At 31.5% G+C, this 144,179-nt stretch overlaps 3 protein-coding genes across 11 annotated transcripts; 1 reads left to right on the plus strand and 2 right to left on the minus strand.

Annotated features, from left to right (window-relative positions):
- Positions 1 to 1,574: 1,574 nt before the first annotated feature.
- LOC127738833 (N-alpha-acetyltransferase 20-like) lies at positions 1,575 to 46,062 on the minus strand. Its single transcript, XM_052250236.1, has 6 exons — positions 45,960 to 46,062; positions 41,635 to 41,659; positions 39,405 to 39,495; positions 38,182 to 38,311; positions 37,175 to 37,311; positions 1,575 to 2,463 (listed from the first exon to the last, which is right to left on the minus strand). The coding sequence occupies exons 1-6, from the start codon at positions 46,010 to 46,012 to the stop codon at positions 2,378 to 2,380; spliced, it is 522 nt and encodes a 173-aa protein (XP_052106196.1). The 5' UTR covers positions 46,013 to 46,062; the 3' UTR covers positions 1,575 to 2,377.
- A 216-nt stretch (positions 46,063 to 46,278) lies between these two features.
- LOC127738804 (centrosomal protein of 112 kDa-like) lies at positions 46,279 to 84,314 on the plus strand. Of its 6 annotated transcripts, none has more exons than XM_052250179.1 (32): positions 46,279 to 46,395; positions 48,345 to 48,479; positions 51,545 to 51,562; positions 53,576 to 53,639; positions 54,184 to 54,301; positions 54,734 to 54,775; positions 57,104 to 57,270; positions 58,681 to 58,774; positions 60,120 to 60,201; positions 60,791 to 60,828; positions 62,396 to 62,468; positions 63,186 to 63,238; positions 63,771 to 63,860; positions 64,562 to 64,661; positions 65,334 to 65,452; positions 65,938 to 66,081; positions 66,497 to 66,651; positions 67,762 to 67,891; positions 68,698 to 68,790; positions 69,399 to 69,458; positions 69,997 to 70,076; positions 70,535 to 70,670; positions 71,551 to 71,658; positions 72,456 to 72,638; positions 73,368 to 73,511; positions 74,099 to 74,185; positions 76,990 to 77,052; positions 77,941 to 77,993; positions 78,613 to 78,709; positions 79,329 to 79,418; positions 80,389 to 80,454; positions 83,204 to 84,314. In XM_052250179.1, the coding sequence occupies exons 2-32, from the start codon at positions 48,377 to 48,379 to the stop codon at positions 83,339 to 83,341; spliced, it is 2,988 nt and encodes a 995-aa protein (XP_052106139.1). In that variant the 5' UTR covers positions 46,279 to 46,395; positions 48,345 to 48,376; the 3' UTR covers positions 83,342 to 84,314. The 6 variants fall into 6 exon arrangements, with proteins under 6 accessions (XP_052106139.1, XP_052106141.1, XP_052106140.1 ...); XM_052250181.1 differs by having other exon boundaries at positions 57,104 to 57,243; XM_052250180.1 differs by lacking the exon at positions 51,545 to 51,562.
- Positions 84,315 to 94,854: 10,540 nt separating this feature from the next.
- Positions 94,855 to 140,551, minus strand: LOC127738815 (vasodilator-stimulated phosphoprotein-like). Of its 4 annotated transcripts, none has more exons than XM_052250215.1 (12): positions 140,387 to 140,551; positions 121,561 to 121,732; positions 119,431 to 119,596; positions 116,843 to 116,860; positions 112,665 to 112,746; positions 111,993 to 112,036; positions 110,476 to 110,849; positions 109,677 to 109,847; positions 108,464 to 108,576; positions 108,122 to 108,154; positions 104,670 to 104,806; positions 94,855 to 100,567 (listed from the first exon to the last, which is right to left on the minus strand). In XM_052250215.1, the coding sequence occupies exons 1-12, from the start codon at positions 140,398 to 140,400 to the stop codon at positions 100,533 to 100,535; spliced, it is 1,359 nt and encodes a 452-aa protein (XP_052106175.1). In that variant the 5' UTR covers positions 140,401 to 140,551; the 3' UTR covers positions 94,855 to 100,532. The 4 variants fall into 4 exon arrangements, with proteins under 4 accessions (XP_052106175.1, XP_052106173.1, XP_052106174.1 ...); XM_052250213.1 differs by lacking the exon at positions 140,387 to 140,551 and adding an exon at positions 125,515 to 125,608; XM_052250214.1 differs by lacking the exons at positions 116,843 to 116,860; positions 140,387 to 140,551 and adding an exon at positions 125,515 to 125,605.
- Between the last annotated feature and the right edge of the window lie 3,628 nt (positions 140,552 to 144,179).

Below are 144,179 nucleotides of genomic sequence, written 5' to 3' on the forward strand. Positions count from 1 at the left end.
CTTACTTGTCACTGTGTAAAGCTAAAAGATAAGCAATATAATTGATCTTGTATTATATTGGCCAAGACCTTTGTCTAATTGGACTCTAGACCTCAAAGATCAATAGCTTCATATTCTCCTAGGAAATAAATGTGCGAGTATACCAAGTTTGTTGAAGATTTTGCAATTTGTGCAATCCAAAAGGCATTAAAAATCTAGCATGGTTCCTTGTTATCATCTTTGACTTTGATGTTTAATAGAAAACAGCTTCTCTTGTATATCAACATTGGTTAAGAAAGATTACCCGTAAGTCAATTCCCATATTATTGACAAAATTTTAATCTTTAACCTTGGAAATCTCTGTGTGTTTACTTTTTCTGCTGGAGGTATGGTTGAACAGGCTGACGAAAAAACTCGAGGGGAAACATACTCGTCTGTAGCACAAAAAACTTTTGTTATTGAGAGTGTGCTATCCGATGTCAAACCTACAGTGTATATTCATGATATATTTGGATCAACAAAATCAAGCAAGGAACAGTTCATAACACATCTAGAATTCTATAGAACTATTGATTGCAATATATGTTCAGGTAGCCACATAAAAAGGCTCCAAAGAGATTTCAAAAGGGCTTTGGGTTAGAGATAAAACAATCCCATTGTATACACACAACCCTAGAATCATGGTAAATGAAATTCCAAATCATTTAAAAGTATGTGTCAAAAATGTACCCTGTCATGTTGACAAGGTGTTGCTGCATGATGCACATAAAATATGGTAGCACAGAACTGTTTCAATCATTGAAAAGAGCTGTCATTACTGACCCTTTCAGAGTACCTAAGTTAACCAATGGTTTTTGTTAGGGTTCTTGTCACTCAATCTTTGTTGTCTGTGTTTTTCTTTTCTTCATTTTTCAATGACTAGTGATTTTTTATTGTTACTTTGGTATATTCTTGCCTTTTTTCGAGAAGAAGCAAATAACATGTTTTATATCAAGTGCTTTCAGATTTGAAAATTTTGAAAGATGACAACACACTGAAGACAACAATTGATTCCAAAAGTATGTAGTACGCTAAAATGGCTCAAATCACTTAGAAATACCCAGTTAATCAGAAAATTTACCATGTAGATCAGCTATGAGAAAATTATCTGGCACAATAAAATGGGTTAAAATAATTAAATATCTTGATACCTTTTTGCTATTGTGTTGTTCTGTTGCTGCCTCATTCATGACATTGATATATACCTCATATCTCCTTTTTGTTTATGATAAGTATGCTATAAATAGGAATATAGCCAATGTTTCATACATCTACATTCACCATGATAGAATCTGAGAAATTGTGGGTATTTTCATTGTTTGTACACCAAAATGAAAATGATGTAATGTCATTGGTTGGATAGTCATCTTTTAGGACTTTGTGTGAACCAATCACAATCCATTGGTGTATGGTTTTAAAAATATTACCCAGAATGCCTTAGATTATGAAACAGCAAAGTGTCTGTAAACATTTTTTTCTTTGAAAATTGTCTGATGAACATGATGAAAGTGATAACATAAGACTGGTTATTTCACACTAGGAATGAACAAAGATTATTTAAAAGTAATAATTTATTCCAAATTAAAAATAATCTCCAGGTGAAAAATGATGGATACAAGATTCTAGGTTGGTAAATTTGATATTGAAAAACTGACAATGGTACATCAGCAACTTTATAGGAGCAACATAATTGTTTGCAATCATTACAATGTTGTATAAAGAAACACAATTGATTTCATTATCTTAATTACTGCTCATAACTTTTTTTCAATGCTTAGAAGATCACACAGTGTATAAATTCTATTTTAGAATTAAAAATGTTTTGAACTAAGACAGATCATTTTACTGTTGACAACCATAATCATAGAAATCAAATTTTCAACTCATACAAATCCCACGCCCTTACCTGTTTACCAATTGTGAATAAACAATTTCAGTAAAATTTTACCTGCTGGTTTTAATGGCCATAATATTAAGGAAACCCTCACTAAGAGAATCCTTAATATATGGTAAGGGTTTGTTCCAGAAGTAGGCATAGAATATGTAGAGAAATCAAATTCCTTCAATTTACTGTTAATGAATAGATGTTCTTTGTACAAATGAACATGACATTTTTCAAAAAATGGTGGGTCAATCAGAAATAATTCAACTGCAGCTCTTGTTATCAAATATGTAGTTTGAATATTAGACTGTTTTGTTGAATGGTCACACATTCTCTGCTACAAGTCTCTGTCAGCCATGCTGCTCTCTGACATCACTAACGACAAAATTAGAGTTATTACCACTGCAGTGAAACACAGACTGACAACTGTAAGTAACCATAGCAACTCGTTTCCATCATAGTTCACCTGGCTCATGGTCAATCCAACTCCTCTGGACGAACAGGGTGTGCCAACGGAATCACCGATTTCTTCTCTGTATCTCTAGATAACGCTTTTCTCATATCTACAAAAGAGAGATAAGTTCTAATCATTAGTTTTGTTATACGAAGGAGGCCAGAGTTTTTTTTTATGTACCGGGTACATTCAGAATTTATATTTATTCCCACCTCAGTTGATATACATCACCCTTATAACAGTCACGTATAAGTTCATATCTGAGGACCCTAAAATTCTAACCAGTGAGGAACAAATAGACGCAATCTGACTAACAATACCCTCCCTTCTCTAATCCTTTTTGATTACAAGAGAAAGTACAATCTGATAGCAGTCTAGACACATTTCATCCCTTTCAATATGTACTTATGTAATTTCATTATTAGCTACCAGTATTATAAATATATCAAGGTCTGCATTCATAACAAAATAAGACATTTTAAGCCTTAGGATAGGATGTTCAAACGACTTTTAAAATATTACATAACACATAAAAGGACACATGAATTATTTCACAGGTCACTCCATCTTCTTCTTCCTGTGAAGTTTAGTGCATTCCTCGAAACGGAGAGGAAGTTCGCTCATTTACATGCATAGCATTCAATTGAAAACACATATATAAGGGACCAAGCCAAATTAATTCTTTGTTCTTTTGACTTGCTGGCTCTAGAAATTTCTGAATTCAAATTTAATGAAAAAGTGAATTCCAATTTATTGTGATTCTTATCAATTTTTTTTTATTTCCACTTAATTACTTATCTGGAATTTTCAATTAAAACATTTTCTGTTTACTTGGTAATATTTTTTTTTGGCAACAAATCCCTTCTTTTTCATTTGTTGTGGCCTAAATTAACATATCTTTAATTGTCAACACAAGAAAAGGATGTCCACAAGAGTTTTTTCAAGATAAAAAGGAAAACAGTTTAATACAAGTTGACACTATAGTTCTTCTGCAGTAATATTATAAAATAAATACTGTGGATTCATTATTATTCGTTGGATACCAATTTTCGTGGATTTCGTGGGTACAGGTGAACCACGAAATTAAATGTTCAACGAATAACAAATGTTCTATAGACTTGTATGCAGACTTCAGCAAAACCACAAAATTAAATATCCACGAACATGTAATCCACGAAAATTGGTACCCACGAAAATAAATGAATCCACAGTAATCAAATTTGTTTAGGCCTAGGCCAAGGTCAAATAAAGTTTTAGATGCACATGCATTTCCTTTCATAGTTCACATACAAAATATTGTTTGGCTTTAATGTATAATTTCTATGATAATTCCAATATAAAATCTTAAACATGACCAGTGTAGTCTGTAGATAGGTGACGGTCATATGACACAGACAGACAGACAGATATTTACTCCTAATAACAAATCAATATTTTTTAATAGTGTTCACCTGCCATATATAAGTACTAAGAAACAGACACAACCCTGAAAACTTAACTTAACCGCTGGAGCATGAAAATAAGGTCATGCATAGTTACTAGGAAACTGATTTCATTCTGACCTAATCAAACAGATATTTAAGTCAACTCTTTATGAAACAGTATGTGAGATAGATATTTATGAACTAGAACTCCTTAAAATCTGACAACTCAAGTGTGAAAATACTGTCAAGGTCTGTTGACAATTATTTTCAGACAAACTAAACAACCTCCATGTCAGATTTAGTTTAAAATCAACTCTGACAACTCAATTGTAAAAATCCAGTCAAGGTCTGTTGACAATTATAATTTGAAACAAACTAAACAACCTCCATGTCAGATTCAGTTAAAAATGACAGCCAGGATAAAACATTAAGATGTGTGCAATTTGCCATTGTAAAAGTAATATCTAACCTTGGCATTCTACAACTTCGTCCAATCGGAACAAATTATTACACCTGTTATAAATAATTGTCTGTGTTTTAAATAATTACATAAAACATTTACCTGTAAACATATATTATATTTGAACAGATGCCTTTCAAATTTAATATGGTTTTTTTTCACAAAAGTAGAAATCTATGTACCAAATAATACTTGAAAATTAAGCCTTAAAAAGTATAATTTCAAGGGGCATAATTCTGATCATTTTCTGCTTCCATATAGTATCATCAAAACAGTCAATTCAAATGTAACATCCAAATAAATGGAGAATGTGTCCATTATAACGTTATAAAGAGGCAAAACTCAAGAACGTAAAATTGACACCAGCCGAATTCGAACTTGATCTGAGTTTTGTGGTAATAAGCATTGTGTATAAGTTTCATAACATTTGGTTGAGGCAAACTAAAGTGAGAGAACGGAAACGAAAAATTCAGAAATTTTTCCATATATAAAGGGGCATAACTCCAGAACGGTAGAAGTGACACCACCCAAATTCGAACTTGATCTGTTTTTTTTTGGTAATAAGCATTGTGTATAAGTTTCATAACATTTAGTTGAGGCAAACTAAAGTTAGAGAACGGAATCCAATTTTGGGACATATGAACGTATTGACCTAGTCATAAAAAATTTGACCAAGGAAACAATATAAATTAGCATCAAGACAGCAATAAATCTCTAAACCATGTAGGTAACTAAAATAGTGAAAATCAATAACGTTTTATGGCCCTAGTAATCATGGGGTAGATGTAAGCCTGTCAAAACAATAAAAAATTATCATCCAAAAAGAAATTGCTCTGGAGAGTGAAGGCTAAGCATCCATAACTTCAGATGATTTTAGACTGCTTTGATTAAAAGCGTTTCTGATATATATATTGTATATTACTATCAGGGTTGACAGCTTAGTATACAGTAACCACAAATTACTTAAGAAGCATAAACTATCGTAATGGTAGTTGGCCTCACATTGGAGAGATTAATTATATTTTTCTTCTGCAGTCAATAAGTAGAAAGCTTTTTTTATATTATAGTGAGGTCAACCTCATTGTTGTCTCACTGTAGTAATATCTATGTATTTTAAACCTCAATTAAAAGGACACCTCTCATATAAGGTCAGTTTTCTCTGGTCCTTATGGAGACCTTTACATACAGGTTTGACTGTATAATGAAATTAGTTTATTAAAAGATTGGCTGGCTCTTCAGAGGATCTTATAATATGACAGTTGTTTTCCATTCATTTGATGTGCTTGAGCTTTTGATTTTGCCATTTGGTGAGGTACTTTCCATTTTGAATTTGTCCAGGAGTTCAGTGTTTTTGTTATTTAACTTTTTTTTAAGAAGGGGACTTATATAATTGTGATGATTTGTTGCAGAATCAACACAGCTCTCGATCTACAGTTCATATTTTCGGCTTTCCAAACTTTTAATAAAAAGCATACCAAATAACGATTATTCCAGATATACGTGATGTGCACATTGGAATAGTATCATTAAATGAAAATAATATTCTATAAATTTAATGTGTCCTTAGCGCCTTTCTGAATTAACCTTCATCAGGAATGCTCAAAATCATCAAATATCATATTTTTTGTACTTCTCCATGTATCTCACCAACTATAAACATCATATTACCCAACTGAAGTAATTGAGAAATGAAACATGAAAAATTCAGACATAAAATCTGATATCATCCATTAAATCTATTTTATGAAGACATCTTGTAATGAAATGTAATTTTTACATCATTAGATCATTATAGCTAGCTTCCATCTGAATTTTCTTGATAGATATAATTTTTGCTATAATTTTCAACAGAAAATTGGATCAGTATCAATAGTCAATGTTAAATTTAATCACTATAGAATAAAACTTGTCACAGAACACCACTTGTCTGTAAATCTTGGCAAATATCATCATCACTGCTAAACTAATTAGAATTTGTCTATGAGAAATTGGCAATATTTCCGGAAAATATGTACTTCATCAATTATTTACAGCAGTTAAATAAATTTAATTACAGTCTATAATAACAATTTTATTAGCTTTGTAAACAAAGCCACATGTAAGGAAGATTTAACACTGCACTTCATCAAGAGTTAACGCTGCACTTCACTGTGCACAAAAATCACCTGCAACTCATTTCATACATAGACCATAAAAATGCCAAGGGATAGATTGTCGTAATCATTAAAGAACATTAAAGACTGAAACTAATTTTGCACCAAACTTTCTTCTCCAATTATTCTCATCAAAATATTTTTTTATGACTGAGCATATCAGCCCACAGAAGGAGATGATCTAATTACTAAGGTTTTTAATTGGTTATATGTCAGGAATACAAATAAGGAAGAATTTTAATGAGGGTGTGGATGGGGGTTTACAGAATAGAGAAAAATGGACCAAAAAAAATGAGGTGCTAAAATATCAAAAATAGAGAATAATGGGCAAAAAATATAAGGCATAGAGAAAAATAACATAAAAAATTTAAGAATACAGAAATAAAGGACCCCCATCCAGACCCTCTATAATGGATCAGACTTGAAAGAATACTTCCATTGGAATTTATTCAACCCCATTCAAAGATTAACTGAACAATCAGAAAATTGACCACCTCCCTAAAATAAAGGAGAAACGGACTATCAAATGAAAAAAAAAACATTGAAAAAATTAAACAATTTAGTTTTAAGATTCCAAAATTAGGACAGACTCATTTTCTTTGCAGTTATCAGATTTTTGTCTTGAGCATACCTTATGAAGATCATTGCACAAATGTTTGTCTTGCTCATTGAATCAGGTATCTTATCCTTGTATTTAGATTCTCTATAGGACTCCCGTTAACAAATTCTTTGTTTGATGTTGCTTACCCATGCCTTGTAGGGTTGGGTAGGTAGGTAGGGATTTTTTTTTTTGCAAACAACGCAAGTTACATATTCTTTACAAGAAAATGAAGCTAGAGCAGGAAAAAATCTTTAAAAAAATAAATGGGGAATGTGTCCATGGGACACAGATGATGCCCCCGCTTGCATATCATATAAATTTATAAAGGGACATAACTGAAGAACGGTAAAAGTGACACTACTCAAATTTGTAAATGATCCAAATTTTGTAGTTATAAGTATTGTGTATAAGTTTCATAACATTTGGTTGAGGCAAGCTTAAGTTAAAGAACGTAAACAAAAAATTCAGCAATTTTTCCTTTTGTAAAGGGGCATAACTCTAGAAAAGTAAAAGTGACACCACCAAAATTCAAACTTGATCTGTATTTTGTGGTAATAATTATTGCATATGAGTTTCATAACATTTGGTTGAGGCAAACTAAAGTTAGAGAAAGGAAACGAAAAACTCAGCAATTTTTCCATTTGTAAAGGGGCATAACTCTAGAACGGCTAAGGTGACACCACCCAAATTCAAACTCGATCTAATTTTGTGGTAATAAGCATTGTGTATAAGTTTCATAACATTTGGTTGAGGCAAACTAAAGTTAAAGAACGAAAATCAACTTTGTGACATATGGACGTATGGATGGACGGGCAAGGGTAAAACATTAATGCCCCTCCGCTACAGCTACAATTTAAATATTATTTTTGGCCTAGATACACTGTGTGTCTGATGACCATATTGCAAATTTTCAGTAATGTAAAACGTCTTATTCTTGCAGTTTACTATTTTTTTCTATTTTTGTATTTAATACAAAAATAATGATTAAAATATCTATGAACTTACAGTTGCTAACAAAGCCATGAAAACTGAGAGCTGAGAAAATTACTATCTATATATGAGAGGAAGAAACTGACATAAACCATCAATATTTGATAAGAAAATGACTACACAAATTAGAATTTATGTTTTTGTTTTTCATTAACAAAGCTTGATGTGTCAAAATAATATAGTATAGAAATTGATTTAAGAAAAATTATAATACTGGTACTCATGAATAAGCAAGTACTATGACTACTTAAAAGATTATAACAGGCTATTATTTGAACTTGGAATTATTTTTAATTATGGAATTTGCATAATTTCATGTGTTTGAAATTTTTGATAAATTCCATGTTTATTAAGTATTATTATGTTTTGAGCGGTGCATAACACTTTCCACACAATGTATTTTGTATAGATAGTGTTGTGCGCGGCACAGTACATTCTATTGAAAATGTGCATTCTTCTTTGTAATAGAAAGTGTTGTGCGCAGCACAGAACATTATAATGCAGAATAAACATGGAATTCATTAAAAATTTCAAGCACAAGAAATAATGCAAATTCCGTAATTAAAAATAATTCCAAGTTCAAATAATAGCCTGTTTTATTTAGAAATAATATGTTGAAACGGGCAAGAGGGGACAGCTTTATCCTACCACTTACCCCTCCTCTCATATCCTCTACCTCATTTTTCATTTTTACGATCCTATCTATCTCTCCTCATATTCCCTAAATTTCCCTTTCCACCTTTCTCCTTTCTCTAATGCAAGGCCATGACCCTTCAGAGCACCTGAGTTTAGAGCCAGGTTATCCAGCATTTTCATGGTATTTTGTGGACTGTTGTTTGTGTGTCTTATTTCTTTTGTCTGTGGTGTTGTTTGTCGTTCTTTTAATCATTGTTTTTTCATTACTTCCTTTTTATTTTCTCCCTTTTTAGCTCATCTGGCCCAAAGGTTTTCAGTTATAGTTCAACAAGCCAAATTTGTATGCAAAATTATAGCAAAATCTGTGACATAGCCCATTTACTGTTCCTTGACCGTTAATGACAAATTTTACCATTTTTTTCAATTTTGCCTATTATCTTGAAAACTATAATAGATAGAAAGAAACTTTAAATTGCAAAAATGATTAGCAAGACAAGTTCTACAAATAAGTCTGAATTTGTTGAAATTGTCAGTCGATCTTTAATAAGTTATTGCCTTTTGATGACAATTTTCACCAATTTTTTGCATTTTTGCCTTATATCTTAAAAATTATAATGGATAGATTGAAACTTAAATAAGCAAAAATGATCAGGAAGACAAGACCTATAATTAAGGCAATATGGAGGAAATCGTCTGACAATTCCTTATTGGCGTTATTGCCCTTTAATGACAATTTTTACCTTTTTTTTTTGCATTTTGCCTTACATGATTAAAAATTATAATAGATAAATAGACACTTTAAATCACAAAAAATGATCAGCAAGGCAAGATCTACTAACAAGTCAAATTTTGCCGATATATTTAGTAGATATATGAGGATTTTTTTACCCTCTTTTGTATTTTGAGCAAAACTTAAGAAGATAGAGAGAAACTATACAGAATAAATGATCAGCAAAACAAGACCAACAAAACAGAGATTTTTGTCATGAATTCTATTCTCGTCTACAATGTTGGAGGGTGGTGTCCTTTGTTAGATATGCACACAGACAAAGGCTCTTTAGAGCCTCTAGTTTCTATCTTTACCTCAATTTTCTCCCAATCTCCCATTAAACTGTCTGCCCTCTCAAAGATGCAAATGTTCACAGGTGCATGACCATATTTGTACACTACTTATCAGACAATTAAATTTTAATTTCAACATTTATCATCTGATTCTCGTTAACAAATTCTATTTCAACTATTTTATCATCATCATCATAAGAAAGCACAAAGCAATGATGAAGCATTTTCCCAATGGTTTAATCATTTCCTGCCTCTAAACTGATCTAAGATTCTATCACAAAGGAAAGCTGAAATTGTGATAGGATGTCGGAATTTAGTGGGCCTGAAAAATTTTGCGCACAAAGCATTTTTCTCCAAAGATATTACATTCGACATGTACCTGTCTACCTTTGCGGCTTTTTCACCATTGATAGAGCTGTCCATAAATTTAGAAAGTTGCAGAGGATTTAAAATATTATTAAAGCTTATGCCATTGAAATATACTAGGTAAAAAAGTTTAGCAACATATATTTTAATTAATAAACTGTTATCACAGAGATATGTCTCACCTTTTTGTAATTTTGATAATGCAAATGTTGAAATTAAAATTGCAATACTTTAACATGTAAGTAATGCAAATATTCAAAGTCGATGAACCATGACTGAAGGTACATGGCTAAACAATCTCCATGGAATGAGATGTGCCAATGCTTATACAACTGCATACCAAATACCATTGACTTATTATAAGTCGTTCCCTTTAATCAAACCTAAACACAAATATTAACTTGTAAACTATGTAAAAGTTTCAAAGTCAATGAACCATGATCAGGGGTGGGGCTATATAATCTCCATGGAAACGATACTTGCAAATGCCAATAAATTTGCATACCAAATATCAATGACTTAACATTAGCAGTTCATCTTAAACTGATCTAATCACAAACTAATACATGTAAACTAAGCAAAAGTTTTAAAGAAAATAGACCATGACTGAGGGGGCGGGGCCAAATATTCTCCATGGAAATGAGATGTGCTAATGCTTGTACAACTGAACACCAATTAACATTGGCCTACCACTAATGGTTCCCCTTGAACTGACCTAATCACAAACTAATACATGTAAACTTAGCAAAATTTTCAAAGTCTATAGACCATGACTAAGGGGGCGGAGCCAAATATTCTCCATGGAAATGAGATATGCCAATGCTTATACAACTGCTTACCAAATATCATTGACCTAGCACTAGTGGTTCCCCATAAATTGACCTAATCACAAACTAATACAATTTAACTATGAAAAGTTTTAAAGTCAATAGACCTTGACTGAGGGAATGGGCCAAATAATCTCCATGGTAATGAGATGTGCCAATGCTAATACAACTGCATACCAAATATCATTGACCTACCACTAATGGTTCACCATGAACTAGACCTTATCACAAACTAATACATTGTTGACACCGCCGCCTGAAACAGCATACTTATGTCTCGCTTTTTGTCTCCGTCAAGGCGAGACAAAAATCTTATAATTTAAAATTTTCAAAGTTGCTAAAATTTTTCTTAAATTTTTTTTTCATAGAGTAAAAATTGTACCTAATTTATTTTCTTCGTTGCAATTTTCTATTTATAGTTATGCTTAGAAGTATAGCTTTTTTTTAAAAATAATTACAGCACATGTATGTTTCATAAGAATCCGTAATTTTTGATTGGCCGTCAATAATTTCGAGTAAGGTATGGCACTATGAGAATAGTGAGTTATGTATGGCACTATTAGAATAGGGAGTAAGGTATGGCACTATTAGAATAGCGAGTAATGTATGGCACTATTAGAATAGGGAGTAAGGTATGGCACTATTAGAATAGGGAGTAAGGTATAGTTCTTCTAGAATAGGGAGTAAGGTATGGTTCTTTTAGAATAGGGAGTAAGGTATAGTTCTTCTAGAAACGGGAGTAAGGTATAATTCTTCTAGAATAGGGAGTAAGGTATAGTTCTTCCAGAATAAGGAGTAAGGTATAGTTCTAGAATAAGGAGTAATATATAGTTCTAGAATAAGGAGTAATGTATAGTTCTTCTAGAATAGGGAGTAAGGTATGGTTCTTTTAGCATAGGGAGTAAGGTATGGTTCTTCTAGAATAGGGAGTAAGGTATAGTTCTTCTAGAATAGGGAGTAAGGTATGGTTCTTCTAGAATAGGGAGTCAGGTATGGCACTATTAGAATAGCGAGTAATGTATGGCACTATTAGAATAGGGAGTAAGGTATGGCACTATTAGAATAGGGAGTAAGGTATAGTTCTTCTAGAATAGGGAGTAAGGTATGGTTCTTTTAGAATAGGGAGTAAGGTATAGTTCTTCTAGAATAGGGAGTAAGGTATAATTCTTCTAGAATAGGGAGTAAGGTATAGTTCTTCCAGAATAAGGAGTAAGGTATAGTTCTAGAATAAGGAGTAATGTATAGTTCTAGAATAAGGAGTAATGTATAGTTCTTCTAGAATAGGGAGTAAGGTAGTGTTCTTTTAGCATAGGGAGTAAGGTATGGTTCTTCTAGAATAGGGAGTAAGGTATAGTTCTTCTAGAATAGGGAGTAAGGTATGGTTCTTCTAGAATAGGGAGTAAGGTATGGCACTTCTAGAAAAGGGAGTAAGGTATGGCACTTTTACAATAGGTAGTAAGGTATGGCACTATTAGAAAAGGGAGTAAGGTATGACACTATTACAATAGGGAGTAAGGTATGGCACTATCAGAATATGGAGTAAGGTATGGCACTATTAGAATAGGGAGTAAGGTATGGTTCTTCTAGAATAGGGAGTAAAGAGATCATTTGGAGTTGGAATAAATTTTGAGCCCAACATGGATCACCAGGGATCATTTGATGATCTTTTATTATAATAATAATAATATGTGGTATGATTGCCAATGCGACAACTATCCACCAGGTACAAATGATGATGATAAAAGCAATTATAGGTCCCCGTACGGCTTTCTACAATGAGAAAAACCCATACAGTATAGTCAGCTATAAAAGGCCCCGAAATGAAAAATGTGAAAGAATTCAAAAGAGAAAACTAACAGGTCTAATTTATAAACATGTTAAACATGTGTTGTTGGGTTTATGTCTCATTGATCTTAACCCAGCCATATCTCCTCTTCTACATCTTGGTATGATGAAATCAGTTAATGTCAGTTTCTGTTGATTAATTAACAGGTGTACATACATCTGTATCTGATGATTTTCATCTGTCAATTTTTTTCTGTTTATTTTCAATAAAGTAAATTGATGCACTGTTGTATATCAAATAAACAAAACCCACTAATGAGCAGACATACAAATTAAATTGCACTTATTACTTATACATCATAAACAACTATTTACTACTTGAAGGATTTGGCATAGAACATAATTATCTTGTCACTTAACTACCGGTAATTAGTTCAGGTGTCATTTTCTGTCTTGTATGTTTCGCTTGTAGATATCTTCAACTGATTATTACATCTTGTGGGACCACATTCCAATTATGTTGATATTAGATTTAATTAGGTTAGAGGCTGTAACTACATTTTGTTCTGTGGCTGTCTGACCAATGACAAACTATATTACATGGTACTGCAGTACTAGTATCAATCATTGCTATGAGTGTTTTTCTGGAATGCAGTGCTACCCTTAACTTTACTGTTCTTTCAATGGGTTTAAGAACATTTACAAAAGTTTCACTTCTACTACATGGAATTTGTGTGACAGCAGTGTCATGTTTTTTTAAACTTAAAATCTATGATTACTAAAGGAACTTTCCAACTTTGCTGGATTGTTTTAATACAAGCAATTTTATCAATTTTAACATCCTTCAAGGAGGGGTGGGCAGGGGTAATGGAATATGGGAATGAAGGTTGATGCAGGATACAGGGGAGGAAACGGGGGAAGACGGGGAGTAAAAAAAGGGCAAAATTTTTGGACCGAATTTCATCTGGGAGTAAGGGAGTAGGAAAGAGGGGGTAAGGAAGTGGGAATCAGGGACCCCCTGTCCACCCCTCTTCATTGGGCTATTAACTCCTAAATGAAAATAAACACTTCATAGATATCGTGGGTCTCACTTCCCAGCTTGGTATATATATTTATATGTATAATAAGCAAGTCTAAAAGGGTACAACATCACCAAAAAAATTGTAAAATCATGAACAAATATTAAATATTTCAGATAACTAATATCCTTCATCAGTAAGATGTCAAATGATTCTTATCTTGACATGTGGTAGTCGAGCTGAGCAAACCCCTTATTGTCCCATTTCTTATAACCTTGTTTGGTCAAAAATCCGTGAAGTTCCTGTAACCGTTTAGTGACAGCTTCCTCAGAGGAGCAAATCCGCTTTACTCTGAGAGCTTGACTGTACGGGATACTTTTTGTACAGTGTTTGGGGTGACAGCTTTGGGGAGAAAGGTATTGATGTTTATCTGTAGGTTTACAGTAGAAGTCTGTTGACATGACACCGTCCTTTATAGATGTAGTTGTGTCCAAGAAAGATATTTTAGAGTCCGAAATTTCATGTGTTAATTTAATTGACTGGTGGGCGTTGTTTGCATGTTTGATAAAATCATCCAATTTTTGTTGGGATTCAATCCATTTCATGTCAACATCATCAATGAAACGGAAACAAGACAGATGTTCAGATAAAGATGTTGAAATGATTTGTTTCTCTAATTTGCCCATGAAAATATTGGCGTAAGACGGTGCCATTTTCGTCCCCATCGCTGTCCCGTTTATCTGAAGGTATTGTTCACTATTGAAGGTGAAATTGTTGCATATGAGAACCAGAGTAAGCAGCTGGACTAAACATTCGGTGGGTGGTTCTAAAATGTTGCGCAAGTCCCCTATTTCCTTGTACGATTGTATACCGTCATCATGAGGTATGTTGGTATACAATGAGGTGACATCCAATGTGACAAGGAGAGTTTCCGGAGGAAGAGGGTTCATGGATTCCATTTTACGAAGGCAATCTGTGGTGTCTTGAATGTGAGATGGAAGATTTTCTACATGTGATCTTAAATGGAAGTCTACGAATTCCGAGATTTTCTCAGTCGGGTGGCCGTTTGCGGATACAATGGGTCTACCAGGGTTGTTAACCTTGTGTATTTTGGGATGAAGATACAATTTACTAGGCTTGGTGTTCTCTGGTTTTAAATATCCAATTGTATCCTCATTTATGTGACCATCATTGTGCATGGTTTGTAACGCAGTAATAATTTTGAAACTAGACTCGGAAGTAGGGCCATGGTCAAGCTTCTTATAAAATCTTTAATCAGAGAGCTGACACTCTGCTTCTGCGATGTAGTTAGCTTTGTTCATTATCACAACGGCACTTCCCTTGTCTGTTGGTTTTATCACAATATCATCTTGGTTTCTCAGCAATGGTATGTCTCGTCAGAAGAGGTGTTATAAAAGGACAAGTACTTGTTGTTAGCTCTGATGAACAACATCCGATTGGATTTTGTCGATAACTTCTTTGAGTGTAGCAAATTTTGTAATTGATCTGAGTTTTGTGGTAATGAGCATTGTTTATAAGTTTCATAACATTTAGTTGAGGCAAACTCAAGTTAGAGAACAGAAACGAAAAATTCAGCAATTCCCCATTTGTAAAGGGGCATAACTCTAGAATGGTAAAAGTGACACCACCAAAATTCAAACTTGATCTGTGTTTTGAGGTAATAAGCATTGTGTATAAGTTTCATAACATTTGGTTGAGGCAAACTAAAGTTAGAGAACGGAAACCAATTTTGGGACGTACGGACGGACGTACAGACGGACAAGGGTTAATCTTAATGCCCCCTCCGCTACGGTGGGGGCATAAAAAATAAAAGTGGGAATAACCATCAATCAAAATCAGAAAACTTTGTTGGCCCAGTTTCATCTTTGCCATAAACAACATCTACATCCCATCTATTCATCAAGAAGGCTAAAACTGAGTCATCACAAAATAAATATTGACATTGGACACAAATAACACTTTTTACAGCCAATATTTAAATAGGCTGAAAAGAATGACTCTATTAGAATAAGGAGTAGGGTATGGCACTATTAGAATAGCCAGTAAGGTATGGCACTATTACAATAGGAAGTAAGGTATTGCACTATTAGAATAGGGAGTAAAGTATGACAAAATTAGAATAGGGAGTAAGGTATGGATGGCACTATTAGAATAAGGAGTAAGGTATGGCACTACTAGAACAGGGAGTAAGGTATGGCACTATTAGAATAGGGAGTAAGGTATGGCACTACATGTATTAGAAAAGGGAGTAAAGTATGACGAAATTAGAAAAGGGAGTAAGGTATGGCACTATTAGAACAAGCATTCTGTGAGTATTGCATGGCAATACATAGTCCCCTACCGGTTAAAAATTCATTGTAATGGAACGAAATTCTAACTTGATCTATAACTTGTCATGGTGTAAACTACGGTACATAAAAATATCAAGTCAAAGTCTTCAAGCATGACGAAAAAAACTGTTGAAAACTGATAATTTAAGAGAATTTTCTATGTCCAAAGACCATAACTCTGCACAAAATTATCAGACTGGAACAAAATTCCAACTTGATCTGTAACTTGTCATGATAAAACTATATACTAATTATCAAATCAATATCTTCAAGAATGACAAACAAACCTACCACTAAATTCTTCAAACAATTTACCAAAGAAAAGGAAAAAAATCCAAAATGTCATTTTGTCTTATAGGGGTAAATTCAGTAAATAAATATACGTCATCAGGAACCGCCCATTTGGGGGAGAGCTTTCTGTACAAAACTGAAGTCCTGTGCTCTTCTGAATGGTAGATAATGTTTGTAATAAATATTTTTTGATAGATGGATCAAAACTAGAGTTAAAAAAAATTAAAAATTGAATGCTGAATGTACTTAAATTTTTTACTACAGGGTTGAAAAGTAATGGGGGTCAGTAAAGGAATTCAGTGCGAATCTACAGTGTTTGTAAACAAGGCCATGTGAATGCCCAAAAATGCCGCATGACCCTATGTTTTTATTGTTGCAAAAGATAGGGCTACATTTGTACTTTCATGAATGATATATGAAAGCTTCCAATTTCTAAAGGTAAATCAGGTATAAATTTAATTCAAGACATAGATTAGCATTAAAGTCAATGGGAGATTTTTTACTGAATTTACCCCTTTAAAAGTCTTTTAAAAAATGAGTTATTTCCCTTTGAACAGAAATCTACTAATTAATAAGTATTTCATCAAAAATTAAATTCTAGTGAAATGGGTTTAAATGAACAAAGAGAAAAGCTAAAATCATGAAAATTGAACTTGACCTGTAACTTGTCATGATAAATCAATAAACCAAATATCAAATCAATATCTTCAAGCACGTAGAAAAAAAGTCTGAAAATCTGATTTGCCGGACTGACAGATGGACAGACAGACGGACGGACGGACCGACAGACAGACAGACAGACAGACAGACAGACAGACAGACAGACAGACAGACAGACAGACAGACAGACAGACAGACAGACAGACAGACGGAGTGCAAACCTAGAGTCCCATTTGACTTCGTCAGTAGGGGACTAATAACTTGTCGTGATAAATCAATAAACCAAATATAAAATCAATATCTTCAAGCACGCGAAAAAAAGTCTGGAAAACTGATTTGACAGACTGACAGATGGACAGACAGACAGACAGACGGACAGACAGACAGAGTGCAAACCTAAAGTCCCCTTCGACTTCGTAGGTAGGGGACTAATAAGGAGTAAAGTATGGCACTACTAGAACAGGGAGTAAGGTATGGCACTATTAGAATAGGGAGTAAGGTATGGCACTATTAGAACAGGGAGTAAGGTATGGCACTATTAGAATAGGGGGTAAGGTATGGCACTATTAGAATAGGGAGTAAGGTATGGCACTATTAGAACAGGGAGTAAGGTATGGCACTATTAGAATAGGGGGTAAGGTATGGTACTATTAGAATAGGGGGTAAGGTATGGCACTATTAGAACAGGGAGTAAGGTATGGCACTACTAGAACAGGGAGTAAGGTATGGCACTATTAGAATAGGGAGTAAGGTAGGGTCAGTGAATGAAATATTTTTGGGGCATCCATAATGAACAGGGACAATATATACTTAATCCTACAAAATGCCTTTCCAAATTCTCCAAAGAACAGAAACTCTGAAACATGGCTAGGATTTCCATATATCATATTTTAATTACCCCAAGTAGAAGGTGTTATAATTCCCTCCAGCAACTGTGGGAATTGAAGCACTTGGCAGCTCTGTAGGTTTAGGTTGCACTTCATTAAATAAAGACAATGCAATTTCCAATAGGAAACCTTTTACAACTAAAACTGTGCTACATTAACTATGAAGTTTTGTAAAAAAATAACATCCTGGAATGGAAAGATCACATGCACTACTTTTTTGCAAGGGTCAATACAAAGCGCACTGTGGCATATTTTCAACATGTATATGCCTCAAACTACTATGAGTTTAAAATTACTATCCCTCCCTTTAATTTTGAGTCTTCTTGGGAATTCGATTTGAACTCAACTTTATAATGGAAAAAATTCCAAAGCTTTGTCTCTATGATATTAAACATGGAGATCATATCTGGGAACCCGTAAGTAAACAAAACAAAATATCTACAAATATCAAATATCTCCCCAAAAGAGGAGTGGTTTGTGAAACAGCTGTATTTACAAAGTGCAATCTTAAATACAGGTCTGGGATTTGCCACAAATGTACCAAAGGTAGTATTTTAGCATAAGATGTTAATTTTGTTTGGAATTATCTCCCTTTTGACCTGCAATCCTCTGCTCATTAATTTGATAAAAACCATTTTTTTTAGCAATATGTCTTCTTTCATTGCAGGTTAATTTCATGTCAATCAAACAAAAAAGAATTATAAAAGATAACCGATTTTTTCCCCTCAGACATCAACAACACTGATATATAACACCTTACAAATAATGCATATGCTTTCTTTCAACAAATTAAAGATACCACAATGCCATTTTCACCTTGCTTAACTGATAGGAAAAATTTGAAGTGATAACAAAGAACTTTAGGTGAAAGTTTTCAACATTTCATTTCATCACTTTGCACATCTTTGCTATCTAGCGTGTCAGGCAGCAGGTCAGTATGTCAGAATCATACTAAGATTAATTAACAAACTTAATCCCTGAGAAACACCACAGCTGTTTACATTAATCACATGCAGACAAACATTTGGACTTTTGTCAGAAAACATTGGAAACAAACCATTTATTAATCAATGTCTTATAGCAGAATAATAGCTTTATGTGTTTTTTTTCTTTTCAATTTTTTGGTCTTTATTATAATGATTGTATAGATGTCTGGTTTGTATCATAATCAGGGCATAATGTATTTTACGGAGTGTAGTGTTGGAGTGGAGTATTGAAGTGGAGTGTTGGAGTGAAATTTTGGAGTATGATTATGGAGTGAATTTTCAAAGTTAGATTTTGGAGTGACATTGTGGTGTTCATAGTATATTTTTCAAACACTTGTAGAATTCTAGGGAGTTGAATGTTTTGAACCAGTATTCATTAGAAATTTATCATTAAGTTTTCTAGTAGTGCTTAATAATTACTAAGTGAGGATGAAAACATTGCATTATTACCAGGATGTAAATATGGAAAAGCGTCCATGGTAGAAACAATGACCCACATATTCTGAAATATCAATCAGGATCTATCACATTAAGTTGTGACAAGAAATGCTCAAGGTACCGCAGCTTCAACCTCTGTCAACACACCTTAGCACTTAGTCAGTATCTAGGCATATTTGTATCTTATCAGATAAGCTACAGAAAAATTCAATAATTTTTAAAAGAGTTATGCCCCTTGGAAATATTAATTATATGGAAAATTGCCTTATGAGTGCTCTAATGTGTACAATTCTTATAGATTTTTATGAAATATATATTATAGGTTTATATCATCAATGTACTTGAAGATTTCAAAAATCAGTGCTGATCAATTATTTTTAAAAGAGTTATGCCCCTTGGACACATTAGTTTAATGGAAAACCCCCCAACCCCATTATTGTATTCAAATTTGACCTTCTGATGTAACCCCTTAATAGTATAATGTCTTTATATGTTTTCTCAATGAAATCTCGGACATAACAATGTACTTGCAGCTCTTCTCTTATTATTGTGTTCTATTACTGAAATGATAGCTAGGTAACAAGAACTAATACCTATATTTCCATAAATCCAAAATTCATCCAAATAAGATTCCAAAATGGAAATACTTTCAAGACTTTTTAACACATTTAAACATATGTTTTTGTTTAAACAGAAGAGTGACTCAAGCAAACGTCTGGTGTGTTAATTTGTAAATCAATGAAAATAGCTGAGAACAACAGTGTAAAAACAATTATTATAATCAATACTTCAATAATAATGTAAAGACCTAATTTTTCATTTTACAAACTACTATAAACATGATACAGGAGTATGTCAAACTACCCATCATGGTGAGGAAGCATTCTTCAGGAGGATTAGGAAATCACAATGCTGTCTGTAAAAGTAATTGTTATATTATGTCAAAATCTAAGTTATGCATCAGTATATTAGGTGAATTTAAAATTGTTTGTATAGGACTTTGTTAATATGAAATCATTCACTTCAGTTTTAGTGATAAGTTTCACTCTATTTCCATTGCAGTATAGTTTGAAGGTTGAGTGCATTATTCACTACAATATTTTACTTCAAAATTTCACTCCATAATCTCACTCCAAACGTTCAATCCAACACTCCACTCCAATAATCCAATCCAACACTCCACTCCATAAAATACATTATGCCCATAATCAGCCTCTGTTTGAAATTATTGTGAAAAAAATATATCTCTTGGCAAGTGTTCCAACAGAAGTTTCAAGGGGAATAACTATTACGTCAAGTCATAAACTGTGTAATTTACTGCACTAGTCTTGAATAAAAGTGTTATGATATTATGTAACTTTATGGCTATTGGTTATTATTACAAGAACAGTGAAGGAGAAATAAAATCGGTTCTACTGAGGCAGTAAAGTGTTTTAATTTGAGAGGTAAACAAGTTTAGCATTATAAAGCCAGCTGTACTTGTATTCTCTGGAAGCTTTTTCAGAACCACATTATGGACATTGAATATTTGATTTTATTTCAGTCATAATCAAATCCATTAAAAATCATTAAAAAGATTAATCATTTATACTGCATGGTCTGATCTTTTGATTCTATATTGCATTACATTTTTGAAGTATACAATTAAAATTTGATGAAGATTAAGTCAGTAGTCTATTTGCCTGAATTTTGAAAATATTTTATTTGTGAAGGAAATAAAACCTTTCCCTAGAATCAGTACTGGTTTATTTGAGTATTTAAACTTTGCAAAAAGGACTGTCCCGTTGAATAAATACAATAGCTATTGTTCTCTTTGGAGTTCATTCAATGAGAACTTTGATAAAAAATAATATATTCACTAGTAATTAGTGTTTCAGATCTCAATAGTAACAATAGTTTTTTTTCCCCCATATTCGATATTGGCCCTACATTGATTGAGTGCATTTATTGAATACTGTGCAAAATGCCAAAAATTTCCTAAGTTCTGAAAACCTGTAATAAAACTGCAACATGATTTAGGAACAGGAAGTTGCAAGCATTGTATTGCTAGGCACACCCTAAATCCTAATTCAAAGTACATTGTATTGGAAAACTGGAAGTAGGTATCTGAAAGATCTAGAAAGCCCTTATAAGTTAGAACCTATTACTGTCAAGTTGCTGTTCAAACGTGAAATCATTATGATATGGAAGTTCCTAATTAAATTGTTACAAAAATATGTTATCATTCAACATATTGAAAAAATTCAAAGTATCGGTAAACAAGATGTAGGTTTCTGACAGATACAATAAAATGCTTCGCTGGGGCGCAGCTTGATACGACCGCAGAGGTCGAACCCTGAACAGTTGGGGCAAGTATGGACACAAAATTCAAGCTTGATACAGCTATGACTTTGGATTGTCATTAAATATTTGACACAGCATAGGTTTCTGACACAGGATGAATGTGGTGTAAGAACTGGAAAAAATTTAATTTACCTATTATGGTGGAATATCCATAAACTAAATTGTTTGTTAATTTCAATATATCAAAGAATATGTAGAATTCAATGTTTGATGTAATGTAATAAAGTTGAAATTTGGACCGTTTTTGTTCAATGTGGACCAATTTGGTAACATGTATAAATAATCAAAAAATCTAAATACATGGGAGCCCATTTAAATACATCATAAAGGTATTAAAATAGAAAGTGACATCATAGTCATGGCTAAAAATAAACAAAAATCCTTAATCAGCAACATTTAAAGTAATATTTTAAAAATAAAATTCCTTTGTAACCATAAAAGCCTATTTAAATACATCATAAAGATATTAAAATAGAAAATGACATCATAGTCATGGCTAAACATAGCAAAAAACCCTTAATCAGCATCATTTAACAGTAATATCTAAAAATGGAAATTACATCATAAAGGTATTAAAATAGAAAATGACATCATAGTCATGGCTAAAAATAAACAAAATCCTTAATCAGCATCAGCAACATTTTATAGTAATATCTAAAAATAAAATTCCTTTGTAACCATAAAAGCCCATTTAAATACATCATAACAGATATTAAAATAGAAAATGACATCATAGTCATGGCTAAACATAGCAAAAACCTTAATCAGCATCATTTAACAGTAATATCTAAAAATAAAAATTTCTTTGCAACCATAAAAGTAAAATAGAAAATGACATCATAATCATAGCTAAAAATAAACAAAAATTTTTTTTATTGGCAAATTTTAAATGGAGTTTATTATACTAAAACAATAAATTTGCAACCATAAACATGATAAAACCCCATTTAAACACATCATAAAAGTATTAAATAATTCAACTACATCATAAGGCTATAAAAATAGAAAATGACTTCATAGTCAAGGCTAAAGGTAAACAAAAAACCTTCATCAGCAAAATTTTATATTGGCAAATTTCCAATGAAGTTTATTACACTAAAATTGTTGGCAAATTTCCAATGCATTTATTAACAATAAAGTTATTGGCAAATTTCCAATTTACATAATTTAAAAGCAGTGTAGATGAGATATTTAAATGAGTTTGAATTACCAACCTTACACTGCTTTTAAATAATGTTCTTTACTCAATTATTTGTCTATTAAAATGGAAACCCTTGTTTTTTAACCTTTTTTCCCCTTATTCCTTAAACATTAGAGCCATAACCCCCCCCCCCCCCCCCCCCCCCCAAAGCCAATTATTACTTTCCAATGTAACCTAAATTTCCAATATACATAATTTTAAATTTCAATTCCTCATGATATATAACCGTATCATTATTATTTTCTTTCATATATAAATCTGAAACAACCATCTTTAAATGGAAAATTTTAAAGAAAAAAAAAGGAAAAAAAAAAAATCCTACCCCCCACACATTTTTTCAACCCCCTTTTGATTCATCATCCCCCACCTCAATCACAACCTTCAATTTGTGGTATGGTACATTGCAATACAATTTCACAGAGATCCATACACTTGAACACAAGTTTTTGTTGCAAACTAAAAAAATCCTTATTTTCGACCAATATTTGGCCCCTTATTCATAAATGTTTGAGCAATTAACCCCAAAACTCAATTCCTACTTTCTCTTCGTGATAAAAAATAACGAACTTAAAATGTAAATTTTAAACAAAAAAAAAAGGAAAAAAAAAAATTACCCCTTTTTTGACCCCCGCCCCCCTTATGATTCATCACCCCACCCCCCTTTCCCCCCAAACCAAGCTCAATAACAGCCTTGCCTTTGTGGTATGGTACCTTGTAATACAATTTTAGAGAGATCCATACACTTGAACACAAGTTATTGTCTAGAAACTAAAAAATGCTTATTTTAAACCCCTTTTTAGGCCCCTTATTACTAAACGTTTTGGGCAATTACCACAACACTCAATTCCAGCTTTCCCTTTGTGAAATGGAACCTTGTAGTAAAATTTCAGAAAGATCCATACACTTACACACAAGTTATTGTCATGAAACTAGAAAAATGCTTGTTTTTTGCCCCCTTTTGGCCCCTTATTCCTAAAATTTTGAGGCAATTAACCCAAAAATCAATCCCAGCATTGACCCTTTGTGATATGGAATCTTGTGGTACAATGTCAAAGAGATCCATATGCTAACACACAAGTTATGTCTGGAAGTTACAAAAATGCTTATTTTCGGCCCCTTTTTGGCCCCTAATTCCTTAACTGTTGGTACCATAACCCCCAAAATCAATCCCCACCTTCCTATTGTGGTATTGAACCTTATGGTAAAATTTCATTGAGATCCATTCACTTAAACTAAAGTTAGAGTGCGAAAACCATTGTGTATTCGGACGACGACGCCGGACGACGACGACGCCAACGTCATACCAATATACGACCTCAAAATTTTTTTGCGGTCGTATAAAAAGCATTCACACATTAAAATTCATCACTACTTAGCCGCTGTCCAAATATGAAATCATTCTGTATAAGTAGCAAATAGGAAGGATGTGAATCAAGAGGAGCAATTAATGAAAAGTTTGTAACGCCGGAGGATAAGTAAAAACTGGATCCCATTCCAAAGGAGGAATTATGCTCTGCGGGAATCAGATCAGGATTTTACTTCTCCACAGTCACAAACTTTTCATTAATTGCTCCTCGGGATTTGGATCCCTCCACGGATTTCGGTTCGGGATAGCCAGTGTGAGAAGTAGTTCTTTAGAAACCAGAATGTGTCTATAGTACACGGATGCCCCACTCGCACTATCATTTTCTATGTTCAGTGGACTGTGAAATTGGGGTCAAAACTCTTAATTTGGCATTAAAATTAGAAAGATCATATCATAGGGAACATGTGTACTAAGTTTCAAGTTGATTAGACTTCAACTTCATCAAAAACTACCTTGACCAAAAACTTTATCCTGAAGCGGGACAGACATACGGACGAACAAACGAACGAACGGACGCACAGACCGAAAAACATAATGCCCCTAGGTGGGGCATAAAAAGTGTGACAAAAATATTTGTTTAACATACAGAAAATGGAGGGATGAACAAGATGGCGGCAAAATAACCCACATTCTTAGAGTTGAGGTATACATGTATATTTATTTTAAATATAGAAATAGGGGTCCAAACCTCTTCCTTCAATGATGAAAGAAAGACGCAATTTCTATTTTAAATATAGTGTCTAATCATTTTAGTAATGAATGTACTTTGAACAGTGATAACAGCAAATCACTGAAGTTACAGACAATAATTAATGTTTATTTTAGCTAATGCACCTTTTAGATCTTGGATTGAATGGTAGTTTTTATTATTAAATCCCTGTAGAAAAAAAGGTCCTTCAACTTTAACTCTGCCAATTTTCCTCTATAAATTCAAAGTAAATGTTTGAGTCAGCTTGAGAGGGGAAGTTTATCACTAACAAATCGAAAGATCTGTTCTCATCCAAATAAGACTAGAACTAGATGTATCGAAAATACACAAATGGCCTGGCTCGCAAAAAAAGCTTGAAGATCAATATGTTAAGTCATATGGCGGAAAAGTCTGTTTAACAGTTATTTTCATGAAATTTTCAAAGTCCAAAGCCTGTTATTTGGCAAAAATCAACAAAGCGGAACCAAACTTCAACTCGATCTGTTACTCATCATAGAAGACTCACATACTAAAAATCAGCTCAATATGTGAAGGTATTTAGAGAAAAAGTTGGTATTATTGTTCGTTGCAGAATGACGGACAAGGGTAAAACTATATGGCCCCTGGCATCAGAACTCATTATATAAATAACACATAGCTGAGAGGGTGGTAGAGCAGATTGTTCCCCCGAGAAAACATTGTTAACCGCGGCGAAGCCAAGGTTGCCAATGCCTTTTCGAGGGGTAACAATCTGCACTATCACCCTTTTAGCTATGTGTTATTTACTTTAATATACCAAATGTTCTCTGTTATTTACTGTCTGTTAAATTTCACGTCTTGTACATAAGTCATCCCTGTTTAGTAAAGCGCACAAATGATCAAGCGTCTCTGTGAAGGGTAATAGAGTATTTGCCATGGGATAGAGTAAATTGTCTACCTCGTATTAACCAATCAGAATCCCGCATTTTGACATGAAGTATAATAAAACTTCATACCCCATTCCCCCATTTGTATAAGTATGGTAAAGTTCATATTTTGCATCTTGAAACCACAAAAGTAAAAATAAATAAAACAGGAGCACAATACCATTAATCTTTGTTGAATCCTAGTAGTTTTATAAAAATTAGGAGAAGTGCTGTGATTGCCAATGAGACAACTACAGTATTCACCAGAGTTCAAATTACAAAGATACAGGCAATTATATGGTTGCCTATAATTGCTTACATCCACTTCATTTGAACTTTGGTGGATAGTTGTTTCATTTACAATCATACCACATCTCCTTATTTTTATATAGGTCACTGTATTGCCATCAGCAATGAGAAAAACCAATACAGTATAGTCAGTTATAGAAGGCCCCTACAAGAAAATCTGAAACAATTCAACCTAAAAATTTATGGCCTATTTATAACAATACAATTTACAAAAAAACAAATATGATAGACATGAACCAACAACAACAACTGAATAACAGGCTCCTGACTTGGGACAGGCATGCAAAGATCTGTTTTAGCAGTTGCCAATAAAGTGTGCATCTACATGTATGAACATAACCAATGAACAAGTAGAGACAATGACCACTATTATACATGTAGGCCATTTGGAAACACCTCAATTAAAAAATTTGTAAGGGGTTAGGCGGAACACTGTGTCTTGCATGCAATTGCTGCTGTCAGTGTATAAGTGAAATGTTGACCTAAAAAGTGAGTCCATTTATCAGTAAAATACAGAATTTAAATGAAAAATCAAACTTTTTTTAGATGCTATTTCTTGGTCTTGAAGATTAGTGTCAGTCAAAGTTTCATAACAATCCATGAAGGTTTACAAATTCATCATGTCAAAAAAATTCAATTCCAGACTGTCTGTAAATGTTAACTGTAAAAGACTAAGTCCATCTATCAGAAAAACACTGAAACTAAAAAAAATGTATTTTCAAAAGTTTGCTTCAGACATTATCTCTTAATCATAAAAAAAGCTTCTGCCACAGTTTCATAAAATTCTATGAAGGTTTGACAAAGTAATTGATGTGTAACAAACTTTAACCCCAGATTGTACCTACTTGTTAAATGTAAAAAAAATAAATATGCTGAGAATACTGTATTTAGGTCATTAACAAGCTTCTGTCCAAATTTCATAAAATTCCATGAGGATTTGACAAAGTTATTGATGACTGAAACCCTCACACGGAGTCTGAATGTTAACTGTAAAAAAAAACTCTCAGATTGAGCCTGAATGCTAACTAAATAAATGTGGATAGTGTCCACATGTGGACACAGATGATGCCCCCGCTTGCATATCATATAGTTATAAAGGGACATAACTGAAGAATGGTAAAAGTGATGCTACCCAAATTTGAACTTGATCTGAGTTTTGTGGTAATAAGCATTGTGTGTAAGTCTCATAAAATTTGGTTGATGCTAACTTAAGTAGAGAACAGAAACTAAAAATTCAGCAATTTTTATACGACCACAAAAATTAAAAAATTTTTGGTCGTATATTGGTATGACGTTGGCGTCGTCGTCGTCGTCGTCGTCGTCTGGCGTCGTCCGGCATCGTCCGAAGACACATTGGTTTTCGCACTCTAACTTTAGTTTAAGTGAATGGATCTCTATGAAATTTTACCACAAGGTTCAATACCACAAAAGGAAGGTTGGGATTGATTTTGGGGGTTAAGGTACCAACAGTAAAGGAATTAGGGGCCAAAAAGGGGCCAAAAATAAGCATTTTTGTAACTTCCAGATATAACTTGTGTGTTAGTGTATGGATATCTCTGACATTGTACCACAAGGTTCCATATCACAAAAGGAATGCTGGGATTGATTTTGGGGGTAATTGTCTCAAAATTTTTCGAATTAGGGGCCAAAAAAGGGGCAAAAAACAAGCATTTTTCTAGTTTCATGACAATAACTTGTGTGTAAGTGTTTGGATATTTCTGAAATTGTACTACAAGGTTCCATATCACAAAGGGAAAGCTGGAATTGAGTTTGGGGGTAATTGCCCGAAACGTTTAGGAATTGGGGGCCAAAAAGGGGCCAAAAATAAGCATTATTCTAGTTTCCAGACAATAACTTGTGTTCAAGGGTATGGATCTCTCTGAAATTGTACTGCAAGGTACCATACCACAAAGGGAAGGCTGGGATTGAGTTTGGGGGTGATGAATCATAAGGGGGTTCAAAAAATTTGGGGGGGGATTTTTTTTTTTCTTTTTTCTTTTAAAATTTTCCATTTTAAGTTGGTTATTACTGATTTATAATTAAAAGCAAATAATAATGATATGGTAGGAGATACACACCAAACAGGATGTGTAAGTTATTATATAATAAGTATTGTGCAATAGCAAGAAATTTTCAATTGCACAGTATTGCACAATAGCAAAAAATCTTCAATTGCACAGTATTGCGCAATAGCAAGAAATCTTCAATTGCACAGTATTGCGCAATAGCAAGAAATATCCAATAGCACAATATTGCGCAATAGCCAGAAATTGTCAATTGTACAGTATTGCGCAATAGCAAGAAATATTCAATTGCACAGTATTGTGCAAAAGAAGATACTTCGTATAAATTGCTTATAACTTGATCAATTTCAATGGGGTTTTATTCTTGAATTCTTGGGGTTCTTTAATATGCTGAATCTAACCGTGTATTAAGTTTTTGGATTTTGGGCCCCGTTTTTAAATTGGTCCACATTGAGGTCCAAAGGGTCCAAAATTTAACTTTGTTTGATTTCGTCAAAAATTGAATTATTGGGGTTCTTTGATATGCCGAATCTAACCGTGTATTTAGATTCTTAATTTTTGGTTCCGTTTTCAAATTGGTCTACATTAAGGTCCAAAGGGTCCAAAATTAAACTTAGTTTGATTTTAACAAAAATTTAATTTTTAGGGTTCTTTGATATGCTGAATCTAAACATGTATTTAGTATTTTGATTATGGGCCCAGTTTTCAAGTTGGTCCAAATCGGGGTCCAAATTTAAACTTTGTTTGATTTCAACAAAAATTGAATATATGGGGTTCTTTGATATGCTGAATCTAACCATGTATTTAGATTTTTGATTTTTGGGCCCCGTTATCAACTTTGTCCACATTGAGGTCAAAAGGGTCCAAAATTAAACTTTGTTTGATTTCATCAAAAATTGAATTCTTGGGGTTCTTTGATATGCTGAATCTAACCATGTATTTAGATTTTGGATATTGGACCATAATAGGTGAATGTCCAATTTAAAATTTTTAAGTTCTTAGACCACATTCATTCTGTGTCAGAAACCTATGCTGTGTCAAATATTTAATCACAATCCAAATTCAGAGCTGTATCAAGCTTGAATGTTGTGTCCATACTTGCCCCAACTGTTCAGGGTTCGACCTCTGCGGTCGTATCAAGCTGCGCCCTGCGGAGCATTTTATTCTATTTGTAAACACGCATAACTCTAGAATGGTTGTGTATAAGTTTTATAACATTTGGTTGAGACAAACTAAAGTTAGAGAACGGAAACGAAAAATTCAGCAATTTTTATGTTTTTAAAGGGACATAATTCAAGAATGGTAAAAGTGTTGCCACCAAATTTCATACTTAATCTGTATTATGTAGTAATAAGCATTGTGTATAAGTTTCATAACATTTGGTTGACGCAAACTAAAGTTAGAAAACGGAAACAAAATATTTGTACTTGATCTTAGTTTTGTGGTAATGAATATTGTGTATAGGTTTCATAATGTTTGGTTGGGGCAAACTTAAGTTACAGAATGGAAATTAAAAATTTTGCAATCTTTCGATTTATAAAGGGGCATAACTCAATAATGGTTAAAGTGACACTACCCAAATTCAACTTGATTTGTGTTTTATCAGTGGAAGTCAAAATTAAACATTGCATTGTATAAAGCATTGATTGTAGTTGATTCAACTATAATCATGGACAAAGGAAGATAACTCCAATTTTAATAAAATGCTCCGCAGGGCGCAGCTTGATACGACCGCAGAGGTCGAACCCTGAACAGTTGGGGCAAGTATGGACACAACATTCAAGCTTGATACAGCTCTGAATTTGGATTGTGATTAAATATTTGACACAGCATTGGTTTCTGACACAGAATGAATGTGGTCTAAGAACTTAAAAATTTTAAATTGGACATTCACCTATTATGGTCCAATATCCAAAATCTAAATACATGGTTTGATTCAGCATATCAAAGAACCCCAAGAATTCAATTTTTGATGAAATCAAACAAAGTTTAATTTTGGACCCTTTTGACCTCAATGTGGACAAAGTTGATAACGGGGCCCAAAAATCTAAATACATGGTTAGATTCAGCATATCAAAGAACCCCATATATTCAATTTTTGTTGAAATCAAACAAAGTTTAATTTTGGACCCCGATTTGGACCAACTTGAAAACTGGGCCCATAATCAAAAATCTAAATACATGTTTAGATTCAGTATATCAAAGAACACTAAAAATTCAATTTTTGTTAAAATCAAACTAAGTTTAATTTTGGACCCTTTGTGTAGACCAATTTGAAAACGGAACCAAAAATTAAGAATCTAAATACACGGTTAGATTCGGAATATCAAAGAACCCCAATAATTCAATTTTTGATGATATCAAACAAAGTTAAATTTTGGACCCTTTGGACCTCAATGTGGACCAATTTAAAAACGGGGCCCAAAATCCAAAAACTTAATACACGGTTGTATTCAGCATATTAAAGAAACCCAAGAATTCAAGAATAAAACCCCATTGAAATTGATCAAGAAATAAGCAATTTATAAGAAGTATCTTCTTTTGCACAATACTGTGCAATTGAATATTTCTTGCTATTGCGCAATACTGTACAATTGACAATTTCTTGCTATTGCGCAATATTGTGCTATTGGATATTTCTTGCTATTGCGCAATACTGTGCAATTGAAGATTTCTTGCTATTGCGCAATACTGTGCAATTGAAGATTTCTTGCTATTGTGCAATATTGTGCAATTGAAAATTTCTTGCTATTGCACAATACTTATTATATAAAAATTTACACATCCTGTTTGGTGTGTATCTCCTACCATATCATTATTATTTGCTTTTAAATATAAATCAGAAATAACCAACTTAAAATGGAAAATTTTAAAAGAAAAAAAAAAGGAAAAAAAGAAAAAAAAAGAAAAAAAAAAAATCCCCCCCCCCCAAATTTTTTGAACCCCCTTATGATTCATCACCCCCAAACTCAATCCCAGCCTTCCCTTTGTGGTATGGTACCTTGCAGTACAATTTCAGAGAGATCCATACCCTTGAACACAAGTTATTGTCTTGAAACTAGAAAAATGCTTATTTTTTGCCCCTTTTTGGCCCCCAATTCCTAAACGTTTCAGGCTATTACCCCCGAACTAAATTCCAGCTTTCCCTTTGTGATATGAAACCTTGTAGTACAATTTCAGAAATATCCAAACACTTACACACAAGTTATTGTCATGAATTTAGAAAAATGCTTGTTTTTTGCCCCTTTTTTGGCCCCTAATTCCTAAAATTTTGAGGCAATTACCCCCAAAATCAATTACAGCCTTCCCTTTGTGATATGGAACCTTGTGGTACAATGTCAGAGAGATCCATACACTTACACACAAGTTATTGCCTGAAAGTTACAAAATGCTTATTTTTGGCCCCTTTTTGGCCCCTAATTCCTTCACTGTTGGTACCATAACCCCCAAAATCAATCCCAACCTTCCTTTCGTGGTATTGAACCTTATGGTAAAATTTCATGGAGATCCATTCACTTAAACTAAAGTTAGAGTGCGAAAACCAATGTGTCTTCGGACGTCCCCGGACGACGCCAGACGACGACGACGCCAACGTCATACCAATATACGACCAAAAAATTTTTAATTTTTGCAGTCGTATAAAAATTACTTGATATTTAGAAGAAAATAAAAATTTTGCAATTTTTCCATTTCTAAAGGGGCATAACTCTAGAACGGTTAAAGTGACGCCACCAAAATTCTAAATTGATTTGTGTTCTGTGATAATAAGCATTGTGTATAAGTTTCATAACATTTAGTTGAGGCAAACTAAAATTAGAGAATGGAAACGAAAAATACAGCAATTTTTCCATTTGTAAAGGGGCATAACTCTAGAACAGTAAAAGTGACGCTACCAAAATTCAAACTTGATCTGTGTTTTGCGGTAATAAGCATTGTGTATAAGTTTCATAACATTTGGTTGAGGCAAACTAAAGTTAGAGAACGGAAACAAAAAATCAGCAATTTTTCCATTTGTAAAGGGGCATAACTCCAGAAGGGTAAAAGTGACACCACCAAAATTCAAACTTGATCTGTGTTTTGTGGTAATTAGCATTGTGTATAAGTTTCATAACATTTGGTTGAAGCAAACTAAAGTTAGAGAACGGAAACCAATTTTGGGACGTACGTACAGACGGACAAGGGTAAAACTTAATGCCCTCTCCGCTACGGCGGGGGCATAAAAAACTAAGTCCATTTATCAGTAAAAGACGGAAAAAAGTAAATAAATATTTTCAAAATTTCACTCTGGATACTGTCTTTTGGTCATAAACAAGCTTCTGTCCAAATTTCATAAAATTCCCGGAAGGTTTGACAAAGTTATTGATGCCTAAAAAACTTTAACCACAGACTGAATCTAAATGTTGACGCCGCTGACTCCAACAAAGGAATCTAGGATTGCTATGTCTTGCTTCAACATTTGGTTGAGGCAAACTAAAGTTAGAGAACGGAAACCAATTTTGGGACGTACGTACAGACGGACAAGGGTAAAACTTAATGCCCCCTCCGCTACGGCGGGGGCATAAAAAAATAAGTCCATTTATCAGTAAAAGACGGAAAAAGGTAAATAAATATTTTCAAAATTTCACTCTGGATACTGTCTTTTGGTCATAAACAAGCTTCTGTCCAAATTTCATAAAATTCCCGGAAGGTTTGACAAAGTTATTGCCTAAAAAACTTTAACCACAGACTGAATCTAAATGTTGACGCCGCTGACCCCAACAAAGGAATCTAGAATTGCTATGTCTCGCTTCAACCACATAAATGTTGCAGGATCAACCAAAACTAACCGTCAACTAAACTGGGGTTTATTTAATCTGAGTATTTCTTGGAACCTCCTTTTTGTTATTTTATAAAAAATAAGAATAACTGGCTCTGGAGAGCTCCTTTTCAGCTTAATTTGAAATAATACAAACTGGAGTTTATCTGTGCAGTTTTGGAAAGTTGTTTTTGCTAATTTTTTAGCCAACTTTCAAAAAAAATTTACACAGAAATCTTGACAGGTGGAAATCAAAGAAAGCATATTAGTTGAAATATTGAACATTACGTATAATTTTTAAATCTTTATTGGGACAAAATCTCTTTACTTAACCCTGAGGAAAGCTACAAAAACAATTTATCTATGAAGAGCTGTTGGTTCTTTTCAGCTTTTTAACATGATTTGATTCAAGAGAGGTAACTCAATACTAAACTGTTTATATATCAAATTCAGCTTCAACAAATATAAAATCAGGTGCATAACCAACAAATTGGTAAATAAAATCTTTTTGTTTGATCTGCAGATAAACGAGTTAAACCAAGGATTAGACCTGAAACAAGCATACTAATGATCTGTCAATATTTTATAATAAAAATAAATTAATAATTAAAATATAATAAATAAAACACAAGAAATTATTGTTTGCCTCATAAAACTAATTTTATCTTAAAACTCAAAATACATACATATGAAAGGTTTTAAGTTGATTTCACTGAACAAATTGAAAAATGGGTCATATTCATAAACTATGGTTACACTAGGAACAGAATAGACAAAGTGTTTCTCTTAAAAATCACACTTGTTAGTGAATTTTTTGCGGTGAATGTTTGTGACAATAGGCAGTCACTCTAAGGATTTTTAAAGTCCAGGGATTTTGCTCTAAAATGATTGTATGCATGCTCTATTGATACAACATTTTACAATCTTGATGCATCTTTGAACTCACCAGTTTTGAAAATGATGGTTACAGACAGATTTTCATGAGTCCTGGGACAGATTTTCATGAGTCCTGGACTCATGGACTCGTCTTGTCTACATTATCTATTACAATCCAACAAGAGTTACTCAAAACATCACCACGAAATAAAAATAAAATGCTTCGCTGGGGCGCAGCTTGATACGACCGCAGAGGTCGAACCCTGAACAGTTGGGGCAAGTATGGACACAAAATTCAAGCTTGATACAGCTATGACTTTGGATTGTCATTAAATATTTGACACAGCATAGGTTTCTGACACAGGATGAATGTGGTGTAAGAACTGGAAAAAATTTAATTACCTATTATGGTGGAATATCCATAAACTAAATTGTTTGTTAATTTCAATATATCAAAGAATATGTAGAATTCAATGTTTGATGTAATGTAATAAAGTTGAAATTTGGACCGTTTTTGTTCAATGTGGACCAATTTGGTAACATGTATAAATAATCAAAAATCTAAATACATGGGAGCCCATTTAAATACATCATAAAGGTATTAAAATAGAAAGTGACATCATAGTCATGGCTAAAAATAAACAAAAATCCTTAATCAGCAACATTTAAAGTAATATCTAAAAATAAAATTCCTTTGTAACCATAAAAGCCCATTTAAATACATCATAAAGATATTAAAATAGAAAATGACATCATAGTCATGGCTAAACATAGCAAAAAACCCTTAATCAGCATCATTTAACAGTAATATCTAAAAATGGAAATTACATCATAAAGGTATTAAAATAGAAAATGACATCATAGTCATGGCTAAAAATAAACAAAATCCTTAATCAGCATCAGCAACATTTTATCGTAATATCTAAAAATAAAATTCCTTTGTAACCATAAAAGCCCATTTAAATACATCATAACAGATATTGAAATAGAAAATGACATCATAGTCATGGCTAAACATAGCAAAAACCTTAATCAGCATCATTTAACAGTAATATCTAAAAATAAAAATTTCTTTGCAACCATAAAAGTAAAATAGAAAATGACATCATAATCATAGCTAAAAATAAACAAAAATTTTTTTTATTGGCAAATTTTAAATGGAGTTTATTATACTAAAACAATAAATTTGCAACCATAAACATGATAAAACCCCATTTAAACACATCATAAAAGTATTAAATAATTCAACTACATCATAAGGCTATAAAAATAGAAAATGACTTCATAGTCAAGGCTAAAGGTAAACAAAAAACCTTCATCAGCAAAATTTTATATTGGCAAATTTCCAATGAAGTTTATTACACTAAAATTGTTGGCAAATTTCTAATGCATTTATTAACAATAAAGTTATTGGCAAATTTCCAATTTACATAATTTAAAAGCAGTGTAGATGAGATATTTAAATGAGTTTGAATTACCAACCTTACACTGCTTTAAATAATGTTCTTTACTCAATTATTTGTCTATTAAAATGGAAACCATTGTTTTTTAACCTTTTTTCCCCTTATTCCTTAAACATTAGAGCCATAACCCCGCCCCCAAAGCCAATTATTACTTTCCAATGTAACCTAAATTTCCAATATACATAATTTTAAATTTCAATTCCTCATGATATATAACCGTATCATTATTATTTTCTTTCATATATAAATCTGAAACAACCATCTTTAAATGGAAAATTTTAAAGAAAAAAAAAGGAAAAAAAAAAAATCCTACCCCTCACACATTTTTTCAACCCCCTTTTGATTCATCATCCCCCACCTCAATCACAACCTTCAATTTGTGGTATGGTACATTGCAATACAATTTCACAGAGATCCATACACTTGAACACAAGTTTTTGTTGCAAACTAAAAAAATCCTTATTTTCGACCAATATTTGGCCCCTTATTCATAAATGTTTGAGCAATTAACCCCAAAACTCAATTCCTACTTTCTCTTCGTGATAAAAAATAACTAACTTAAAATGTAAATTTTAAACAAAAAAAAAAGGAAAAAAAAAAATTACCCCTTTTTTGACCCCCGCCCCCCTTATGATTCATCACCCCCACCCCCCTTTCCCCCCAAACCAAGCTCAATAACAGCCTTGCCTTTGTGGTATGGTACCTTGTAATACAATTTTAGAGAGATCCATACACTTGAACACAAGTTATTGTCTAGAAACTAAAAAATGCTTATTTTAAACCCCTTTTTAGGCCCCTTATTACTAAACGTTTTGGGCAATTACCACAACACTCAATTCCAGCTTTCCCTTTGTGAAATGGAACCTTGTAGTAAAATTTCAGAAAGATCCATACACTTACACACAAGTTATTGTCATGAAACTAGAAAAATGCTTGTTTTTTGCCCCCTTTTGGCCCCTTATTCCTAAAATTTTGAGGCAATTAACCCAAAAATCAATCCCAGCATTGACCCTTTGTGATATGGAATCTTGTGGTACAATGTCAAAGAGATCCATATGCTAACACACAAGTTATGTCTGGAAGTTACAAAAATGCTTATTTTCGGCCCCTTTTTGGCCCCTAATTCCTTAACTGTTGGTACCATAACCCCCACCTTCCTATTGTGGTATTGAACCTTATGGTAAAATTTCATAGAGATCCATTCACTTAAACTAAAGTTAGAGTGCGAAAACCATTGTGTATTCGGACGACGACGCCGGACGACGACGCCGACGCCAACGTCATACCAATATACGACCTCAAAATTTTTTTGCGGTCGTATAATTACAGTTTACTTTTCTTTTATTTCAGTCTATTTATAGCAGCAATAACCTTGACCTTTGAACCTGAAAATCAATAAAATTCTTCCCCTTCTGTATATCTTCTATCTATACAAGTTTTATTATAAAACACTTAGAACTAAAGTTACCATCTGAAAACCAACTTTAATTTGTTGTTCTATTTGCTGCAACAGTGACATTGAACTGAACCCAAAATCATTAGGCTTCTTCTCCTTCCCTGTATCTTCCAGGGTTCTCACTAAGGCATTTTGAAGACTAAGTCCAGGGACTCATCATTTTTGGCCATGGTAAGTCCAACAGTGAGAAGATGAAATTGTATTGCTATATGATTTATCAATTCAGTCCCCATGAAAAAATAAAGCAAGGAAAAGACATGAAGTTTAGATTATTTTAAGATAACTTGGATGCTCAAGCAAACAACCATGTATACAAGCTAAGCCACCACACAGGACAGCAAGGTCAACAAAGTCCTTGGTTAAATATAATTTAAACCAAACATAATTTATCTTGGCCTATAAAATATGAACAAATGTAAATACATGAATACATGAATTATTTAGGAACAACTTCTTACCATAAGCGTCTTCATCCACTTCTCCTGAGTAATATTCAAGTACTGTTCTATAAACTGTATATCCTAGCTTGTTGTACATGTCTACGGCAACTTTGTTTGAAACTCTTACAAATAAATCCACAAAGAAACATCGTTTTCTGAAAATTTAAATACAAATTTACTGTAAGATAGCTTCCTATACTAGCATTTCTACTTACAAATGTTACTACATTTCATCCGACTGTGCAAGACCCTCATGGGTAGTCAAGGTCATCAAAAATCCCCCTGGTCGGCGACTACCTTTCATGGAGTCAGATCCTGTAGCCCCTGTCACAAAATATCTTACATTTAAAATGATTGTAATTTATAAAGATTTGGTCATGTCTATATTTAATTCTTTTCTTTTAAAATAATAACCCTGCCTTCTTTCTTTCCTTGAGTATAAAGTAATTTTCTTCAAATATATTTTTTGTTGAGTGTAAATTACACAATTGTTTTTTTTCTGGAATGTAACTTTTTATATACACATAGATAAACTCATCAGTATCAATCACTGGTCAGGGAAGTCTATTATAATAATAAGATGGCAGCTAGTAAATTGGTGACACAAAGAATAAAGCTTAAAGACATCTTGCAAATACAGGTAAAATCTTGTGGCATAAACACAAGAACAAATATCAACCTTTTTGCCTACTGCATATATTCAATATGACAAACATTCAAAAAACTAGTCTAGAATGCACAAATCATGAAGCTAAGTGTATAAACATACAAAATACAAATATGTACCAACTTCAGAATGGCCCAGATCAATGTTTCAGTTTCAGAAAAGCATGTCTTCCTTTATTGATAGCAAGTATAATAAGGCTAAAGAGTTTGATATGTTTGTAGGTCTTCAATAATAATCTTTTTGATTTGCAATTTTGAGTGCATATGTACCTCAAATTCCCTACACAGTTTTTTTTTTTTTTCAACCAGATTTAACTCTGATGTCTTAACTAAAAGAAAACACATGAAATTCTACCTACTTTTCAGAAATTTCCTCCAAGATATTCATCAATTTAGCTGCAAGACCAAGCCGTCTATATTCTGGTGCCACTGATAACGCAGTTACATGACCATGCCATAAATCAGCTGACCCCTCTGCTTTACCCATTACTGAAAATGGAACAAATCATATATTTTACTTGATCCTCAATAACAGAAGCAACTAATTACATATACAACCTGAGATACAATGTAGGTCATATTCTTATATACATCTACTACTTCTTAATAAATGAATGTGCTTCATTCTTAGTAAATATGTAGTTGTCGTCTGTTTATGAAGTTCATACGTGTTTCTCGTTTCTCGTTTTATATAGATTAGACCGTTGGATTTTCCGTTTGAATGGTTTTACACTAGTAATTTTTTGGGGCCCTTTATAGCTTGCTGTTTGGTGTGAGCCAATGCTCCGTGTTGAAGGCCGTACCTTGACCTATAATGGTTTACTTTTATAAATTGTAACTTGGACGGAGAGTTGTCTCATTGGCACTCATACCACATCTTCCTATATCTATGAGAGATTTTAAAAGCTTCATGCTTTAAAAAAATACATTGAAAATACTCTGGCCTTTTGGCTACTAAGCATGGTATGAATTAATATAAACATTGTCTATGAATAAAAGGAGATGTGGGGTATATGTCAGTGAGTCAGCAACCAAACGACACAAAAAAACAAACTTTTAGAGGTCAATATATAGTCTTAAAACTATAAATAGATGTTATTATGTCCTTTTATTTGTCCAGCCACAGATTCAGTTACTTGGAAATACTTTGGCCTGTGAGCAAGGTATTGAAAATATATTTACTGCTTCCTATTGTTTGTCAGGCTAGATTAAGCAAGTTAAAATTATTATTCATCATGAAAATTAACTCTATAAAGTGGATATAGTATGAGAAAATGTTCTTAGTGCATTTCATTTACATTTGTTCGTCCAAATACTTAGCCATTTAAAGTATTACACATGTACTTTGGTCAGTGAGTTAAGGTATAAGTCGTGCTATTGAAAGTTCTTACTATTCCAATTGTTTGTTTAGCTGGAGAATCAGCTACGTGTAAAAATTATACATGTACTCTAGCCAGTGCGTAAGGAATAAGTGAAAGTTCTTGCTGACAAGTTACTGTATCCCATTATTGTATTTGTCTGAGGTTTCAACTACTTTGAAATGGCCAGTGGGTAAGGTATGAGTAAATATACTTAGTCTTACTGTATCCCATTATTTGTCCAGCCGGAGATTCTGCCACTTGGAAGTACTCTGGCCAGTGAGCAAGATACTGCATATAAAATGGCAAGCCATACTGACAGTGTCAAGGAATAAAAAACAAGGGTAACACTTAATGCCCCCTCTGTGGGGGGCATAAAAAAAGATAAATACATGTAGTAACAACTCAGTGACACCATAAACATCAATTTCACATTCATGAACTTTTAAGACCATCCATAATTTTGTGCTTGTTTACCTAATAACATTGCAATACAATCATTCTGGTCAGTGGTCAAAGAAGTAATATGTTTTCTGTTGTGTTATAAAAAATACAGGAAAAGATTTTGTTTCTAGTAATGACCATGATGACAACTAACTTGAAATAAATAACAGAACAACAAAATTTCACTTATAAGTATCTATTACATGTAAGGACTATGATGGTTATAAATCTGTATATGTAATAATATATATATTCAACTAATGCCTTTTTCCAATAAAGATATTGATACAAGATACATAATAATATTGAATTCTAAGTTTTGTAAATTTTTTATTTTAAATTTTTTGTACACTTTTGAATTGTATAATAAATTGCTGCGCTGAGCGCAGCTGGATACGACCGCAGATGTCCAACCCTGAAAAGTTGGGCCAAAATGGACACAATATTCACACTTGATACAGGTCTGAATTTGGATTGCAACTAAATTTTTGACACATAATAGGTTTCTGACACAGAATAACTGTAGTCAAAGAACTTCAAATTGGTTATATGATTTGAATTTATATTCAATTTATTGCTTTTGTGCAATACACTATGCTGTTGCGAATTGACCCCCCCCCCCTTACCAAAAAAAATTTATTTTACCCCAGTTTTTTGCTTTTGTGCAATACACTATGCTGTTGAATATTAACCCCCCCAAAAAATATTTGAAGAAATTTTCTTTTAATTTCTGAAATCTGAAATGAGAAAAATTGTCCCCACCCCCCCTCCAATTTTTTCACCTCCCCCCTTTCCCTTATTCCCCAAAAAAATTCTTTCCCTCAAAGATATGGTCAGTATCTCAATTCAAATTTCTAATGTAGTTTGCAACCAAAATTACCCATTTAAATACATCATAAAAGTTTTAAAATATAAAATGACATACAGTCATGGCTAAAGTTAATATTAATTAATAGTAACTGCTAAAAATAAATTGACAGCTAATCACCTCAAGACAATCATCATTTCTTAATACATAATTTACAAGCAGTGTATGGGAGGTATTCAAACAGTGTTCTTTAATTTGAATTGGATTACCTCCCTTACACTGCTTTTAAATTGTCTCAATTGTCCTTTATCCAGAAAAACCCTTGTTTTTCCCCTTTTTTTGCCCCTAATTACTAAATGGTTTGAGCCATAACCCCCCAAAGTCAATCCTAACCATCCCTTTGTTGCATAGAAGTTTGTGGTATAATTTCAGAGAGATTCATACACTTTAACACAAGCTGTTGTCTGGAAACTACAAAAATGGTTATTTGGGCCCCTTTTTTGGCCTCTAATTCCTAAACAGTTGGGACCATAACCCCCAAAATCAATCCCAACCTTCCTTTAGTGGTTATAAACCTTGTGTTAAAATTATATTGATTTCTCTTTACTTATACTAAAGTTATTATCCTGAAACCATCTGTCTTCGGACAACGACAACGTGATACCAATATACGACCAAAAAATTTTTTTTATTTTTGCGGTCGTATAAAAATTTTTAATTTTTGCGGTCGTATAAAAACTGCATAATAATCATTTATCACTCTATGGTCAGAAGAACTTTTTACCGAATTAGAACCTCTATCGCACCTAAAGGCATTTAGTTTTCAATACAGGCCCTTGGTGTACAAATATACTTGTGAGTTAAGCATATAGTATACTAATATTATCTCCTGGTATCCTGTTTCAAATGAGAGCAGAAAGTTATATTGCAATTGCAGTTAATGTCCCAGTTTATTTTGGTCAGAATGGTCCTCCTCAAGGTCTGTGTCTCAGGCGATTCAATGTTCATGTCCATCAATAAATGTATATAAATACAACAGAATGGAATTATATGTAACTACAATCTCTACAAAACAGGAGAAAAGCTCTGTGAGCCCTTCCTATTTCTAAAACTACATGTACATATGTAGTACAAATATTTTTTTTGCTTAAAAACACAGAAGAGATAGATCAATTTCATGTTGTTCTAGGTATGAAGGATACAGTTTCTGTCAGCGGATCTAAATTCCTGCAAAAATAATATCAATAATTAATCCATCCAATCAAATTTGTATGCATTATATTATAACTCTTTGTTGAATATTGAAGGGAACAATACATTTCATACATTCAGCAGATGTAGTACTGATTAAAAATACTAAGTAAAATGTTTACCTGACTAAATCACTATTTGAATCAATTTGGAAAAATAAAATATATTTGTTATTCCTTAAAAGTTTTAAACAGAGGAAAACTTCACAAGATTTTGTATATCTGCTTACAGAGTAACATAGTAACTATTAGATTCTTAAAGGGTGACGATCATGACCTTCATGGTTCTCTCAATAAGGTTATTTAAAGTAGAAATTTCACAAAATCTTAATATTTATGTCATATCTAAACATTTGCTGACAAGAAAACAAGATTCATAAGGTTATTCAAATAAACCAACACTATCATGTCAACATATAATGTGATGTTATACTATTGTTTCAGAAAAGGGAGAAGGTTTGGTACCATTAAAACGTTTAATCCCGCTGCAAATGTTTGCACCTGTCCTAAGTCAGGAATCTGATTACAGTAGTTGTCGTCTGTTTATGAAGTTCATACGTGTTTCTCGTTTCTCATTTTTATATAGATTAGACCGTTGGTTTTTCCGTTTGAATGGTTTTACACTAGTAATTTTTTGGGGCCCTTTATAGCTTGCTGTTCGGTGTGAGCCTATGCTCCGTGTTGAAGGCCGTACCTTGACCTATAATGGTTTACTTTTATAAATTGTAACTTGAATGGAGAGTTGTCTCATTGGCACTCATACCACATCTTCCTATATCTAATCAATAAATTAGGAAGTTGTTCTTCCTTCTTGAAATCTGATCTGATCACAAATTCATGTCACTTGAAATCAACAAGTTACACTATCATAGAGTTAATTATGAAATTTGTATACAAAGGCATTGGAAGCTTATAGGCCAGGAGGGCAAGATACACCATATAAAATATTGTTGAAGTCACTCAAGCAGAAGACAGTAAAAAATGCCCTGCAGAATATGTTGCACAAAGATATTCTTAGAACAATAAAAATGTCTTTGACATGTTAAAATTTGTAGGTTTTATTTAATTCCTATAACTATAAAAAGGCAAATATGAAAAATTTCAAAATTGAAACCAAGCATACTTTTACAAATCCTAACAATGGTAAGGTTTATGATCGAAGCATACTTGCATTTGTTTGCACCTGTCCTAAGTCAGGAATCTGATGTTCCGTAGTTGTCGTTTGTTGATGTGGTTCATAAGTGTTTCTCGTTTTTTATATAGATTAGACCGTTGGTTTTCCCGTTTGAATGGTTTTACACTACTAATTTTTGGGGTCCTTTATAGCTTACTGTTTCGGTGTGAGCCAAGGCTCTGTGTTGAAGACCGTACTGTGACCTATAATGGTTTACTTTTATAAATTTTGACTTGGATGGAGAGTTGTCTAGTTGGCACTCATACCACATCTTCTTATATCTATTGAGCCAGATAGTGATACATGTGATATGAGAAAATGCCTAAAACCTGACTGACCTAATATTAATTCAGAAATGATAAATAGGAAAATTTTCAAAAATAAAAAGGGAGCTAAAAGTAACTTTTACAATCCCAATAACAATACAAAGTTTAAAGTCATTTGATCAATGGATACATGTACTTCGGCTAGTGTGACATGTGAAAAATTTACTTAAATCTGACAGTTCGAAGTTCAATCACCAGATCACTCTTGAATGACACACTAGAAAATTTTCAAAATCAAATTGGAGCTTACTTTTACCAATTCCAACAATAGTGATCTGTACAATCCTTGTGGGCCCATTATTAGTAATAATTAAGAATGTTGTTGTTGTTTGTATGACAGGCTTATAATCTCAGAAAATTTGAAAATAGTGCCATCTTAATAGGCTCAAACAAAAAAATGAGATTCAACAATAAAATTGAATAATGCAAAGTATCCGTTGCAGCATAAATAATTGGGAGCGTCTTTTTACCACAGAACACCACAGAATACCACAGAACACCAAAAATATACCACAGAACTTCGAAATATAAATACTTCAGACATTATATCATTGTTATTGTTAATTCTTTTTATAATTTGACATTTATTATTCAAATAGATTTAATTTTTCTATTTAGGGCCGACTCACTATCGCTACGCCCCCAACTGAATTGGCCTATTATTGGGTCTATACCAAAAACACCTACCAGTATTAAAAACCATAATATACAAAAAATATTTAAAGTCACAAGTCAACAATTGTAATTCTGGGATATATTTCTGACATTTATTTTTTTTTAAAATACATTTTTTTTCTTGTTACTTTTTTTCTTCCATTTTTTAGAATGCTTAGATGCATAACGTAATTATATCTTAAATCTATTTTGTATATTCCAGAATTTATTGTTTTTGTAGTTGTCATTTTTGTTTAATTTTATGTTAAGAGTTGTTACAATAAGTACATGTATATTATTAAATATTGAATAATATATAAAGCAGTCCTTTAAAGGCTACCAAATACTTTCAAAAAGATATTTGAAGTTGTTGTTGGAGTGTTATTTTAGTTGACTAATAAAATATTATAAGTGTGTCTTTATAATAGTCAAAAATTTCAAATTTGATGATTTGGGACTTTTCTTTTGATGTGTGTGTATCTTCTACAATTTATGTATAGAATTTATGCAGGGCCTTACATTGTATAGAGGCATGTTGGTAGTTGTCTCCAGCATGGTCCAGGGAAAAGTTTTCTGACAACACTAGCGGCAACTCAGATGGACATCACAAACTAGTACATTAGTTTGTTAATACTATTATGTCTAAAATGTTTAGTAAATATGTTGAACAGTGCCAATGCAATTTAGAGTCAGAGAAAGCTTTATCTGGTAAAGGTGGTAACAAAGGAGTTCTTTTGTCAAATTTCGATGTGGCGTAACACCACTAAGAATCGAAAAAGGGATATTTGAAAAAAATGCTTTTAGAGGAGCGAGTCTGTGATAGTTGTAAGAATATTTTAGAAGAAGCCCATGTTATTTTATCGTGGCCTTTATATGATGATTTTAGACAACAATTATTTGATGAAATAACACATTTTAACAGTGATTTTATGTCTTTTGATGATAAACAGAAATTAGTGTTTTTATTAACAGATGTTAATATGATTTGTAGCTGTGACAAAGCCTTTTGTTAGAACTTTTTTATATTTTCTACTATTAATATTTTCAAACTGCACATTGATGAAAACTAACTCATTCATGTCATTAGGTTTTATGGATATTTACCTGAAGTTAATTAGCATTATGTTTTGACAATCTATGAATCCCTTGTTTATTCAACTGCCTACATGGATTTCTTACAAATGACATACAAGATTTTAGGAGGAATAAACCATTTAATTGAATTATACCTTGCATAATCAGATGGCAATTAGAATTCAATCAATTGACAATTTTGTAAATAGTTGATTATTTTGAAATTTATTAACAGAATTGGGAGAACAAACTTAATCTTATTAGTGTAATTAGCGCCGCTAAAATTCATCATGTAAACTTTTTTTTTGTAAAAAAAAGCATTTTTTTTACAGAAAAAACATTTTTTTATAGAAAAAAAACATTTATTTATAGAAAATCATTTTTTTTTATAGAAAAACTTTTGTTTACAATAAATTGTCTTTAATAAAAGATTTTTATAAAATAAAAGTTTAGCATTTCAAAGGTCTCCAAATATAAAAAAAAATCTACCAAATAACAAAAAAAGTTATGATCATTAAAGAAATCCGGTCAATCGTCCTATCATTAGTGTAGCCCGAATTATAAAAAAATAATATAATTCTGAATTATTAGTTTTGCATTTTGTAAAGTAATTCAATGTTCTGTGGTAGATTTTAGTAGTTTTTATTGTATTTTGTGTAGTTCTGTGGTATATTTTGGGTGTTCTGTGGTATTCTGTGGTTTTCTGTGGTGTTCTGTGATATTCTGTGGTGTTCTGTGGTAAAAAGACGCTCCGTAAATAATTTACCATGAGATGGTAACTGGCGCATAACAATTAGTTAGTGTTATTTACATTCAAAAGGAAAGAGTACAGTGCCATAAATAGTCAATTACATTAACGCCTCTTCTGTGTGGTATTTACCCTCCTTATGGTATAAAAAGTACATAATTGTAGCAAAAATTTTAGGTAATTTTACTTTCATTTTGAGATAAATTATCTGTGAGGTAAAATTAAAAAGATACCAATTTTGGGTTAAGATATATATTAAGAACATGACAGAACTTTTTACCATTTAAAGGCATATACTTACACATTATTAAATCTAAATAAGTCGTCACAAGTAAACGGACGAATAGTCGTCATCTCTCAGAGAGACAGGTGCCCAACCGGCCTAAAATGAAACCGGATGTTAATTCATGCAAGCTTTGATAAAAAGAAAGATTTATTATTTGAGTTGTGATTTCCTTTACCTATATTCTAGCTTATGTAATGTAATCATCTAGGTTGTAATGTGATTGATCTAATTTCAATAATTTGTTTTTTAAATTACTTAGTTTTCATTATCATTCAAAGTTATCTTTATTGTATATAGAAATAAGATTCCTTTATTCACAGCCTAAAATTGAAAATTCAAACATCCGGTTTTGTTACTGACCAAGCTTCTATTTAAAAAATCGTTGCTATGATATCAAAATAAGTAACTAGTCCTGCATCGAACAACAGATTTGATAATCAACAAACATTAGGTAAACCTGTCGCATTTTCATTAATCATACTTCACAATAACAAAAATAAACTGATAAAAAAATCACAACATGCCTGATCACGTTTATGAGTCTGTTATTGTGTTTTTAAGGTTTAGTTATACATTGTGCATATCTCACACTAAAACGTTAAGATTTTAGTTGAAGCAACCATTTATCACTGCATGTTTAGGTAAGATCACCATTGCATTTCTTGCAAGAATAGGTACAATAATCATATGATATATTAGTCTTTGCGGTCAACCACAGGCCCATCAGCCCAGGCTTGTAAAACTGTCGGGCCTGTTAAAATAATCTCCACAGGCCAATATAATCTAACCCTTAAATATTCTTTAAATTCAGCTTCGGGCCTTTAGATTCAATATTCTATTGTGAAGACTGGATATTTGATTCTGAGATGATTTTTATGACTTCGGCCAAATAACAACCTGAAACTCTGACGTCCCTAGTGATTCTTACCAGTATCTTTCAAAAAAATATAGAATTAGCACTATAAAATCTGATCTTTGATATTGTAACCTTAAGCTAGATACTATCTGATCAATGTTAGTGTGACCTAAGCTACTCAGTGTTCTCCCCAGGGCCTTTTAGCATCATTGTTATGTGATGCTACATTTCTTGAATGTGATGCTATCTTAATTGATTTTCTTATAGATTGTGTTACGGATGTGATGCTATAATGTTTAGAAACAAGATGGTATTTCAAATATCCCTGTTTACCAGGATGCTATATGAAATATCTGGGGAGAACACTGCTACTAATGTTGAGTTCCTTTTTATGAATGTGTAACACAGGTTGATTGGTGTTCAATCTGTGTAATTTATGTTATTGAACAATTGCCTCCTACTTTGATGTAATAATGCATCAAGACATTAAAATGGACAGGAAATTGCATGCATTTGAAAGGTATCTATTACTCCCAATTATTGGGCAATACACCTTATCGTTATTTCTCTGCTATTACTGGACATCCCAAAGGTTCCAGTAAATTTTGACGTCACAATAGAACAGGAAAAGAAAATGTTTGAAGCCACAAATGAAAAGTGATTGTTGTACATTGTATGAAGTCAATCATCAAGTGTTGCAGATTCTCTGGTCAAGTGTCACAGATTTTCAAATAGCTATAAGGTCTATGGAGGACCAGAAGTGAATTACTTTACATATGAACTTCAATTGCAAAATACTTTTATGTTATAAATATATATATATACATATTCCCCATTTCCATTCTCAATTTTATATATATACTGCCTCCTGGTATTGTGCTGGTAATAGTGGATAACTATGGGTTTGTTTCACAAACACTTTAAAATTTGCATTTGTTTCTTTACTTCTAAACATGATGCATTTGGGAGTAAGAGCAAACTCAGCAAAGATTGGTCAGCTTTGAGTCAAGAATAATATACCTGGGTAGGTGAATGTTAGTTTGTGAACCAGCTCATAAGTAATCAAGCTTGGCATGTCTGTCTAGTACATACATGTAGCAGGGTTTATATTCATATCACATCAACATGCTTGTCCTTATATGCATGAAATATTTGCCATTTGACGCTAGAAATCAATCCATCCATCCAATTAGATTATAAACTTAATGAAGCTAGAGAACTAGAATTACATGTATCCAGAGTCAGTTTTATCAGTCTAATTTGATATAACAATTAAGCTTCCATATTGAAGAAAAACATGTTGGTAAAATGCATTGTTTAAATTTCTATTTTACTAAATATTTCAGCATCTTTCATGTTCGTTGAAACAAATTTACATGTTCAAATGTACATTTTTGTACATACATCTGTTCTCATGATAGTTCTTGTTATTAATTTATAGTATAATTTTAAAATACCATAATCAGTTGTATTTTAATAATGCATGATTGCAGAATTTCACAGTCATCCATGTGGGATTTAAAAAATGATTTTCTTTTTAATAGGTTAACTTTGTGAAAAGTATTATAGCATAAAAATGGCATTTTCTGAAGATCCTGTGTATGTTTCTTTGGACCAGAAGTTTGACAAAGTTTTGGCAGATATGAAGCCATATGTATTGAAGTTACCACATAAAACAGGTAATATAATTAATGTAGATGTTTTGGCAGTAATGTATTCTTAATTTGCATTGTTTTTTTTTATAATTGTCATGATTATAAACTAAATGTTTGTTTCATTTCAAGTAGTTTTCTTTTGCTATGGCTTGTGAGATAGACATGATGTGTAGAATTTAGATATTTACTGCATTTGCATTTGTATCATTTATTTAAGTGTGTAATAAGGGCAAAACACATTTTTTTAATTTTAAATTTTCATAATGGAGATCAACTCCTGTCCAATCAAGTTGAACATCTGACTGTAAATGTTTCCCATCACCATCACAATTTTGTTGATAGATAAAAGGTTTCTGTTCATGTCTCAACTCACAAGAATTAGAAACATGTTTTCACATTCTTCAAGATCTAAGGACACCAAAACAGTCACATGATATGTAAATTAACCAATTGTGTCCTCTTCACAGCCCTGCCCCTTTTGACTTGGTGATTCATAAAGAGATGATGCAAACATACATGTAGCAGGTGACATGCACTTGGTTTGTGTATAAATAAAATATATAAAGGAAGCAGTTAGGAGTTTGGTTTCACATTTTGGACCCAGTGAATTTTTCAAATATGAAAGTTATTGTGCATAGCCTCACTGTGAATTTGAGATGAAGAACTGCAATAAAAGAGCTGTTCCTTTGCTTTTTGTGTATTTGCTGTGCATGTACTGATTTTGTGTCATGGATGGATACCCTATATCCTTTGTTTTTCTATTTATAAAATTAATTTTTAGATACCTGAAGAATAATATAGCCTTCAAAGTGGGTTTATATGAACATCAAGATTGTGTTTTGCAGGTTTTATAGGCCATTTTCTGTTTGACAGTCTGTACTTTTCACATCCGTATGTGCCATAGGTCCAAAACTTATTGTATTGAAATGTTTTCCAATAAATATTATTACGGTTAAACTTTTCAATTCAATTTAAGAAATTCTAAGAAAGCAAGGGAAAGATGATGGTGAAAAATTAAGTGTGTCAATTTTAAGTTTTTTTCTAACTGTGTATTGCTACTTAAGAGTTTTTCACACCTGTAAACTTCTTCTGCCTCTTATCATGCTTATTATTCCCTTAAGATTTACATGTAGACAGAAAATACCTTAGGTTTAAATTCACACACATGTATACATTGTGTATATGCCACATGATGTGTAATTTCCACTTTATATTGAGCAGACCAGTCAACTAGAGATGGTAAATTCATTCATATGTCTCAAATGTCTACCTCATAGTCCTTTTTAACTGGCCTGGAAAAGATTGTGTACAAATAAAATAGTAATGATAAAAAAAATTCCCTGACAACAAAACTCTTTTTTCAAAAAGTTTTGAAAATTTAATAGGCCGCATGTTGTGATAAAAAAACTTGTTAAGCACCCTGATAACTTTATATAGCATAATAAACAGCCATTGAAATCAGAATAAAAATATAATAAAATCTTAGAAAATCGTATCAGAATTCATCATATAAAGATTTGGAATTTGAAATATTTCTGGTATAAAATTCCTATTGGCGTTAAAATGAGTAATTTTTACTTGAGGTTAAGCAAACAACAAGCAAAAAACTTGATGTGTTAAATTTTGAACTTTTTTTTTTCTGTGTGAAATTTTTTTTCCAATTGACTAACGTCAATGTTTATATGATAAAATTGTGGTTTTGCAGAGAAGGACTGAAACAAAAGTATTTATCTTTTGAAAGTAAAATTTATTTTTAACACTTCTGTATTCCCATAAGCTAAATAATCATTGACAAAGCTGTTATTTGTACATTGTCTTTTCCTCACTAGTATTGTATCTATACCTTTGTTCAATATAAATAAAACAGTCTTTAACGGTAATCCTGCTCATTATTTATTGTTCCTTTATAATTATTTACTGTGTTTCTTAATAAAATTTGTATTATTGAATTGTTAGATTCTTATCCCGCCAGCCAATCATGTTCCACCAAACTAATTTTTTTTTAACATTTGTGTCGTCTTAAGGAAATGTGTTGCTTTCAAACGTAAAAAAGTACTTTGTTGTCAGAATCTTTTGAAGTTGAAATATTTATGTCTATCCCTACTTTTTAAAAAAGAAAAATGTTGGATGGGAAACTAGAAAATTCTTACAATGGCCATACATGTAGCACTCCAGTCCATGCTAGTAGGAAAAATTTTGTCTTGTTTCAGTTGTGGAAAAAGATACTTATGATTTATAACATAATTTCACATACTATATTAGAGTACAGTTACTGATATATATATACATGTATATAGTTAACATATTAACATTGAATAGAAATTACAAATATATTGTGTACATGTATTAAATGATGTAGGATTTATTTAAAAACATACATACATAAACTATCCTTTGAAAAGCAAAACACATGTGATTTTTGTGCAAGAGGACATGGACAAACTTATACCCCTCTCAGGAGGAGGGTTGTATACTGCTAAGTGCTTTATCACTGTCCATGTGTCCCTTGAAATTTGAGTCATTTTTTCTCAGAGCTACACCAATTTGGTATCAAGCATCATGTGATGCAATTTTGCATCCATCACTCATCATTTTCCAATTTGCAAAATACTAAGGCCAAAAATAAGATTGAAATTGTTTGATGTTGCCTACCTACCCACCTAAAAAGCAGTCTACCCAAAAAAATTTATGACACAAATCGTTTACAAAAATATTTTCAAAGATTTTTTCCTGCTCTAATGCATTTTCTTGTGTAATACATGTAACTTATGTTATTGGTAAAAAAAATTAAATCCCTACCTACCTACCCAATCCTTTATGGAATGGGTAGGCAACATCAAACAAAGAATTTTTTAAGAGTGGCCTTATAGCAGGGATATCATAAATGATCAATATAACTCACAGCACATCTTTTTTTTTTACTTATTTTTACTTATAAATGAAATAAATTTTACATTTGTTCCATTTCTACTTTTGTATTGTGAGGATAATTATTTAAGTACATTTAATTTACAGATAAATTTGGTTATATTTGATTTTGTTATTTAATAAATGAGAGTCAAAGATGATTTAATTTCATATTTGATTAGGAGACAAAAAACGCTCAGGTAAAGTATGCTTGGTACAATGTATATATTGTTTAAACAAGGAATTATTTGAATCTGTAATAATTTTGAATTCTGGAAAACTGATTAGAAATGTATGATGAAAACTAACCCAACTGAAAAGGGGTTAGCCATGTATGCATGGCTAACGTTAATTTACTTTTACTGATATTTCAGTATGAACTAACTAACCCCCTTTAGCCATGCACACATGGCTTACCCTATTTAGTTGGGTTGGTTTTCAACATACATTTCTTATCAATTTTCCAGAATTCAAAATTATTCCAGATTCAAATAATTCCTTAATTTTAGTTGATTTGTTTTATTTGGTTTTATTTTCTACTCTTTGGTTTAAAATTTGGTTTTTATATTTATTTATTTATTATTATTTCATAATCACTCAGTCTCTTATTGAAAGTTCTTTGCAATCAAAAACAAAAAAACGTTAATAATATTTTTTTTTTAATGTTGACCCAGATCCTTAATCTGTACATGTCAAATCAGAAAAATAATAATAGATTAGTTCTCAAATCATAAGTCGAAAAAGTCAAGCATGAAAAGCATACATCTGATAACCAGGAGCAAAGATGGTAAAATATTCTATATATATATAAGTCTTTAAAATAACCAATTAAACATTGATTTACTATATAGGTTAAAGATAACTTTGTCATGTTGACACAGTCTTAAAGCTATGTTAAAACCATTGAACTATTTGATTTTTAATATAGATCGGTCTTTAATTTATAAATGATTTATTTTTGTATTGATCTCTGATAATTTAATCAGATCAACACTAAGTATTTAAATAGCCATTCTTATCATCAAGTATGTTCAAATCTAATTATTGGAGTATTTAATAGGCATTTTTTTACTGTACCTCCTAAGACTTTAAATATCAACACACAAGTATTACTTAAAGGCAACACGTTCATGATTTAGAAAGAAGGTACATTGGCATAAGAAAGTCTTTTTGTGAATAAAAGGAAGAAATATAATGTTTTTTTTAATTTTTTTGATGGCAACTTTGAATGAAGATCTATTCAGATGTTGTACTGGACCGTTAAAGTTATAGTCTAGTATAGCAGTAAAAGGCTAAATATACATTTGTATATGATCAAATCAAGTGTAGATGTTTGTTTTCTTTCTGTCTTCTTTAATTACTCTTCAGACATTTCTGTAGTTGAAGAAAAATCACCAATAGTATAGAGTGTGTTCTATCACAGGGAAGTTGATGGGAGTGTGTTAGTTTTTTCTTACACAATCACAAACATCTTTTTGTTTTCCAACTTAGTTTATGAAAGTCCCTGATTTATTTTGCCCTTTGAATTGTTCATGGTGTTTGTAACAAGATTTTTTGGATATCCTCTCATTGTTCACCAACCTCAATCAAAATTATCCTTTATTGCCATTTAAAACTGTTGCCCTTAACCCATTTACAACACCAACCAAGTGTTTTCCTCATTCGGTTTTAGCGTCAGGATACCAGGTTGCTGTAAATTTTTTAATACATTATATTTTCCTGTACATTCTTTTATAAAGATAAACTTCAAATTATTTCCAAATGTTACATTGACACTTAGCAAGATTTTTTTTAACTTCTAAAAATTACTTTTAACTGAAAACGTCATTGGATGACACTATTAATCTAACTTTATTCTCTAAGTGATACAGTGATCATATTTAATTTATATATAAGCTTTTTTAATTGCAATTGGATTATTCTAGATCTATTGTAAGTGTGGAACATGTCAAAAGTTCATTTCATAGTTTTAAAAAGGATAGATTTATTGAAGAATTGGTTACCAACTTTTTGTTGAAATTATAGTCATTTCACTTTTTCAGAATCAAATAGACAATTGATATTCAAACTATATCCATTGTAAATTTGACTTTTGATAAGTAAAAGACTACCATAAAACTTTTCAGAAAAGGAAGAACTGATATATAATTCAAAATTACAAGCTGCATAAAATTAATACAAAGATATCCTTAATCTTAATTTTAATTTTTTAGATCGACAGAAGTGTGCCATCTGGATAAAGAAGCTTTGCGAACCAGTTACAGGAATTACAGGAAGGTATATATGCCATTTAATTTAAACTGTAACAATGTATTGTTTATAAAATACTTGTATGTTGTTAGCCTGAGGTTGCTCTGGCGTCTATTCTTTTGAGAGGAGATCAGAGCATAGTCAATATACAAAACATCTTATGACTAATTAAGTTTGGGACTTGGCAGTCTCGCACTGAGTGACCTGTAGATAGAAATTTGCATATTGCTCAGTTCGATAAAAAGATACATTTAAATTCACATTTTAACAATTGTTTGACACTTTTACTGGTATGAATGTATTTTTTGGGGAAGTTATGTATAAATTGAAAAATTTTGGAACAAAAATTAAAAATCTTGTCATATCTCCTTAAGTTATTAAATTAAAAGGGGTACTACAGGCTTTTTGAATATCTATTTGGTATGAGATATATGCATTGTACAAAATATTTCATTTACATTATTTTCCACAATTTTAGAATTGACAGAACCATTAATTATGTTACTTGTCCTGAAATTAAAAAGAAAAGAACATGGAGTAAATATCTTTTTTGTGTCTTTTTTTTTTGTAGAAAGAACAGAAATGCTTATGCACAATTAATGTTACACATGTTGAAACGAGGAGTACTAGAAGGACCATTTACCAGTAAACCACAGGATGGTGAATTACCAACGTTACCACCTTATATGGTAGATATTTATTTAAGTACTTTCATATGTCTGAAAGCCCTTAGGGAACCTTCCCTTTATATCAACTTTTAAATGATTAGACATATATTTTCAGACCTTGACATGTATCAAGTTTTTCATTTCTAATTTGACAATTGAATTGTGTGCCCTTACCAAAAAAAAATGAGAATGTCATGAAATGATATAATAGTTTGCTTTCACATTTCATGTTAAGCTGAAATATTTTTCAAGAGATTACTTTTTATCAATAAACTTTTCAAGAGATAACTTCATATTTAAAAAAAAATGAATATAAAAATAAAATCACACAATTATTTAAAAAGGTCATTTACACAACAGTTGCTCCAGAGAAATTTTGAAATAAATCAAATAATTTTTAAAGATTGTTATAATGATATAACTTAATTAACATACTTGTTTGTATATTTTCAGTCTATCTACTTTGATGAACCCTCCTCCTCTCATGACACAGATGTAAGTGCAACTACATTTGTATTTAAAGCAGGGTTTTCAGGCATCATTTATTTAAATGAAGTAGGGAAATATTTAGACTATAGATGTATATGGTCTCAGCTCCAAGGCTTCCAAAACGGTCATATATTCTGGACAATTGTGTAATGTCCGGTAAAAGTCCGGCTGGGCAAAGCATGAAACGGTCATCTACTTTTTAGTTGTCAAGGTTTTCTTAAGAGATGGTCATTTTAGCATAATTCGCGATCTTTTTGACCCAAACTTTTGCCTTTAACAGCCACACATTTCCGGTCATAAAAGTGACATGATGATTAATTACTATCAAAACAACCCCTACTTCAATACTTTCTAATTTTAATAAAGGCTAATTAGTTGTTGGACAGCTGAAATCTACCTGTTCAGGTGACAGGTAAACTATTTCCAGTACCAGACATCGTATAAATTGATCGGTCTATTCAAAGTTAATTTCTTACATTTCAGCGGTTTCTATCTAATTGATTTAGTCCAAAAGATTGAAATTATAAGAAATACGTTTATAAACATGATTTGATGAAAAATTTAAAAAGGTTTTAAATGAAAATTGCAAGAACTACGTTGTATGAACTAGAACACATGTGCGCAGTAGGGAAATTTAATTATGCATCCTACATTTCTTAAAAAATGATAAAATTATCATTGATACCTGTATCTAACGTTCATTTCAAGTATTTTGTTGAAGAAATAACGTGGAAAGAGCTTCTTCACTCAGTCGTGCTTTGTAAACGTACACGGATTTTACGCATCCATTTCTGGTCCATGTTTTACCATTGTCAGGTCAACATCCGGTATTAGGAAAATGTGATTTTAAAAACGAAAGTAAAGTTTTTGACAACGTAATTTTGCACAAATAAAGAGTCTAAGGCAGTTATGAGCACGCTGATGTGCACACTTCGAATTATGCACTGCCAATTTAACAGTTTACGTCCGAACATCAAATTCACATCAAAGTAAAGTTTAATATCGTTTTTTTTTTTAATCTAATGTCAATCATTGGGATGGCATTCTGATAACCATAATTGCCTTTTGTGACTTAGTCTTAAGGGATTAAAATCGGGATAAGGTATAAAATGTCCGGCTGGCTCAAATATTTTTTGGAAGCCCTGCTCAGCTCATGTATGCGGTATACCATCTTTTCCGCAAGTTTATTGTTTTCTTTTTGGTATTAAATTAATAATGAAGATCCATTTTGTTACATCTGGTAATCCATTTATTTGGCAATCGCCATGGCAGTCAGCAGAGTTTAAGAACATCCGTTGTTCGACCTACTAGTCAAATGTGTTTTGTTAAAATATACTTTTTCACTTTTTTGGTCTTTTGGAAAATGTTGTTTGTGCTGTATTTAGACCCCTCTACCAAGAAATTTGTTTTGCATGCACACGTATAAAAATTGCGGTTTTTATCCAACGCAACCATAGGTTTGAATGTTGTTTTCAATTTAGACTTGTTTATATGTTTTCGTTTGGGCTGGTATTATATTTGCCTTCGGGTTTATATGATCCGTTCATCCTATTTCGACTCTTCAAAATTCAAGAGTCTATCCTAAATTGAGGTAAATTATATGGCCTTCCAAATACCATTTCGATTCCTAACATTTCTGAAGAGACATTAATTGTCGAAATCCGGATATGGTATACAAATTTTTGCACCTCATGTTTGCAGTATACCATCTTTTCTGCAAGTTTATTGTTTCTTTTTTGTATTAAATTAATAATGAAGATCCATTTTGTTACATCTAGTGATCCGTTTATTTGGCAATCGCCATGGCAGTCAGCAGGGTTTAAGAACATCCGTTGTTCAACCTGCTAGTCAAATGTGTTTTGTTAAAATATACTTTTTCACTTTTTTGGTCTTTAGAAAATGTTGTTTGTGCTGTATTTAGACCCCTCTACCAAGAAATTTGTTTTGCATGCACACATATAAAAATTGCGGTTTTTATCCAACACAATCATAGGTTTGAACGTTGTTTTCAGTTTAGACTTGTTTATGGTCTCAGAATATATATACATGTATACATTCAAGTTTATTTAACTATGAATAAAATCAAATGTGTGTGTGTTTTTCAATGACAACTCAATTTACAATAAAAACCATTTGTTTTGCTATTTTTCTCTCTAGCATTTTTAAGGTACTGAAATCAATATTTCTTGAGGTGGGGGTGGGTGGGGAACAGCTATTCTCAGGTGTCTTAACCTTAGATTTAGCTTAGTTTCACCTGCATTATTTTGTTTTCAGCACAATATATATATTTTCAAAACAGTTCTTTATAATACATATATGATGTTATCTTTTAAGGACAAAGTTCCAGACTGGGTGAATGGAGAATTAACAAGTTCTGTTGGATCATCACTATTTAGATCTAACATTGGTAACCCAGCAGCATCGTCTACATGGAAGTCCTTACCATCTCCCATCTCCCCACAGAAATCCAGAAGGTATTCTAAAATCCCTAAACCAAGGAGGTATCATTCATATTCATGTAGATGTTTTATGGAAGCTGGCATGCACAAGAAATGAGGACATTTTTTTATTTCATGGCTTGATGTCTTTTTTAGTTTGGTCTTTTAGGCCATGCAACATAAATTTTCTGGTTCTCAGATATTTTGAAAAGATATTTCTTTGATTGATGTGTAATTGATTTATACATTTTGTAAAAAAATAACATGGTTAAACCTGTCTAAATTGATATCACTTTTAGGAATGAATAGTTTGTTCAGTTTAAACAGGGTTTAGGTTTCAACAGGTTAAAAATATATTGATGTTGGGTTACTTATTTGTTAACCAAAATCTAGCTGGTGTTCAATTTTGAATATATTTTAATTTTATTTTATTTAATTCACGATTGTTTCAATGTTTCAAGAATTGACACCAAATATACTTTTCTGTAACTCCATTAAATCTACGATTGTCATATGTTTTGCCTTTACAACTATTTTTTTCTATACATATAAACTTTTTGAACAGCTCTTGATACAATATGAATTGTTATGACCAGTTGAAAGAGAGTTGGTTTAGACTGGATTCTTTCTGCTGCAACCTAGATTTTTTTAACAGTTTTTTTTCCCAAACTAATAAAAATATGTACCTAAAAAATTTTTAACTAATTTTATACAAAATATTAAATAAATGTCCTTATAACAACACTAAATGCTTAGCTTTACCATTCAACCACTGACATTTATAGATGCTTCACACACTTTGCTTTTTAATTATGGTTATAGATATCTTGGTAATGTAACACATACATAACATGTATAAGATGATTTTTTAAGATAATGTTATATGTATTTATTAATGAGATTGAATCGTTAAATTTTACATTTATTATTATAAATTGTTTTTGCATACATAAGTTATTTCAAAACATTTGTTATTGCACACTATTAGAAAGAAAAAATTTATAAAAAAAAGAAGATTCATCTCCACTACTGTAGATTAATCCAGATTTGCATATCGGTACATGTTGTATGCCTGCCATATAAACATCCATCTTTCAGTCTGTAGAGATAACAAGGAAATCATTGTACCTATTAAAACTTGTATGAAAAAAAGAGCTATGGATATATTGGTGGAGGGGGGGGGAGGGGGGGGGAATGCCATTGGTACAATTATCCATAAAGACCAAAGCACTAAGATATGAACAATTATAGGTCACCTTAAAGTCTTCCAACAATTAGCAAAAACATATACCATACAGACCTTTTTATAAACTTTATCTGTTTATTGGACTGAATTATATCTAATATAGATTGAATTTAAGACATTACGTTATAAAAATGAAAAATTGAATTGAAACTTTATATTGTCTGTATTCATCTGATTATGATTAGATATTTTATCTTTTATATTAATCAATTGCTATGTAATTACAGACGAGCTTATACCAGCATAGGAATAGATTTAGACCGGGATCCAGGATACACATCTCCTAGCAGAGGTCTAGAAAAACCACAGCCAGGACCATATGTAAGTTTGGAAGGATTGTCAGTATTCTTAAGTTTATTTCAGGAAAGTATATAAAAAATAATACACGAGATTTTGTTCAGAGAAATTCATCATGTACTTTTAGGTTGTGATTTCATTGTTCAAGAACCTAAAGCATTCTGGGTAATTTGTTCCCATAAGTAAAACAAAAACTCATGATTTTTAGCAGTATCCTAAACAATGTTTAAAAATAAGAATGGTTGATTAGAGTCAAACATGACAGAAAATACTCTTAGATACCAGGACCTGTTTTTACCACTCATTAAGGCTACTCAATTTATTTGCATTGTTGATAAGAAAGATAATTGACCACAGACAAGTGTAGAAATGGTTTAATCTAAATGAATTACCGATTCCATGAAAATTGATACATCTTTTTGATTATTTATTGGAAGGTATACACAAGTCATGTCTTTAATTTAATTTTTCATTTGCATATTGTTAATAAAAGCATCATATCCCCTTGGTTTTAAAACATAATAATGATGCATGAAATCTGTATATCTCAGGAATTAGTATGACTCAAAACAAATACATTACTTGACAGTTTTCTGCATGTTAAATGATATAATGTCTTTGTTTTGCTTTTCAGTAGATATGCATGTAATTTCTAAATGTACAATAAATGTTAAAAGTAATGATACATTGTATGTGAAAAGTCATTCAGAAACATTCATTTTACTGTTTTTTCTTCATTCATTTTTAAACCCATATTCTCTCATTCCATTCTTTCTTTTTCACATCTTTTACTTTCATACATTCTTCATCTGTTCTATCATGCATTCTGCTATTTTGACATTTCATTTTACTAATCTTTAGATGGATCAGTAATTTGCTTAATATGGGTTGACTTTGTTTGCCAAAAAGTATTTTATTCAAAATATATTGTGGTGGTATGTTACATTTTATAGTCTTTAATCCTGAATTTTATAAAATATAGCTTGTACATGTGTTAACCTTTTTCCTTGTAAGTTGTTAATTTTAATTTCACTTTTTCAAGTGCTTGTATGTTAGAATTGAGGATGTTGAATTCAGTATTTTGTTCTGGTAAAACACAAATAAAACTATACTTGCTATATTAAAAAGGAAGGTATCTTGAAACAGGTGGTTTTACAAAAGCAATATTAAATTTAATTGCAAACAACTTTTTAAAAAACAACTTTTTAAAAGCTCTTAGTTTAAAAAAAATAAAACTGATTTGTTATAAAAAATTGGTTAACACATGTACTGATCTTTCTGCTAACAAGAAAATCAGTTACAAACATTTTTATGAGAAGGGAGACAATTCCCTGTAGATATTGTATATAACACTAGGTGATGATTTCAGGATGATAGTTTTCTGGGTAGAGGTCACCAGCAAGATCGAGTCCATTTTATGTCTGATGATGAAGGTAGTTATATAAAAAAGGGTGAGTGTCTCCTGTGACTTGCATGGTTTTGTTTGGCGGTACTCATTTGAATTGGGAGGAAACAGATGGGTTTGGGATTTGTTTTTGAGTCTAAAACTTCGGGAGAGATTAAAATACTTTTTTGCATGATAATTTGAAATGTTGTTGATCAACTAATTTTGGAATGGAAACTTTTTTTGTGTTAATCAAGGAGGAAATAATTGCATTTATGATGAGAACTTAAAGCTTTTCAGATATTTTCATTTTAAGCCTTTTCAGTTGTATAATTTGTCACAAAGAAAGAGCAGTTTTTAGTTTTTCAAGGAAATTTCAAACAAACATATTATGATATTACAGATAATAGATTTATAATAAATGTTATAAAGCTGCTTGAATGAAAATCGCATGTCCATTTAAAAGTTGATTTGCTGCCGGTTTATTTTTCCGATGCTTTTATAGTGCTATAATTGTAGTTTTCTTTGAACGTTAAATATATTATTGTTTTCTTTTTTTGTGTTAAAGAAAATTCTTTAAAAATAATTTATAAAGAGCAGGTAAAATTTCATATTTAAATTGTAATTTCAAATGATCCTTGCATGTTTTAAATCAGATGAACAGAAGAAAAAGAAAGATAAAATAAGGAAAAAGGTAAGAGCACAGTGAGAGACTTGGCATTTTTATTACGCAAGTCATAAAATGTTGTAATGTTGTTTGATTATAAAATATAGCTGGATCAATATCCTGGAAAAAACTGTATCGTTATTACTGATGTATATATGATCATTTATTTTTGTCGTTTTTACTAATGTAGATACATATATATCATAACATTTGCATACATTTATATATATATCATTTTCTGCTTTCCTTAATTCATATCATCATTCTTATATTTCTTTTCTTAGTCATACTTTTCAGGAAAATTTCCTTGCTATTTTCATATTTTCATATTTGATATTCAGTGTTTGTGAATTAAATTTTGTGTTATTATTTAGAAGAGATATAAAGCAAACATTTAAGTTTAAGATTTTGATTTTCAGGCTATGCATTATATGAGATTTCGTAAACGCAGTGTAACAAATTTTTTTAGCAATCTGCCTCATGCAGTTTGCTATGATATTATTTTATTTTATTAATAGTACATTCCATTTAAAAATCTGTTTGAATTTTAGAACCATATTTCCTCCAAAAATGATATTAACAATATAACTAATTATACAAATATAGCTAGAGCTAGCTTTTAGTGTATAGTGTAACTGCAATTAGCTCACAGCAGCTTCTCGTGTCTCAATTTTGTGAAACTTTCACTGGATCTTACTCGTGATGTACTTTTGCACCCCTGTTTTATTTCCTTATCTGAGTTATGTTTGGGGTTTTGCTTAGCAATTTATGGACTTTCCAAGGTGCCAGAAGTATCATTTTCTGAACTTTACTGGAAGTTCTTCTAGTTTTAATTGATATACAGAAGGACAATTCTGAAATGCCTTTATAATAAATAATCATGACACTTGACCAATATAAGTTTTGTTACCGAAACATCAAACCGGTATGATATAGGTAACTGAACAGCATGGTCACAAGTTGTCAAAGAATGAACATGGCATTTTAGTTGCAATGCAATCAAATTGATTAACGTGGCATTAATTATGAAATTCTGTTTTGATGCACAACAAAAAGATATGTCTGTAATAACTTAATCTATATTTTACCAAAACCTTTATTAGTTATCATAAAACTGCACTTTTGGGAAAAAAATTCAGATTACATTCTGGAATAGAAAGAGATGGTAACAGTACTATCTAGTTGTAAACTGTGAATATGTAGATTTTTATTACGAATGATGAAATGTCCATAACATTGTATGAACATTGCTAAGGTATGAAATAGATTATAGTTTATTTGTTAACACATAATGTCAATAAATTACAAACGAAAGTGAACCAACGCCTGGTAAATCTGTAGTACGGTAGAGTCCCTGAAGTGGATACCTTGGGTATGCAGGGTCGTTATGATAAAGCACATAAAATGTAGAAAATTTTATAACAACAACACTTTAGGGACTGCTGCAAAAAATTTATCATCAGGATCTAGACACCATAACATGTTGATCAATAAATTTTCTGCAGCAGTCCCTAAAGTGTTGTTGTTATAAGACTTTCTAGCTTAATAATAGTTCAAATTTGTTCATATTATAATAGATTTTAATTTATTATAGGGTTCTGATGAAGAATTAAGTCAGCCATCACCTCCTGGCTATGAAACTGGTGGTGTGACCAATCTATTTGGAAGTAAGTTCATTGTCAAAAGATTTTTTAGTTGGATTTTGTGGATAAAATTTTTGTATAAAGATCAGTTTACCAACTTCTCCAATATACCTATTGATCTACTTATCTATGCTACAGACTTTGGTTTCTTGGAAGTATACTAGGCTTGACTGAAAAATTGTTGTTTGCAGTCTTCAGGATAAGCTTTTGCAGCCACAGGCAAGACACAAAATTTTTAGGAAAATTTTGTATAAATTCTATAGATCTGTTATAGATTTTAGAGTTTTGACAATAAGTCCAGATAGCCTGAACATGGGGGATTGAATGGGGGCACATCTATGGGGGCACATCTAGGGACACAGTGGGTATGCCCTTTAAAATCAGAAAAAAAATATCATCTTTAGGCATAGTATATTCATATGACTATAACAAAATTATGGATTTCATATGCTGCTCAAAATTAAACACCCATTAATAAATCAGTAAATAAACACATTAACATTTTCTTATTATGTATTTATATTAGTATTTTATGTGTAAAGATAAAACCGTAAATTTTTATTCAAACTCATTTTTTGAGTACAACTTCCGTAAACTTTAAGCTTTTATGTATAAATCAAAATCAACAAACTCGATTATTTTCAGAATATCAGCTGTGTTGGTATGAAGTTCATAAACATGTATATATTTCTATCATTGTTTATTTTTACTTATATTTGAAACTTTTGTTTGTATTTTCAGCTACTACAGGAACTACATTCTTTGATGATCATACAAAAGACTATGGAAAGGAGGTAAAACGATATCTTTTAAATGTTGTTTTTTTGAAAGTTTTATTATGGTTAAATTTAAGGTAGATCGGATGTCTTTTTCTGAGCATCCATTCTGGTCATGTTGCAAAAATACTTTTTTTATTTAAAAATATTATACCAAGTATCCTTCAATATACAACAGAAAGATCTAAAATTTGAAATTCAAAGATTGAACTATCAAAAAATTAAGTACCATTAAGTGTATTTAAAATTTAAAAAAAAATCCTTTTAAAATGAAGGGCAGATAATTATATTGAGTTTTGATAGGACAGTTTTTTTTTGTTTTTTTTTTAACTTTTCAAGAAAATAAGACCCATGACCCACTATTTTTATTTGATATTTAGGATGTATTTATGATAAATTTAGACACCCTAGCTACCTTAAAATTGTGTTTTCAACAAGTTAATATGGAATACAGTCCTTGTATTTTATAAATATTACTTTTGATACCCTTATTTATATTTCTTTGTAATGTCTTCCAAATTGAAAGCTTGGATACATTTAATTTCTGTAGAATATACAAATGAAGACCAAAATGCTGGAAGCCAGATTCCATGAAGAAAAATTAAAATTACAACAAAGACATGATGTCGCAGTTCAAAAGGTTAGTCTCATATGCATATTTATACCTATGTTAAGGTTTATGATAGATGTAAGCTTAAGTTACCTGATTTATTTCAACTTTATTTCATTTTTCAGTTGTAAAGTACAGTAAATGACAAAATTTTCACTCTGTTATATTTTTGCTGACTTCATATTCATGCAAATTGCACAAAATATTCCCTGTGCAAATAGTTAGTAGAAATAAACATACAATATTGATTTAAATGAAGAGCTTATCGGTCGTTGTGAAAATTTGATTACCCACAAAAAGTATGTGCATACAAAATGCAAAAGTATCCATGCTTTTAGTAAACATTTTGCACCACTATCCCAATATTAGGGGGATGGTTGGGCACCCACTAACATGTTTAACTATTTGCCAGTCCCAATTCAGCATCCTGTAATTCAGTGGCATTTCGTTCATTGTTTTTTACATACATCAGGCAGTTAGTTTTCTCGTTTGAATTGTTTTACATTTGTTAATTTGGGGCCTTTTATAGCTGACTATGCAGTTTAGGTTTTACCCGTTGTTGAAGGATGTACGGTGACCTATAGTTGTTAATTTCTGTATCTTTTGGTCTCTTTTGGAGAGTTGTCTCATTGGTCATTATTTTACAACTTCTTATTTTTATATATACCATCAAAACAAAAAGCTGTTCAGCCTTATTGAAATGTTTTATTGTAAGTCCTCTTGTGTTATAGATACTAGACAGGAAAAATACAGAAATTGAAGAATTAAAGGCTAATTACAGAGCTAAAGCTAAAGAGTTAGAAGATACTATTACAAAGTTGGAAAGAAAAAGTAAGTGTCAAAAGAGTTTTCTTGATAAATGTTTCGACAAGTTATGAATAAATTTAAGATCAACAAAAATCAACACTATATTTCTTTCAATAAATTACAAAAAAATTATGAATAGAAAACAAAGACAATCACTGGAAAGTTTCATTACATGAGACAGGCACTGACTTTCATCTGACAAGGTCAAACAAGGTTTTGGGTACTCAACTCTCTGCTATTTTTTCTCAATTAATGGTATAACAAAAATTACAGAGAAGAACATACAATAAAAATCATTCAGAAATGTACTTTTATATTCAATAATATTGGTATACACTAGTACAAGTAAAACACATGCAACTTTCATTCAACAATAAAATATACAAATTTTACTAAAGATGACCTACATATGGATATGTCTTATGATTGTTTTGTTTAGACATGCTTGTTGAAAGTAAGCCAATACTAAATAAAACTGTATCAAAGCATGCTCTTAGTTACTGAGTGCAAGGTCAGAGTATTAATTCTACTGGTATAGAAATTATTTTCCTTCACTCTAACCATGGCATCTTCAATCTTGTTACTTATAGACAAAAATGGAAAATCTTTCATATCTTATACCACTATTTTGTCGAAAGGTTAAAAGTCTGAAAACTTTTAAAAAAGAGCAGAAATGAATTGTCATTTGTTTTACAGTCCAGTCAGTTGTCAGAGATTCTCAGAATGTCAGAGAAACAAAAGATAAACAGATTGCTGAATTACGGAAAATGGTGGAAGATACTACAGAAAAACGCAAAAGCGATTTTGAGAGAAAAGTATGATTTCTACATTATGTTTTTAATTTGTTGGTTTTTTGTAACATCTTCAATTCATTTGTGTGTAGAAATTGTAAGTGAGAAATAATGGAAAATATTCTACATGAACTTATTTTATTTATTTTATTTTCTTTTAATCTTCCTTAATATAACTACCGTTCACAAGTTCTTAAACTTGAAGAACAATTATTAGTTTTTTCTGTTTTGATGCAACACAGGGTCAGAATATCCAGTTTAAGAAAAGCCCACCAAGAGAGATATCTTACTTTAGCATTGAAGATTCAATATCAAGGTTAATATAGGGATAGGACTGAGGACAGTAGTAGTATTACTTAGAAATAAAACCAGGAAATGTCATTATTTTAAAATTATATTCTTGATCTTATTGCATAGGAAACATGATTGATTTATTATGTTACTGAAAGAGGAAGATGTTTTACCTTTTTGCAGGAAATTTGATGTTTAGAGTTTTATTTTACTTTCAGTTAACAGATTTACAAACTGAATTTGAGCAAGAAAAGTTTGAAATGCAGAAACAACATACAAAGAATATCCAAGAGATCTTAGATGACACCAACGCAAGACTACAAAAAATGGAGAAGGAATACAGTCAACAGACTCAATCAACAGTAAGTTGATTATTGATTATACACCTAATGAATAGAATTTTAAAAACCAAAACCTTTCATGTGGTAACCAGTTTTCTTGGAACTGGTTAGTTTTGAGTTGTTCTATAGTAACCATAAATTTGATTATGTATTTTGCCTCTTGTTACACATCTATATGTGTCCGAGTGTTTCAAAATAAAGTATATTGTATTATTGTATTGAATTTAATCTATTCAATTAGTTGAATATTTGTAAGGTTTTGAATTTAATATTGCTCAGATTAAATCCCTTGCCTTAGATGACTTTTTTTTGATTTACCAGGGTTCCTTCCTTCTTAGCAACAATTTTAGTATTAACACCTGCCATTTTGAGATACTGTTATTTTTGTCAACACTTTTGTTCTTTGTTAGTTTAGCAAAAATATTTTAATTTTCAGACATCAATAATAAAAGAATTAGAAAGTAGACTCCACCAACTGTTAGCAGATTCAGAACAAACTGCTAAAGCCAAGACAAATTTAGAGAGAGAAAAGATTGATGTTGAGAGTAAACTAGACAGACTGTCGTCTGATTACAGTGATCTGAGGGATAGGTAATATATTTCATGGATATTCAATGATTTATGCTATATACAAAGTACATTTAAAATCTGTCTACAGTGGATTCATTATTATTCGTTGGTCATAAATTTTTGCAGATTCTGTGGGTAAAGATAACTTACACATTTAAATGTTTAACAAAACGTAAATTCTCATAGGCTTGTATATAAACTCTAGCAAAACAACGAAATCAAGTATCCACAAAAAATACAATTTTTTTTTTATCTACTAAAATTTGAATCCACAAAAATATGTGAATCCACAGAATATAGAATGCCTTTGGGAGAAAAGATTTTGTTTGGTTAAGACAATTGTTGGTTTACAAACGTTTATTTTAAAAACATTTGCTTTAAAAAAAATTAACTTGTATCTTTCTATATGATAATTTTCCATCTCACAGTAATCGATGAAAATGGGTTTTTACTGTGCATATTGCTATGTGTTTCTTTATTCTACATTGGCTAGAGGTATAGGGGGAGGGTTGAGATCTCACAAAACATGTTTAACCCCGCCGCATTTTTGCGCCTGTCCCAAGTCAGGAGCCTCTGGCCTTTGTTAGTCTAGCATGTTTTTTGATTTTAGTTCATTTATATGTTTTGGAATTTAGTGTGACGTCCATTTTCACTGGACTAGCACACAATTTTTTTTAGGGGCTAGCTGAGGACCACCTCCGGGTGCGGGATTTTCTCGCTGCATTGAAGACCCATTGGTGGCCTTTGGCTGTTGTCTGCTCTTTGGTCGGGGTTGTTGTCTCTTTGACATATTCCCCATTTCCATTCTCAATTTTATTTTCTCAGTCATGTAGAAAGAGAATGTGATGCCTTGGAAAATAGGAATAAATATTATTCATGTTTTGTTTTTTTCACACGATACACACTCAACTTATCTCAGGGGTGTCTACTTCAATTAGATGAGATGAGGTTGAGAACAGATGAACAAAAATGTATTTTGATACAAGATAAAGTAATCATACTACCAATTAAGTATAACTGTGAGGTCAATAGAACCTGTGACCAGATTAGGATGTTTTACATTTAAGAGACAGACTTAAATATGTGTTACTGGATAAGAAAAAGTACAACAAGAATGTCTATTTTTTACAGTCATAAGAATTTGGACAGAGAACATCAAAGAATGATAGAAGCTCATAACCAGGAGATGAGAACCATAAAGAATAAAACTGATGCTAGTCTGGAGTTTATGAAACAAGAGCATAACTTATCTTCTGCTAAGGTTTGTACGATCAGTTGAATCATTGGATGAAATAAGCTTCAATGTTAACATGTAGATTGTCAAATCCTTGTTGGAAGAGAATTTGGAATACTATAAATCAAATTATTTTTGCTGATACATTTTTCTGTTAAACCCTGGCAAGCTGACATTACAGAAATTTATTTCGCCAAATGAATTATTCATATTATAACCGTATAAAATATACTAAACTTTAGTTCTTTTGTATTTATTTTAATCTTTCCCAATCATGCATTCAAGCGCAAACACCAGAATTCATGTGGCGACAAATATGTTTTTCTAAAGTATTTGCCTTTTTGGCTGCGTTATGCTCTAAATGCATCCATTGGGTATTTCCCTAAGCTAAAATCTATCAAAATTTAAAACTGTCTTTAAGTTTGTACTATATACAGATTAAATCAATATTTAGGGAAATTGTAAGCATTTTCAGTGTTAAAGGTGTCCTTTTAAGGAAAAAAGAGAAACTACTAAACAGGATGAATTCATATTTGTTCAGCAGCTTGAAACTGTTGAGTTATAACATGTGAGCACTTTTCAAATCTTTCAGATACCTGCTTCCTGTTTGCTTATACTATGATTTTTTTTCATGACTCTCGTGGGTTGAAAAATAACACAAATATAAATATTCACGAATTTGTTAAACTTTGATCTTCCCTTATGTAATTACGTCAAGAAAATTTGAAAATCATGAAAATAAATCGATGGAAATTTGTAAGAAAGGGCTTTACACAAAATAAAGTATCCACGAAAATAAGTTGTTTTATAGTACATTGATTTGATATTTACAGGCCACAGATACTATATCAGATTTAGAACAGTCAGTTGATCAACTCAAGCGGTCACTGAAAGATGCAGAAGAACAAAGACAAAGACAAATAAGGGTATGTATCGAGATGTTCTAGCTACTGAAAGTTTTAATATATATTATTTCATGACTGCGACTAAAAATGTGGTAAGTTTTTTTTGTTTTTTTTTCTAGTTGTTGTTCGAGAATCATAGATTTATATGTCTTGAATATCTAAGACTTTTTTAAACACAGTGCTTCAATTAAGAATCCAAATGTATTTAAAATGATATAGAACTTTGGAGCATTTCTTTGTTTATTTTATGATTTAATGCTATTAAGGGTTTATTAATACTTGGTAAGTGACCGTTGAATGGTCTTCACATTATTTTTTGCCAAATTATGTTCTCTGGTGTTAAAAAATTTATTGATTATATATGTTGAATGTTGGATTTTAAAGAAATAAAGAGATTAAATAAATATATTTTATTTCAGTTCCTCTTGCATGATAAAAATATAATAATTTAAGTTTATATAAAGTTATTATTTCGAAAGTATAAATTAGTCCTTAATTTATTTCTCCAAAAATATATGTTTTTGCATCGTTAGATTGTACAGGCAGAAATTCTTATGTTTATCCGGTTTAAGGTTATACTTTTTTAATGTTGAGATATAATTTAGAATTTTTCATTTTTATTTCTTTAGGAAATGGAACAAGTACAGCAACAAGGAAAGATACATCTTGAAAACTTACATGATAAACAGGTAAGAATTCCTATGGTTTTCACGATATTTCATTAAAAGATGTCAGTCAATGGATTTGGACTATTCCATTTGAAGGATTGTTCAAAATCTCTCCTTGCCATGGGCCATTATTTTTGTTATTTTGGGACATGGATCAAATGTACAAATATCAAATGGAAAACCATCAATTACCAATAATCCATCTCCAAAAATTGAACTTCCCATAACTACCCTTAGATAAGACTGTCTTCTGCAACAGTTAAATATTATTGTATCTAAACCAAATTTTGTTTTTGAAGAAGTAAGTTTACTTGGTCCGATTTTTTTTATGCATCATGATATTACCATACACAGTTCCCAGTCAAAGCTTACAAGTTGTCTCCCTTTATAACATGTTAAAACTTAAAAGTTTTCAACTTGACTCCCTTTAATACATGTTAGAACTTAAAGCTTACAACTTCTCTGCCTTTATTACAAGTTAAAACTTAAAGTTTACAACTTGTCTCCCTTTATTACAGGTAAGAATTTAAAGCTTACAACTTGTCTCCCTTTATTACAGGTCAGAACTATGAAACTAGAAATGGAACATAGTGAACAGAGTCACCAGAAACAGGTTCATAAGTTAGAACAATCAATCAGGTAAGCTTATATTGTTACTTAACTTTTATGTAAACTCATTTGGTTATTCATACGATTATCATACTTAAGGGTATGTAATGCTGCTTTCCTCAAACATTATAAAAAGAAATTCACATAGGGAGTGAATTTGGGGATTTTCTTTTCACATGCAAAAACTTACTTTGGGTGATGCTTTGCTTGACGTCAATTTAAGCCAGAATGTTTTTGAAATTAAGAGTATTTTGTGAAAATCCAACAATATCAAAGTTATTATTTACAGCTTTGCTAAGGATTTATTTGAATGCAAAAGAAATGGTATAGATAATATAATTATATAATTTTTCCAGTGAATTTATGAAGCCAAGTAAGTCTGAAATACATGTACATACCTTTTACATTAGAACATCATGTTATCATTTTAGGGGGAAAAAAGTATTTGGTTTATATATTTTGTATATAATTTTTTTCTAAATTTGTAGGGAAAAAGAGGACGAAATAAAATCCCTACAAGAACAAAACAAACAACAGGCGGCTCAGTCTGAGAAGTCCTTGACCGATTTTAAAGGTCAAGTAGAGAAAAATCAGACCAGAATGTATGATGAAATGAAACAACAGGTATGTTTTACCAAATGACAAATTTACCTTATATTTATAAGCAAACATAATATTTTTTGTCTGTTTTTCTTCGGAAAATGATTATTGATGAAAAGTTCTGTAAACATTTTCTTAGTGTTGAAGGTCAAATGGTTGCCTATAATTACTTACATCCACTTCATTTGAACTTTGGTGGATAGTTGTCTCATTGGCAATCATACCACATCTCCTTATTTTTATATTTATCATACTCATCTATGTTTGGGCTGACACCATCTATGTTTGGGCTGACATCATTTGTTTAGGATAAAACAATCATGTTTGCAAAATAAGACAGAAAAAAATTGTTTATCAAGTAAATAAAAATTTACAAACTTTGTAAAACTGTACAATATTTTGGTACTACTCAGCATTAAAACTTTAACATTTTTTTCTCTAAGATTGTAAGGTTTAGAAAGCCCCTTTCTTAAAAAAAAAACCTATTATTTTGCTGAATAAAAAAAAAAAGCAAAAATCATTTATAATGCATTAGTTCTAGGGACTATTAAAGTTTTGTTTTGATTTGACTTTTGGAGTTTGATATAAATGTTTTATATGTGTTCCCTTCGATTTGAATTTTTACAAAAGTTGTATTTTAGAATTTATTAATTACTATTGAAGCTTGCCTCAAAGTGTTTGGTTATATTATTTAAGAATAAAAAAATAGGGTTGAAATAATGATATTGCAACAAATGACAACCTCTGAATTACATGCTCCTGACTTGGGACAGGCACATACAGAATGTGGCAGGGCTAAATATGTTTGCTGGGGCCAAACCTTCCAATATGATTTTTTTGAATAAGTTAAGAAGTATTAGAATAATTAACAATTTAATTGATTTTAAATTTACTTTTCATTTAGATGGAAAGGGTAGAAGCAGATTTGAACAAATCAAAACAAGTTAGAGAAAAACAAGCAAGAGAATTCCAGAAACAGTTAGATGATGAACGAGACCAGCATGAAAGAAGGGTAAGTCTTTCAGTGAAATATATCAATACTTTTTATTCCACCATCCGTACGTATGTCCCAAAATCGGTTTCCATTCTCTCACTTAAGTTTGCTTCAACCAAATGTTATGAAACTTATAGACAATGCTTATTACCACAAAACACAGATGAAGTTTGACTTTGGGTAGCGTCACTTTTACAATTCTCCACTTATGCCCCTTTATAACATTATATGGAAGCGGGGGCGTCATCTGTGTCCCATGGACACATTCTCCATTTATTTATGATAATCATATACTGTGGATTTTGTTTATTTTTGATGGTACCAATTTTTGTGCATAGAGGATACATGTATTTGATTTAATGGTTTTGCTGAAGTCTGCAAACATGCCTATGGAAAATTTGTATTTCGTTAAACATTTAATTTGGTTGTTCACCTATACCCACGAAAATTGGTACCCAATGAATAATAACGAATCCACAGTACATGCAATAGTAATAAAAAAATCTTGGTCTTTTAAGCATATTTTTATAGAGTTAAATGAAGTAGAGAGGCAGAGAAAATGGATTCTAAAAAATTTTTATAAACTGACCTCAAAACTAAGATTGTAAGGTAGAGCTTGTCAACTGAAAAATTGAACTTACAGAATGGAAGGTTACATCTATTGAAGAAATGCATTTTACAGCGTAGCTTCCCCCTAAAAAAAATCTAGGCACTGCACTATAGATTCAAAAACGTGAATCCACCAGAATTTTCTCAAGACCACATACTTACATATCAGAATGATTGTTCTAAAACTGTATTTTATTTTCCAACAGGAAGTAGAATTAAAGATGTCGTTAGAACAGGAGAAAGCTCAATACATGAAAGAGTTCCATCAACAGAAAGAAATGGTCCTCACTGAACATGACAGAGAAATAGACACAATGAAAGAACAACATAGAAATGAAGTATACGATGTAGAATGTAGGTTTAAAGAGAAACAAGATAAAGACTCAAAGGTAGCATTATTTCTTTGTATTATTATAGCATTATATATTATTAATGGTAAAATAACTAATTAAATATAGAAAAAATATTCAACGAGTGACCGAACAACACATTTATTCATGAATATGCATAGCGCATGATCTAATTATCTGTGTTGTTTGGTCACGAGTTGAATATTTTTTCGATATTTTGATTTTCGGATTAATTATTTTTTTACTTTATTGGCCGTGATGGACTTTTATAGAAATAAAGGTTAAAATGAATGGAACTATATCTTTTTCTACGCATTCTCAGTTGTTTTGATGCAATGTCATCAACAACCTATTGTCAACACCCATTGTTGTATGACGTTAAAGGAGTGAAATTATCAGTTTTATTTCACATGTGATTCATTGCAACCAATGTAATAAGTTATATATATTGTTAATTGATTGATATTTATCATTTCACTGATTGATTGATAGTTGCTTTGTATCATATCATAAAAGAATGGGTTAATTGCAGTAAATATGTGTAAATATCTATTTCATTTTTTATTCTATTAAAAACTGTCACATTTCTATTGGTTTTTGTTATACTTCTCCATAATGAAATTTGACGGCACTACTTATAAAGAAATTTTTTATACATAAACATGGATGTCTGATATATAAAAAAATAATAATTTTTGGTTGTTTTTAATCAAAATTGACATTATTAATTATTAAAACACACTATTAACATACACAATTTTTTAACAGAAAATTCATATGATGGAAAAACAAATCCAGGAATTAAGGGAAGAAGTTGTACAAGCTAATCAACTACGCAAACAACAGCTTGTAGAACTGGGATTGTTAAGAGAGGAGGAAAAACAAAAAATGCAGAGAGACCATGAGGCAGAGGTTTGTCTTCTACAAATTTGTACTGTTATTAAAATTTTTTTGACTAATTAAAGATGTTTTGTTACAGATAGTTGAAATAATAGCATTTTATGAAATTTAAATTTTTTGTAAGGCAATATAATCAATTGTTCAAAATAATGGAAAAGAGATATGCCAGTGTGCATACTTCTATGATGTTAGTATTTAAAGATAACTTCCAGTTTGTGTAGGATATTAATGCACAGATTAGGTAAAAACGTAAGAAAAGTAAAAAAAGGTAAAGGAAGCATTTCTTGGTTTAAAGACGTATTTTTGAATAATAAAAAGAATGAAATGGTTGCCAGGCATTGATTTTCATTACATTTCTAGGGGGAATTCCCAAGAGGTTACAAAATATTAAGGAAAAGTTGAAAATGTGAACAGATATCCTGGAATCTAATTACCTGTTGTTTTAATCATCCTTTTTTTTTTGGCTTTTATATTAATTTCATTTATGATTTGAGGGTTGCAAAATTTGATAAATATAGAATAAGGACAGACATGACTTCTTTTTTTAAGAAATGTAATCATTTGTTCAGACATTTTTCTTCAATCAATTTTATTAATAGGTTTCTAAACTGAGATCAGAGATGGAGCAGCAACGACTAGAATTACAGAAATCACACAGCACAGAGTTAGAGAAAATGTTAGAAAAGGTAATTACCTATATTGATAAGTCAGAAATAAATGACATGTTTCTAATGCTGAAAAGTCAGACAGGATTAAGCAAATAGTTCATGACAAAGAGAGCCGTATGGCAGTTTTTAGAACAAGAACAGGCTGTCATTTAAAAAAAAGGAATATGAACTTGAAGCAAATCTGAGTGGCAATGTCATTTACAAATGATCCTATTTACAATAAATTATAAACAGCAATACAAAACTGAATTCGAAAATAAATATTGTGTTCCTTCATTTTTAAACACCCGTTTACGGGACATATTATGGTATACCGTTATCCGTCTGTCCGTCCGTCCATCGCCTACATGTTGGACTATAACACTTAATCTAATTTGCATTAAACTTTGGTGAATTGTTTATATCTATTGATGGGAGCTCCCTTTGGATTTTTATAAATTTTAGATTTTGTGTTTACCAGTTATGGGGTTTTATTCATTAAAAAAGGGTGATTTTACACTTTTCAGACAATATCTAAAAAACACTTTTACCAATTTGCAAGAAAGTTTGGTGACTTGTTTATATCTATTGATGTGAGCTCCCTTTCGATTTTAATGAATTTTATATTTTACGTTTCCGAGTTATGGTTTTTTGTCGAGCCTTCGACTTTAGTCGAAAAAGCGAGACATAGCGATCCTAAATTCCGTCGTCGTCGTCGGCGGCGTCCACAAATATTCACTCTGTGGTTAAAGTTTTTGAAATTTTAATAACTTTCTTAAACTATCTTGGATTTCTACCAAACTTGGACAGAAGCTTGTTTATGATCATAAGATAGTATCCAGAAGTAAATTTTGTAAAAATAAAATTCCATTTTTTCCGTATTTTACTTATAAATGGACTTAGTTTTTCTGCCGGGAAATATTACATTCACTCTGTGGTTAAAGTTTTTAGAATTTTAATAACTTTCTTAAACTATCCTGGGTTTGTACCAAACTTGGACAGAAGCTTGTTTATGATCATAAGATAGTATCCAGAAGTAAATTTTGTAAAAAAATAAATCCATTTTTTCCTTATTTTACTTTTAAATGGACTTAGATTTTCTGCCAGGAAACAACACATTCACTCTGTGGTTAAAGTTTTTAAAATTTTAATAACTTTCTTATACTATTTTGGATTTGTACCAAACTTGGACAGAAACTTGTTTATGATCAAAAGCTAGTATCTAGAAGGAAATTTTGTAAAAAAATAAATCCATTTTTTCCGTATTTTACTTTTAAATGGACTTAGATTTTCTGCCAGGAAACAACACATTCACTCTGTGGTTAAAGTTTTTAGAATTTTAATAACTTTCTTATACTATTTTGGATTTGTACCAAACTTGGACAGAAGCTTGTTTATGATCAAATGCTAGTATCTAGAAGGAAATTTTGTTTTCTTCCAGTTAACATTACATTCAGTCTGCAGTTAAAGTTTTTAAACATTTATTAGATTCATAAACTATCCTGGATTTTTACCAAACTTGGACAGAAGCTTCTTACAATCAAAAGATAGTTTCAAGAGGAATATTTTTATTGATTTACTTCCTCATTTTTGTTGAGCCTGCGATTAACAGAAAAAGTAGGCGAGACACTGGGTTCCGCGGAACCCTTACGAATTTTTTTTCATTAAAAAAGGGTGCGTTTCCAGTTTTTGGACAATAACTCAAAAACTCTTTGAGCAGTTTTCATGAAACTTTGGTGAATTGTTTATATCTATTGACGTAAGCTCCCTTTTTGTCGAGCCTTCGACTTTAGTCGAAAAAGTGAGACATAGCGATCCTACATTCCGTCGGAGCATCGTCGTCGTCGTTGTCGTCGGCGGCGTCCACAAATATTCACTCTGTGGTTAAAGTTTTTGAAATTTTAATAACTTTCTTAAACTATCCTGGATTTCTACCAAACTTGGACAGAAGCTTGTTCATGATCATAAGATAGTATCCAGAAGTAAATTTTGTAAAAAAATAAATCCATTTTTTCCTTATTTTATTTTTAAATGGACTTAGATTTTCTGCCAGGAAACAACACATTTACTCTGTGGTTAAAGTTTTTAAAATTTTAATAACTTTCTTATACTATTTTGGATTTGTACCAAACTTGGACAGAAGCTTGTTTATGATCAAAAGCTAGTATCTAGAAGGAAATTTTGTTAAAAAATAAATCCATTTTTCCGTATTTTACTTTTTTTAATTTTTTGTTTTCTTCCAGTTAACATTACATTCAGTCTGCAGTTAAAGTTTTTAAACATTTATTAGATTCATAAACTATCCTGGATTTTTACCAAACTTGGACAGAAGCTTCTTACAATCAAAAGATAGTATCAAGTGGAATATTTTTATTGATTTACTTCCTCATTTTTGTTGAGCCTGCGATTAACAGAAAAAGTAGGCGAGACACTGGGTTCCGCGGAACCCTTACGAATTTTTGGTTTTTATCAATTTTAGATTTTACGTTTCTGAGTTATGGGATTTTATTCATAAAAAAGGGGTGATTTTCCAGTTTATGGACAATAACTCAAAAGTGCTTTGAGCAGTTTTCATGAAACTTTGGTGACTGGTTTATGTCTATTAAAGCAAGCTCCCTTTAGTTTTTTATAAATTTCTGATACGACATTGGGGAGTTATTGAACTTTGTTCTTTGAAAAAGCAACGGACGTATCATGCGCTCATGGCACAGCTGTTTATTAGAATTTTCATGTTTATTTCACCTCTTTATTTACATTTTGTATAGTTTCATACTCACTACTGCAAATTTTATAGAAATTCCTTCCTAAATTAAAATATTTACACCATGATATTTATGTTTTAGACCAACAATAGACTTAAGGATATAGAAAGAGAATATAATGAACGAGGAAACCGAGCAGCTGAGGTAAGGATTATTCAATATGAATTGCATGATTTCTTATAAAAGATTTTAGAAAACTTAGTGTAAAAGTTTTTTTACTGATTTGAGTGCACATATCATAAGTTTCTTGAATAACTTTCATCAAGTATAATACTTTTAAGATCATCAATCAAAAAAGAGTAAATAAAACAGCCAAAATATATATAGACCTATTTGGAGTGAAATTTTATGAAGGAATTACGCTAGTTGACACGAGGTCAATTTGTTTGAATGGCGTTATTGAACAATCAACTCTTACTGTTACCTAATATCATTGTGACATTGGAAAATATACCGGAGAATGCACAAATGTGAAAGTCGTCTATCAAAGAGATATAAGAAGATGTGTTATGAGTGCCAATGAGACAACTCTCCATCCAAGTCATAATTTGTAGAAGTAAACCATTATAGGTCAAAGTACGGCCTTCAACACAGAGCCTTGGCTCACACTGAACAGCAAGCTATAAAGGGCCCCAAAAATGACTAGTGTAAAACCATTCAAACATGAAAACCGACAGTCAAAATCTATTTAAAAAACGAGAAACAAGAAACACTTATGAACCACATCAACAAACGACAACCACTGAACATTAGGTTCCTGACTTAGGACAGGTGCAAACAAATGCAGCGGGTTTAAACGTTTTAATATGTGCCAACCTTCACCCTACCTGAAACAATAGTGTAACATCACAACATAGAAAGACACACTATAAAATATCAATTGAAATGGCATAACTCAATCAAAGTCAACTTGAACATAACTTAATAGTATTTTAAATTTTGTCATGCATAGTTCACAAACATTTTAAAAATATCAATTTATCTTATTCATGAATATATTTTAATTGAGAACTTTATTTTCTAAATTTTCAGACAATTAATGAGCTGCAGAACACAATAAGTCATCTTAGGGATGAAATCAAAAGGTATGCAACTATCTTTATCTGTAATAATTTATCCCTCTTCAATATTTTACATATTCTGTTTCAAAAATTGCTTGAATAAATAATTTAGTTTTTGTTGCTTATCTTTCTTCTTTTAGCTTTTTTCTGTTAATCTTCTTTATTTTATCTTTATCTGTATATTTTCTTGCTTTTGGCTTTTTTGTTTATCTTCCTTCTTTTAGCTTTTTTATTTGTCTTCTTTATTTTAGCTTTATCTGTTCATCTTCCTTCTTTAAGCTATTTTGTTTATCTTCCTTCTTTTAGCTTTTTTATTTGTCTTCTTTATTTTAGCTTTATCTGTTCATCTTCCTTCTTTAAGCTATTTGTTTATCTCCTTCTTTTAGCTTTTTTCTGTTTATCTTCTTTATTTTAGCCCTTAATTGTATATCTTCCTTCTTTTTTTAAAATTGACTTTTTACTGGTTCAGGAAATTAAAATACAAAGTATTTTATAAAGATATAACCAAGTGTTTCTTCGGATATTTTTGTGTGAATAAATATGTAATCATATTTGGTTATTTTAAATCTGTGATTTTGACCATCAAACCTGAAAAATAGCTTTAAGTTGATGAAAATTGTATTCAAATTGATTTTTTTTGCAGGATTAAAGAATCTGGAGATAAGAAATTGAAAGATACGACTACAAAACAGGAAGATGACAGAAGGAATATGAAGAAAAACTACACTACTAATTTAGAGGTAAAAAATTGTTTAATTATTTTTTTAGTTATGTTTAGAAATGTATAGCGTTTATATATAGATTTTAGGGATGAGTTCAGCGGAATACTACATTTCTCTACTTAAAATTATACATTTTTAGAAAAAAATACCAGATTTGTTTAAATCCTATCATATATTGGAAAATTTAACTTGTAAGAATGTAATTTCAGTGATCGAATCTCTTACTTCAATGATATTGGTCAAATATTGGGACCTTTTCTAGAAATGTGCAAAAAATTTAGTTTGACATTTGTTGCCATAGATTTTTTTTCCCATGCTGTCACTGAAGTAATATCATTCAGTAATTAATTGAACTTCTGCAAATAAAGAGTTCAGAACATGCAAACCACATGTTATAAGAATCAGCAACTGGTTTGCAAAGATTTAAATTTTTGCAGAATTAAAGGACAGATATGGAGGAAATATTTGATTAATATAATGCATTTTAACAGTCATTGCAGTACACTATAGTTAAACTAGGTATACCTTCACCAGTTGTTCTCAAAGAATGATTTGTTTGAACTAAAAGTATTACATAAAATTAGATAAATGTGCTGCAATAAATTTATTCTGAAATTTTCATATATTGTTTCTTTAGAGCATGAGGAAAGATAATGAATCCCAACACAACAGAAATAGAACATTAGAGAGACGAATAGAACAGATGGAGGCAGATCATGAGGAAAAGGTAATTGTGACATTCGATTGGAGATTATTTCAAACTGGATATGACTAAAAGGAGATTTGTGGTTACTGGTATATGTCAATACAACAGCAATGTAACAATAAAAAAAAACAACATCTAGAGGTCAACATACAGTCTTCAACAATAGACAAGGGTCTGAATTGGGTTTACAGAATAGAACATAATGGGCAAAAAGTGCAGAATAAATGGCTAAAATAATAAAGAATAGAGAAAAATAGGCCAAAAAAATTGGTTTACAAATTTAAGGAATAAAGAAATGAAGGACCCCATCCAGACCCTCATAGACAGGTTCTATATCATATGTAAAGCTCTAAATCTGAATTCATGTTTTTTGGGAGATAACTTTATACTATAGATTCTACCACTGCATCGAGTGTGGTATGATAGTTCAGAAGTTTTGATTTTATTTGATAATATTGCAGAGCAAATTGCTTCTTTCCTATAGAATTAATTATGATAACTATGTATGTTGGGTTGAGACTTTTTTGGTTGGTTGGTTGGGGGAGTTGGGAGGGGGGTGTCGGTGCCCAAGTGATCTAAGTAGTCGAACTACTGTATCACTAGCCTGTCAACATTGAGGTTGTGAGTTTGAATCGTGCACATGGCAGGTGCACTCGACTCCAATCTTAATTGACTAGGATTGTCAGTTTTCCTACCGAAGGTCATGGTTCTCTCTGGGCACTCTTGCTTTCTCCACCAATAAAAACTTGACTGCCACGAAGTGACACAGTAGTGCTGAAAGTGGCGCTAAATATCAATCAATCAATCAATCTTTGGTTGGGATAATAAAGGCTGCTAACAAATCCAAGGAGAAAATAGCACACAATTAGAAAATGAGGTCATAGGGTAAAAAGATCTATTGTATTTTTTTTTCCCCTTATTGTGAGAATACTAGGAAGTTCAGTTTTAGTCAAACACTAGCAAATTAATAATAATATTTTGTGTACTTCAGGTAACCCAGTTGAAGTTAGCATTTGAGGAGAAAATGAGAGGATTAATGCCATCATCAGTCAGACAGGTTAGTTATTATCATAGATTTCTAAAAAAAAAAGATTTAGAAATGCTGCTGCAGATTCATGTACTGTGGATGTACTTATTTTTTGTGTTTTCATGGATATTTGATTTCATGATTTCAAAATGTCTGTGTACATGCTTATAGAAAATTTGTACTTTGTTCTAAATTGATATTGGTGGTTTTCCTGTACACTCCATTTGTATGAAAAATGGTATATCACAAATAATAGTCCACAGTAAGAGCTAAAAATATTTTTTTTTAAAATCAGTAATTGAATGTAAATTCTATGTATAGGATGGATGGCTGTTTAACGTCCAGTGGCAAACAATGCATATTCAGGACGAGGAAAGTCGATGTAAATATTGAAATGTGTTGTAATATACCTTATTAGCAATATGTTATTATAAGAAGAAAGTGTGCAACATTTTTTCATCATCATCATTTCATCACCATTTGTTCATCTTGCACACTTTGTTGTCAATAATAATTGTTATGGTTATCGTCATTTAAAAAAAAAATACACCTGGTTTTAGCAATCACATTGTTTTGTTTCTGTCCTTGCAACGAATTTGGTAAAAAATACATGCATGATTTGATATGTTTAATTTGGCAGTTATGGAAATTTCAAATAAAAGTCAAACATGCAAAATTCTTTGTTTCAGGTGGATACTGGATTTGTGTTTTATCTATTCTTGGTCTTTGTTTGTTTTTATGATTTGCTAAATACTACTTAGTTTAGGTAATTTTCTGATGTGATGGCAAATGCACTATTGTTTAAACTGGCACATGTTTTAAATTGGGGATGATGAGAGGTGCTTTACATATGTCTAATCATATGATATGCATATTCATATTCAAAATGTCAAAGTGTTACTAAGATATGAGTATGCCCTGCTTTGTACTAGACTGACATGCTCAGCTTGATTTTGGAAAAGGTAATAGTTGGCAGGAAGACATGTCACCCTTTCAAGACACATTATTCTGACTTAGAGCTACCAGTGTTTTCTCTTACCCCTAAATATTGCATGCTTTCAGGAGAAGCAAAAAATACCAATTTTAGATTCTGATCTGTTTAGTCATTTAAACTATGAGTTTGCTATATTTTAGGCAGTAATTTAGGAGTTTAATTTGGGCCAGTTTGAGTAATGCAGAATTATGGATAGAGATAGCAAAAACAAATATCGTTAATTTTTAGGGTCCTCAAGGGTTTCTAGGGAAAGGAACATTTCAACCTCAAAATAAAGGGTCATTAGTTATAGAAATTGAAAACCATGAAATCAGACTAAGCAAATATGAATCAATTTCCATCTTTCTTTTTACCTGAATATCAATAAATATTCTATTAATATTGTCAAAACACTTCACATTCAGATTCTTATGAACTTTAAGACTGACAATTATTTTGAAGGGCTGATCAACAAATATGAATTTTATTTCATTGAAAGAGTCCAATCATTGTAAATATGTGGAATTGCCTTTTCCATTTGTTCATTGTGAGCAGCACTCCAATGTCTGCTTAAGTTTATATCTTATTTTTTAGAGTTTGTTGCTTATTTTTTTCTCATAAGTCTTCTTTAGATAGAGCAAAAGAAACAGAGTGGGCAGGGTTCCGCACGCACACCCTTTTCCATCTTGTGACACTGTCATGGAATACTAGTTCCATTCAATTATAAGATTAGTTCAAAATGGTAGAAATATTCTAGAATATTATTTCCTCTGGGTGAAATATTACAGTATTTGTTCCTGACAGAATAAAGGGTATAGAATATTTATTCCAATAGGAATAGATATCATAGTATTGTTTATAACAAAGTTTCCCAAGGAACTTCTGTACCAGTAAGAGGAACAAATATATGCTGACAACCATTCCCACTTTGGAAAAGCGGAAAAAGCAAAATCAGTTGAGTCAAAATGTGAAAATGCTTTATAAGATATGTATGCTATTTTGATTTGAACAGTAGTGAAGTACGTTTTAGTCATCAGTTGATTTGTAGTTTCACTTTAGTGATATGGACAGGTTGAATATGACACTGTGTTTGTTTGGTTTTCCACTCATCATCATTTTCATAGTTGAATTTTATAAATTGGTGTTGCACACTTTCAAATTTTGTAATGTACCCATTGACAAAAATGTATATGAAATATTTCTGCTTATCCTTAAAACTACTAAGCAAATTGAGTATGTCTTTTATTTTAGTTAATTGAGTTTTATATTTTTTGAATGGATGAATGTATTTTGTCTATCAGAATAAATATAGACTCTTTTTTACAGTTTACCTTATTAACATGAAATACCTTCTGAATTTGAATGAGATTTCCAAGGAGTTTTATTAAAATTACAGATCCTTTCATTGTTAATTTGAAGCATGCCGAGAAACAACTGCTCCTAGATAAATGGTTTTTAATTTTTTTTTCATTCTGGTCATGCTTTCAATTGGCCATAAAAGGTTCTTTCACATTGTACTGTAAATTCAGAAATGATTGTGTGCATTTATTATTGCATTTTTGAAGACTGAACAAAAATGCAAGATTAATTATTGTGATTTCAGGAAAAGCTTCATACAGATATATGTATCAGATGTCAGAATGCAAGTTCTTATTTTGGCATTACTCACCCAGTGGCAATATTCCGTATTATTGAAAACCTCCCAATAATTTCTGATCTTACAGTATTTGTATTCTATACTTATGCATAACACAAGGCATATTGACAATTTACAGACTTATTTTTATTTTTGTTTTTCTCTTTCAGGAGTTGGAAGACACCATTGACTCTTTGAAGTCACAAGTGAACTCATTACAACAGAAATCATTAGTTCTACAGGAGGACCTAGATTTGCGGAACCAGTACCCACAATTCTCAGCTAGTTCGCCAATCAAAGCATTATGACAGGGTCATGACCCACAATAAACTAAGCAATATCTGTGATATTATTGTATGCTCAGGCTACAACACTACGAAAAGTCATCCAACATAGAGTAGTAGACATATAAACAAAACTGGTATCCTGTTTTATATCTAGCATTGCTCATTGTTATCAGAATCCAGTTTTGTTCAGAATTATTTTCAGACAAGACATATCTAATAAAAGAATCATTTCCGGACTTGAACTGGGTGTTGATTTGTCAGATATGTCAGTGTGATGAAATGAAAGGGTATAATGGAATGTACTTGTGAAGAAGTTGTGTTTGGTTTAATATATGCAATCATGAATGGGCTGAAAAGAAAGTTTGAAATTTATTCCACATCTTCATGATCTTGCCATATATAAAATGCCAGTACAAAACATTTTTATTTTGAGTTTTGAAAAAAATTTTGAGAATGACAGAGTAAATGTAAAATAATATTGAATTACAAGTCTTTCTGATTTCCATTGTTTGAAAGATTTTCAGTAGTTGACAAAAACAACAGCTTGTTTTAAATTAATTTTGTTATATTTTAATATTATTTTGTTAGCTAGATAATTATATATTTTACATTTGTATATTACCATTTGTGCCATTGTTTATTTATTCTCTTTGTAAATAACAGCCATTCACTGCCGTTATAAAGTATAAATATATAATTCAGAAAGATTCTATCGATTTTATTTTTTTATTCCATTATTGCAGAAAGGATGATTTTGTATTATATATCATTTGAATGTATTATTCCGTTATCATATAAAAGAACAAACTTCTCTTAATTCAGTGTTTTATTCCATTATCTAATGAAAGGATGAATTTTCATACATTTCAACATTTTAATACGACCGCAAAAAAATTTTGCAGTCTTATATTGGTATGACGTTGGCGTCGTCGTAGTCGTCGTCCAAAGACACATTGGTTTTCGCACTCTAACTTTAGTTCAAGTGAATGGATCTCTATGAAATTTTACCATAAGGTTCAATACCACAAAAGAAAGGTTGGGATTCATTTTGGGGGTTATGGTACCAACAGTTAAGGAATAAGGGGCCAAAAATAAGCATTTTTGTAACTTCCAGACATAACTTGTGTGTTAGTGTATGGATCTCTCTGACATTGTACCACAAGGTTCCATATCACAAAGGGAATGCTGGGATTGATTTTGGGGGTAATTGCCTCAAAATTTTAGGAATTAGGGGCCAAAAAAGGGGCAAAAAACAAGCATTTTTCTAGTTTCATGACAATAACTTGTGTGTAAGTGTATGGATCTTTCTGAAATTGTACTACAAGGTTCCATATCAGAAAGGAAAAGCTGGAATTGAGTTTGGGGGTAATTGCCCAAAACGTTTAGGAATAAGGGTTCAAAAATAAGCATTTTTCTAGTTTCCAGACAATAACTTGTGTTCAAGTGTATGGATCTCTCTGAAATTGTACTGCAAGGTACCATACCACAAAGGGAAGGCTGGGATTGATTTTGGGGGTAATTGCCTCAAAATTTTAGGAATTAGGGGCCAAAAAGGGGCAAAAAACAAGCATTTGTCTAGTTTCAGGACAATAACTTGTGTGTAAGTGTATGGATCTTTATGAAATTGTACTACATGGTTCCATGTCACAAAGGGAAAGCTGGGTTTGAGTTTGGTGGTAATTGCCCTAATCATTTATGAATTTGGGGCCAAAAAGGGGCAAAAAAACAAGCATTTTTCTAGTTTCCAGACAATAACTTGTGTTCCAGTGTATGGATCTCTCTGAAATTGTACTGCAAGGTACCATACCACAAAGGGAAGGCTGGGATTGAGTTTGGGGGTGATGAATCATAAGGGGGTTCAAAAAATTGGGGGGGGGGGGGCTTTTTTTTCCTTTTTTTCCTTTTTTTTTCTTTAAAATTTTCCATTTTAAATTGGTTTAATTTCTGATTTATATATAAAAGCAAATAATAATGATATGGTTTGAATAGGTAAATTAAAAATTTTTAAGTTCTTAGACCACATTCATTCTGTGTCAGAAACCTATGCTGTGTCAAATATTTAATCACAATCTAAATTCAGTGCTGTATCAAGCTTGAATATTGTGTCCATACTTGCCCCAACTGTTCAGGGTTCGACCTCTGCGTTCGTATCAAGCTGCGCCCAGCGGAGCATTTTATTTATTCCGTTATCGTATATAAAGGATGTGTTTCTATTAATTTGACTGCTTTTTATTTTATTATCGTATAAAAGGACAACTTTTTTTTAATTATAATGTTTTTATTTCATTATAAAATTGAGAATGGAAATGGGGAATGTGTCAAAGAGACAACAACCCGACCATAGGACAGACAACAGCAGAAGGTCACCAACAGGTCTTCAATGCAGCGAGAAATTCCCGCACCCGGAGGCGTCCTTCAGCTGGCCCCTAAACAAATATATTATGCCTGTTAAAAAATGAGTTTCTATAAATTTCACTACTTTTATTCCATTATCGTATTAAAAGACAAACTTCTATGAATTTCAATTATTTTTATTCCATTTTCTATGTATGAAAGACTGTAAAGATACTTGACAAAATTATAGGACCGATTTTTGCACAATTGGAGCTACAAAAAAAATGTATATTATACCTTTGTATTATTTTATTGGAATATGTTTGTGACAATTCAACTTTAATAAAAAAAACACTTCATAAAAAGATTTCAACAATGTTATATACTGTGCATCTATTTTATATTTTTGTGGATACCAATTTTCTAGATTGAGAAAAAATTGTGTTTTCTTTGGTATTTGATTTCATACAAACCTATATATAGTAAATATGTACTTTGTTAACCTATACCCATAAAATCCATGAAAATTGGTATACCAAGAAAAGTCAATTATAGCGATGAATCCACAGTACTTTAAATGTATGATGGTTTGATATTACAGCTTTTCTATAAAAGCATGCAAAGCAAACCTTTAATCAACTTGCTTGCTATGTTTGTTTGGATGTTTGTAAACAACAGGTAGGTAGTCTATTTTAGTCTGTTTACTATATACTGGAATTTGATTGGACAATAAACATTAACTTCATTTAAATGTCAAGTTTCACATTGTATGTCAATTTTTATTGTCCAATCAAATACCAGTATATATTAAACAGACTGAAACTCCGCCTACCCTTTTGTTTACAAACATCCAAGCAAACATAGCAAGCAAGTCGATCAAAGGTTTGCTTTGAATGCTTTTATAGAAAAGCTGTAACAGGGTATTTTTTATGAAATCCATTACACATTGGATGAATGTATTAGTTTGACTTAGTTTTAAGGTGTCGATTCTTTATTCTAAAATTAATGTCAGTTCTAAATAACTGAATTTCTGAATTTTAAAGCATTTGTTTTAAGTTACTGAAAGGTTATACCAGATATGTAGTTTTCTTCAAAGTTTTCTATTTCTATTACTACAGCAATTTGTTAAAACAAAATAATAGCATTATTGCCTTATGCTGACCTTCAATTTAGTTATATAAAGCTGGATTATTTATTACTAGTATATTTTATTATAGATTGACCCAAATAATATATTATAAAAGAATAAGGATATTTAACGTAGGTCTGATGCTACAGGAAAATAATCAGAATTTCAACTGAAGGAAGTTTTAGGAAAAACCTTTGTAGTAAATAGCTATATTCTATATGTGGCAGGTTTTAAGTGTCATGAGGACATAATTCATAAATGATACAAATTTAGATTCATTGTTTTATTTTCACTACTCTTTTTGGTAATCAAACTTACAAATTTATGGAAAATCTTGTGTGCTCTTTAATGATGGTGTAGGAAAAATTATCTCCCCTTTGATAAAAGCAGGGCTCTATTTTTGTAGCAACAAAATGGATGCCCTTCATTGAAAACTGGAAAGTATCACTGCACATATGTGAAAACAGAAAAATGAAAATGAATAATTCTTGAATCACTAGTACAAATGTTTTTTTTTTATTTCATATCAAATTTTCTACTGTAATGAGGACTTTATAAGTCTTTAACTTACAATTTGGTAAATAATATATTTTAGCAATATTGTTGTTATATACTCAAGTCTGCAATAATCTGTAGAAAACCCATTTGACACTTAACCTCAATTATGAGAATATTAGAAATTGAAAATATTTGATGTTAAATTGTAACTTCTATAATTTATGTACATAGCATACATATTTGAAGCATTTATAAAAATAAAGCATTGAAGTGCCAGTATTTTTGTTGTTTACTACGGCAAAATTTAGGGCATCTTCTGAGGTGCTTGGACAGGTTGGTGTCTATGAATGTGTGTGTTTGTGTTTATACTCCTCTCAGAGTCATAGCTATACCATTAAATACATATATGGGTTAAACAATTTTCTTGCAATTGGTCATATGTCAAGTTAAAATTGAATCTTGAGATATTTAAAATTATTATTTGGTATTGGAATCAATTGGTGACACAGTTTTGCTTAGGATGACTTTACACTTTAGATTTACCCATGTTCCATCTGAACAGTCAATCTTGGTTTCAACATCTGGTTTCCTAGTAGCCTGCTCAATTTCAGTGTAGGCTGTGATTGGTTCCAACCCGGCTGGGTAAAACCAAAAACAATGTAATTAGTTCTTGCTACTTCTCCACCACTCATTTAGGAGTTAGAACAAAACCAGGTCAATTCCGAAGTCAGAATAATATGTCTGATTAGGATAATGCATCTTTCTGAGGACTTTAACCTTATGAATAGCATGGGATAATCTGACTCAACATGTCTGTATAGTACAAAGCAGGATACTTTGAATTCATTAATGTTCGTGGTTGTAGACTTTTGTAAGACCACAAAGTCAAATATTCAAAAAATTAAAGAACCTTCTCATATACCCCATGCCCCCAAATTGTCACTGGGCAAACAAAATCACCAGATTCCTAAGTTCAAAGACTCATAACTCCAACAAAGTCAACTGATAAAAAATTCTTGAGGATATGCACATCTACATATTATGCCCTACAAAGTTTCTTGAAATTCTGTTGTGTGGTTCCAAAGGAGTTGCGCTGAAAAAGTGTTGCAGTAGAATATAATGGCCAAAATTTTAAATTTAAAGGGGCATAACTCCTAGCAAAAAAATGTAATCATAATTTCCTGTCAATATGCACATCTGCATAGTATGTGTTTTTTATCTACAAAGTTTCATGAAATTCTGTTGTGTGGTTTCAGAGGGTTGAGATGACAAGAACAGGACTAACGGACTGATGGACGGACAGATGTACGGGTCAAAAACTTTATACCCTATGCAACTTTGTTTCATGGTTTATAGATATAATTTTTCCTTAAACCACAAAAATTAATTCTCACAAAAATAAATGAATCCACAGTATATTAAAATATTTCATTAATAAGATGTGAATGTCCTGATTATGCATGAAATATTTACACAAGGACCTTGAAAGCAGCCATTAGTCAATCATTTGATGAATTTAAAGATACATTCTTATATATTACCCTGTAAGTTTTATTATCTTTATTATTGATGTGTAATGAGCCAAAGAAGGTTACCATTTCAGCACTAATTTTATCACAGAAATCAATTTATCATTCTCAAATTACTTGTATCTGTTCGATTGAGGAATAATTATGATAATCATTTTAATCATTTCTATAATTATTAAGTCAATGAACTGTGTGGAGAACTGATTACAAACATTTACATAATAGTTATCCCATGAGGACGCGGTGTGTCAGTGTAAGATCATCCCGAAGGCCGGAGGGTGATCTTACACTGAAACACCAAGTCATAGTGGGATAACTATTTTACATCCCAACTCTTCTAGACTATATGAAAAAAATATTTACGCTTCATAACATCTAGTTCAGAATGCCATACAATGATTATAATATACTTTATATATTACTATATAGTATATACCCTTTATGAGCCCCGGTTACAATGTTTAACTATGTTAAATTAACAGTAAGTTTGTATCCAGTTGTCCTGGTGTAGGGGTATGAATCGTGGCTTCATATGCTTAATTAAGGTCTTGAGTTCGATTCCCAGCATAGACACTGGAAATTTAGTGAATTTTTTTCTACATAAATTTTGAAAGTTAGTCTTTAATCCACATCAATATTTCTAAGTTTTATTTTGTGTTCGACATTCCCGCCAAAATGTTACAGAACAAAAGAAACTCAAGGTAGGGTGATCTGGAAGGGGTGATCCGACTCAGATCACCCCTGTTAGAACAAAGGAGTTGGGATGAAAAACTTGTGAATACATATCTGGGTTTTGAGGATCATTTGGTTTATCTTAAGAAAAATACAGGCCACTAATATTACTCACTTGTGAATACAAATCTGGGTTTAGATAATCAAGAAAGAGCATATGGCTACCACTGTTCACTTGTGAATACAAATCTGGGTTTTGAGGATCATTTGGTTTATCTATGAACAAAACAGGCCACTAATACTACTCACTTGTCAATACAAATCTGGGTTTAGATAATTGTGTAAAGCATATGGCTAACACTATTCACTTTTGAGAACAAATCTGAGTTCAGAGAATCATACATAGAACCTGTGCTGTTGTTCATTCTGATTACCAACTCAAAAGTTGTCATTGAAATTGTTCACAAAACAATTAATTAGTGAAATGACAATTAAAGTTTTGTTTCTATGACTACCGGTAAATAATAATCATTATTTTGATGGTATATTTTATTAAGTAATCAGTGGTCCAATAAATCATTTATTATTATACTGAGAACAGTTTTCACCAAGGTTTACCCATAAATGGACTAGACTTTGGGATATTCCATTTCTTTAAAGATTCACCTTCTTCAAAATGGACTTAACTTTTACAAGAGATAAACAATTTTCTGCAAGTTATACCTATTGTTAAGTGGACTGGACCCTTAAAACAGAATTCCAAATCTAATGATAAAAGATCACATGGCTTGTAGCTATATTACCACACTATATATTAATAATGTAATATGGTATGATTACCACTGAGACGACTATCCACCAAATACCAAAGGACAAGGATGTAAACAGCTACTTATCCCAGTACAGCCTCCAAAACTGATCATAACCAATAACATATACTGTAAATTAAGAAATTATTGCGTGCATTTATTATTGCGAATTTTGAAGAATGGACTAAAATGCGAGATTAATTATTGCGATTTCAGGAAAATCTGCATACAGTTATATGTATCAAATATCAGAATGCGAATTTTTATTATTGCGATACTCATTCATTCGCATTATTCGCATTAATAAAAACCTCGCAATAATTTCTGAATTTACAGTAGTCATCTATAATGCCTCAGGATAACAAAATGTTAAAAAATATGTAAAGATAGTCCAAATATTTTTTTTTTATTATGAAATAGTTCTTCTTGGAGCCAACATCTTTCACATAAATTTACTTTCCAATATATAGGCTGGAAAATAGGAAAAACCACTTGTGCATTAATTAATTAAATTTGGGCATAAAGATCCTATATTTATTATGAATAAAGAACAGATAACTTTATATCACAGCAAACAATTATTTTCATTAACATGAAGGTTCTCAGATATCCTGTATATTGGGTTATTTTTGCATCAGGCTACTACAAAATGAGTATATTTTGTAAAATTCCTTCATTTTTGTTGTTTTACATCTACTTGCAAGTATATTTTTTTATTGGAAAAGTATGTACACACCTTATCAACAATATTTGGTGAGACTGAATAATAATCTCTAGAATTACTTAATTGTTTCTGGATTGTGCTTGATGTTTCCAAAACATTTGTAACAGGTTCCTCGTCTGCAATTGCAGCTGTCAGTGTAAAAGTGAAATGTTGACTTAACAAGAGGCTCTCAAGAGCCTGAATCGCTCACCTGTATTTCAGAGGAGAAGATTTTAAATGTTAGCAAACTTGATGAACAAATTGTGTAAAATTGTCTTTAAAGGGCAATAACTCCTTAAGGGGTCAATTGACAATTATGGTCATATTAACTTTTTTGTAGATCTTACTTTGCTGAACATTATTGCTACTTACAGTTTATACATATCTATAATAATATTCAAAATAATAACAAAAAAATGCAAAATTTTGTTAAAACTACCAATTCGGTGGCAGCAACCCAACAATGGGTTGTTCGATTCGTCTGAAAATTTCAGGGCCAATAGATCTTGACCAATTAAACAATTTTACCCCTGTCACATTTGCTCTAAAAGATTTAGTTTTTGAGATTGAAGCCAAAAACTGCATTTGACCCTTATGTTCTATTTTTAGCCATGGCGGCCATGTTTGTCGATGGATACAAACTTCGGATACAATTTATAAACAAGATACCCTAAGGAACATTTAGTTAAAGTTTGAAGGTAATTGGCCCAGTAGTTTCAGAGGAGAAGATTTTTAAATGTTAGCAAACTTGATGAACAAATTGTGTAAAATTGTCTTTAAAGGGCAATAACTCCTTAAGGGGTCAATTGACAATTATGGTCATATTAACTTTTTTGTAGATCTTACTTTGCTGAACATTATTGCTGCTTACAATTTATATATATCTATAATAATATTCAAAATAATAACAAAAAACTGCAAAATTTTGTTAAAACTACAAATTCGATGGCAGCAACCCAACAATGGGTTGTTCGATTCGTCTGAAAATTTCAGAGCTGATAGATCTTGACCAATTGAACAATTTTACCTCTGTCAGATTTGCTCTAAAAGCTTTAGTTTTTGAGATATAAGCCAAAAACTGCATTTGACCCCTATGTTCTATTTTTAGCCATGGTGGCCATGTTTGTCGATGGATCAAAACTTCGGATATAATTTATAAACTAAATACTCTAAGGAACATTCAGTTAAAGTTTGAAGGTATTTGGCCCAGTAGTTTCAGAGGAGAAGATTTTTGAAATAGTTTACGACGACAGACAACAGACGACGACGACAGACGTCAAAGACGGATGCTAAGTGATGGCATAAGCTCACATGGGGCCCTTCCGGCCCCGGTGAGCTAAAAAGTGAGTCCATTTATCATTATAATACAGAATTTAAAACTTTTTCTTTAGATGCTATGTCTATTAGCTTCTGTCCAAGTTTCATAACATTCCATGAAGGTTTACAAATTTATCATGTCAAAAAATTCAATTCCAGATATATACTTTTGAACATTTTGCTCTGGATACTGTCTTTTGGTCATAAACAAGCTTTTGTTCAAATTTCATAAAATTCCATGAAGGTTTGACCAAGTTATTGTTGTCTAAAAAAAACTTTAACCACAGACTGAAGCTAAATGTTGACGCCGCCGAAGTGTCAACAGAACCTAGGATCGCTATGTCTCGCTTTTGAGAGATAAATGTTGCAGGCTCCACAAAAAGAAATATGGATGGAAAACTTTCATTGATGTGAAATAGTCACATATAACGACATAAATTATGTCTAATTGATTTATATTTCCTTGATTCTATAATTTCCCTATAATATGTGCAGAATTGAAGCAGTTCTTAAAACCACCATTTCTTGGAAAATATACCTTCTTAATGCCTGACAAAAAAGGATATAACAGACCAATCCTAATAAGATGGTTTTCAGTAGTTCTAGCTAGCTTACCCCTACAAATAATAAAATTGAGAATGGAAACGGGGAATGTGTCAAAGAGACAACCCGACCAAAGAGCAGAAAACAGCCGAAGGCCACCAAAGATTTGTCTCTCTAGTAATTCTTAGTCTGAACCAACAAGTCTTGTCTCATAGAAAACCATGCATTAATGTCTGGGAGTAAATCTCACAGAATCAGATGAAATTTAGCGTAAACCACATTAAGATTTTCTAGAAATAGTATTAGATTACCTTAGCTGTATTTATCAAAACCGTTCGGAATTTTTGGTCCTCAATGCTCTTCAACTTCGTACTTCATTTTACCTTTTTAATCTTTTTGATTCATGCGTCACTGATGAGTCATTTGAAGACGAAAAGCTCGTCTGGCATACAAAATTTTAATCCTGGTATCTATGATGAGTTTATTTACAGGCAAAATGTTATACTTAAACGTCATTGTTAGCCAAATTATACAGCATAATCTGTTTTTCACCTTTTTTTTTACTCCTGAGCTCTTTTCTTGGTGTGAGAGCTTTTACATTCTTTATTGTCTGGTGTAAATGTGTGGATAAAATTAAACTTTCCTGACAAAGTCTTTTATTTACCTTAATGCAGTACCACTATTAAATGAAGTCTTACTTGTATATGTATATCAGTCTGTATTTGTTTTGTGAATTTTTGTTTTATGAATGAAGAGATTTAAGTGATTTATTGGAATCTATTGAACTCTTTAAGAACAACCTGAAATATCAGCATTATGTGGTATATTGCACAAACATTGATATATAACAACCATAAAACTGTACAAAATAATCAAACTCAAGATGGTATAATGGTTTACTTTTATAAATTGTGACTTGGATTGAGAGTTGTCTCATTGGCACTCATACCACATCTTCTTATATCTATACAAAGTCTTATAATATCAACATTTGTTTCCTAAACAAAGTGAATCATTTATGATTACCACTACTTTATCATCTGTCAAATGTAGTATGATCAATAATAACACTGCTTACTGACTAAACAAAGAGTTGTGCAAGCATACCCCAACTTGTTATTCAAAGTATTAGAAAACAAGAAGTAGAAGTCCACAGATCCAAAAAGAACTCACCATTGTCAAGCCGGTGACCAAATATAAAGCCATTCTGTTCAATAGCTAGTAGAATGTGATGAAAATCTTGTTTTTTTCATTCAATATATTAAAATTAAAATTATCGGCAAAAAGGAAGTGGGTGTCAAACAGATCCAAAAATAACTCATACATTACCACTCACTACAGTCAAAGATGCTGACAAAACATAAAGTCTTTAGCCCTGGTCTTCCTAAAGAAAAGTGTGATGAAAATATTTGTTGGACTAATGAATTGCTAGACAGGGTAATTCCAATATATCACCCACTCCTAGAGCAGGCATAATCTTTCAATCAGTTTAATTGAGGTCTGGAGCTGGCATGTCATTAACTGCTAGAAGTCTGTTGTTATTTATGTATTATTGTCATTTTGTTTATTTTCTTTTGTTTCCTATTCTGACATCGGACGCGGACTTCTCTTAAACTGAGTTTAACTGTGCGTGTACGTTTGTTTTTTCTACATTGGCTAGAGGTATAGGGGGAGGGTTGAGATCTCATAAAAACATGTTTAACCCAACCGCATTTTTGCGCCTGTCCCAAGTCAGGAGCCTCTGGCCTTTGTTAGTCTTGTATCATTTTTAATTTTAGTTTCTTGTGTATAATTTGGAGTTTAGTATGACGTCCATTATCACTGAACTAGTATACATATTTGTTTAGGAGCCAGCTGAAGGACGCCTCCGGGTGCGGGAGTTTCTCGCTGCATTGAAGACCCATTGGTGGCCTTCGGCTGTTGTCTGCTCTATGGTCGGGTTGTTGTCTCTTTGACACATTCTCCATTTCCATTCTCAATTTTATAATAAAACAACAAAGTATAAAAGCATAGTTTATTTTGTAGATGATAAATAGATTACACTATATGTTCAACTGTACAATATGGCACTAGGATGCCAACAGAGATCTTCTGTCCTCCCCCTACAGATTTGTTCATTCTATAATTCTCAATTTTTTTACCTGTTCATTTCACATATAATTCAATATTAGTGTATTTACCGGTGAATCAACTTAATCAATTTATCGATTTCGAAATAGGAATTATTTTTCAGAGGTAGAAATGTCCACAGGCACTATCAAACAAAATAAACTAAACAAAGCAAAGATATCTTTTTACCATTACAGCATCAAAAGCTATGCACTTGGTTATAATCATTACAATATTGAACACAATGGATAATTCACAAATATTGCTAAAATGTCTTGGAAAATCTAGTTTAATGTATCAAATATGCAAAAATGATTATCTCATCTACATAAAGTTTCTCCCTTTGTCACAGATCCTACCAATGCAACTTTTGTTATTTATCTGTATCAATTTACGCATGGAAGTTATCATTATACCTGATAATTCAGCATTGACCTCCCCCTTTCTTTGATATTTAAGTAAAAGTCTTATCCATTTGGACAGTAAATATGCACATAGATATATTTTTTTTAATTTATTTTATTCCAAATATTTCTAAAGCTCTTTTTGTACCATCTTACAAGAGGGATAACCCTTGCAAATAGAAAAGGGAGATAACTTTTGTAATTATGGAAATATGGAATTTTAATTCTGATATATATAAGTCTGAAGATTGATTACAAAATGATTTAGAATTACTACAATCTTAATAAAAATGGTGAATAAATATTAACTGCTTGATACATGGGGCTGCCATATTTGATCTAATGAGAAACATAAGCCAATCACGTAAACCAAATTACAAAGGGGAGATTATAAATAACCTCCCTTGAGCCAAAAGGATCAATGGCATAATAAAATATAAATTCTCTCTCCTCGGTCACCTAGTATTGAAGATAACTGAATAATAATAAATTAAAGCCAGTCGTTTTCCCTTTACCAAGTTAGTTAAGTCATAAGGACCACCAATGGGAGACAATAACTATTGTTAAAGGAATGTTTTCTTAAAGTTACATTAATTCACAAAATGATATTAAATAATCAAAGAAGCAACAAATAATGACTTTTAAGTATTAAAAAAATTACTGTCATGATTAATTATCTATCAAACAAATTTAATAAAATATTAAAGCAATTTTAATATTCTAATTCATGTATCACTAATGAAAAATGAGTATGCAATTACTGGACATTGATCGTAATATACAAACAAAAATGTATCTATTATAAAAATATAAACCAGAGAAAGCAGTTTGGTCGTTAATGGATAATGATATATATTGCTTCACTTAAAAAAATGTTGACAATGCTAAATGTTCATTACATGGTTTTGACTGAAAAATACAATGCAAGTTTATAAAATATCTCTTTTTACAGAATGTTCATTGTTTATTCATGATAAATACTGATAAATTAATTTTAATGACTGGATATTGTTTATTTAACATTATTTTAGTATTTCTGTAATGTCAACAATGTATTACATACATTTTGATAAGATCATAATTGTAAATTATGCACAAAATACCATTTTGACTAAATCTGGCATTGTGTGCCTATTAAGGATTGTTTGGCTATTTTTTAATACCTCTTTCCGTATAAATAAATTACTTCCAATCTTTTTGTTTCAAATAAGTTTACCACTGCATATGATAAAAAATTTTCATGTAACTTTTTATCATCTCAATAACAAACATTTAACATCATAGAACATTAGTAATTATTTTTCGAAATGTTGTCAGTACTTGCAAATTAAGTTCAGTCACAGTAAAGTTCCAAAATATGAAATCATTGTTCAATAATGTAAAGTCATAAATTTGTAAATAAGCGTTTATCATTGAGATTTTGGAACCATGGACAAAATTAATTGATTAATCATTGCAATTTCAGGAAATGCAACATACAATAATGCTATCAAAATTCAAAATAGAAGTTATATCTGTGAAACCTATCCTTTTGTAATTTTCACCATATAAAAAATCATTGCAAAATTTTTGAAATCACAGTATATAATTCATATAAAAGAAAAAAAATAAATTATAAGAGCCTACATCATATAACAGAATCTTCTCAAGAACACTGTAGAACCAGTGAATTCATTCTTGCATTAAATATTCCAAGACAGAGAGGTGTTAATATTTGGCCTATAAAACCTTTGGTTTCTTGAACAAAAAATCTACAACAAATTTCAATAACACAAGGCTTGGCCTTTTACAGTAAAAATAACAAGCTATACAGTAACATACACATACATAGTCCTGGATCATGTGTTTGGCAAAATGATTAATGTAATATACAAACATGTGCTCTTAATGGGTAATGTACAGTGCCATTATCTACAGAAATATTTGTTACAACATATAAGTGTATTTGTTATGGAAGCAGTCATTTTGAAAGTCACAGATAGTTACTGGTCCATCAAGTATTAAGATTTAATGGTACACAAATTTTTTTTTACTGAATTTTAACATGTCTATATATTATAAAGGATTAATTCTTACTAGACAATTAATAAAAGATGGACCGAAGCACTATTTAATAGACTTTTTGCAAATATCTGAGGGACCTTCAGAGTAAAGTTTGGAAAAACAAGTAATATATTTATAATCAGTTAAGGGGAGATAAATGAAAAACCATGTAAAAAGTTTTTCAATGTTATTCATGAAAAAAATAAAGGTCATTGTTAATCTGATTAATTTCAAATACAGTTAAAAGTTAAATGGTTATTAATTATTCCTCTCTGATAACATAAGAATCATGCTACTTCTTTACAATTTTAATCCCATATATCTGATATATCCAGCTATAATCTCCTGATATCACATATCGATCACAACCTCAAATGAGATTCTTGAATGTCGTCTATACATACTCGATTATTATCCCATTACACATTTACATCTTTCATACTGTATTATTGGTTCCAAAGTATAGTTTTTTTTCTATAAAATTACATTTATTCATTGTATAAAAAATCAAATCAGACAAAACAAAATTTATCACTAGCCTTTCTAATTAAAGCTGTTCTATTCAAACATACATGTTACCCTGTCAAGGCACTTTCTAAATTGGGGTAACCACCTATAGAGTCAAATGTACAATTTCACTTATATTTTCACTGTACTAGACACTAAGTCATAGTCATGATTGCGAAGTGCCCTCCCTGGGTCTTATGTATGTTTTCATGCAACAGCCCTTACTACTTATATAAAATAATATTGGTTATATACCATTGTGTATTCCCCACTCCTTTATAAGGTCTTACTGACTTTAACAATGAAGGTCATGAAAATTCTAGAACTGATTACAGCATAAAGAAGTATTTCCTTGTTCATGACCAAACAAATCGTGAATTTTACAGATGACTAAATCATAAAATTTTAGTATCCCACAAATTAAAACAATTTTCCAATTAATTTGATTTCAACTCTGTTCGAAACCAAAAATTCATGACCACTTATTACATTTGGTCAATTATGAAAATTAAGGATCAATGAATTTAAACTATATTAGACCATTTTTTTATAATTTCTCCTAAATCAGTCCTATAATGTATTACTGTGGATTCATTTAATTTTGTAGGTACCAATTTTCATGGATTGAAGAAAACTTTCAATTTCTTGAATATTTGATTTCATAGATTTGCTGAAGTCTGCATACAAACCTTTAAAAAACTTGTAATTCGTTGAACATGTCAATTCATGGTTCACCTGTACCCACGAAATCCATAAGAATTGGTATCCAACAAACATATAATAATATATCCAAAGTAACACTAAATCTATCTTTATGTAGAGCTGACCTTATAACAGAGGGACTCTCATCACCTTTAGAAACTTGACTATTTGTTCATGATTGATTGTTTTTTTTCAATTCACCTGCCTGGATTGAACTTCTTTAAACCCCACTGGAATTATAGCTTTTAAAATGAAGTAATTCATTGTGTCAGTCAGAACTGTTTGATTTTATCAGTTTTTATGAACTTCTCCTTTTTGAATTGAACTTAGAGTTCAGTGTTTTTGTTACACTTTTTTCCCTAAACATCATAAATCTTAATCCCTAATAAATATTTAATTCGTTCATTACTAAATGCAAATTAAATGAACTATTTCAAAGACAATTAGTAAGAAACAGCATAAGTTCTGGTATAATAATAATTTTAAAGATACAAAATCATACTTAACTTTTTATTTAATCTTAACCATAAATGATAGTGCAAGTGAAATAAGTTCAGAAAGGCAAGTTTAAACCTGAGAGCAATGAAACTCAAAACATTCTCTGTTTTGTGTAATGCATGTCTATTTTTGGCTTTCATGAAATAAAAAAATAAATATTCTTTCTGTTCATAATGATTAACATACTTAAAACTATTCCGCATTTTAGATAATTTGCAGCTTTATCTTTACACATCACACATTGTGTCTATATGGAACATGATTTTATTTTTAAGCAAATATGTAAACATGACTTTTACATGTGATATGCCTTATTTATATTTACTTGCCATAAAGGGGAAAAACTCTGGCTGCACATATTATCCAACAAAAAAGTCATTTATCAAATGAACAAAAAATTTTCAAAGTTCTACAACTAAATGCCTGTGTTGATTCCAGCACCAAGCAAATTTTCCCATATAAAACCTATTATGTGATAAGCTGATTATTATAGTCAAATATAGATATTTACATAAATCTGTTACAAAAATTTTTGATTATTACTGAGAAATATTAAAAAATCTATATATAGATGGAAAAGAGATCCTTTAAGTGAGAAAAAAAATCATATATATTTCTTTTATTTGTTCAGGTGATTTAATATATACTAAATAAAAAGAAAAAAAAATCTATGGCAATGACAATAGTGTTTAATAAGAAATAAATCACAAGTCCTCTCATTGACAAATACTTTGGCCCAACAGTTCTAAAAGCTGACTTTTTGTTTTACTTTTAAAGGTACTGGTATAAAGTCTTCATATTTTTCTCTTTCCTTTTTCGTTTTGAACTGTGAAAGACCAGTTGAATTGAAATTTATTCAAACATTTGGCATTAGTTTTTCTTTGTAAGTTGAACATTGCCAACAACATTATGCTGAAAAAAACCTTGGTATAGCACTTATCAAATTAAAACTTAACACTGATGAGAGTGATTATATTAAACAAATGTTTTATATGATTATAACCTTTCTGATATATGCAGATAATCTTAATACTTGTTAAAACATGAGCAAAGCATTTCATGTATCCATAATACTTGATTACTTCCCCTTCTCACTCACTCTCCTGTGTACATAAAAATAATTAAAACTGGAATAGCTCTGGTAACTGCTGTCTTTGGTAGAAACACACATATTTTAGTACCAGTCAATTATGGCAATGGACCAAGTTAGAAAATCATCCTCCAATCACTGATCAGCAATCCTGTACAAATTATAATCACATGTTAATTGAGCTTTGTTCACTGGGATGACATTCTAAGCAGGTCTATTGCATATGACAATATTACACAGCAGCAAACTGGACAATCCAGAATCACTGTAAGCACCATAAGATGATTCATTGATTTTGATCCCAATTTTGTCTTTGTTCTGTCTTTCATCTGTGTGCTGCTGAAAGCTCTTCTCTGATAGCTGAAAAAAATCAATTGATAATAAGTATGTTCATAAAGTTCTATGCAAATGTCTATTATTCAATAATTATTTCTACAGTATTTAAAACAATTTAGAAATTAAAATGCCACTAAAAATGATTGATTGGTAAATATTTGCTGAATGTAAAGTGGCAAATATTTCATGCATATAAAAGGACCAGAAACAAATCAAAAACTAATGCAATAACTATATTTTGCAAAGTAGGTGGACTATGATGACGGGTAGGAATTTAGACATATCAATTGAAAGGTAAGTTTAACAGGGTCAGATTATTAGCCTTGCAAAAGGCCATCTCAGACCCCTCAAAGAGTTAAGACAAGATTTTTTTTAACTTGCAGTGAGTGTTCCCTACAGGGAAGTTCTTACTGGATCTATAGCATGGGTTTTATTGCTGAATGGAACATGTTGACCATATTTCTGTATCCACCAACCCTTAGGAATTCAATGCTCCTTGTAAAATTTATTCTAAATGGTAAGAATGAAACTTTTGAATGGATAAATCACTGTTTACTATTGGAAAGGATATCATAGCACAGACCAAAAGATGGTTCTAATATTGTTTAACAAGAATGTGTCCATAGTACAAGGATGCCCCACTTGCACTATCATTTTCTAAGTTCAGTGGACCGTGAAATTGGGGTAAAATCTCTTATTTTAAAAACATTATGCCCCTAGGTGGGGCATAAAAAGATACATGTATCATCATGACATTGGATTAAAATTGTATTTGGGTACTCTCCTCAATTTGCAATGGTAAAATAAAACATTTCTTTTGTAGTTTATTTCATAGACCTCTCAAATACAATACCAGCTTTTATTAATTTTATTGTCAGATGTATTTTTCCATTGGACTAATAAAATGCTCCGCAGGGCGCAGCTTGATACGACCGCAGAGGTCGAACCCTGAACAGTTGGGGGCAAGTATGGACACAACATTCAAGCTTGATACAGCTTTGCATTTGGATTGTGATTAAATATTTGACACAGCATAGGTTTCTGACACAGAATGAAGGTGGTCTAAGAACTTAAAATTTTTAAATTGGACATTCACCTATTATGGTCCAATATCCAAAATCTAAATACATGGTTAGATTCAGCATATCAAAGAACCCCAAGAATTCAATTTTTGATGAAATCAAACAAAGTTTAATTTTGGACCCTTTTGACCTCAATGTGGACAAAGTTGATAACAGGGGCCAAAAATCAAAAATCTAAATACATGGTTAGATTCAGCATATCAAAGAACCCCATATATTCAATTTTTGTTGAAATCAAACAAAGTTTAATTTTGGACCCCGATTTGGATCAACTTGAAAACTGGGCCCATAATCAAAAATCTAAATACATGATTAGATTCAGCATATCAAAGAACCCTAAGAATTCAATTTTTGTTAAAATCAAACTAAGTTTAATTTTGGACCCTTTGGACCTTAATGTAGACCAATTTGAAAACGGAACCAAAAATTAAGAATCTAAATATACGGTTAGATTCGGCATATCAAAGAACCCCAATAATTCAATTTTTGATGAAATCAAACAAACTTTAATTTTGGACCCTTTGGACCTCAATGTGGACCAATTTAAAAACGGGGCCCAAAATCCAAAAACTAAATACATGGTTAGATTCAGCATATTAAAGAACCCCAAGAATTCAAGAATAAAACCCCATTGAAATTGGTCAAGAAATAAGCAATTTATACGAAGTATCTTCTTTTGCACAATACTGTGCAATTAAATATTTCTTGCTATTGCGCAATACTGTACAATTGACAATTTCTTGCTATTGCGCAATATTGTGCTATTGGATATTTCTTGCCATTGCGCAATACTGTGCAATTGAAGATTTCTTGCTATTGCGCAATACTGTGCAATTGAAGATTTCTTGCTATTGTGCAATACTGTGCAATTGAAAATTTCTTACTATTGCACAATACTTATTATATAATAATTTACACATCCTGTTTGGTGTGTATCTCCTACCGTATCATTATTATTTGCTTTTAAATATAAATCAGAAATAACCAACTTAAAATGGAAAATTTTAAAAGAAAAAAAAAAGGAAAAAAAGAAAAAAGGAAAAAAAAAATCCCCTCCCCCCCAATTTTTTGAACCCCCTTATGATTCATCACCCCCAAACTCAATCCCAGCCTTCCTTTTGTGGTATGGTACCTTGCAGTACAATTTCAGAGAGATTCATACACTTGAACACAAGTTATTGTCTGGAAACTAGAAAAATGTGTTTTTTGGCCCCTTTTTGGCCCCAAATTCCTAAACCTTTAGGGCAATTACCCCCAAACTCAAACTCAGCTTTCCCTTTGTGATATGGAACCTTGTAGTACAATTTCATAAAGATCCATACACTTACACACAAGTTATTGTCCTGAAACTAAAAAAATGCTTGTTTTTTGCCCCTTTTTGGCCCCTAATTCCTAAAATATTGAGGCAATTACCCCCATCATCAATCCAAGCCTTCCCTTTGTGGTATGGTACCTTGCAGTACAATTTCAGAGAGATCCATACACTTGAACACAAGTTATTGTCTGGAAACTAGAAAAATGCTTATTTTTGGCCCCTTTTTGGCCCCCAATTCCTAAACGTTTCGGCAATTACCCCCAAACTCAATTCCAGCTTTCCCTTTGTAATATGGAACCTTGTAGTACAATTTCAGAAAGATCCATACACTTACACACAAGTTATTGTCATGAAACTAGAAAAATCCTTGTTTTTTGCCCCTTTTTTGGCCCCTAATTCCTAAAATTTTGAGGCAATTACCCCAAAATCAATCCCAGCATTCCTTTTGTGATATGGAACCTTGTGATACAATGTCAGAGAGATCCATACACAAACACACAAGTTATGTCTGGAAGTTACAAAAATGCTTATTTTTGGCCCCTTTTTGGCCCCTAATTCCTTTACTGTTGGTACCATAACCCCCAAAATCAATCCCAACCTTCCTTTTGTGGTATTGAACCTTGTGGTAAAATTTCATAGAGATCCATTCACTTAAACTAAAGTTAGAGTGCGAAAACCAATGTGTCTTCGGACAACGCCGGACGACGACGACGACGCCAACGTCATACCAATATACGACCACAAAAATTTTTTTGCGGTCGTATAAAAACACGTGAATTCTTGTTGTGTAGGCAAACATGCTATAAAAGTTGTAAGGTGACATAATTATGTGTCATCATAATGAAATTGGTCTGGTTAATATACTGATGTGTCCCCATCAGGAATAAGGTGACAAGTATCTCTTTAGGTTCATAACGTTCAAATGTAATTTGTTTTTTTTATCATTTTGTTAAAAAAAAAATTAAAAAAATGTTTTCCTGTTGTAGGAAGGTAACACTTATGGTCAACAATAGTTAAAACAAATAGTTTTTTTACAATTTTATCATAAGGACATGTTTAAAGAAATTTTAAAATTGGCATCAAAGAGGGTCTGAATGAGGGGTCCTTAATTTTATGTATTCTGTAATTTTAATGGCATTTTCTTTTTTCCCTCTTTAAAAATAAAAGCTTACTGTAAATTCAGAAATTTTTGTGTGCATTTATCATTGCGATATTTTTGATGAATGGTCATAAATGCAAGATTAATCATTGCAATTTCAGGAAAAGCGGCATACAGATATATGTATCAGATATTAGAATGTGAGATCTTATTATTGCGATACTCACCCAGTCTAATTCTTTGCATCAATTAAAACCTCGCAAAAATTTCTGAATTTACAGTATTCTGAAAAGTTCTCATGAAATGTTTTTACTATTAAACTTTTCTGTAATAAGATGATTTCTTTATTCTGCACATCAATCATTTCTGTAATCAGTATTGTATTACCACATTCTCTCTTATTTCCCACAGTTATTCTTCATATTTTTGCACTCCATTATTATTATTCTTTATTCTTTATATTTTTTGCTCATTTTTTTTTTATTCATTATTTTTTTGGGCCCTTATTTTCTATTCTGTAAGCCTTATCCAAACCCCTTGTCAAAGGCATCCTGAAACAAGAGTTTTTTTTCAATTGGCCTAATGAACCCTAATATCTAATTAGTTAAAATCATTATCAAACTTTCTTACCACTTATGATTTCCATTTTGACTTTCTGTAGTTCCAGTCGTACTTCATTCATAATTTCTATTTTTAAATTGTCTAATGCTGAATTTGTTGGTCCATTTGATAACTGTTCTGGAGGTGGATTTAACGAGTCTTTTCTCCTATAAACATAAAAAATACATCATTTAGCATTACTCCTAGTAAACATGAACATTACACACATTTAAAAGTATAATCATCATGTTACTTTTATACTTGTATCAATAAAATTTTATCAATAAACTTTAGGCTGCCTTCAATTTATTGCCTATACAATGTGAAATAAAACTACAGCCAAAATTTTATCCACTAATTTGTACGCAGTAAACATACAAATTGCAAGAAAATAGCAGCCTTAATAAAAATTTAATTAACGAATTATCATGATAAAATAATTTCATGACCTTCTGAAACTACTAATACTATAATGCAATTTGTTGAAAGTACTCGCATAGAGATTTTATGACTATTTAATATCTACCAGATAATTCAAAATTGTTTAAATTCAGGCAGTAAATAGCTAAAAGGCCAAAAGTATTAATTACAAAATAGATAATTTAATCAATACTGGTTTACTGGTTTAATGTACATGTTATACAATGTATTTATTACAGCTAAAATACTTCAGCATGTATAAAGAACAATGAAGATACGTTTCCTTGTTTGTGGAGAACAAAACATACATATATTACCTTTTATTTCTACCTATATTTCAGCTATAACTTTCAGTCATATTGGATATTCATACATTTGCATTGGCAAAAGTAATAACCATAAGAAATTTAGTGAAGTACCTTGGAGAAAGGTCTTCAAAACTATAGAATTACATGCTTAAGTACACAAGTGTGAGTGTGTGTGAAAATTACTTTAATTGAGATCTCTTGATTGTACTTCAATTCAAATAAGGAAGTACGATAACAGATCACGTTACATTTTCTAAGGTGTAACAATTTCAATTGACAAAGGAAGTCAATAGGTTTAATTGAAGGAATGTTGCATTTTATTATTTTAATAATAAAGACAGCTAGCTGCATAAATTGAATTATGTGTATTTTGAGGAATTTAAAGATGCATCACAGATTTTAATCATGCAAAGTCAGTTTCATGTGAAATGATAGTGCCAGATTTGAAGAAAATCTCTGTTTTGTAATGACTGGCATTTTCAATTAAACACTGGTTGACATCTTGTTGTTTTTGTTGTCTTAGCACAAATTGGAAATTAATGTGGATAGTATGATATAGAATTTAGTGTTTTCTGTTTGCACAAGATCTATACCTGTATATGGCAGGAAACAAATTTCAGTATAAATAATAAACTTTATTGTATTGTATAATGAAGTAAATTTGATCATAACAAGTCATACTTATTTTCTATTTATATAAATTTGAATTCATCAATTCTCCACAAATAAAATATTGTTAAAAGTACAAATTTACTGGAAATATGAAAAAATGAAATGAATCAGACAATAAAATGCTCCGCAGGGCGCAGCTTGATACGACCGCAGAGGTCGAACCCTGAACAGTTGGGGCAAGTATGGACACAACATTCAAGCTTGATACAGCTCTGAATTTGGATTGTGATTAAATATTTGACACAGCATAGGTTTCTGACACAGAATGAATGTGGTCTAAGAACTTAAAAATTTTAAATTGGACATTCACCTATTATGGTCCAATATCCAAAATCTAAATACATGGTTAGATTCAGCATATCAAAGAACCCCAAGAATTCAATTTTTGATGAAATCAAACAAAGTTTAATTTTGGACCCTTTTGATCTCAATGTGGACAAAAATGATAACAGGGCCCAAAAATCAAAAATCTAAATACATGGTTAGATTCAGCATATCAAAGAACCCCATATATTCAATTTTTGTTGAAATCAAACAAAGTTTAATTTTGGACCCCGATTTGGACCAACTTGAAAACTGGGCCCATAATCAAAAATCTAAATACATGGTTAGATTCAGCATATCAAAAAACCCCATATATTCAATTTTTGTTGAAATCAAACAAAGTTTAATTTTGGACCCCGATTTGGACCAACTCGAAAACTGGGCCCATAATCAAAAATCTAAATACATGGTTAGATTCAGCATATCAAAGAACCCCATATATTCAATTTTTGTTGAAATCAAACTAAGTTTAATTTTGGACCCTTTGGACCTTTATGTAGACCAATTTGAAAACAGAACCAAAAATTAAGAATCTAAATACACGGTTAGATTCGGCATATCAAAGAACCCCAATAATTCAATTTTTGATGAAATCAAACAAAGTAAAATTTTGGACCCTTTGGACCTCAATGTGGACCAATTTAAAAACGGGGCCCAAAATCCAAAAACTTAATACACGGTTAGATTCAGCATATTAAAGAACCCCAAGAATTCAAGAATAAAACCCCATTGAAATTGATCAAGAAATAAGCAATTTATACGAAGTATCTTCTTTTGCACAATACTGTGCAATTGATTATTTCTTGCTATTGCGCAATACTGTACAATTGACAATTTCTTGCTATTGCGCAATATTGTGCTATTGGATATTTCTTGCTATTGCGCAATACTGTGCAATTGAAGATTTCTTGCTATTGCGCAATACTGTGCAATTGAAGATTTCTTGCTATTGTGCAATACTGTGCAATTGAAAATTTCTTGCTATTGCACAATACTTATTATATAATAATTTACACATCCTGTTTGGTGTGTATCTCCTACCATATCATTATTATTTGCTTTTAAATATAAATCAGAAATAACCAACTTAAAATGGAAAATTTTAAAAGAAAAAAAAAATCCCCCCCCCAAAATTTTTTGAACCCCCTTATGATTCATCACCCCCAAACTCAATCTCAGCCTTCCCTTTGTGGTATGGTACCTTGCAGTACAATTTCAGAGAGATCCATACACTTGAACACAAGTTATTGTCTGGAAACTAGAAAAATGCTTATTTTTGGCCCCTTTTTGGCCCCCAATTCCTAAACGTTTCGGGCAATTACCCCCAAACTCAATTCCAGCTTTCCCTTTGTGATATGGAACCTTGTAGTACAATTTCAGAAATATCCAAACACTTACACACAAGTTATTGTCATGAAACTAGAAAAATGCTTGTTTTTTGCCCCTTTTTTGGCCCCTAATTCCTTAACTGTTGGTACCATAACCCCCAAAATCAATCCCAACCTTCCTTTCATGGTATTGAACCTTATGGTAAAATTTCATGGAGATCCATTCACTTAAACTAAAGTTAGAGTGCGAAAACCAATGTGTCTTCGGACGACGCCAGACGACGCCGGACGACGACGACGACGACGACGACGACGACGACGCCAACGTCATACCAATATACGACCAAAAAATTTTCAATTTTTGCGGTCGTATAAAAAGCAGTGAGTTGAGTAGAAAGTTTATTTCTTAGAACCAGAATATTTTACTCACTTAAATGATGGAGAAGCAAATGGTTTTAAACTGCTAAAAATACAGTCGAAATACATATGAAATTCATTGTGTCTCCGAATAACAGAAACATTGAAATTTGCATGTGAATATCTTGCCTGTTTACACAAAGTAAATTTTAAAGAACATTATATCATAATATCTTTTTAATGTAGTAATTATGCAAAACCAAAACTGCAAACAATCAATATATATTTTGCCTAGGTTTTCTTTAAAAAAAAAAGAAAAAAATACAGCTCAGGATTTTCCAATCCATTTTTTAAAGTCCTTGAGCCTTGTTAACAAAAATACAATTTGAGCCTCTTGTACAAAACTATAAATTACCTTCTGCCTTTAGGAGAATCTGCTCCATTATTTGTAGGTGGAACTCTGTTTGTTGGAGGACCAGATGATCTATCTCGTTGTCTTCTGTCTAGACTGTTTGTTGAAGCTGACTCCTGAAACAGTTATTATATTGATTGATTGATTGTTGGTGTCTAACGCCATTTTCAGCACACTTGGCAGTTAGTTTTTATTGGACGAGGAAGATAACATATTTTATAGAGAACTATACTTTAGCAGAAAGCTGTCAATCAAGGCAGTACAATAGGCTTTGTGTACGTTAGTTTTATTGTTTACATCTTTGTAATAAAAACAAATCAGTTGTATGACATACATTCAATTCTTTATTCAAAAGCCAATAATCAGCTTCAAGTGTTTTCAACATTAATGCATTGATACTTTATAATTGAAGATAAAATGTTCAATTAAACTTGTTTTAATAATAAAGCCAGTCGAAATGGTACGGAATTGCTGATAAAATGTCGTCTATTTTGGGGAAGAAAGTTAACAGAACACTCAGACCACACAACCTATACAGTCTATACACAGCCTGACAACTTATTGTATTATTCCTTCCACGATGCAAGAGGACAAACACATGTTGGCAGAATAATTTTAACAAACATTTTCACAACAAAAACACTTTATTTTTTTAATTTCTTTTTATAGTTTATTTACATACTTACAATGAACTTTCACTTTCACTTTCAGTACGTTGCTATTAATAACGTTACTTACCATTGCAACATTGTGACGTTTAAATTTTAACAACCCGATTTTGTACTTCAACATGATTTTATGTATTGTTTTTATCCTGATGACGGTGCCCTAGGCACCGAAACATGTCGATCAATAAATTTATGCAGCAGTCCGTAAAGTGTTGTTGTTATAAGACTCTCTACATCTTGTTTTAATATTGTTCAAGTCTCAGAGTGAATGCAGTCCTAGTCTACAAAGATCAAGAGTTGTACACACCTTGCTTATGCTTTGTTCAAAGTCACAATCTCAGTGTTGACAGCCTAGGACAGTGACCTTTAGTTGCTAACATCTACATTATTTGGTCTGTGGTGAATAGATTTCTCATTGGCAATCATAACATTTCTTCTTATTTTTATAGTCATTACTATAGATGAAATACTTTCACGACTCTGCCTCCGAGCCGCTTCATTATAACTGAAAGTAGTCAGCTGTCAAACTATAAAATAAATAAACTTACCTTAATTTCTGGTGCAGGCTGTGGTACACCTTCGGCATCATTTTTCTTTCTGTTCAACTTTTTCTGTAGTTCTGACATGAAGTCCCCACCCCCTCCACCACCTCCGCTACCAGTACTAGAACTAGACCCTCTACTACCAGGTTCAGCTGATGATGGTCTGGCAGAATTATCCTAAAAGGAAAAATAAATATAAGTTTTAACTGGAGGTTATTGTACTTTTATACGATGCTGATAATACTACTAATATGCAAAACAAATTTGTATTGTGTTAAGTATATTTAATTCCTTACAATATTTATGTGACATCTTAATTCTGAAATATTTATTCTGAAAATAATTGGCTGGAACATTGAACTATTCTGTTGCTATTGAATCCCAATAAGAAAAGGCATTTCTTCTACAAGACATTCTGAATTCTGATAGAAAAGCAAAGGATATGGGGTATCTATCCATGACACAAAATCAGTACATGCACAGTAAAATAAACACACAAAAAGCCAAGGAAAAGAGCTTTTATTGCTTTAATTGAACCTTTTGGTAGACAATTACCTTCTATTTGTTTGAATAGTGATGGATAAAATAAAAATATTCACTAGTACTGAAACAGTAATTAGATACACCAGACTTTAAGAAAACAAAATTTTTGTGGATCAAGGAAAAATGGTATATATATTTGGATACATGATTTTTTTCCTGGTTTTAACAATTTCTGCATACAAAGTAAATACAAAGTTTGTATTTTGTTGAACAAAAATTCCCAAGAAAAAAAAATGAATTCACAGTATTTCGTAATACTCACATTGGGATCGACATGTTTCAGGGCCCCTGACTTCTTTGCTAAAGCTTCTGCCAAAGATCCCATTCCTCCACCACCACCTCCTCCTGATTTAGCTGGACTTGACCCTGCACCTGGCATTGGTGGTGGAGCTGGAGGTGGTGGTACTCCTGGTCCTGGAGGTGGTGGCACACCTGGTCCTGGAGGTGGTGGTACTCCTGGGCCAGGAGGAGGTGCTGGTGGTGCTGCAGGGGGAGCAGGTGGTGCTGGGGGAGCAGGGGGTGCAGCAGGGGCTTGGACAGCAGCAGGTGGTGGCCCTGGTGCTGGAGGGGGAGCCTGAGAAGCTGTAGGTTGTGTATACTGTGGCTGCGGAGGAGCTGGCTGGCTATACTGTGGAGCTGAAACAGATGGATTATAATAACTATCTTGTTGGCTAGAGCAATAAGGATCATTTTGAGAAGTTGAAACAGAATAGTTTGTGTCATACTGCATATGGTGCTGCAGCTGAGGAGTACTGTCAGAAGTACAATATTCATTATCCTCATCAGGTTCTCCTATGACATTAAATGGCTGAGAAGCAGGGTAAAAAGTGGGTGTAACATAGTACTGTGGATCACTCGGAGTTCTTGAAAACAACTGCTGATCAGTCATAGTATAATAGTTAGAGTCATTACTAGGTATTGAGGACTGTCGATAAAATACACCCTTGCTATATTGAGAAACTGAAAAAAAATAAGTTAGGAGGTATTGGTCTTGATAGAAGACAGTGGAAATATGAATACATTCAAACATAACCACATAATTACAAATTATCCTACTTACTACTAATATCTTGACACAGTTTACTTGTATAATATGTTATTACATGACTTGTTTATATTTCGTCTTGCTTATGCATGAGATATATTGATGTCATGCATATCAGTTGAAAGTTGGCAACAGGCACAAATATTTGTTTTATTCTATTCAGTTGACGATGCCATATAGAGGTTAAGTTTTCACAAAAACTACTGTAAAAGCAGAAATTTTCTCTTATTTAAAAGATAATTTTCTCAAACAAAAACAACGAAAATCAATCCCAATTAGATCCATCTTACAAGACATCATGATGACATTTTAACCCCAAGACAATTAAACATTCTACAATATATCTGACAACACGAAAATTCCATAAGGTCCTGGCAATACAAATGAATGATTCCTTTTAATCTAATAAAATTTTATAAAAAGTTTGGTGCATCATTGATCCTTTAATTAAATTTCGTGTATGTCTATCTGATGACCAATTAACTTAATGAAATTAGACAGATTCTGGATGAGTATATAAATTATCTCGTCAGAATGACAGTCTCTAATCCATTAGATTCTCTTATACATACTTCTGTTAAATTAATCCATCATGTATGAATAATGAATATATAAGGAAGCTGCTACTTAATGAACTTCATGTCCTTTACATAGTATTTTCAGATTAATCTAAGTGTGTTCCTGATTATTCAGGAGTTTTATTAAAATTACAAACATATTCAAAACAGGCTTACCTCCCCCTGATGGATGTCTCACATGACCTGGATGTGGTGGATGCCTGTAAACAGAAATATGATTTTAACAAATCACATGATTAAAGAAATCGGGGGTTTGATTCTTGTAAATATTTATTTCACTGAATACTGCAATATATGATTCAGCAGCCTATAGCCAAGGCGTTCTATGCAATTTCAGGTATCTGTTCTAAGAAGACTATCTACTGCAGAATAATTATTATTCGTGGGATACCAATTTATGTGGATTTCTTGGCTACAGGTGAATCATGAATTTAAACATTTTAACAAAATACAAATTTTCTATAGGCTTGTACATGTATGCAGACTTTTTGTAATACCACAAAAGTAAAATGTTTCCTTATTCATGAAAATTGAATGGTTCAAAAGTTATTGCAAGAAAACTTTTGGCAGCCATCTGCCCACCATACTTCAACAATAACTTGATTTTTCCTTTCGGAAAACCCAGTTAGCAAAAACACATTTTCTGTGATTTCAGTATTCTTCTTACATCCTGTAAATTTATTTTTTACATGTATATATTCAATAAGTGTATTGTTGGTTATTGCTTTCACTTGTTAAACAGCTGAGATGAAAAATTACAAATTAAGAAATATTAGATATCATTTCAGGAAGCTATAATCATCATGACACTCATTATCCAGTACTAACCTTTCCGGTTCTTCATGTACATGCTGTGGTGCATTATAAGGTTGTGGTACTTGCCCTGGTGGTGGATGTTGTCCAGCCAATTCTGAAAAAAAAATAGAATTAATTTAAACAGTCAATTAAAACATTTATTCAAGAATTTATTCTTTCTTATCTATTTATTCAGTCTCTGAATTAAAACAGTGACAACGAGGTTGCTAATTTTTTATTGGTTTAAATTTATGTCATGTGATGTAGTCACAAACTTTCATATGATATGAAAATTGGTTACAATTCACAATCTTAAAATTTAACTGTGTGTTAAGGCAAGTAACTTCATGTCTAGCAGTAATACCTCATAATAAATCCAGCTCTTCTTCTGACACAGTCTTCAACTGTTTAAAACCAGAAAATTTCCAATTTTTAACTGCCAAAACAAACAAGATCTATTTACCTATAGTTACCTTATTAGTAATTTACTGCAACAAATAATTGAAATATGACCTATGCACTTTTTTTCTGTCCCAAGTAACCTGAATGTATACTTTAGAACTGAACAATGCAAATAAATAAACAAAATTTACAAAGCAAATATGAAGAAAGAATGTGGGCCCATAAGACAAGATGCCCAACACCCAATATAGCTACAGCAAACATGTGAACTAAATTTAAAGTTGATGATATCATAGCTTCACAGTAAACTACCTTAACCAAAAACTTTAACCTGAAAATTTACTGATTTCCAACAATCACATTTTATTATCAGTGAAACAGGAAACAGGGTATAAATATAATAATTTTAAAAGTTCATATCAAATTGCCATCTGTACCAAGTTTCTGGTTGATGTGACCCCAACTTCCTTGTAAAATAAGGTAAATAAAAAAATCTGGTATGGGACAAACTAACTGAATAACATACACAATATCTGTCAGATGCACAAACCAGAAAACATAATGCCTCTGCTACTGAACTTACACACAGAAGGCAGGGAATAAAAATAATATAACTGTTGACACAAAGATATGTCTGACCTTTAAGTAATTTTGAGTACCGGTATAATGCAAATATTGAAATTAAAATAGCAAATGGCAATACTTTTTACAACATGTAAACTATGCAAAACATTCAAAGTCAATTCATCATGACTGCAGGTGCCCATCCAAATAATCTCCATTGAAATGAAATGTGCCTATGCTAATAAAACAGCATGCCAAATACCACTGACTTATCATAAGTGGTTCCTGTTAAACTGACCTTAACACAAAATGAAACATGTTAAGTTGTGAACTATGCAAACGTTTCAATGTCAATAGACCTTTCCACATATTTCAAAAAACCTTGTATCATTGCTAAAAAGATCAAACCACTTATGATGAAATAAACAATTGTTTTTTTTTAATTCGAAGAAATAATTGTAGAATTCTAGATGGCAACAATTTTATTAAGCAAGAATGTATTGAGTGAGTTTCAAACTCTGATAATTCTACAATTCCTCTCTATTCTAGCCTATGTGGGGGAAGAAACCCATCCCTTGCATCCGATAGGAATAAGCTTGTGTTTGAATAACAATGAGTTTCTTATCTAAAGTTTTTAAGGTTAAAATTTTTACTGCATAAAATTAAGAACAATAAAACTTTAAAACCCTGCATTTTCATTTAACTCTTTATGTCATGTAGTATAAAACCATGAAACACAATATCAAGGTGAAAAGTTTTTATGACTTAACAATACCTCAATTATTTCACTGAAATTAAGCAAGACAATTTCCATTTTACATATTCATATTGAATTCAGGAAGTAATTGGAAAGCTTGTATGAGAAAAACAATTTAAAACAGTCTTCCCATGCTTCTATGATTGACTTATTTGACAATCACTTATTTGTTTATTTACAGTCTACTCTTAATAGTTTTCTCTTAACCACTCCAGGATGTAGTCAATATCTGTTTATATTATTGGTTTGAAAATAGATTGACCATCTCACACTCAAATAAAACATAATTTATTACCTTTTTCCTAATATGGCAACTGATACATTAAAAATATAATGCATAGAGAATTTTCATGTTACATTTCGATTTTCAAAGTAAACAAAAGTTATTTTGTCAAGTTGGGGCATTTTATAGCTTACTATAATGTATGGGTTTTGCTCATTGTTGACCGCCATAGGTTGATATATACCTCATTTGGTCTCTGGTAGAAAGTTGTTTAATCATCTGCAATCATACCACATCTCCTTATTTTTATAATTACTACACATATAAATTTATATGTTACAATTAAATTTTTCAAAGTCAACAAAAATAACACTGTTTTCTGTAGAGGTCTGTTCATGATTCAAAGAAGATGTTAAAAGTCATGTTACTGTAGTTCATTGTTTTCCTGAAAACTTGTATTTTCTATTCTGCTATCGTTTACATGAATAAAAGGAGTTGTTTGATATATATTTATGAGACAGCAACACTATAACTTACATCTAAAGGTCAAAATGTTTTTCAGTAAAAAGGAAAGTATCTATATATGTATGGCTAAGATTCTAGATTTTTATTTCCTTTGGATATGTCTTCTTTGGCTATAAATCATTTACAATTGCCTTTTGGTGGTACATGTATAAACAAATTAATACGGTATGTTATACACACTTGTCTATCTTTTACTTCTAGATATTTGTTTTTGTTAGGTTGCTGTCTCGCTGCCATTCAAGCTACAACTCCTTTTCTTCATGTAAACTAAAGGGGAATTGAAATCACAGGCAGTAAAACAATGACCCATAGTTATATAACTAGTAAGTTTATCTATACAGGAAAAAGTTTCCAGTTCACTACTTTGATACAAACAATGCTGATTTCCTGATACATACAACTACATAGGATATCTATACTTATATATTGATATCAATCTTTACTAATTTTGTTTACTTCTCTGTTCACTATAAATAAATCAACAAAAAAAGCTAATAGGTCCTTAGTTTTCTCATTTCAATTGTTTTACATTTGCCATTTCAGGGCTTATTATAGCTTGTATGGGTTTTGCTCATGGTTGAAGGCCATACAGTGACCTATAGCTATGAACTTCTACTTCATTTGGTCTCCTATGGAGAGTTGTTTCATTGGCAATCATTTTCATATTTATACATGTACAATTCAGAGTTTAAGCATACTGCTCTCTAAATCTTAATTTTCATTCGGAAATTTTAGTTTAAGAAAATTCAGACCCTTTCAATATCTCTTTATCCTGAATGTGAAGGCAAGATCACCACTTGACGTTAAACGAACATCAATCAATCATATCTTAAAATATATGAACATGACAAACTCAACAAAAACAGTCAATTTGTTGAACTTCTCTCTTCCTGAATAGCAACAACTAATGCTTATGATACATGTAGCTGGATTAGAATGCCATCCATTATATCAGAAGGGATAGCGACTGTTTATTTCAAACATCTCTGTGATATAGATATAGATATATAATGCCAACATCTCTGTGATATAGATATAGATATATAATGCCAAGTCGAAAAGAAAATCTGTAGGAAAATAAAATGTTTTAGATTTTTCAGTTCAGATTAAAAAAAAATTTAGATGTCAAAAACTGAAGGCAATTGGGAAAATTTTGACGATTTACAAATCTTCAATTCTTCAGAGATTTGACCATGTTGACAATTATTTTGTATTGAATTCATTGGTCAAATATGAATATTCATTAATGATCTTATATGCAGTAGGGTATATTACGGTACCAAAAGTTATTTGGGTGAAACCTTTACGATCATGACGATGAAGTCATAATTAGGTCATGTAATTTAATATTCACCAAAAGTTTATCCTTTTAGATTTTGCTACAAAACGGCATTTGAAATAAATTTAAATCCAGCAACATGTATCAAACTTATCTACCATTATTTAAAGAAATTCTCCAAAAGCAAACATATCCACAACACAATTAAAAATTTTTTATTCATTTAATAAGTAAGTCTTTTTAGTGAAAAATCATGTTAAATAATTCAGTTCTCATTTTTGGTTAAAAAAAATGTCCCACTTTTTTTTATCTCAGCATGAATTAAAAGCATATATATATTGAAATAAATAAATTCTTTGTGTTTGTTATTACAAATACATAAAGATATAGAAAAGCAGTCTTTATGGACCTTGTTGACATGGCAGGCAACAAAAGTTTTATTCTAAAAAGTGAAAATTTACCTTTTTGAACTTCTTTGGCTAAAATACATTCAATTTGAAATATCAGCACAGAATTCAATAATGAAAATGATCATCACTATTTATCAAAAATTCAATTGTAAGTCAATGAATTACAGTATTTTGCCTAAAAGAGAGGCAAAAGATACCAAAGGGACATTCAAACTCATTAGTCAAAAATAAACTGACAACGCCATGGGAAAAAAGGAAAAGACCAAAAGACAAACAGCAGAATACAAAACACATAGATATAAGAAGATGTGGTATGAGTGCCAATGAGACAACATAGAAAACTAAAGACTTAGCAACAAGAACCCCACCAAATACCTGGGGTGATCTCAGGTGCTCCGGAAGGGTACACATTACTTTACTTTTTTCACTGGAAATGACAGTATAACCCAACACTTATGCACTCTTTATTTTTAACATGAGACGGTCTATCTTGGCCTAGATGTAACTGACTTTTTGGAAACTTACAAAGCAGAATAGAAATATACTTGTGTTAAAGACCCCAAGGGTCGACTAGGGTAAACTATAGAAATATAGTCACTTTGACTTTTTTTTTTCCAACAGTAAAACATAAGCTAAAGAAGGACATAAAGTCTCCTTTAAATATTGTTTCCTGTCATTAGAAGCCTAACTTGAAAATTAGCAAGGCCAGTGTTCTCCCCAGAAATTTTGGATAGAATCACATTTGGCGTAAAAAAATATATTGTATTTCTTTTCAATGTCATTTGTCGCGTCACGGCATTGCTCTATTTCCTTTAAGTAATGTTTATATTGTTCAATTCATTACTAAGAATACAATTAAAGTATAACAGTTGTTTCAGTTTATATCTTCAATATTCATTAACAGTTACAGAATTATATTTTTCCTCTTACAGAATTATATTTTTCCTCATGTCAGAAACTACAACTAAATATCTAGTACAAAAAAAATAAAATTTTTATATCAAAAAGGAAAAGAAAGTATCATATGTTAATAAAATTTCAATCAAAAAACTATTCTGTTTATGATGTTTATGAAATTCATTGTTTCCTGGGACTCAATGTATTAGTCCCAGTTGTTTCTCATCAAAAAGATATATATTTTTAACAAAGTTAAGCTTCTTTAATCAGTAAATTGAAACAATACATTTAGCAAGGAGGTCTGCTAATGCATGTAGAATGCGTAGTTTTCCTTTTTTGGATCATTATTATTCTGTTAGCTGTGTCATTCGTGCGTCTGTAGTTATTATCGTAAAAATGCGGATTTTGGTCATAGCTTGTCCGCTTCCGATGAATCCCACATCCGATCCGTAGTTTGAACAAATATTTCAATGGCAGTCGAAGAAAAATTAACGAAAATAAACCATGTTTGACAAGCAATTTGGAATGAATATGACACTTTTAATGCAATAAATGGATGAAACATTAACAAAAGGCAATTTTCATCACGTTCTAATGAAGTATTAAACTTATTTTGCCGAAAATCAGAATGTTAAATGTACGCTCTCGAGTAACAAGTAAGGGAAGGGAAAGAAAATACTTCTTTATAAGTTGTTAGTTTGAAATAATATACGACCAATCTGTAAATTCAGTGCTTTCACCTCTTTTCTACAGAAATAAATTGTATATATCTTTGAATTTCTTTACTTATAAATGAAAAAAAGCTGTTTAATCGACTTGAAATAAATGCGTATTTGTACAACTTGGTTTGGTCAGCCATTTTGTCAACAACGAGGTACCCTGCATAGTTTTTCTTCTCTTAGGAGACGGTTATGCCATGGTGCAAACGTAGATTTCGAATTGTTTATGAATTTTTTATTCCATTTTCTTGATGTTAAAATTTGCATTTGGACCATGTGATATTAGTCATGTCATAAGTGTCTGCTTGGGGTATTTGTATCCACACAGTTATCACCCAAAGGGCAATTAATACCCATCTAATCACTCTTAATTGCCTCTATTGTCCGACTTGAAGGGATTACAATTAAAGATGATATAATTATTATGATCATAAGCGGTAATTAGTCGAAAGTTTAAAAATTAGGACATCGATTTTGTGGCAATGTAAAGAGACAAGAAAATATAGCATCCTCAAAATATTATAGCGTCAAGGAAAACAATTATAGTGTCACGGTGCCGCGACGCTAAAACGGCCTGCGGGAGATCACTGAAGGCACACAGAAATATCAACTTTTTTTCTGGATCTGTTTAAAAAAATATATACAGTAGATTCATTTATTTACATGTGTACCAAATTTTCGTTGATTTAGGAAAAAAAAATTTTGTTCGAGGATACTTGATTTCATGGTTTTACTAAAGTCTGCATACAAACTTATAGACAATTTAACATTGTTGACCATTTAAATTCAAAGTTCACCTACATCCACGAAATCAACAAATATTGGTATCTAATGACGAATCTACAGTACAGGTATGTCTAGGGAGAAAATGCAGAGTTCTCGAAAATTCGTGGACCACCAAAAATTGCAAGGACTGACATAATTTTGGAATTTGCAGGGCAAAAAAAATATCAAGAACTCTTGAAAATGATGACTTGCTATCTCGTATATAAGCTATGGATCCCTTTTTGTCTTCAAACTTACGTTGTAATGTATCTAGTGCTGATTTCATTGCTTGAGCAAAACTTTCTGAATCTTCCTTGTTTGCAAAATTTAACCCATAAACTTGTCTCTGATCTCTCCATTGATGGAATGTAGGTGTAGCTTGGTTATATTTAAGAGTCCTTGGTATAGAACAGTTTATCACTACCTATAATACAAATATATATATATACTTAATATAAGGTCTTCATGAACTAATTCTATTCTTAACTTTAGTCATCCTTTTAAGTTTTGAACTATTTATCAACTTTTTTTAAAAATAGAAATTATAATTATTCATTGTCAAACATCATTTTTTAATGCAACTCATCATATGAATGAAATTTAAAGATTTTCAATATTTTGAAAAAGGTGAATTTGAATTCAATCTAATAAAATTCAACCTTTAATTGCTTCCATTCTGATAAGTCTTGCATCTAAACATATCAGAATGAAATGAGCAATTAAAGGGTTTAATTTTAATAAGATTGATTTGAATTATATATATTTAACAATGCTAAACACCCAAGTGCTGTTCCAGAATTAAACACATGGAGGGCTTGGGAGACACTTTTTTTTTAATATCCCAGCCAGGCAACCATCCATAATAATTATATTAAATTTTCATTTTACTTACAATTCTTAAAAAGTTCTAAGGAAATTGCAACCAACCACAATTAACTAATTAGAATGCCTCCTATCCCCTCCACCGCAATTAATATTGGAACAGCCCTTAAATAAACTAGTGATGATTTGATAGCATGAACATTAGCAACATTCTTAATCTTAATTAATTGCAAATTTTAAACCCTCAATTTGTCTTTAACATAGTTTTTCGGGATGTTATATTGTGATATCAAAATGATTCATTTTAAAACCTTATAAAAATTTAAGGATTACAATTATTTTCAAAAAGCACATAAAAGCAAAAGCAAAGTGGTATCAGGAATTTTCTGCACCTGTGATATTTTTTGAATAAAAAAAAATCATAAGGAAAAAAACATAGACTTAAGTACCTTTTTCAAACATTTATATCTTTTTCATGCCAGCATTTCTGAGTTTCTACAAAACTTTATAATTGTCATAACCTTTCACAAAGATTGTTGCCTTGTTCTCCACAATTTTATCTAATTAAGTTAACTTATGAAGGAAACAAGGTTTCCGCTATAAAGGAAGTACTATTCACAGGTGCGTCAGATTTACTTAAGTATCTTCCTGATTCGTTTCTCGTAGATAAAAGCTTTCAGTATTGTTTGGCTTAGGCTTTGGGAAAAATCCTTCCTGAATCAAGTTACTGAAAATTTCAATATGTACATTTTTTTTCTGTTGACACTGCCAACAGTTACAACTGACATATTTAACCAAATATACATATTTTTTTTCAAATATAACTGGTTATCAAAATTATACCAACTTGCTGGAAGGTCCAAAGAGGACTAAGATTTGTAAAGTCAGGGGCAATAGCAGTCCAATTTTCTGCTGATTTCTTCTGTTTTAAAACTTTCGAATAGAAAGATCGGGTTGACAACACATGTCTTCACTTTGAAAATAAATCTGCTTAAAAAATACCTTTTAAAGTATTAAACACCATGATGGCTTGTCATAAATCTAGGACACACATATGGCAGTCTCACAATAGCAAAACAGCAAGCTAATTGCCTTTAAAGCTGAGTTTGGATCTAGCCAAGTTAAATACAGGCTCAGCAAGAGAAAGTTAAGGTTGCATCTTTTGAATATCAACTGTTACGGTTCTTACACATCCTTGGCTGTCAAATATTTGACTTTGAGCGTTCCTGATGAAGGTAAATCCAGAAAAAAGCGCTTTGGACACATGAAATTATTTAACGTGTTGTTTTTATTTTTTTAACTATTGCAATGAAATTTCTGATAGATCTAAGGTAAATTTTTGCTATATCTAAAAATGCATCATTGTCTTGAAATAAAAATATTGTTTGTGTTTTAATCAAAATCATTCCTGGAAATACTTGCATGTAGAAAAAAAAAAGTAATGTCAAAAGGTCAATATTCTTGCTCTCTTTGGCTATCATATCTACCTTATCAAAATTAGATTCCCATCAACCATGAATAAGTTTTACAATATTATCTAAATTAAATTTTACCAGGGTTACTAACCTCATGATTGGCCATTTTTCTACCAACAACTCGAAATGTATTGTTTCCTGTGTGTCTGTAAATCTGTACTTTTGATAAACCCTGCTGCTGGGCAGTGCCCGCAGGAACCCATTTCTTACTTGCGTCATCATATAACATTACATTGGCCCTCGCTGAAACAATGGGCACTTCACTGAAAGTATAAATGAACAATCTTTTTATTTCTTTCTGTTCATTTATGAGGTAAATAAATGTTACTTTTAATTGTAAAATTTTAAAGTGATACAATTTTGTGTTTCAACACTTTTGAACTCAAGCCCCCCCCCCCCCCCCCCCCCCCCCCCCCACATTCTGCTGAAAAGTTCCTTTTTGGCACTTAAAATTTATAGAATAAGAAGAATATTTTATGAAAGCAAACATTCAATGAAAATTAAAATATTTATGAATGTTATTTTTTTTTCCTTATACATAAAGCAATCATTCTGAAAAATATACATTTCCATTGACTATCATTAGACTACCATTAAAATGAAATTAAGTGTTTTGCATACAATTGGCTAATTATAACCCACAGAAACATGACAACAATGTTTATTTAGGTATATATTGGTATGTACAGGAATGTGATACAGTGTTTCCCAATATTCTGTCATTCAAATACAAGATAAAATAAATACATTTGGCAAATTCCTATGTTTATAGTTAAATTACTGACAGTAGGCTTAAAAAAGAATAATTAAGGTATCATATTTCTAGTAAAAAAATCATGTATTGTTGTAACTGTTATAACTTGTTTTTGGCATCCAAATTAAATGGACAAAAAAACATGCACAAAAAATTAAATCAAAAACCAATTTACACTCTAAAGAAAGTTGGCAAAATAATGTGTTAGAGAAAAAAACTGCCATGAAATTCATGTGCATAGGACAAATATTAATCTTGACCAATGACAAAAAGAGATTCCATTTCAATAAGAGAATATTTATTATAGTCTTTATGACATCTTGTTCTAAATATGTGTATATTACAAATAGTATATACATGTACGTACTGCAATACATGTATGTACTGCATGAATATAAATAACATGCAATATAATGTGTTTAACATGAAAAATTCATAAACAATAATAAAAACAAGTAAAACTTTGCAATTTGAACTTACAGGTTATATCTGTGGAAATGGATCACATCGGGATCCTGTTAGTTCAAATTACAAAAGTTAAACCAAAGAATATAAAAAATACCCTACTTGCCACTTCTTCATCTAATTAAAATAAAAATATAAAACATCTTTGAAGACGTTTGGCCTGTATTCAGAATAAGAAAGTAAATTATCACATCCTTTTATTAACTTCAAACATCCTGTTTCAAATTAATAATTAAAATTTCAACATTACAAGTACATAGTCCTTTTTCGGCTTTTGTACTAGTAATTAGTTGAACTTGAGCCACTTTTTACTAAGTTCAATAATCTTTCAAAGGAATACCTGCTTAGCATCATCATATATATTTTTATTTTGCTCCCCAATTCTGCAAAAGATATTTCCACTGAAACTGATTGAAACTGGTACTTTACATATGTCTGAGCCCAAAATATGCCGAAAAAATTGAGAATGTGTCCATGTGACACAGATAATGCTTGCATATAATGTTATAAAGAGGCATAACTCAAGAACGGTAAAAGTGACGCCACACAAATTCGTACTTGATCTTTATTTTGAGGTAATAAGCAGAACTAAGCATTCAGTATAACTTTTATAACATTTGGTTGAGGCAAACTAAAGTTAGAGAACGGAAACCAATTTCGGGACGGACGGACTAGGGTAACACTTAATGCCCCCTCCGGTGACAATGGGGGCATAAAATATTTGTTATACCATTCAACCGCTTTATGAATTTGACATCTCACTAGTTCCTTCTTCACAACCATTCATTTTTCAGGTGTCAATGTCAATGATCATGGTCTGTTTCTTTATTATTTGTGGCATATGAATTTTTGTGGATTTGTGAGTATACATGTAGGTAAATCCCATATCTAAATGTTCAGAGAGCGTTTTTGCAGACTTTGGCAAAACCACAAAATCAAATATCCACAAATAACAATTTGTTCTCAATCCAGAACGATTGGTACCTACATGACGTAAACAGATGAAAATAAACAAATCTGTAGTCACATTATTGCATTTAAAATAATTCCTTAGACTTTGGATAACATACATGTTTGCTGTAAACCAGAGAGTTTTGATAAGGCCTAGTTCAATTTTTATTAGTAAGCATATGGTCAAATAAGCTTCACTTTTAGTTAATTGAATTCACTTTCAAATGTTTTTGGCAGATGAATATAATAATACAATAATTTCTATCTTCAAGGCAAAATGACTAAATTTTGCACATACATGCATGATAAATTCAAAAGTTGCTTCCAGCTTCTGGTACGATATTGGCTTTCACATGAATTTGTTTCTTGACCGAATGTGCTAATCAAGTGGGCTAACCCATGATATTGAAAAGTTTGATTTCATACAAAAAATTTATATGCTCCAACAGCTATCATCTCAGCACTTACATTAGGGGGCAGTATTGTAATTATGATATGAAACCCTCTCTTGATGAACAGGATTATGAAAGCCAGTACTTTTAAAGTTGGGCATTAGATGTAAATTATTAATCCCTCACTATTGACAGCAGGATGCCATGTCAAAGATATAGATCAGGCAATTCTCCAATGGAATTTAGGTCTATTTGACAGATGGTTCTGTCAAAGAGATGGGAACCATTCCAATATCAATATTATACAGCATTTTTACCCAAAAGCAAAATAAGAATGGGAGAAAAGTCACTAAACATCAGTCACTGACAACATGTAACTAATATTTTTGGCTTAATTCATTAATCATAATAATCAACTTACATAACTTTCTGTATATTCATGTATATTACGTATTTATGTGACAACTGACAGTATATATATATATATATATGCAGTTTTTTTTTTTTATTTCCTAATTTCATGTATGTATGTTGTACACAGACTAGAATCAAAGCTGATGGAATGCATCCTTTTTATTCCAAAATCGTAATCTGTAAGCTAAGAAAATGTTGTAAAATTAACCAGTATGTTGGAAATTAAATGGTTATCTGTAAAAAATTGAACAGGCTTGAAATTCCCCAAGATATTAATTCAAAACACTTTCATACTATTAGGTCAGTAAACTTTCAACGACTGAAAGCGGATTATGGTTTTGTTAGTGAAGAAACATGACCTTAAAAATTTTATATTGATATGCCTTACAACTGCATACCTTCCTAACAAAGCTAAATTTACGATTTCACCAAGCATTGAATGAGAAATAAAGAGGTGGAGATGGGATTGAGGGTTGAGGGGGTGATATTAATATTCTTTTTCTTTCTCTTTAGTTGTAAGCCTCTTAACATTCCCAACCTCTTAATCCACTATAAACTTTTGGATCAGATTGCAGAAATTGTCTAGCATTACAAGACATTTTCATCGGGATGAATAAGTAAAGACCCACATGCAGATGATGGATACACTTAAAATGTACCGGTAAATTGATTTCCCTTATTCAATAAATATTATGTAATATATTCAAAATGGCACCATTAAAAAGCTTAAAATGTAGATATTTGACCCTACTATATAAATTACCCTATAAATTTCAATTATTATAATCTCTATAAACAAAAGATCAATACTATAAGACAAACACAGTCATTGATATTCAGCTAATTTTTGTATAATACATTTCTCTCAGGCTGACTCATCTATATCGGGGATGAGAGCACATTTTGTGAAGCTAGATTACATCTGGAATGTTAGAAAATAAAAAATACAGACATCGCTACAGGAGATTTAAATATAAATGCACCTGGTGAATAAAAATCAACAATGAAATTAACTAGAAATGCACTGAAATTGAACAATGAAATGAACATATTAATAACAAAACGTTACCCATAAGGTGTAGTGTACAAATCTTCTTCTTCTTCCAAATCCATTATATTCCTTTCATCAAAAATACAAGAGTGTAATTTGATATTAAATTGCTACACACAAACTCTACACAATGCTTAATTAATTATTTATTTTCAATGGCAAAATTGAATCAACTGGTATTTAAAGAAGCTGTGTGTATGTGAAGTCCTTGTGTTCTCCTTCAAACACATGAAATCAAATGGAATCTATTGGGAAATGTTTGTGATCTGCAATCAGTGGAAAATTAATGGAGAATTGAACCAGAGAAGCAACAAATTGTGTTCAATTCTTTTGTTCCAGCTCATTACCAATGCAGACACCAATGTTTTTCCACACATACAATCTGTCCAGATTCACTAGAAGTCAATTACCGGTAACTAGTAATTCAATAAGTGTTCAATATCACTGATGACTTGAAAATCAAATAAAAAGCTCCAGTAAATGAATAAAAAAATTATAATTAAATTTACAAAATAATTTAGAAACAACTATTTCAGATGTGAAAACATTTCCAAAAAGTGGAAATCAAAATGTTTCTTTTGACATAATAATTACATCATAGACCCAAATGTACATTTTGTATGTAATCATTCTGTCAATAGGCCTGTAGGAATATTTCGTTGAGTAAATTTTTCTTTGAGAAGAATGATTATTAAAAATCATCTGAAACTGAAACGATGTTAATAGGTTCATTATGTGTCAACAATGATGACTCATAAAAATAGACTTAAACTAACTTTGAGAAATTATTCATATTATAAAATTTGAAATCACACCTCGCAGCCATCAACTTCTGAGTTTTTCGCTGTATTATTAGGAAAACTTGAGGCACCATGGAGCCTGAATACCTCACCTAGCAAATTAACCCCTAAATTGCTCAAGAGAAGATACTTCTAAAAAATTTGGTATCAGATGCTTTTGTTTTCAGATGCAAGTTGAAGGCTGCGAGGTGTGATTTAAAATTTTATAATATGAATAATTTCTCAAAGTTAGTTTAAATCTATTTTTATGAGTCATCAATCAAATATATTTCAAAAAATTTTATCCTGCAGTTTGAAAATTTCAAAATTACCCATCAAAAATCTATGTTTGTCTCTGACAGTATTATTTTCATCCAATCAAAACCAAATGCAAAACATTTGTAGAGAACCATATAAGCATCGTTCCTGTGATGTTTGATTAAAACTGGCCTGGTAGTTTCAGAGAAAATGAAAAAGGGTTTTAATAAAACTATGGTCCACCGATACCACAATGTGTTACTTCCAGTTAATATCTAATGAGGATCTTTTGTAGATTGATTGTTGATGTTTTAAAAACCACTTTTAATCGCCACATTTGGGCTATTTCGTGGCGGTCAGTTTTTATAGGTGGAGGAAGCCGGAGAGCCCGGAGAAAACCACCAACCTTCGATAGGAAAACTGACAATCCTAGTCAATAAAGATTGGAGTTGAGTGCACCCGCACGAGCGGGGTTCGAACTCACAACCTCAGTGTTGACTGGCTAGTGATTACAGTAGTAGAACTACTTGGACCACTTGGCCACCGAGGCCTTGGATTTTTTGTAGAAGCTTATAATCATCAATCAGATTATCCCTTTCATTTTCAAAGCATTTCGCCTTGTACATTAGTTTTTAGTTATGGGGACATTTTGTAAAAAAAAAAGGCCAATCACAATCAAAGGCTGCCTCAGGCAGTCATGTTTTTAACATGTTTCATCTTACATGTACATCTTGACACTTCCACTGTTTCCATACATTATTGCTGCAAAGTTATTCAAGTTGGCCGAAAAAAATTTCAATATGAACTGTAACGTGACACCAAAGATGCCATCTTCCCAAACCATTCATCATAAGAAGATAATCTCTTTCAAAATTAAGTGTAATGCAAAGTTTTCCTTTGAGATTTTCACCCTGCCATTTTCAAATTCTAACTAAAACATGTGTCCCAACACTGTTATTGACCTGCCAATTAATTCCAGTGATTTGAGATATTTCAAATTAATCCCTTATGACCTTTTCCTTTCTGTTTCTTTTAGATTAGATTAATTAGGGTTAAATACACTTAAAAGTCTGAAGCACTATATATAGCTAGCATCAATGAGTAGACTACTACATGTTAAAAGTCTCAGCCCTCAGACTTTGTTGTAGAGTCAAAAGAAGAAGTACATGTGTATTAAATAAACATTTTAAAGGGTTCTGTGGAACCCTGTGTCTCCCCTGTGATTGCTGCTGTCAGACTAGTGTCAGTGTAAAACTAAAAGTGTAATTTTGACTGCCAAAAAAATGAAGTCAATACATCAGTAAAATACAGAAATGAAGGTTTTACAAAGTTATCAATGATGTTCAAAAATCTTTAACCACAGATTGACCAAAAATTGATAAATGTTGACACACCTCAGATTGACCAAAAATTAATAAATGTTGACACACCTCCAACAGAATAAAAAAGATCATTTGGTTAGATTTTTGGCATTTTAATATGTTTCAATGTTAATTTAGCAGATTTCTTTGCTCTCCAATAGTCTACAAATCATTTTTTGGATTATAAAATCTTTCATACTGACAATTAAGAAGTCTGCAAGCTTGATTGATATTTTTGTCAATTCTTTTGGGATGTCTTTAAGATGGATTAAATGCTGAATGATTAATGACACTTACACAATTTCATACAAAAACTTATCACCATGATTACTTAAATTTCTTTTAAAATCTTTATCAAATGTGAAATTTCAATTTAAAAAGAAGTCATTTGCCCCACCTGCACCCCTTTTTTAGCATTCAACATAAAATATTCAAAATAAATCATAATATAAAAGAACTTTCTTGTGTAAGCTAACAATATCGCACTTGAAAACATTATTTCTTGCAAGCAATACCTTAGAGGTATTTCAAAGTTTCCCCCCCCCAAAAGAGAGTTCATGATTATCAAACTTTGTCCTTGCTTGGAGGGATAATAGACAAGGAATTACTGTAATTGTAGTTGTAGGATTTTCTGTCACTGTATGGTATTAATGTTCTGATTGTTTACGAGTTTCACTCCATTTCTAGTAACTGTTACTTTTACTTTGGACATTTTGAGCAAAAAGCCTACAGGCATCTCCCTCCCCTTCAAGTTGACTTCAGAATTACATGTACATTGTATTAGGAATCTCTTCTCACTACATGTGACTGTTTCTATGTTCTAGGGTTATTACATTCTGTCTGTAAACCTCTTTTTGGCATTTATTTTATACTTTTTCTGGTAACTATGACATTGACCTTGGAATTAATGATCTCAAAATCAATGGGGATTGTCTCATTATATGTGAATATCAATTTGAATCTTTTCTTTCCAGGAAGCATTTTAATTCTTAGTTTATTGGAGGTTGAACATGCTTGTGTACATGTATGGTTCAAAAGACAGCACTCTATAGTGATTGAATATCTTTGTCATATTTCAGCCTATTTAATGTTGCTGCGACTTTGATTTGGTGACCTAAAAATCAATTGGGGCCTTCTTTTCCCATGGGACATCATCAGAAGAACTTCAAGAAGCTGAATTTAGGCTGGACATATGTACATGTGTATGGTGCATAAGAAATCAGTGCACAAATTTTAGTTTAACATAACTGATGTGATCTTGACCTTTGACAGTGACCACAAATCAATTAGGTCACTCTACATGGCATTACCAAACCAAGTTAGGTAGACCATGGAAGTAATATTTAAAAGGAATGACAACGACTAATTAGCATGTATTAACAGCCTGCAGAGCTCTGTACTAAAGTCATATGATTTTATCCAATTATAGTCTCAGCGGCAAGACCCCTTTGGTTACTATCTGCGATACCGCGGTTGTAAAATGGCATCTGGAATTTCTTATCAGTCACGTGATTTTATGAAGTTGCGATTGGTTCAAAACATTTTGTCTAACCAAAATATTGACACCCAATTATGGAGGATGAGCCATGGTTCAAGTTTCTTTCACTGATATTTCAGTAAGAATTAACTAATCCCCCTTAGCCACAGGCACTTGTCTCTGAAAAAAAAACTACCTATATTGTATGCACCTTAATATAATACAAGGTACCCAACTCGCATTCTGAATCTGAGGTTGTCTATCCTACTGAACCTTGTTCTATAGTATACATGTAGATGTATCTACAATAAATTATCTACAAAATATAGTGTATAACAAGCCTATTTATGTTGTCAAAACCGTTTGTAGCTATAGCAGGTTTTCTTAGTAAGTAATTCATAAATTATTTCATCTTCTCAAAAAGAAACATTGCTAGATCGAGCTTTAAAAGCTCAAACTGCTGATATTAGGAGAATCATTTAAAAGCCATGTGTAAAATTCATTGATGGACATACAAGTTTATTGTAAGATTTATAACATTTTTCTTCTTTCAAATTATAATAAAATGCTCCGCTGGGCGCAGCTTGATACGACAGCAGAGGTCAAACCCTGAACAGTTGGGGAAAGTATGGACACAACATTCAAGCTTGATACAGCACTGAATTTGGATTGTATTTAAATATTTGACACAGCACAGGTTTCTGACACAGAATGAATGTGGTCTAAGAACTTAAAAAATTTAATTTACCTATTCAAACCATATCATTATTATTTGCTTTTATATATAAATCAGAAATAACCAATTTAAAATGGAAAATTTTAAAGAAAAAAAAATCCCCCCAAATTTTTTTTTTGCAGTACAATTTCAGAAAGATCCATACACTTACACACAAGTTATTGTCATGAAACTAGAAAAATGCTTGTTTTTTGCCCCTTTTTTGGCCCCCAATTCCTAATATTTTGAGGCAATTACCCCCAAAATCAATCCCAGCATTCCCTGTGTGATATGGAACCTTGTGGTACAATGTCAGAGAGATCCATACACTTACACACAAGTTATGTCTGGAAGTTACAAAAATGCTTATTTTTGACCCCTTATTCCTTAACTATTGGTACCCAGTGTTCTCCCCAGGATTTTTTTAAGGCGCAAAATTCAAGGGCGCGTAACTCTTTTTTTAGAGTGATCTGAAGCAATAAGTCATAAATCATGACATGCAATATGAATTATAATGCTTTGTGTTATGTGTTTAATAATGCAGAGTATTAATGAATTACAAGAATATATATATGAAATAAATTGATTTTAAACACAAAAGTTATTTATATTCAGTCAATTAAAGAAGTCAAAATATAAATATTCATCTCTACTCTCTGCTCCTTCTAGGGATATTGTTTTTAGATAGTGTTATTTTGTTGGACAGTCTGTTCCTCAACTTTGTCTTTATCCTCTTCAGGGTTAAAAATTAAACCCCCACTCACAATAACTTTTGCTTATACCCCATTTAACATTTCTAAGCCATGAAAACTCAGTCAGCCACTTGTCATTGAAACCAGAAACATGGTGCTTGCTTTTATCAATTGCTAAAACTTGAGCTTGGTTTGGATTAGGAGAAGCAATGAAATCTGCTTATACCGACAGTGTAGACAGAGGTGTATTCCCCTTTTCATTAGAAGTCATTGGTCTGAAAAAACTTCTACTTCCATCATCTACCTTTTACTTATAATTCACCCCTTTATTATGTGCAGAGAACATGTTCATTCAGAATTAATAAAATCGAATATGGTTAAGATATTTGGTATACAACTTTTTTAAACAATTTTTTTATAAATGAACAGCTGACCAGTTTCCGTAGTTTCACATTACGCTTCCGTGCGTATTATTGTTTAATACTATCTTTGGCAGATAGATATAAACGAAATTTTACAAATTCGTTTAAGTTAAAACCATTGAAATTATTTACCAGTGACATTATACAGAAGCTGTGGCGATACTGTACCCGTTTTGATTGTCACATATTTCCCGACGCACGGATTCACGATCGATGTTCAATGATCATTTTATTTCTAAAAATATGACAGTTTCAGACGAATTTACCTTGCAAGCAACATTTTTTCATTTTCTATTAAAGCAGAGACATATAATATTATATGTATTATATGTCTCTGATTAAAGTTAATCACTCCTCGTTATCTTTAATCAAACTTTATTTTAATTTTTTCAACTAATAATACTTTCATTCATAGTTTTCATCGTAAATATCTTTAGCAATGTGTATTCAAATTTATCATGTGTATTCAACACGTTCATTGGTCGTGTTTAAATAGATTCTTCTTCTCGACCAATGAAAAAATTCGTTATATAAATGGTCAAGTGATCACACACACGATGCGTAAATACAATGTATTTGCGATCTATTTCTTCAATTTCTGCACTGAAGTTTTTAAAAATTTTTATTTTCTTCAAAAAATATCTATCTTCTTGATGATCACTTACGCTATTACCTGATAACATAGTCCGATAAGGCTGAGATAAGCGTGGCTCAGGTAAAACTAATTATCAGTTATTGCGTAACACTGACCGACCCATCAGCGGTGATCAGTTACTTGACAATTTTAACCAACATTTATAATGAAAATGTGAAAATTAACACGCTGCGGGATCAAGTATTAAGGGACAGCGGCCAATTAAGACGCTGCGGGATCTACAAAAATATTATGAAGGCGCTGCGGTACCGCAGCGTCATATCGGCCTGGGGAGAACACTGGTACCATAACCCCCAAAATCAATCCCAACCTTCCTTTTGTGGTATTGAACCTTGGGGTAAAATGTCAGAGAGATCCATATACCAACTCACAAGTTATGTGTGGAAGTTACAATAAAATGCTTCGCTGGGCGCAGCTTGATACCACCGCAGAGGTCGAACTCTGAACAGTTGGGGCAAGTATGGACACAACATTCAAGCTTGATACAGCTCTGAATTTGGATTGTGATTAAATATTTGACACAGCATAGGTTTCTGACACAGAAAGGAATGTGGTCTAAGAACTTCAATTTTTTTAATTTACCTATTATGGTCCAATGTCCAAAATCAAAATACATGGTTAGATTCAGCATATCAAAGAACCCCATATATTCAATTTTTGTTGAAATCAAACAAAGTTTAATTTTTGACTCCAACTTGGACAAACTTGAAAACTGGTCCCATAATCAAAAATCTAAACACATGTTTAGATTCAGCATATCAAAGTACCCCAAGAATTCAATTTTTGATGAAATCAAACAAAGTTTAATTTTGGACCCTTTTGACCTCAATATGAACCAATTTGATAGCGGGCCCACAAATAAAAAATCTAAATACATGGTAAGATTCGGCATATCAAAGAACCCCATATATTCAATTTTTGTTGAAATCAAACAAAATTTAATTTTGGACCCCAATTTGGACCAACTTGAAAACTGGGCCAAAAATCTAAAATCTAAATACATGTTTAGATTCAGCATATCAAAGAACCCCATATATTCAATTTTTGTTGAAATCAAACAAAGTTTAATTTTGGACCCCAATTTGGACCAACTTGAAAACTGGGCCAAAAATCAAAAATCTAAATACATGTTTAGATTCAGCATATCAAAGAACCCCATATATTCATTTTTTGTTAAAATCAAACAAAGTTTAATTTTGGACCCTTTGGACCTTAATGTAGACCAATTTGAAAACTGGATCCAAAATTAAAAATCTAAATACACGGTTAGATTCGGCATAACAAATAAATAAATGTGGTCAAAGATTTTACAAATCTAATGCGCCATACTGTGCAATTAAAGATTACTTCTTGAAATTTTTCAATATTAGAAATTTGAAAAAAAAATAATATTTGAGGAATAATTCTATTTAATTTCTGAAATCTGAAATGAGAAAAAATTGACTCCCCACAATTTCTTTTTACCCCCCCCCCCCCCCTTTTTTTCCCCCAAACCATAATTACCCATTTAAATTTACCATAGTGCTAACTTAATCTATTTTATAATAGAATTTAAAATATAGTGTCAAATCTTTCATATGGATTTTTTTGTAAAAAAAAAAGATGCAACATTTGCAGATATTTTTACTGGTCTTCCTTTATAAATATGCATTTCTTTAAACATAATTTAAAAGCAGTGTAAGGGAAGTAACCAAAACGTTGTATTTGGATTACCTCCCTTACACTGTTTTAAATTATCTTAATTGTTCATTAACCATTACTTTATACATAATTTAAAAGCAGTGTAAGGGAGATAATTTCAATGATGTATTTGATTTATCTCCCTTACACTGCTTTAAATTATGTTTTATACTAAAGTATTTGTCCATTAACCAGGACAACCTTGTTTTTCCCCCTTTTTTGCCCCTAATTCTTAAACGGTTTGAGCCATAACCCCCCAAAGCAAATCCTAACCATCCCTTTGTGGTATGGAAACTTGTAGTATAATTTCAGAGAGATCCATACACCATTCCACAGTTATTGTCTGGAAACTAGAAAATGCTTATTTTTGGCCCCTTTTTGGCCCCTAATTCCTTAACTGTTGGTACCATAACCCCCAAAATCAATCCCCACCTTCCTTTTGTTGTATTGAACCTTATGGTAAAATTTCATAGAGATCCATTCACTTAAACTAAAGTTAGAGTGCGAAAACTAATGCGTCTTCGGACGACGACGCCAGACGACTACGACGACGACGTCATACCAATATACGACCACAAAAATTTTTTTGCGTTCGTATAAAAATGCTTATTTTTTTCCCCTTTTTGGCCCCTAATTCCTTAACGGTTGGTACCATAACCCCCAAAATCAATCCCAAACTTCCTTTTGTGGTATTGAACTTTATGGTAAAATTTCATAGAGATCCATTCACTTAAACTAAAGTTAGAGTGCAAAAACCAATGTGTCTTCGGACGACGACGACAATGACGACGACGCCAATGTCATACCAATATACAACCGCAAAATTTTTTTGCGGTTGTATAAAAAGAGGAAATACGTAATTAGATTTTAAATAGCCACTAATCCATGCTGGACAGTAATTTTGCTTTGTTTATTAGTAAATGTGAAGTATATAAAATGATTGACTTTCCAATAGACAGAATAAAAAAATAATTATATACATACATCATTACATTGTCATGATTGTAGAAAAATATAAATACAATGTGTATTCTGTAAAACACAGTAGAAAATCGAAGTAAGCCTTGCTTTTTGTCTTGTTTAAAAATTTTAAATACAAATAAAACATTGCTTTTCGTCCTGTTTTATAAGCTCGTACAAATTTACAATAAATTTTATATTTTACTACAAGGAACAGATACGGTGTTAATATTTAACAGCATCGAGCAGTATCTGTCATTCATTTCACTAGTATTGTATAACATTCGCAATCATAGCACAATTCCTTATTTTTATATAAAAAGGTTGTCCAACTGGTAGAGTTAGAGATCTTCTTTGGCTCAATTCGTTAGAGCACTGCATTTAGATCCTTAGATTAAGGGTCAGAATCTCTCTAGTTTTTATATTCAATGATACAGCAATGCAGGACATTTTGGCCACACTGCCAGTTTGGCCATACTTTGTAGTCTTTCAGCTATGGTTTTTATTGTTATAAAGGGAGGAAATTATAATGGTTTCTATAACATGTATAAACAGATGATAAGAAACAAATGGAAAAATACATTTTAAATTATATATTTATTTTCCTTAATAAAAATGTCTAAATTTATGAATGTTATAAGAAAATTAGTAAAATGGGGATTATCAAAAATTAAGTTTTTAATATACATTTTGTACCAAAACAGATATGATAATTATTTTAACAAGAGTGCACACGCTGAAATGTCTCGCCTTCTTTACTAATCATTGATATTATGTTGATAGTCCTAAATATAAAGCTTTATTACAACTGTCACATAAACTTAACATTAACCAAGTAAACTAAACATTGACCAATGAACCATGAAAATGAGGTCAAGGTCAGATGAACCATGCTAGGCAGGCATGTACAGCTAACAATTCTTCCATACAACAAATATAGTTGACCTATTGCTTATAGTTTAAGAAAAACAGACGAAAACACAAAAACTTAACACTGAGCAATGAACCTTGAAAATGAGGTCAAGGTCAAATAAAACCTGCGTGACTGACATATAGATCATAAAATATTTCCATACACCAAATATAGTTGAACTATTGCATATAGTATTAGAAAAAAAGACCAAAACTCAAAAACTTAACTTTGACCACTGAACCATGAAAATGAGGTCAAGGTAAGATGACACCTGCCAGCTAGACATGTACACCTTACAATCATTCCATACACCAAATATAGCTGACCTATTGCATGCAGTATTAGAAAAAAAGACCAAAACTCAAAAACTTAACTTTGACCGCTGAACCATGAAAATGAGGTCAAGGTCAGATGACACCTGCCAGCTAGACATGTACACCTTACAATCATTCCATACACCAAATATAGTAGACCTATTGCATACAGTATAAGAAAAACAGACCAAAACACAAAAACTTAACTATAACCACTGAACCATGAAAATGAGGTCAAGGTCAGATGACACCTGCCAGTTGGACATGTACACCTTACAGTCCTTCCATACACCGAATATACTAGACCTATTGCTTATAGTATCTGAGATATGGACTTGACCACGAAAACTTAACCTTGTTCACTGATCCATGAAATGAGGTGGAGGTCAAGTGAAAACTGTCTGACGGGCATGAGGACCTTGCAAGGTACGCACATACCAAATATAGTTATCCTATTACTTATAATAAGAGAGAATTTAACATTACAAAAAATCTGAACTTTTTTTTCAAGTAGTCACTGAACCATGAAAATGAGGTCAAGGACATTGGACATGTGACTGACGGAAACTTCGTAACATGAGGCATCCATATACAAAGTATGAAGCATCCAGGTCTTCCATCTTCTAAAATATAAAGCTTTTAAGAAGTTAGCTAACGCCGCCGCCGCCGCAGCCGGATCACTATCCCTATGTCGAGCTTTCTGCGACAAAAGTCGCAGGCTCGACAAAAATTAAGAATATTGTTGTTTTTATCAGAGATATAAAAAAATATATATACATTTTGTATATCTCTGTTCTTATCATCATGAATAATAACAATAATCCCTCTGATCATTTTTTAATCATGTTAATTATCATTTATATGATATATATTTAAGTAATTATTGAGAAAATACCAAACAAGATATTTGGTATGAATGCCTATGAACCAATTTAATACACGTACAAGTTCAATTTCAACAGACTGCACAATATCAAACGAAAAATCTGTTAAGAATCAAAACAGCAGATGTACAATGTATAAATATTAGATGCAGCCTTTGGTGTGTCGGATCTCCTGTAGTTGGTGATCGCAATACTGATATACCAGTATTGTGCACAATACTGGTATAAAAATTTTGTACCAGTATTGTAACTTTTTAGAGAAAAAAAAAACAGCAATACTGGTACATTACTGATAACCCAGTATTGTAGTTGTATTGTTGATATACTATAAACTGTATAATAAAAAAATGAATTTTAAGCAAAATTAGATATTGAAGATCAAAGGGGGATTAAATGGAATTTAGGACAGAAAGTCACAATTCAGTTTTGAGATTATTTTTCATAAAACAAGAAAACACTAATTTAAAAAATATTTTTTTTGTTTTTTCTTGAACTATTAACATGATTAAATATGAAGCAACTTTGTAATTAAAATTTATTCAATAAATATCAATAAATTATAATGATCAAATAATTGTTATGAAAACAAAATGTCAAAGTGGCTTGGTACTTAAATGGCTTCATTGTGCCAAGAAATATATCCTTTGCATGATTAAAATTTAATAAATTTTCATTTTTCAAGGCTTTTGAACAATTTCCTAAACTTAAAAATTAATATATGTAATAAAAAGAAAATATTTCAAGTTCTTTCTCTTAAATATTCAAACAATTGTCAACACATTATTTGTGACTTTTTGTCCTATCATAAATAATAAATTTTATTTTATTATTGTGTCACATACTGATTGAACATTATACAATGACATAATAAAAATATACATTAAAACAATCAGTACCCAGCCATAAGATTGGCTTATGAGACACATCATATTTGTGACTTTATGTCCTGTGACATTTTGTCCTGTGACTTTCTGTCCGTTTACCATTAAATGAACTCAAAAAGATTAAAGAGGAATATTGTGAAATTAATCAACAACCAGTTAAAAATAATCACGATACTCATAAGCCCTAATTAAAATCAAAAAGATACATGTTACACAAATAAACAAAAGATTATTGTAATTAACTCATATTATTCCAACAATTGTTAATTATATAAAATAATTTCTATTCATTTTATCATATTTCTATGTTTTATTTAATTCAATTTAGGTAAAATAAAATAAAAGCTTATTATCATCTGAGTTATTGTAAAATAAATTCAAGCAATTTATTACACTCTAACACTGTAAATTCAGCATTTACATGTATGCCATAATATATTTTTTACAGATATTTTAATACATGTATACTAAGATTATATGCATTTGTTGGTCCTTATTTTCTAATTTATCTTTCACAATAAAAGATATCAATATCCATTAAACATAAAAAGTTGGTTAATAGGGGAACCTGATTATAATCAATTTAACCAAATGAATGTTTAGGGTAATTAAAGCAGATGATTCAGAACCATGGGCAACACAATTCGTAGCAGATCAACTGGTACAAATCCTAGTAGTAGACAAGCATTCCATCACCTACGATAGTAAGAGAGATGTACAAGTGCCATCTGAAGAAGAAATAGACAATACCAATCAGTGTTCCAGCTTGAATCTCAGGGCAGAAGGGTGCTAGTTGTCTGAAAGGGCACTTTAGCATTATAACCCAGAGTTTAAGGGCACTGTTGGACAGTGTATAAATTTCCTTGAATATTGCTAGGCTCATGCAACTGGAGAACATTAGTTGTATTTAAACCATATTCAGAAATTAATGTGTTCTTGATGTTAGTTCCAGTAAGAATTTTTTTTTATCAAATTATCATACCATGAAGCAAAGCATATCATTTTGATGTTTATCTAAACAAACTTGTATATTTGGTAAGGAAAATAATCATCAGAAATTTCAATGTTTTATAACTTATACCAGTCTATAAAAATAAACAAGTAGTTTTGGAGTTATACATGCAAAATTGAATGTTTAATGTAATTAAATTATCTACATTTAAATTACTTGTTCAAACATATAGTATATATGTTATTGAGAGTTATTTATTATCATTTGAATTGTTACAAAAAAGTATTTTTAAGTGCACACCAAAGTGCTCCTCAGTAAGGAGTTTTATAAATATAACAGGTGAGACTGTAGATGATCATATTATATTGATGCAATGATATATTGCAGAAGGTATAAACAGTTACTTTTTTCTCCATCATTGTTTAAAATAAATTTGTTGAGTGCTCCTATGTCAGGAGATTATAAAATACAAGAAGTAAAACAGGAAGTGAATCTTGTTATGTTCAAAGTACAAATTTCTTTCATTCTTCTTTAAATTTCATACGCATGGTTATGAAACAAAACTTTTTTTACCAATTAAGTCAAAACTATGTATACCTTTAAAATTGTTTAAGATTTTATTTTTTATGTTATGCCTACTGAAATAAAAAAAATTTCAGGTGTACATGCTGTACATAAACATTACAAATGGATAACATGTGGACATTTCGTTCTGTATTAAATATCTAGTATTTGTTCAATTATCTTAAATCCACTAATTAGCAGTAAACAATCATTAACAAAGGTGATAAAACTGCCAAAGCATTAGATATTTAACTTAATCCCATTGTCAGTTAATTAGTGTTACACAATCAGGTAACAATTTTACCGGAAACGCTGGTAGGAATGAAAGTTGGAAATTTTATTTTTTTGAAAAGGCAGAGGGGTGCATTCTTTTACTTTAGGGGGCAGAAGGGTGGGGGTAAGGGCACCAAGGGCGGGCCGCCCTTCTATTTAGGGCAGGCGGGAACACTGCCAATGCTGATGATACAGCAGCTATAACAGCAATGTCAATATAAAATTCACTAAAATATACTATGAGTCTTGGAAAGAGAGCGCTAGAGCTGAAAGAAAAGATAGAAGAAAATAAAGAGTTTGTTGAAATTCTGGGACAGTAGTGTTCCCTTAAGAAAAAGAAAAAACATCAGAAGATTTAAAACTTTCTTTGATGACAATCACAGTGTACATTGTACCATCATTTAAACATACAATCTATATGTCCAATCATTCCTTATAAAATTGTCATTATTATGATAATTTCATTATGCATATATATGTGACACCTTTAATAAATTTAAAGATTAATTACCTATATGTATTGTTTATTTAAAAATAACACAATACTGGTACAAAATTTTTATTGCGATCACCAACTACAGGAGATCCCATGTATCTCACTCATACTTATGTCTGTTATGAACAAATTGTTAACTTCCAATTTTCTGTTACAAAAAAATATATATTATGAAGCACCAAAGTCAACATGGTCAAAGGGAAATGTTGTTATTGTTTTTAAGACAAAATGACTTTTCGTTAAGTGATATTCTTTCTTAAAACAACCTTCTGTTAAAACAATTAGAACAATGTGAAATAGTGTGGATGAATTGACTATGGCCAAACTGGTTGTGTGGCCGAAACATCTCAAAACAAAAGCTGATACGGTAGAGTATCGTCCATGTATAATTGTCACAATATTATGCTCTTTCATCTCCCTTTCCTGATGTATGAGAGACGATACTTGTCTCTGAGCTTTTGAAGTTTGTAAGTCAGACATTTTACTTTCTATAAACATAATAGAACTGACGCTGTATATACATAATAACAAAATATTTTGATTTATTAACATAAAACCTGTTAAATTGTTAAAAACATGGTACAAAAAACAAGTTGTATGACAGTACTTACCTTCCTGTTGACATATTTGCTGTTGTATGCTTCAAAATACAGTTTCTGTGTTATTGTCTATGCTATTATATACAACTAAATTTCCTGTCGAATGATGTAAAACATGAAATCATAGTGATTCAGTGTCTTCCTGGTCGATTTGACGCCATTTTATCCCAGATGTACTGAAGGATTGTGGGTAAAATAATTGGGGGTAGCACAAAATGCGGCAAACCTGAACTGATTTAATTTCTATGGAAAGTCGTAGGAAAAATAAATTATTCAGTGTGATCTATTCGAGACAGATTCTTTCATGGTCGCCACGTTGAGTCTTAAATATGGAATGGCTACATCTTTGTGTCTGAATTGTGAATTGAAAGCGCATTTCCATCGGATATTACATATTATTATATACTTAGTAGTAAATACAGACAGAGATGTATTTATATATAAGACGGGAAGTCATACAACTCGCCCCACTTTTTCACAAACTCGCCCCACTCTTGTTTACCAACTCGTCCCGCTTTAAAAAAAAATCGCCCTACTTATGAAAAAGGGTTAAATCCCGTTAAATTTACTCCTGCAAACTCGCTCCCACTTAAATGAAAACTTATCTACACAGAATAGAAAAAAAATCACTTGTGATACTAAGAAAAATCGAAAATTTAATATATGATTGACATGATTAACATTGAAATTAAATGATGTTTCACTTCTTAAAATGCTTATGTACAACATCCTGACCCAGACCGGATGCCAGAAGGTAGCCGCCCGAAACAGACGAACCTGCTTCGTACCTGTAACAGAGTCAGACAGAAGCTTCGACCAGAAGAACCCCACAACTTCGATTTTGAGGTAAGATTTGCATAGTTATATTTCGAAACAAGAATAAAACATTCATATACGCGAATATGATAAAAATAAAATAGATAAACTTAATTATAGATATATAGGTAGGTCGCAAAATTGCAAAATGCATAACCTTATGATAGAGGTTATGAGAATACAAGATTATGACTATGAGCATGCAATTCAATTAAATATGATAAACTTATTAAAGTTATTCTTCAGTTTTCCTACAACAGACGGGGTGATGTATTTACTTTCTGTCTAAACATCATGGCTTTACCATTATAACCAGCTAGCCACATTGAGTCATCATTTAGAGAACAGACCAACCATGTAACTGATCCAGTTCTGCAGAAGTTCGTCCGTTATGTCTGCAAAACATGGATCACCAGCTCTTTCTACCAGATTACTACATGGTGTGTGTTCAACGAATTATAGTTATCTCGTACCATTGTAAACTCGTACCAATGTCAACTCGTACCACTAAAAAAAAATCGTACCAATGCAAACTCGTACCACTACTAACTCGTACCACGGTAAATTCATACCATTGTAAACTCGTACCAACTTATTTAAATGCATTCAAATGGTGTTTAATGATGAATATATACTTTAATTTCACTCAATACCTCTTAAGTCTGTAAAATGTATATAATTTGAAATTACAATGACCAATTTGTAGCTAATTTTCCTTGTCTAATTGGATAGAGAAAACCGTGGCAGATTGGCTTTGTTGTCTCCCTTGAATAGACTCTTTTTTAAGCTTTTACTGACAACTATTTGACTTAATTTTTAATCATTCCAAATCAGTAACATTGAATAGTATTTTTCTATTGGTTCTAAAAGGAATTTTATTTAATGAAAGAATTTATTTATTGTGTTTTAAAGGTTTAAAATTGTTTATGACCAACAGTTAGAAAGTATGAAATTTATTTTTATACAATATTCAGCACATTTTAGCAGAATATGATCATGCTAATATGATTAAACAAGTTGATTAGTTAATAATCAACCAATAATCACACAATCAAAGGAATTTGATATATGTATAAGCATGGTAATTAAGAAATTACATTCGTATTTTTGTCTAAGTTTTCATTAAAATCTGGTATAAAATTCAAAGATATTTTAATTTTTTGTATAAAGCTTAAAAAAAAAAAAATCATAAAAACATTCGTATTTTTGTCTAAGTTTTCATTAAAATCTGGTATAAAATTCAAAGATATTTTAATTTTTTGTATAAAGCTTAAAAAAAAAAATAATCATAAAAACATTCGTATTTTTGTCTAAGTTTTCATTAAAATCTAGTATAAAATTCAAGTAATTCAACTTTTTTTATTTAGTTTACCAAAAAAAAAAATCATAAAACATTCGTATTTTTGAATATTTTTAATGGTACGAGTTTGCAGTGGTACGAGTTCTAATTGGTACGACTTCCCAGTGGTACGAGTTTACGTTGGTACGAATTAACTTTTTTGGTACGAGTTTACGTGGTACGAGTTAACAATGGTACGAGTTAACTTGCTTCCTGTTCAACCAACCTACTAGGACAAACAACGACGTAGAAGGCTGACACAGACGCCTCAACAACAAAAAACAACGATGAAAAGCCAGCTTTCTACGACCTTATCCAGAAACTTCATGAGGAGTCACAACTCCTACCAATTCATATAAAGTTAGTGTCCGAGGGTAAGCTTACTCGCTACCAGCGCAAGCGAGCCCGCACTAACCAAGCCATCCTATTCAATATGTGGGGGCAGTACATTGCCGGCAGCATATCTACAACTAGACTCTTACGTCAGTTTGGTCGTGTCAACGGTCCAGTCGTGGAAGCAGACAGTTACTGAACTATTTAATGACAATCTATTGTATGCCATATTTGCACATGTGTATTCATGTTCATGTTTCTAGTGCTGACATTTCATGTAGTAATTCGTTTTGTGTAATCATGCCAGTGCTTGTCATAATTTATTTATTGTATGTTGGTTTTTAAACGTTATTGTTATGCATACTTATGTAGATGTACAAAACTCTATCATCTGAGAATAAAATTATGTAAACACCCATGATTCTTGACTTATCTTATATAACAGTGGTTATATTTACCAGAAAAAAAACGTCATAAACAGTTATTACAGTCAATAAAATTAACGTCACAGAAATGCTGATACTTACGGTACTTCTTTCTGCTTTATTTCAACCAAAAGAAAAGAGTTAAAAAACAAGATGCATTTCTAAGGTTTTCATAAGTATTCATCTAATTCATAAGTGGGGCGAGTTGGAAGGCCTTAATTCAGTACATTTTAATTCTTTTATTTATAAGTGGAACGTTGGCAGACCTATATTCAGCGTGGTTTTTACCCTTTTCATAAGTGGGGCGAGTTGTCAGACTTATATTCAACGGGATTTTACCCTTTTTCATAAGTGGGGAAGGTTGGTAAAGAAGAGTGGGGCGAGTTGGTGAAAAGTGGGGCGATTTTCCGGTGCGGCGAGTTGTCATGGATTCTCTCTGATACTGATAAATTGTATCTATATAGTTTTTCTTAAAAAACTATATGTTGTTGAAACATAACATTCCGTTTTAATTATGTAAATTTACGGTAAACATCGTTCAAATTGGTATATTCTAGGTGAAAAAATACCCCAAAACGTCGAAATAAGAAAAATCTATGGATTTGAAATTAGAGATTTGACGATTTTAAAACAAATTTACTCTTTTTTTTATATCAAATATTACTAATTGAATTCTTTTGAAATAGGTGAACATTTGTATAGAAAGCACATAAAAACGGCGAAAAATGTTCTTAAACTTGAAGAGATTCAGTAAAAATAATTTGTCTAAGATCATTATAAACAGGACAATGTAAAATAACATGATATTCATCTTCGACAGTATTAAAACAATTAAACCAACACCTCTCTTCCAGTGACAAATTTTCATACCTCCCAGTTTCCAGCTTAATAG

This window comes from Mytilus californianus, unplaced genomic scaffold (assembly GCF_021869535.1).
Source record: "Mytilus californianus isolate M0D057914Y unplaced genomic scaffold, xbMytCali1.0.p SCAF_4, whole genome shotgun sequence".
Classification (NCBI taxonomy): domain Eukaryota; kingdom Metazoa; phylum Mollusca; class Bivalvia; order Mytilida; family Mytilidae; genus Mytilus; species Mytilus californianus.

What these genes read in the sequence shown, in the direction of transcription:
- LOC127738833 (XM_052250236.1), bottom strand. Translation starts at nt 46,012, where the DNA reads ATGACGACTATTCGTCCGTTTACTTGTGACGACTTATTTAGATTTAAT. An exon ending in TTATTTAGATTTAATAATGT is followed by an intron (nt 41,660 to 45,959) that starts GTAAGTATATGC and finishes TTATTTTTGCAG; the next exon opens with GAATTTAGATCCGCTGACAG. An exon ending in TTGGAGGAAATTTCTGAAAA is followed by an intron (nt 37,312 to 38,181) that starts GTAGGTAGAATT and finishes TTAAATTTTCAG; the next exon opens with AAAACGATGTTTCTTTGTGG.
- LOC127738804 (XM_052250179.1), top strand. Translation starts at nt 48,377, where the DNA reads ATGGCATTTTCTGAAGATCCTGTGTATGTTTCTTTGGACCAGAAGTTT. An exon ending in TACAAAGTTGGAAAGAAAAA is followed by an intron (nt 64,662 to 65,333) that starts GTAAGTGTCAAA and finishes TTTGTTTTACAG; the next exon opens with TCCAGTCAGTTGTCAGAGAT. An exon ending in CTTAGGGATGAAATCAAAAG is followed by an intron (nt 77,994 to 78,612) that starts GTATGCAACTAT and finishes TTTTTTTTGCAG; the next exon opens with GATTAAAGAATCTGGAGATA.
- LOC127738815 (XM_052250213.1), bottom strand. Translation starts at nt 125,558, where the DNA reads ATGGATTTGGAAGAAGAAGAAGATTTGTACACTACACCTTATGG. An exon ending in TGAAACATGTCGATCCCAAT is followed by an intron (nt 109,848 to 110,475) that starts GTGAGTATTACG and finishes TTTTCCTTTTAG; the next exon opens with GATAATTCTGCCAGACCATC. An exon ending in CAAAATGGAAATCATAAGTG is followed by an intron (nt 100,568 to 104,669) that starts GTAAGAAAGTTT and finishes GATTTTTTTCAG; the next exon opens with CTATCAGAGAAGAGCTTTCA.